The following is a 130,000-nucleotide window of genomic DNA, read 5'->3' as shown; positions in this document are numbered from 1 at the left end:
TGAAAGGGTTATATGAATTTTCAGAGAGGTTAAATGTGACGTCAAGAAAGTTCACAATTTCTAAATTTATGCTTATTTTTATTTACATGAAAGCATCATGTATGTTTTTCTTTTTCCAAATTTCCTTATTAAAATAAAGTTAAAATAAAGGTTTTTCTACAATGTTCTATTATACCAATTGTTTCTGCAGGAATAACTGCGTGGCTTTTTTTGCAAATTCAATTGTTTTATCTAAAATCTGCAGTTATTGAGGGGTAAAAATCATTAACGTCAAATTGAATAAATGTACAATCATTTTTATTTTCGATTATGGAGAACTAATTTATAACATAAGTGGTATTTTTCCACTGTTGCAAATTTATTTACATATATATACAGTCCCTGGCCAAATTATTCGGCGCACTAGAAAATTTTATGAAAAATGGAAATTATCTTGTGATACCATACAGGAATTGTGTATTTACCAGGTGCAATATATGTTTTTTGCTTATCCATTTGATTATTTATATTATATTACAAATAAAACATTATTATGAAAGAACAATATGTATTTATTGACTCTTTAAAGAAAATGGACATAAATATACTTGAATGTCAATATTTTGTTGAGCCACCTTTAGCTGCTAGAAGAACTTTAATTCTGCATGGCATGCTGTCAATGCAGGACTGCACCGTCTCCTGCATTTGAGGATGATGATTCCAGACGTAAATTATTTTTTCTATGAGTTAAGGCTTGTTTATAATGACATCTTTAGCCACTTCTCTTTTCATCAACTCCCAAACGTTTTCTATGGGGTTCAGATCCGGCTAATATCATGAAACTGTTTGGCCCACGCCAGACGCTTTGCTTTTATTGCAGGTGTTAACTTGGGCTTCCTGGCAGGGCGGCAGGCCTTAAAATCTAAATCTATTAATTTTCTTCGAACAGTGCGTTCAGAAGCATTCACATTAACACCTTGGAGTTGCGATATTATCAGTTTTGTGGTAGCAAATCTGTTTTCAAGGCAAATTTTCTTTAAAGATCTTTTTGTCCTTGGAGTGAAAATAGGCTCTCTGCGGCATTTTTTCTTTCGTTTTGGGATCAATTCTTCCCCTGACTCAATTTTCTGTTTTATGCGTCGTATACCAGCTTCAAATATCTCCAATCTTCCTGATATTTTGCAATTTGAAAGTACTTTAGCATTCACAAGGGCCTTTATTTCAGCTTTTTTGCGTGGTGTAAGATCGACTTTTTTACCCATGCTTAAAGTGTTTAAACTTATTATTATTTACAAACGTTGCACACAAAATAAACAGTTAAATGCGTAATATGTACTGTAAAACTGCTAAATAAACAAATACTTCAGATAAACACGTCTGCAACTGAAGTCACCGCGAACGCGACTGGTGCAGCCTTCGACTTGTACACGTTAATGTACTAATTGACTCACACTGTAATACCATATATAGAAAATACATACATACCAATTGTATAATCAATTTCCTACATAAAAATCCATCACATCCATGTTTAGATGTGAATGTACTGCATATAAACTGGTATAATGCAATTAGTTCTTAAAAATCGAGTGCGTCTAATAATTTGGCCAGGGACTGTATATATTTAAGATATAATTAGATGTAGTATAATAAGAAGTATAGATAAAATACATTTTATATAGATAAAACGCATCCACTATATTCAGTTTACAGATCTAGTTTGTTCTAATATATAGTTGATTTTAAAATATTTTTACTCACTTACATGTTTTTTAAATTAGAAAACACCGGAGAAGATACAGGTGCTCAAGATACAAATTCTGCAATTTGCATTAATAAAGGTTTGTCTAATATTTAAATAATAAATAAAAATGTTATATATATATATATATATATATATATATATATATATATATATATATATATATATATATATATATATATATATATATATATATATATGCATATTTATATATATGTTAAAACGTTCTTATAATTGTTTAATAATTTTATATGGATGGAAAAAAACAACTGATTTATCATTGTAAATCCCATGAAGAAGCACTTCAATATGTAAAAAAATATGAGCTAGCAACAACAACACGATTTGTGGTGTTTAAGGCAAATAAAAATTTTGGAAGGACTGGTGTGCTGGTTTTTTAATATAAAAATGTTCAAATTAATATATTTTAAATTATTTTAAGTCAGTTTTTTTTAAAATTTTTTTATATTTTAATAAAAAAAACTGATAAAAAAAGTTATGCTTTAGACATTCTTACAAAGACTCATAATGTACTTTGGGATGATTTTGCTATTCCTTATTCTGGGATGCCTTTTATAATAGTTTCAAGTAAAGTTTTAGACTGTCATCATGGGTTCGACAGAAATATTTCAGTAAAAAAAAATTATCAAGTAAAGAAACAAAAAACTAATGTAATGCATTACTTTTAAATCTTTGGTATCATTCTTTTCTTTAATAACTTTTAAAATCAAAATAAATTTTGAAAAATAAGTTGTATAATCCACCTTAAATGTACTGTATAACTGTTTGATTATAGATGGATGATCACTGTTTTCAAAAGAACTACGTTGTTTTACAAGATATTAAAAAGTTCATGTGTCCTGCTAAAATCAATATGAAAGAAATATTGCAATTTCCTGATTTTAAGGTAAAAATAGGTTTAGTATATAAGTTATTTATAAAGTAATGATATGTTTTATATAATAAGTACACCTAAAACAGTAAAATTTTATTCTCACTTTTTATATATTTAGATATCAGAAAGGTCTGTATGGCGTCAAAATAAAGCCTCAAAAATGTTGCGTGAAAAACTAAAAACTTCTTCATTAAATGAAATATTTCATATAAGAATAATTGTAGTTGCTATTGACGATGTATCATGTCATGATAAACATCTTTTTGGACCAGTATAAAAAATAGTTTTATTCTAAATTGCAGATAATCATTCAACCAATAAAATTATCATTATTATTTTTTTAAGGCTGAACTGATAGCTCAAAGTATTGATCCTCTAATTTCTAAAAAAATAAAAGAGTATGTTATGGAAGGAGTATTCAATGTAAGAGAGATGAAGCGTCTCCTTCGGATTGCTGTCAATGACATTTTTGAAAAAGCAAATCTTCCCCCTCCAAACAACAGAAGGTTCTTCCCCCGTGTTGATACTATAAGGTCACATATTGTTAAAATCAAACAAAAGTTAAGGTAATTTAATAACTATTAAATTAGTAGTTGTTAAATAATTAATTTGTAGTTTTTAATATAAAGATAATTTTTTATTTATTGCTAAATGTTGTAATTTTAGGCAAAAATGCAAATCTTTCATTTTTTTATGATCAGAGAAAAATTTTGACGGCTCCAGAGTCAATTTGCGATTCAATTTGCGAATCAAGACCTGCTTCGATTTGAAACTAAAAATGCTGATTTGCAGGGCCCTAATATATATATATATATATATATATATATATATATATATATATATATATATATATATATATATATATATATATATATATATATATATATATGTATATATATTTATATACATATACATTTTAATACTTTTTTTTTTAGTATTACTACTATTATTATATATGCATGTGTAATATATATTTTAACAATAACATACTTAAATTGCCTAGGTATTCTTTAATTGATCAAGAGTGTCTTTTAAAAAAATGTGATGAGTGGAAAAAAAGCAATCCTTCCATAAAAGTGTTTCTCCGACCAAAATCTGAAACCATAAGCAATGTCAGTGAAGCATTTCTTTTTGTTTATCAGTCACTCTGGCAACAAGAGCTTCTTCTACGTTACAGAAATGAAATAGTGCTTCTTGATGCTACCTACAGAACAACAAGGTATTCACTTCCGTTATTTTTTTTAGTGGTGAAGACTAATGTCGATTACCAAGTTATAGCTACTTTTGTAATTGAAAACGAAACAAAAAGGTCTATCACAGAAGCATTAAATATAATAAAGCATTGGAACACATCATTTAATCCTGCTTTTTGTATGACTGATTATTGCAATGAAGAAATAGAATCATTGCAATCTATTTTTCCAGGTAAAAGGTTTATATTTGTCTAAATATTCTGTTCAAATTGATATTTTTTAAATAACTGCCTAAAAACTTTAATTAGTAAAAATAAATAATGGGTTATTGTCTAATAATTGTTCTTTATGAATGGTGGTGATTATTCTTTAGCTTGTCAAGTTATCATATGTGATTTTCATAGAGAGCAGGCATGGGATCGCTGGCTTTCCAAAATCAAAAATGGCTGTTCTAACTTTAAAGGCAGCATAATTTCATTGTTGCGCTGTGTTGCCACAGCTCAAACTGAAGATCAGGCAGATGTTGCTATTGAGTCACTACATTCCTCAAACTTTTGGCTAGATGAAAAATTTTATAAATTTAAGAAATATATTACAAATTATTGGTTAAGTATTAAAGAAGTAATTATGTTATTTACCTTACTATTACCAAAGCTTACTAAATCTCTCTTTATGATCTTGATTGTAATGTATATGTCCATTGTAATGTCATAACTTAATGATAATGTTATTTTAATGTTATGTTTATATTATTCATAATTTTTTTACTTTTTATCTGTCTTTTTAGATTTTTTTTCACATTAATGATTCTTTTCTTATGTATACGATTTTAATTGGTATGCTCATTTTATTTTGCCTAGAAATGGATATGGGCTTATCGTCGGGATCGGTTGTTAGTAAATTTGAATACCAATAATGGGGTTGAAGGACAAAATGAATCATTCAAGTACTCTTTTCTTCAACGGCATAAAAACTCTTCTATTACTGGCATGCTAACTGTGTTAATTGAGGAATTCTTTCCAGATAAGTTAGATCAGTAAGTATTTAGTTGTGAGTTATAACTATTCTCAACTTCAACGCAATTGAAAAAATATATACTTTATTTATGCATTTTAGTTATTCAGAGTCCAATTTCAAAATGAATTGTCAATACAGACGCTATAGTAGCAACATACCTGAATACTTACATAATAGGTTACACCATTTTGTTAAACATTGTTTGCAGAAAATTGATTTGGCTAACAAAACTGACTTAAATGGAGTAATACTAAAGGAACATGGAGTGTTTAAAGTGAATAGCTTTTCAGATAAAAATAAAAACTACATGGTTTATTTCGGAGATAAAGACACAATGCCAAAATGTACCTGTGTTGCCTGGTTGCAATCAGCCTACCTTTGCAAACATTTTTTCCTAATATTTAGAAAATATCCACAGTCTTGGTCTTGGCAATCATTATCGTCTTTATATAGGGAATCCCCTTTTCTAAATATTGACATTAAAAATGAGTTGATATTAAAGGAACCATTAATATATAAATGCAATTATGTAAATAATAATATTGCTGAAATTGATATTACTGACAATAATACTAATTCTATCCTTTCAGCCTCTGATACAGTATCTTCAAAACCTTCTGATGAAATTAGTTCATAGTTCAACATTATTCAAATTTATGTTTATTAAAATTTAAAGAAAAATTACTTAAATGTTTAGACTGTGTGGAGGACATTAAAACCCGTTTCAGTCCCAATAATAAAGTAGAATATATTGGTTATCAATCTATCAACAATCATATTCTGGCAGTTTATGCAAGATGTTTATGCCCTACTGTACGATAAATTGAATATTTACGATTTTTGTTACAAAGTGTTATTTTTTATTTTTATTTTAATAAAGGTCTATTTCTCTTGACCCAATCTAAAGATTTATTTCTCTTGACTTAAACTAAAGATTTATTTCTTTTGACCCCATTCAAAAACCGACTGATTCTAATACTAATCGATATAAAAAATTTGTTCCTTTTAAAATAAATATTACAAAATGTTTTGGTTATGTTTATTTTGTTATACATCATGGCAATTCGGTCAGGATAAACTAACTAGTTTTTTATTTTAATGCTACGAAGTATCCTGTGACTTCAACATTCTATCCGTTAAACTTACGGTATGTTTCATTCGTGTGGGTAAAGTGACCCAATTCAAGTCAATTATCAAGTTCCAATTTAAATTTAAATTCTTGAAATACAATACCTGAGGCAAGTAAGATATTTATGTTAATAGGTTTGTATCATTTAATATAAATTGTTTATGTTACTTTCATGATAAAATCTAAATGTTGAAAACAAAAAGCTTAAAAACATTTTTCGCTTAACAATATCAATAATTATTTAATATATTTTAGAATTAACTTTGTAATCTAAACAGTTATCGTTTATAATATGAATATTTGCATTATTTCCGATTTGAAACAGAATTGACTTGAAAAAAAAAATTCAAAGTCTGATATTTAGTCAAAGTTGTAGTTATTTTTATAAGTTTTATTTATTTCTGATATTTCGTAAAAATTGCTGTAATTTGGTCGAATTTGTTAACCTTTGTTATCTTTGTTTGTCTACGCAATTTTTATTATAAAAAATATATAACATTAAGCCCCGAGTGCTGAAAGGTATATCTTTCTAACATTGTATGATTATATGGAAGACCTATTTCTTTAGATATTTTTTAAAAAAAAATTTGCAAAAATGTTGCTTTTTTTAGAAACGAAATAGTAAAGATGTGGCCGGAATTTGGAAACTTAACCCTAAAAGATATAATTCGTCGAATCAATACTCCATTAAATTAACGGAGAACTCCCTTTCACAGTTATTGGAAATAATCAAAAAGCAGCATTAATTCCATTTTTGTAAAAATCTGTTATAAAAAACTTAGGCAAGATTGTTAGGCAAGAAAAACTTTTACCTTGTATCACAAACCAGTTTTAGCTATTGTATACCAATCAATTAATAAAATATTAATCAAGCTTTCAGAGTATAATGTAAAATAATTTATAAAGTTACGTTTCTTGCAATAAAAATACAGGGTAAGGTAACTTTTTAGACAAAGAAATAATAGCTCACTTGAATGTGCTTTTTAGTAATTTCTATATGTTTCTGTAAAAATCTAAATATGTAGAGCTAAAATTTAACCCTTTTCCTTTTAATCCAATATAGGTTTTGGTGCCGCCCGGACCCGCCCAATAACTACTTTTTTCAATTTAAAAATGTCTCTATTAGTGACCTTTGCTCTCTTTGTTACATATAAATGACTGACATTTTAAATACTGCATAATTTTATCATAAAACAATTTATTTTTTGTGATTAAACACCTTCTATAAAGTACTGTTTAGAAATATCTTTTAAATTGATATAACTTTAAACCTTCCGCAATTTAAATATAAGGATCCGTGGTTTGCCTGAACTTCCTGTTAAATGCTTTTTCGCAGTGCTCCGTGAATGGTGCTTTATGGGGGCAAAAAATAAAATAAAAATTAAAAAAAATGAAAAGTCAAAACCGTACATATTTAGAAGTACATGTAAATATTTTTGGAACTAAAGTAGGTAGTCCGCGTCCGCTAATTTGTGTAGTTTATAGCAATCCAGAGGTGTTTTGAGCAATTAGTAAGACAAAAAAAAAATTATAAAGATATTATATGTAATTTCGTTTTTGTCTGAGAAGTTACTAAAAGCTCCTCTGGCTTGCAATAAAAACTATACTACACTGGCTTGCAATAAAAACTATACTACACAAATTACTGGTCTTGGATGGCCTACTTTAGTTCCAAAAAAATTTACATGCACTTCTAAATCTGGTATCTACAGGAATTTCAACGTAATATAAAGGTTTGCAATAAGAAGATTTTTTGTTGAAAATACATGTTTTTGTATAAGCATAACGTTTATAAGCATTTGGAGGCTCAGATATTAAAAAAAGATAATAATATGTAACCATATTGCTGAGCATTAAGTTACTTCAAAATACAGATTTTTTTAGCGCATTTCCATTATTTTTGGGAATTTCAAAAGAGCATGAAAACCATTTAATGAAGTTATTGTGTTGCAAAGAAAACATTTTTATGCCTAAACGTAAATCTATATTATGCAATAAAAAAAGCTTTATTCAACCAAACAAAACATTTTGGCATCTTTACGTGATAAACATTGTATCAAACTAAAAAATATTCCATATATTTTAGCATGGGTCTAAATTTTAGTATTTAGCTTATGGTGTGCCCCTAACTAAAATTTAGACCCATGGCTTATTTAAAAAATAATATATCATTAAAACATTGAAACCCAAATAAGTCAAACAAACATCACGCGTTGTCAATCAAATAGCAAATGTTATATTCGGCACCACCATAAGCCTTAAAAATACTTTAGGGAACCTGATAAAAATGTCTGCACCAAATGTAAGGGTTCATTAAGGGATGGTCCACACGCTACTAATCAAAAGATGAGTAGTATAGCGTGGCTCTTTTTGATAATTTTTTTTATTAATAACATTTTAAAAACATCATTTAAATAATTTATATTACTATTTATTAAAATTTATACTTAAAGTACTCATATAAATATTTATTTAAAACATTATATTAATATTTATTGAAAAAAATCTTCTGATTTTTTGTTAAGGATCGTTTTCATCATCCTCTTTAATCCCCTTCTAACTATAGTTATTTTTCTCTTCATCGTTTGAAACATCAGTTATTTACATAGCTCACCACATGTGACCACTATAGCGATCTCTTGCTTTGTTAAAAACATAGAGCCAATTTCGATTTACTTTCTTTTGTCACATCGTTGATCCGTGAAAAAGTTGACACTATAAATATAATAAAATAATCTATTTACATTAATTTATTTAAATCTATAATTATGTTTAAACACTATAGTTATTAGATGAGTTAACACATATAAGAGATTGTTTTATAGAATCATATAGACAATATAAATATCTGCATATTAATAACTTATAATGTAAGTAAACAAGTAAAGGTTGCAGCCAGCCTTCAACCATTATCACATTATTGTAATGTAGCTTCTCTTTCTCTTTTCTAAATTATCTATAAGCGCTGCTCTAAAGAGCTAGCGTCTCTTCTGCAATCTACTTAAATTTATTCTTTTGTTACTCATCATTCAATTAAGTCTTATCCTTTAACTGTGACTGTTCCTAAGTGCTCCAAAAATTCTACTTTCTAATTTGTCTAGCTTTTTTACTTGAACATATGTTCTTTGGAATTCTCTCTCTCCATCTTGTTTTCCTGCAATCTCTTAATCAAGTCAACTGTGAGTCGTTATCTTTCATCATAAACATTATTTTGGATCTTCCAGTAAATTCCCTTCTAGTATTGGTTGCTTGTAGCCTTGTTGGAAGCAAAGATTAAACAAGTAACTGTTACATTAAGTAAAAAAAAATGTTAACATCTATATATATTTTCAATATTTTATAGAATTTTATTTGTTACTTATTGTTTTCGCCTTAAAATCAAAATTTTTGTTATTGTTGTTAAATCAAGCACTATGAGTATGAGCAGATAGTTAGACCGACTCCTATTTATACAAAAATGTTCAGAGTAGATCTGAATTAAACTTATATCTAATAAGAGTAGATCTGAATTTAACATTTTTGAGCAGTTTTTCTATGTTAAAACTTATGTTTGCCACGACTTCCAGTCTTGTTGATATTTTGCTGCAGTTCAAGTGCTAGCAGTTTGTTTAAGACCTGAGAAACATGGACATAGATATCCCCCCTCCAAGCTTCATTTGTTAATATTTTATCCCGTTCATATTGCAATCTTTTGCCAAAAGGTGTTCCTCTTGGCAATCAACATTATCACAATTGCAGCAAAGAGGTAAAAAAAATTACCTCTTTGCTGCAATTGATAATGATAATACATTCCAATCAACATGATCACAACAAACACGTGCCAATAATCTTTAACTGTCGTTATTCAAGATTAGTCAAATTATAATAGATTAAAGTCAATTCATGCAGAATGTATGCATTAATAAGAATAAAAACTGTCCTGTTATGATAATTACAAAAAAAGTCACCAAAACAAATAAAATCATGAATTATCAGTTAACAACATCAGATAAAATAAAAATATTCTTCGCAATCAAATAAAAAAAAAAAGCACAAATATTAAAATAAAAAATAAATAAAAATATTACAAATATTAAAATAAGAAAGTTAATAGTTTAAGTGTTAACTAAGTAATTATTTATTTCATAAATTGAATTTATCAAAGAGAAACACAAAAACAATGAATAAATAATGAAGTAATAAAAAACTTGAAAATACATACAGCTGTATTAAAAATTATTTTTTTAAATTATAGCAGAACTATGAGTTAATAAAAGTACATTACATACATTTAATAATGTCTGAACACTTTTTTTCACTTGAACTCTAAAAGTGTAGCAACTTTTTGCATTTGTTCAAAATTAACATTTCATTGACAAAATTAAAAATTACCTTATGTGCAACAGGAAAATTTGGAGTTTTAAGCTTCCTTTACAGTTTATTGCTTTTTTAACTATAAGCTTTGAATCTTTATTTTTTGTAAACATGATATAGATCGATGGTATATTCCTGATAACGCAGATTTGACAATTTTTCTCTTTCGTAAGGTATTGAGTTTTATTTTTAAAAGGGAAGCAGAAAGAGTGATGCTAGGTTTGTGACAAATAATTTGTACACATTGCAACTATATTACATAAAACCTTTTCAGTTGTGACTTGGATTGACCAATACATTTCATTGAAATACAATGCTTTGATTGAAATACATTTATTTATGATCTTCACATCAGCTACGATGATATTAAACAAAAAAAAACCTTCCTTTACTGAATAAACTGAGAGGATAAGGTCCTTATTGCTTCTGGATTTCTAATATTATTTAAATCCAGATGCAACATGGGTACCACTAATATAAAATTATTGTGTGATTTATTGGAGAAAAACATTGTTTGTGTACCACAAAAAAAAAATGGTTTTCTCCTATAAATACCCAAATAATTTTATATATATTATATAATAAATTTATTTAATATAAACTTGTAATAGTTAAATAGAGTTAATAGATTGACTATGAGTCAGTTTAAAATAGAGTTAGAAATATTAAATTCAATATAAAATAAAAATGAAAAAAGTGATGATACTCGCTTTATTTAAAAAATGTTATTAGTACTTGTCACTTAAATTAAATAAATAAAAAATCTAACATCCATAAGACTAAGGGACGTAGAGTCCGCTAAAGTTTTGCGACAATATATAAAAACAAACAATAATACGGTTACCGAATAAAACGGCCTAATTCTGAGGGATGTTAAAGTCTGCTAACCGTTTATTACAAATAATATATATATATATATATATAATATATATATATATATATATATATATATATATATATATATATATATATATATATATATATTTGAATATATATATTTGAATATATATATATATATATATATATATATATATATATATATATATATATATATATATATATATATATATATATATATATATGGATATATATATATATATGGATATATATATATATATATAAATATATGTATATATATATATATATATATATATATATATATATATATATATATATATAGATATATATATATATATATATATATTATTTATTTTCTTTGAAATAATGTTTAATGTTTGGAGTAGTTTTTTGAATTTTTTAAAAAAGTCCAGTTGAACAAATCGACAAGCTGTTTCATGGTGTAGTTTCAAACCACACACAAACGATAACTTCTGCCCTGCTCTATTACTTTGTCTACTACTACTACTACTACTACTACTACTACTACTACTACTACTACTACTACTACTACTACTACTACTACTACTACTACTACTACTACTACTACTACTACTACTACTACTACTACTATGAAAATAACTAGCTTGTCTAGTGTTGTGTTGATGTAACTCACAATCTTTTAAATAGAACTGTTTAAAAATATCATTTTAAGTTGATGTAACATTGTGAATTGAACATAGTGATTTAAAAATTATTTAATTTTTTTCACTGATTCAACCAAGCAATTTTAACATTTCTGTTTTATGAGTTGACCAATCACATTTTAATATGATTCTCATTGCTTAGTTTTGTAGTTTTTCTAAGATGTTTTAGTTATTATTGTTTTTATCAAGAAAAATAGAAGCACAATATTCATAGTGGGGAGCAATTATAGTTAGAAAGATTATCTTTTTAGTCCATTGAGTTAAATATTTGCTTATTCTACCAAGATATCCAGTTTTACTTGCAATTTTATTGGAGATATGTTTTATATGTTCAGTAAAGATAGGTTGGTAATCAATAATAATCCCTAAATATTTCTTGCAATCACTAAACTCAATGACTACATAAATTATAGCTATGTACAAATTGCTAAATATGATACCAAGTCTAGATAATTAAAATAAACAACTTAGTATCTTATTTAGCAATTTGTACATAGCTATTCAATAATAGTTATATCTCAATTAGCAAGAGATATAAAAATTTGCTTTATTAGGAGATCTACCTTTAGCATCACTAAATATCAAAAAATGGTATTTAAGAATAATACAGTTTTTCAATTTTTCAGATGAGATCTGCAACTTAATGTGAGTCTAAATACTTGAACTAACAAGTATTTAGAAACCAAATTAATAGGTATTTACTCAAGTTTCCCTGGAAATAAGTTTTAGTTTATTTTAATGAGGCTAATACATTTTAACAGAGGCAACAAATGTTATTTTTAATGTAAAATAATGCTTATAAATATTAAGCATGTTATTTTATAACTATTGTAAAGGAAAGTTGTTATGTTTTGAAAATTGAAAACTAATATGTTAAAATCCTTTTTTTTTTTTTAGTGATTTGGAGCTAAGCAACCTTACATTGTACTTTTAGATATGATTTTAATAGTTAAACCTCTGTCAGATGTTTATCTTTTAAATCATAAACTAACTGGTCATTTATAAAAACCTACAAGTTAAAAGAGACAGATTTACGAAATCAATAACATTTTAAGGTAATACTTATTTTTATTTTAAAATGTTTCTGAATTAACATCTTATAAAGTCTTCATTAAAAAGTTATTGAAATCTTAAAAAAATGGATGCAATTTTCTCTACTGTTACTAAAAGTTATTGAAACATTACTAGATTTTTATAATTCAAATAGTTTTATTATGTTAACTGAATGTTGAAACATATTTCGAAAAAAAAAAGATAATTACTTTTAATTTATTTTTTATAACCATACCGTTAGATAGTACTATTAAATTTAGTTATTGTTAGAATAGTATTGTAATACTGCGCTGTGATAATCATTATAGTTGGAGATAATAATGTATGATGAAGAGGATTAACATAAAATATAAGCCATTTTATATGGTTTTGACTGCTTTTTAAAGCTTCTGTTTAAATAAATCATAATTCAGCTTAATAGAAAAATCAAAGTTTGATAATACTATTTTGTTTGCGAGATAAGAACCTTGCTAATTGATAAGTAACTAGTTTATCATTTTAAAGAAAAAAAGGCATAAAGGTTGTATTTGATCCAACAAAATATATTTTTAGGTTTGAAACTTTAAAGATTTAAACAAACAAGGTGAAAAATTTTCTTTACATTTAAACATTAGGCATAAAATATTAAAACATGATACATTAAAAATGTACATTTTTTAAAGAAGCTATTTTTTTTTCAAATAATCTAAGGGCCTATTCCTACTTAGATCTTGTTTATCGTTTGATTCATCATTCAGCAAAGTCTTATTTGTTTACTATATCTTCCCTTCATTCTCTAAAAACTTTTATTTGTCTAGTTTTTTTCCCCGCACTTTAACTATTTGAAACTCTCTCCCATCTTCATGTTTTCCTTTCTCATACAACCTACAACTTTTCAAGTCTTCTGTTAACCGTTTCCATGTTCTATAACTGTATTCTTTTTTGCTCTAGTAACTCCCAAATTAATAGTATTTGCTTGCAGCCTTGTTAGGAGTGAATCAGAAAAAAATTAAAAAAAAAAACAAACGGAAAATTGCTATTGCTATCACCTTTAGCATCTCTAAATATTCAATTAAAAATAATATAACTTTTTAAATCTCTATAAAACTTTTTTTAACATCATCACTTCCAACAAGGCTGCAAGCAACCACTATTAGAGTTGGAAGTTATGGGAAAAAAAGCAAAAAAAAAAAACTTTAGATGAAGTTTATAGAGCAAGATAATAATTAACAGATGACGTAAAAGATTGCAAATTATATGAATCAGGAAAACAAGATGAAGAGCAAATTGAATGATGATTTGATAAAGTCACAGTAAAAGGATGAGACTTAATTGAATGACGAGTAACACGAGAATGAATTTTAGTAGATGGCAAAAGAGACGCTAGCTCTTTAGAGCAGTGCCTATTATAGTATTTATAGAAAATAGATAGAGACAACATTATGACTATGTAATAATGGTTGAAGATAGGCTGCAAGAGCAGGTCCAACTATGTTTACAATGCGTTTTTGCACCTTGTCTAAAAGAAAAAGGACGTCATTGGAAGGTCTGCCCCAGATATGGCAACATTATTCCAAACAAGGATAGATTTTGCAATTGATATGAGATATGGTTTCCAAGAAAGATTGGAAATAATAGTTAATCCTACAAAATAAAGGGTAGATAAAGTTAATCCTACAAGATAGAGGGTAGATGACTTATCAAGTACATTACGGCTCATAAATATAAGATCTAGATGATTGTGATAATGATTAGCTGAAATAAATTTGAGTTTTATCTGAGTTAAGGTTTACCAGCCACTGAGTGCCCCATGATGTAGCAGAAGTAAGATCTACTTCAAGGTCAAGCAATCAGAGAGTATTGGCTTCTTATCAAGAAGACAACAATCTCAAGACAAGAATACAAGAACTAATATTTTTATGCCCTTTATAACTTGCTTTAAGTTAGTAATCATTTCAAATATCTACAAAGGCAAAAGGTGTTTGCTCAAATTTTTCAAAAAATTAGTTTTAGCTTATTTCACAGACGTTTTTATAGAAATTTTTGTTTATTTTATAAATCAATGCTCATAAATTTTAAAAGAGTTAACCAAAAAGGTATTTTACAGTACTACAAGATATTTTAACCCATTCTTGTAAATCAACATGACAGCTTTTTTGTAAAACTATTTTGTATTTTTTTAAAATTCTTTTCAATTAAAAAGGCTAGAAAAAAGTTTTTGTTTATTTTTTTCTGGGAAAGCACTGACAACATCCTTTGCTATTTACTTGTTACAGTTGAAAGTTCTTTTTTGTGATGGAATAAAAATACTTATTTATTTGCCAAATCAAACAAAATTAAAAAAATGCCAATACAAACAAAAAATGATTACAGTCAGCAGAAAAACTGTTTGCCTATTGTACAAAGAAGAAATGTTTAGAAGAAGCAACTACATTTCAAATTTAAAGAATCAACAAATCTATATCACTTTATCTGCTCTGAATTTAGCCTGGAGGTAAATTCAGAACAGATATAATCAGGGACAAGATGTGACTAATCTAGATCTAAATAAATTTTGTAAAAATAAAAATTAGGTCTAAAACTCATGGGCAGCCTTATGGCTATTGTAATCTCATTGAAAGATTAACATTAGATTAAGCAATGTCTGTCTCCTTCAAAGCAAAAATCTCCTGACTAACCAAATAAGCAAAATCAGTGATCTTAAAGCACAGATCCTTTTAGCAGCTTCGCAAAATCTTGTTGAAAGCCATGCAATTTTCTGTATAATATTGCTTTTAGCTTAAACCAAAATTGAATTACCATGTGACTTGTTACATAAAAATTGAAAATTTTATTAATAATAAATGTGGTGTTAAATCTAAGAAGCTTCACAAATGTGGATCACTTAAAATATTTGATGTTTTCATAGCAATAGTCAAAATCTGGGGATTACAAAAAAACAAAACATTTTAGCGTTGTTGTTTATGAATCCATCATCTCTTTATTATTATATGCACATTTTGAATGTGATACCACCCATAAAAGCTTTCTTTCTTCTGGAAATTTCCAGAATAATGCTTTATGCATTAAATATCATACAAAGTGAAAAAATGAAATATTAGTCCAATTTTGTGCCAAAAATTAACTGTATATTTGTGAAAAATTGATTTCCTAGTAGTAATTATCTAAGCATTTCATAGATACTGTGTGAAATTTAAAGTTTATGAATATTGAAATAATATATTTTGTATATTTGTCAATGTTGCTGTGTTGGCATTTACAAGCCTTTACTTAAAATTAGCCGATATAGAGTTATCCAGAGGACTAAGGACTGATGACCTAGGTTTGCAGATTTCTTTTGACAAGAAATTTATGTTCTTGTCAAAAGAAATCTGCAAAATTATGTTTTTCATTATGTAGAACAATACAGTTTTTTTACCAGTAAAACATGACAATGAGCTCCTGGGTCATCCCTCTCATGATCCTGATTAGGTATGTCTGTTGTGGGGTTTGATGTTAGTGATAAGTTTTTTTTGTTGCAACTGAAGGGTTTCTTTTATATCCTGGATCTTTAAACATTTTTTTTTGTTGAAAGATATACTCTTAACACAGCTAATATTTTTAATTTCTGGTATTGCTAAATCTGTTTGAATAGATGCAACCACCTCTTGTCTTTTGGCCTTTACTGAAAAATATGTTTAAATATTTTCAATTTATGGAATGGGAAACAAAGCACTAAATATTTTGCAAAAAAAATTAAATATTAGTTAAAATTTGCCAAACCTAAAGGCGATTAATGCCAAGTATAAAATTTTCAATCTCACATGAGCTTAAAAAGGATCTCACTTCTGCTACAGCATAGGGCTCACAGTGGCTGGTGAACTTCAATATAGATAAAATTCGATTTTAAATCAGCCAATTGTTAACGCAATAATTTAGATCTTCCTATATTTATGAACAGTGATGTACTCGATGAGTCATCCACTCTTCATCTTCAAGGATTAACTCTTACTTTCGATCTTTCTTGGAAACCATATATCAAATCTGTTGCAAAATTAGCATCTGCTAAGGTTTCATCTCTTTATCGAGCTCGACACTTTCTTACTTTGGATTCTATTCTCTATCTCTATAAATCTGGCCTTGTATGGAATACTGTTGCCATATCTGGGGCGGATCTTCTAATGATGCCCTTTCTCTTTTAGACAAGGTGCAAAAACACATTGTAAACATAGTTAGACCTGCTCTTGCAAAGCAGGTTCAACTAAGAGCTAGCGTCTCTTGTGCTATCTACTAAAATTCATTCTCGCGTTACTCGTCATTTAATTAAGTCTTTTTCTGTGACTGTTCCTAAGTACTCCAAAAACACTTATTCGTCTAGTTTTTTTCCTCTAACATCAGTTCCTTAGAATTTGCTTCCTTCATCTTGCTTCCCTGATTCATATAACTTGCAATCCTTTAAGTCATCTGTCAATCGTTATCTTGCTCTACAATCTTCATCTTTTCTCTTCCAGTAACGTCCAACTTTAATTAGTGGTTGCTTGCAGCCTTATTGGAAGCAAAGATGTTAACAAAGAAAAAAAACAAAAAAAAAAACATGGTATATACCCAAGCGATAAAATTGTATTGTGCTGAAAAATACACACAAAAAAAAAAAAAAAAACTAATTGCTTTTCTCTTACCATAGAATGAAAAGGGAATGGGTTTGAGTTAAATATCATCAGGATTATTTTCTTTTACTCTTAGCTAAAAATTTTATTCTTGCATATTTTGTTATGGAAACCAATTTTAAATGTTAACAATAAACAAAATTATTTTTACCTTAGAATTTGGTTTTCTTTCCTAAACTATTAGTAAATGATCAATAGAGTAAATTTCAAATCATGAAAATTACTAAATTAAAACCATTTTGCAACAGTATCCAATAAACTGTTTCTCAACGGTATCCACACTTTAATGAAATAATGTTGTTAAATATAAAGAGATATTAGACAGATATAGACAACAGAAAAAAGTTATAAAGGTTTCGTTGATTAAAAAAAATTTACAATTTTGTTTTTATAGTTTTATTATTAACTAATCAGTAGCTGTAACTTTTTCTTAATCTGGTCAACGAATCTTCTTTATGCAAAGGAGAGTTTGCAATTAAAACAAATATTACAATATATACATTCTCATTAGGTTCTTCACATTTAGAAGAGTATCATATAGATTTGCATTATACTGAAAAAATTATTTACGTAAAAAACTCAACATGCTTCAGTTACTCTGTAACAAACACATAACGTTCAGATAGAATGTCTTTAAATATATGTGGCTATGAAAATAACCGTTTTTTCGAGGGATTGCATTGTCTGTCATACTTTATTATTTCATTTGAGAAAGATTTTCGTGATTTTGCAGTTTTTTAAGGTTTCAATGAAGAATTAAGATTAGTGTATGACTGAAGTCTAAAATAAAACAGATATTAATAATTATGAAAACAATAATTAAATACATTTAAATTTATAAAGGAAGGCTTCTAACAGGGCGACAATACCTGTCACGCTGCCTGGAACAGTAACCCTGTTTGGCGCCCCTATTCATAAAAAATTTTTTATTAGCTCTAGTTTCTGAGATATTTAATAGCAAGTAGTTATTGTAACACAAAAAATTTCTGTTCTGGAAAATATTTAGAAGGAATAAAAAATTGAGATCTACAGGTTTTTAATAAATTATAAATTTTTGTGGCTGGGTAAACTAACCTTTCATTTTGATTTTCCTTGACTTATATATAAGGCTAATTGCATTAGCTATTAATAATTAATCAGCAGCTATTAACAATTTATATAACAAATTATTAGTTTCTTACCAAGTTGTATCAATCTTGACATTTCCAATATTTATCTTTGTTTTCAAAAGAAATATCGTTAATTTTTTCGCATTCCTTATGAAACCAATGGTTACAAGAAGAACATTGAGCCATTTGCCTACAAATAAGAATGAGCCTTTTTAATAAGCTTTCATTTTTCATTGTGTATTTATTGTTTAGTTTTAATTTGAAAACAAAAGCACCTTGTACAATTTTTTTAACTGGTATGCTTATGCTGGCCTCTCTCATTCCCATGCACTCAATATTTCTGATATACACATCCATACATACATACATATATATATATATATATATATATATATATATATATATATATATATATATATATATATATATATATATATACATATATTTATATATATATATATAAATTTATATATATACATACATATATATACATATATATAAATATACATATATATATATATACATATAAATATATATATATATATATATACATATATATATATATATATATATATATATATATACATATATATATATATATATATATATATATATATATATATATATATATATATATATATATATATATATATACACACATATATATATATATATATATATGTATATATATATATATATATATATATATATATATATATATATATATATATATATATATATATATATATATATATATATATATATATATATATGTATATATATATATATTAGGGCCTTGCAAATCGATTTGCGAATCAAGTGTCGTTTCGATTCGAAAAAAAAAATTCAGGTTTTTCAAATCACTATTTATTTTATGAATGTTATTATTTTTTCAGATATCCAACTCTTTAGATGCTATCAAATTGTTTTTATTTATCTCACCCAGAGTAAAGTAATTGTAATACTGCTTTCAAATAACCTCTAAAATCTATTCTGGGAAAAGAAAAAAAAAAATTTAAACATATTTTTTTTCTCAATATAAACGGATATTTTTTTCTTAAAAGATATTGAAATTTGGATTTCCTCGTGTTTCTGATTTGATTCATAATTTAATTCGATTTGTAAGTCAAGACTCGCGTTGATTCGAAACTAAAAATGCCGATTCACAGGGCCTTAATCTCTCTCTCTCTCTTTCTCACTCTCTCTCTCTTCCTCTCTATCTCTCTCTCTCTATATATATATATATATATATATATATATATATATATATATATATATATATATATATATATATATATATATATATATATATATATATATATATATATATATTAGGGTGAAGCGATTTTCATAGCAAAAAAAAAAAGAGTTTAAAAACCAATATTACTGAGACACGAATCAATGTCTATTAATTATAAGATAAAAGTAAAAAAATATTTTTTGATTTTGATGAGATCTTGAGGGTCCTCTTTGGAATTTAAATTCTTGACAGGTCCTAATATTTTTGAATTTTTTTTTTTCTAAACCATATCAACCTTGGACTCAAAAAAAGCAGAAAAAAATGCTTGTTTCATAAATAATAATTTTATTAAAAAAATTTTTTAGTGAAAAAAATACTTGCAAAAATATACCTTAAAACCCCTGTTTTGTTGAGGAGAGGGGTTTTTAATGAAAAAAACAACTCTACTTTTTTAATTTTAATTTTTTAATAAAAACAAATATTATTTTCAAAATCAGCATATTATTTTGCTTCTTTTAAGTATCAAGTTGATATAGTTTAGAAAAAAAAAATTTAAACAATATTAGAACCAATCAAAAATTTAGAATCCAAAGAGGAATCTCAAGAACTCATCTAAACTAAAAAAAAAAGAGTAAGGTTCTTTTTTCACCAAAAGAAATTTCATAAATTTTCAAAATCACTCCACCCTAATATATATATATATATATATATATATATATATATATATATATATATATATATATATATATATATATATATATATATATATATATATATATATATATATAGTTACAGAGGTGTATACTGGATTTTCAGATGTATCAGCTTTGACACTTACAAGCATTGTGATAACTCTAAACTTTTGTATATCCATGCTTGAATGAATATACAAAATGAATGTTTTGCAAAGAATTTTTGTGGTGATTGGAACTTGGAAACAAAAACATAAATATAAATTTATATACTTATTATATGCATTATATTTATATAGAATATATTTATAAAGAATTTATATATAGAATATATTTATATATATAGAATTTATATATATAGAATATATTTATATAGAATATAAATTTAGATAAAAATAGTAAAGAAAATATTTTACTGACTCATTGCTCAAACATTGAGGGCAAGGTGGGTCCAAAAATTAGGGGTTTTTTGTTACCAAGCTCCAATCACCACAATTCTTTGCAAAACATTCTTATTTGACATAAGCATGAACATACTAAAGTTTAAAGTTTGCACAATAAGTGCCAAAACTCAAACATCTAAAAATCCAGTGTACACCTCTGAGTTAAGTAAATTACACAAACCCAGAGCCACAACCAAAACAGTCAGGCATTATATGGAAACTCCATAACAAACATAAAAAATGTAATACAAAACCTTCCACATATTGTTCTATCTGATGGAATCTAAATCATCCTGCAAGAACAGTACAGTTTTAATTTAAATTCCTTTGGAGAGCATCTACAGCTTGCATTATTTGTAAGTGGAAAAGGAGTTTTTAAATTATTTATTAAACAGGAAAGGGCATGATTTCTTAACTTTCTTTGATCAAACCAAGTATCTTCTATCGGATACCTGTTTTGTGATAAAATAAATTCAATAAACGCTATTGAAAACAAACCACAATCAATACCACATTCTTGTTGCTGTACTGAGAGCACTTTTACAGTTATCTCATCTTTTTTGTACTTTAAAAGGGTACATATTTGTTTTTGTGTTTCAAGGCTTAAACCTCCATGAAAGTTACTATCAAGCACATTTATTTCACCATATGTACAACCTTATGTACTGATGGCAAGCCAATGGTAATCCCCATTATATATAATTTGTACAAATGGTAAAGAACCAAGAACATCAAACTTTATTAATTGTCCCAATATGGGATCTTGAAGTCCATTTGCATATGGGTTAGCTTTCTTTAACATATCTTGGAAACATTTGATAACTGTATCAGATAACATTCGATTTTTTGAAATGTCTTCAAAATCTTCTTGTGAAAGCAAAGAATAATTTCTTTCAAATAAAAGTGATTTTCCTAAATAATCATTTGTTAGAGAATTTGTTTGAAATGTTTCTGCACCAGTTATTTGATCTTCAGTGATAATTGATTCCTGTACTGGTGCTTCATGAGAGTTACTTTCAATTTTTATTACAGAGGCTACCATTAACTTATCTTTTTTTTCACCCACACGATTTGAATACAATTTTTTTTTAACAACAGGTAAATCAACTATATTTTTTTGTTTTTTGTGTACATAATCATGCATACCATAACCTGAACTTAATGGTAGACCTTTCTCTTTTTTTCTTGCTTGATAAAGCTTTTTAAGTACATTTGAAAGTGTTTCATGTAGATCAGATAGTTCTTCTGATGATTCATCAAAATCAAATGTTAAATTTTTTATGGTTGTTAGCGGACTTCAGAGGCAGTAGAGTTTCTTTTTCTTGTACTATCTTCGTATGGATTTATTGTAGTTGTACTGCAAATAGTGTTATTTATTAAGTTGAAACTAATATGATTCACATGATTGTACTTGAATATATTTGATTTACTTAACACAAAATCATTGGTGAATGTGTCAATATTTAAAAATGGAGAACTTCTATATAAAGAAGATATAGACTCCCATCCCCATGTTAGTGGATACTTTCTAAAAATTACAAAAAAGTGTTTGCACAGATAAGAAGATCTAAACCAATCATTACATGAACATTTTGGCATGTTCTTCTCATCACCAAAGTGAACAAGGTAATTTTTGTTTGCAACAGAAAAGCTATTGACTACAAATACTCCAGGATCTTTCATTTGCACTTTAGTTAGATCAGTGTTGTTAGCCAAATTTTGCTTCTCTAAACAATGTTTAATAAAATGGTGTGGTCTATTTATCAAGAATTCAGGTACATTAGAACTGTATTGTTTAAAACGACAATCCATTTTGTAATTAGATTCTGAATATCTTAAAAATAATAAGTATAAACAAATAAACTAATATATATATATATATATATATAAATATATATATATATATATATATATATATATATATATATATATATATATATATATATATATATATATATATCACTTCATAATTTCTTCAATAATAGAAAAATATACTATTTTAAAAATGAAGCCAAATTTATGAAAGAAAAATTTAGATAGTAAGTATTTGGAATAATTTACAAAAGGACTATTAAATGTAATAAACTGCCTTTAATCAAGCTACAATAAAACTTTTTAATATACTTACTTCTCAAATTTATCTGCAAAAAACTCTTCTATTAAAAGAGTAAGCATTCCAGTAATTGATGAATTTTTATGTCTTTGGAGATACGAATACTTAAAAGAGTTGCCTTTCAATTTCATTGTTGGTATTAAGGTTTATTAAAAATCGATCCTGACGATACCCCCATATCCATTTCTAGAAAAAAATAATAACACTTTTGCAGATTTACATTGACACGAGTATAAATTAAAATTGTTTTAACCATAAACTAATGCTTTAAATTTGCAATCCTTGGGTTATGTATAGCAAAAAATGTTAAGTAATGTTAAATTTGAGATAATAATTATAATGTTAAATATACTCACTTCTTTAATTTGTAACCAATAATTAGTAATATATTTCTTAAATTTATGAAATTTATTGTCCAACCAAAAGTTGGAACATTTTAACTTAACTATTGCTGCATCTGCCATCTTTTCATTTTGTGCCCATCCAATATTTCGTAGCATTGAAATTATTGGATCTTTAAATTCTGAGCAGTTGTTTGTTTTTTTGGCAATCCAGCAATGCCATGCTTGCTGGATTGCCAAAAAAACATGCTCTCTATGAAATCGCATGCATGCTCTCTATGAAAATCACATATAAGAACACGACAACCTAAAAGTAATTCTCTATATTTTAAAATAAGTTAAAAACCAAATTCAGATGAGTTACACAATGAAAAAAAAAAGAGTTTCTAGTGAACTTAAAAAAGACAACAAAAAATGAATCAAAATATTCTATTAAATGCTTTACATTATTTTAATGTATACCAATTTAAATTGCTTTTAAATGTATATTTAAACTGCCATACTATTCACTAACAAAATAAAATTATTATAAACTTTATTTATACCTGGAAAAACAGCTTCTAATGAATCCATTTCTTCAGTACAATAATCAGTCATGCAAAAGGAAGGTTGAAAAGATGGGTTCCAATCTTTTATTGTGTTAAGCGCTTCTGTGATGGCTTGTTTTGTTTCACTTTCAATGACAAAACTGGCTACTATTTGGTAGTCAAAATTAGTTTTTACAGTTAAAAAGAACAGAGGAAGAGAATATCTGGTAGTCCTGTATGTGGCATCAAGTAGCAGTATCTCAGTTCCATAGCGCATGAGAAGGTGTTGTTGCCACTGTGACTGATAAACAAATAAAAACGAACATTTATCACCACCATCTTCGCCACTACAGTTTGGTCTAAGAAACACTTTGACAGATGGATCACATTTTTTCAATTCTTCACATTTTATCAAAAGGCATTCTTGGTCAATCATGGAATACCTTTATAAAAGGAAACAACAACATTAATAAAATAAAAGTTTTAAAGATTACTTTGAACATGAATCAAGTAAACATCTAAATTAGTAAAGCAAATCATTTCACATGTAAAATTTATTCTAAGAAATAATCAACATTTGTGATTTACCATAACTTATTTTTAATTTTTACTATATGTGATCTTATGGTTGCAGTGTTGGGATAGAATCTTCTGCTATTTGAAGGAGGAAGATTTTCATTTCCAAAAGTATCTTTTATTGTCAAACGAAGGAGGTGCTTTATTTCCCTTATGTTGTATATTCCTTCTATAACATATTCTTCAATCTTTTTTGAAATACGAGGATCGATTATTTGAGAAATTAGTTCTACCTGATTTTAAATAATATTTAATATGGTAAATTAATAAACAAACCACAGGCCGAAAAAATCGACCTACTTTGGAGTTATGTTAACGTCTGCTAACCTTAATCCCCATTTTAAAATCATCTCATGTTTTTAAAATTTTTTTAAACCGATGGTAATTATTTAACACATTTCAAGCGAGTATTCTAAATATTATTTATACAGGTAATACCTAGTAGGCACGGGACATAAAAAAGACGTTTTTTAAACGTTTTTAACGGTTTTGGAATGTTTTGGACGTCTTTTAAATGTTCAAAAGACGTCTTTTTTTAGTTCGGTGTCCTCAGGGTAATATCTAATCTGTTAATAAAGAGCGATTCGCGCAACGGCTACCAAAAAATTTAAAGCTTTTTTTAGGTTGATTAAATTTTTTTTCTTCATAGCTTTAAAAAGTAAACAATAGGTATAGTTTTTCTATATCAGTGGCTCTTCTTTTCGCGGAGCACTTGCAACTACCGGTGCTCCGCGAGGTAGTTGCAAGTGCTCCGCGAAATTATGAAACTGAAAATTTACTGTCCACTCACTTATTACATTACACTGTAATGACTACAGTTTAGGTAAGAAGCTACAATAATTGGGTTTTATTACCGACCTACATTGAATGCAACATTTTGAAAATAAAAATAAAAAGTGTAGTTTACAGGAAACCAAATAATAATAAGGTTAGTTTGTATTTTATTCTAATCAAACGAAAATTAAAGTACATTTACATTCGTTTAATTAATACATATTAAGTATAAGAAAAAACTAATTAAACTCAAGAAAGAACGAAATAAAACTTCTAGAGATTGTTGATAATAATTACATTTTATTTAAGTTACCATAAAAAACATTATGTAATATTAAGGCAGTTTTATTAATTTAAAATTCTATAAATAATTTTTTTTTAAAACTAAATCAACGAATAATTTTACAAACAACGAAGACTTTAAACAACGTGTTTTTTTTACTTAAAAATTTATTATTTGAGCGAAAGTTGTTTGCTTCGCAATCACCGATTTTAATAGTCGATTATAATAATTTTAATGACCATTAAAATCGGTGACTTCAAAGCGAAAATCGTTCGCGCATTCGTTTAATGTTTGAAATTTAATATGTATGATAAAAATTGTTATTATACGGAATCTAAAAGGTGTTTTAAAAACTAAAATTTTTTTTAAAATTATGAAAAAATAATAATTAAATATTTATTTAAATTAATATTAAAAAATTAGTTTATTGTAACGTTTTAACAGCTGTAATATAAACCAAGCTATGTAACTAAAAATAAAATTTGCTACAAACATCTTAAATTTAATCTTAAATAAAATCTTAAAAACATCTTAATTTGAATGGACCTAAAATTGAATCTGACCAAATTCAAATTTAATCAGACATTTTGTCTGACTAAAAAATTAAAATAAGCCCTGTAATTTTGCCTTAATAAAAAACGGACGGTGCTCCATCAATGGTAGGCTCATTAAAAGGGTTTGCGACTCGCGCCAAGAAAAGAAACGCCAATATTATATCTACTCACTGTTTTTTGCATAGCGAATCTCTGGCGTCCAAAACATTACCAGTAGCATTAAAACCTGTGGTAGACAAAGTTGTAAATATGGTAAACTTCATTAAATCGAAGTGAGATGGTTATCCAGAGGAAAAGTGTTACGTCGTTTCTTAGAACTGAAGGATGAACTGATGACCTTTTTCCAAAAGAAAATTATGGATGATTTTGTGGAATATCTTCAAAATGACATTTGGTGTGCTAAATTGACATATTTAGCTGATATTTTTGATTATTTAAATTGTGTTAATTCAAGCCTTCAAGGAAGAAAGTTTTTTAACATCGACCGACAAATTGACAGACTTTCGGAAAAAAGTTATTTTTTGGAAAAATCGTGTGTTGGAGAAGAAGAAAGTAGATATCTTTCCTTCTTTTAATGATAACACTACCTACGAAATTATTTCAGCAGTAACGGAGCATTTAATTTTATTAGAAGAAAAGATTGAATTTTATTTCCATCAATAAACGTAGAAACATACTGGATACGCTATCCCTTTGTCAAGGTTGATACATCAAATAGTAAGTTGTCATACCAAGAAGAAGAAGAATTAATCAACCTATCATCGGATCGCACGCCTAAAATGAAATTTTCCGAAATTCTTCTTGAGGAATTTTGGATCTTTGTGCAAGAACTCAGCTATGCACATGAAGGTACTTAAAATCTTGTTGCAATTTTCAACATCATATTTGTGCGAACTTGGTTTCTCGATAGTCACCAATATAAAAACTAAAAAACGAGCAACACTTACTTATTTGGATGAAGAAGTGAGGGTAGCTATTTCTAAAATTAGGCCTAATATCACTGAAATTTGTAAAAGCCGTCAAGCATAGGTTTCACATTAAATTTTTTTATTTTTCTGAATTAAGTTTTGTTCAATGTTATTTTTTTTACTTATTAAATTTGTTTATCACCAATTTGTTTGTCATGTTATCATTTTAAACTGTTGTTATAATCTTTTATTTTCAATAAAAGTCGTACGTATGTGCATTTGTTTGTTTTTTTTACTCCTTGATTTCAGTGCTCTCCAAATTTTTGTCATGATCAAAAGTGCTTCCCGACGAAGGGTAAGAACCACTGTTCTATACGTTTATAGAAATTTTTCTTCCTAAAAAATATTCAAGTAAGGAATAAGTATAAAAAAGGTCGGGGTGAAATAGATTTACCAAGACCCGTTTTACGGGTTTAAACTGCTAGTATGTATGTATGTATGTATGTATGTATTTATGTATGTATGTATTTATGTATGTATGTATGTATGTATGTATGTATGTATGTATGTATGTATATATATATGTATATATATATTGTACCAGTATGCATATTTTTGGTAACAGCTGTTATGAACTTTTTTTGTTATCAGTCATGAATCTTTCATTTTATAACACAAAAAAGTGTGAATAATTAAGGCAAATTCGTTTATATGTTATCTTAATGTTTTTATTATTAAAAAATAATTTGTATAGATGAAATGCTTATTTACGCTAGTTTTTATATGCTTTTATAAGTGAAAACCTAAAGATGCCTTTAAACATTAAAATGTTAAAAGACAAAAAACTCGTTGATTTTTTGAAATAAATTTTTTTGAGTGCTGATAACAATATATAATAATCTAATTAAAAAATTATTAATCATGTAAAATTCGATTAAGTCCATTGGAGAAATAACGCTTTTTCATCATTGGTATGGAACTTCGGAGAAAAGTTAATTGTGACTATTTCAAATCCCTCTTCTTTAGTTGGAGGCTGAAACTTACTCTTAAACGTGTTAAAACCAACATCTGGGACTCGTCTGATCGTTCCGCCTGAAACAACTTGTCTAAACATGTTTAGGTGATGAGCAAGCTCTAAAGGAGTTTGAAAATAAAAACATCTAACGGAAACGTTGTATTTTTTTGCTAAATCGATGAACGCCTTGCGGGCTTCTTTTGAAGGATTCGTATTGTCAATAACAACACTTTTCTTGTTCTTTAAACTTTCTTCAGCAAGCAAAATACATTTTTCAATAGTTTTTAATGTGTCTCGATTAACAATTACATAAAAATTCGGCTCAAGATAATTTTTTGCAAAAAACGATTTGCCAGCTGCTGGAGATCCAACAAAGATGATCATCTCAACATTCTGAACAAGATAAAAATAATAATACAACATAATAATACAAGAATAAATAACAAACGAAAAAACAAGGCTTCTTCTACATAATTATAAATATAAAAGGGACTTATAACTAGACTTATAACTAGACTTATAACTATAAATATAAACGGGACTTATAACTCATACTTATAACTAGTGTTGTTATCGACTTCGACTAAATCGACTAAAATTCGACTGGTCGAAATTCGAAATTAGTCGACTTTGAAAAATCGAATATTCGATTTAATTGACAATAGACTTTTTACAAATCGACTAAAAATCGATTTAGTCGAAAAAAAGTCTTAAAATCCTTATATCTCATCATTCAATTTAACTTTTTAATATTTGGTTTTTGTTTGTTCATTTAATAACAAAAGCATGTACTATTATAACTATTACCTAATTTTTTATTTACTTTATCTAATTCATAACATGTTAGCATTATTTAAATTCTTCCGCGGTGCTTTGTGATAAGACCATAAGGACTTTTGGAAGCACCTTAATAACTACCGAAAAATATATATATATATATTATATATATATATATATTCGGTAAATATATATATATATATATATATATATATATATATATATTTATATATATACCGAGTTAAACCTTTGGCTATGTATTTTATTAACTTTTTTTTTCTTCTTTTGTTTACTCGATGCTTTGGATTTTTATAAATATTTTCATAAAGGGCCGCTGGAAGCTAGCCCTAGGACAAAACTAAGTTGTGAAGCTCCAAATCTAAATATCATCTATACAATCATATTGTAAATTTGATTTTAAAGACTTTAATATGTAGCAAGTATATACAGCAATCCTTAAATCATTGGGGTCTGTGAAAAATTGTCCCGTTATCGGAGCGACCCTTTTCTTATATTGATTTGCTTTATTAATATTTAAATTATATGATGTTGAAAATAGTAAGCAAATATAAATTACTTCATCACTTTTATTAAAAATTATTTCAAAAAAATAAATTATTCCCATAATTCGACTAAATCGACTTAGTCGATTTTAAAAATGTACTAGTCGACAAGTGAAATACTTAATAGTCATAACAACACTACTTATAACTGAGCAAAAAATTTCAATTAATGAAAGTCACATAAAATAATTAAGTGTAAACACAAAATTTATTAAGTACATAGACTTTGTTTTTAAAATCAAAATTTAATTTGGATTCAATTTCAACAACTGTTCTGTGTTTTAGTTGATAATTATTGGTTTATATATATACATATATATATATATATATATACATATATATATATATATATATATATATATATATATATATATATATATATATATATATATATATATATATATATATATATATATATATATATATATATATATATACATACATTACATATAATTGGAACATTTTAAAAATTTGCAAAAAATTTGAAATATTTGTTTCAAATATTTTTTTTACTTTGAAAATTTTGAGTATTATATATATTTGAGTATTACTATATGCATGCAAAATGTTATGTTTTAAACCTCTAAACTTGTTTAAGTCATAGCTTGCTGTTATTTTAACAGAAAATAATAATGGGAAAAACTAATAAATTAACAGCAGAAAAACGTGCTCAGATAGTTATACTACGTGAACAACGTTGTTTACGTAGAATAACAATCTGAGCACGTGATTCCACAAACGTTAGACTCCCGCCTTGCCAACGATTCAACTCCAAGTATTTTCTTGCCCTATAATCATGATATGGGGTGCCAAAACGTTGCCCTATAATCATGATATGGGGTGCCATTACAGCAAATCAAAGTGGTGGTTTATGGTTTATGCCTCCTAACACCACAATAAACAGCAATATTTATCTTGAAATACTTAAAGAAAAACTTAAAGAAATCATGAACATCACAAATACCCACAAGTTTCAGCATGACAGAGCACCCTGGCACAGGGCAAAGCTTGTGAGCAGTTGGTTGCGAGAATGGGGTTGAGATTATTGGTCCCTGGCCTGGTAATTCACCCGAGCTCAATCTCATTGAAAACTGCTGGAATCATCTTAAAAACGAAGTTTAGAAACTAAGACTTTCATCTTCGTATAACTTAAAAGAAAAAATTAGGCAAGTATGGATTCAACTTATGACTCCTGAATATTTAAGAAGACTCATTCACTCTATGCCTAACTGCTTAGCTAATTGTTTAAATGCTAAAGGACATCATACCAAGTATTAACCTCAAGAATTCAATTCATAAAACATTAACTAATGTTTCAAAGATATTTTTTTTGTCAATTGTAATGGTTACTAATATATTTTGATAAAATAAATTAATGATTTAATAAAAATTTTATTTTTTTATGTTCTAAACCTTTGATCGCGACTGTATATATATATAAAAATATATTGTAAACAATTTTTTTAGTAATAAATATTATATAATAATAATTATATAGTAATAAATGTTTAACTTTTTAATAAAACTTACATAAAAGCTAAATGAACCATAAAACTAATAATTTCCATTTTATTATACGGATTGTTTCTTCAGGAATAACTGTGCGGCTTTTTGCAAACTCAATTGTTTTATCTAAAATAGCTGCAGTTATTGAGGGGTAAAAATCATTCATGTCAAATTGAATAAATGTACAGTCATTTTTATTTTCAATTATGGAGAACCAAATTATAACATCAGTGGTTTTTCCACTGTTGCAAATTTAATTTATTTCTAAGAATATTGTTAATTTTGTCCCATTTAACTTTGCTTACATGTCCAATCTCTTTTGAGGAAACCAATAACCTACAAGAAAGTTTGTTTTGAAAATTTGGTCTTTTAGTGTTACGAAGGCTCGGGAAGGAGCAGTTGATTCGATTCTGTTATCAAGGTTTATTTTCTATATTTTTAGGTGCTTTCTCATAAGAACTAGTAAATTGTCGTGTAAATTTTTTTTTATAGTTTTCTGTTGTGACCAAAAACCAAAATATTAGGGTTTGATTTAATTTTTTTAACATCTAACTTTAATCGTGTTTGAAATTCATTTTTTATAGGGCAAAACTTTATTGTTTTAATTAAAAGCAATAGGTCATTTTCAAAATTTTCCAAATCAGGTATAAAAGGTGGGGTATTTTTTGTTTTAAATCTATAATTATCATTATCTTGGTTATTAAATACATCATCAGTGTTTGTTTTTGTTTTTAAGAGATGGGCTTTCCAATGAAATAGAACTAAAAATGTAATTTGGTTCAACCCCCATATAGCAAAAATGTTTCCACTAACATAGGAAAAGTGTTTTTAAAATTAGTCGATAAGCATTTCCCGCCCTCTAATAAATTACATAAAATTTTCAATCGAAATAAAATTAAAGTTAGCTACAGTTGCACAAAAAATATAGAAAGAATTATAAAAGATCACAATAATGCTTTGTTAAACAAAAAAGAAATGCTAAATGAAAAAACTACAGAAAATTATAACTGTAAACAAAAAAACAGTTGTCCAATGAGTGGAAGTTGTTTATCCAAAAATGTGGTATATAAATGCTTTGTTTCTTCTAAGAATGTACCTGATAAACAATAGATTGGCATAACAGAAGGTGAATGGAAAAGTGTTTTGTCAATCATAAGCAGTTCTTTAAAAATAAAAAGTATTCAAAGACACCATGCTGTCAAAATATATATGAGAATTAAAAGATAAAAATATTGATGATTTTATACTGAATTGGTCCATCCTTAAAACAGCACCTGGATATAACAATATTTCCAAAAAATGCATACTATGCCTACAAGAAAAATTTCAAATAATTACACATGCAAACCAAAATTGTTTATTAAACCAAAAATGTTTATTAAACAAAAAATCGGAATTGATTGCTAAATGCATTTTTATTTAACTTTACAGTGCCTTTGTTGCCCATTTAAAGGATGGCACACGTCTCAGTTTTCTACCAAAAAATCTAAAAGTACTCCAGGTGTTCCTATTGCATCAGTTAATTTTCAAGTTGTTACTGCTTTTCGCGAGATTGGTAAAGGTTATCAATCTATATGTAAATTTACTGCAGTAATGAACATACTATCTCCTATGAATTTTAAAAACTATAGTGCAATAAATAACAATTTGTTAAATATTTATAATGAAGTTGCTTCTACAAGTATGTCAAGTGCAGCAAATGAAACTAAAGATATTATTTCTAAATTAAGCAATGTTAATGATGTTACCAAGTTTCTGTTGATGGTACCTGGCAAAAGAGAGGTCATCAGTCTTTAAATGGTAATGTCACTGCAATATCAAGAAAGAACAGAAAATGTCTTGATTCAATTTCGCTAACTAAATTCTGCAAAGCTTATAGTTATTGGAACAAAAACAAGTTAATTCCAGGTTATCAAAATTGGAAAATCAATCATGTTTGTGAAGCTAACCACAATAAATCATCAGGATCCATAGAAGCTTCTGGTGCTGTTTCGATTTTTCAACGGTCAATTGAAAAGCATGGTTTGAGATACGAAGGATATATTGGAGACGGTGACAGCTCAGCATATAATGTTGTTGCAAGTAATCCATATCCAGGTTTTGAAATATACAGGCTTCACTGTGTTGGACATTACCAAAAGAGATTAGGAAATCGTGCACGTAACCTTAAGTGATACTTAAAAATCAGTTTCTTAAAGATGGAAAAAGAATAGCTGGAAAAGATCGTCTGACAGATAAAGCCATAAATACGCTTCAAAATTATTTTGCTATGGCTATCTGTCTAAATGTAAATAACCTATATGCAATGAAAAAAGCTGCTTAAGCTGTTTTATTTCACAACAGTAACATAAGTGAAGAGTCAGAGAGACACAAATTTTGCTATTAATTAAGCTTACCATTAGCAATTAAAGCAGTACTTATGCCTATATTTACAGATTTGACAAATGAAACTTTATTATCAAAATGTTTGCACAGACAAAATAAAAATGAAAGTCTGAATGACATGGAAGAGATGTCCTAAAGATTTTTTTATCGGAAAAAAGTTCTTGAAATTAGTATGAACTCAGCTATTATAGCATTTAATAATGGAAGCACAGCAGTTGAAAAACTAATAAGTGCTGGAAGTATTGAACCCAGTATATTTATGCAGGAAGGACTTCGTAAATTGGAATGCAACTGAATTAAAAAAATGAATCACAAATCAAGTGCTAAAGGTAAATTAAGAAAACAGCTTAGAGCCATCAAAAAATTTTTAAAACTAGGTTTAAAAAAAACTTGAAAAGTCCTTTAAAACAATTGAAATATTGCAAACCGTTATTAAAGAAAAAAATATTTTTATAACCAAATTTGAAAATATAATACTTGAGCATCAAAATCCAAAAATGAAAATGTGAAATTATGCATATCCCTAAAAGCATAGTTAATTGGAGGGCAAAAACAATTTTCCTAATAAAATATTAAATCTAAAAAACAAACATTTCAATACTTAAATGGGGGTATCAAACTAAAATTTTGATATGGTTTTTGAATAGGTCCAACTGTATTTACATCTTATACCATACCCAGATTGTTGAAATACAAGTGAAAAAACTTTAAATAATAAAACACAGCTTTTTAGTGTCTTTACTGGATGTCGCCATGGCTTAGATTTAAAATTTATGTCATCTTTGCTTGAAAAGTCTTATACAACTGTACATAGAACTTTTACTGGTAGGGTAATATTTTACCCAATTAGTAATATTTGCTACCTATTTAATCAACAACAACAACAAAAAGTTGATGCTAATTTTCTTCAAAAAAAAATTCTAGATATATTTGTGAATACTGGAAATGGATTAACTGACATTGTTATAGATGCCACTGAACTTAAATTTCTAATGTTTCTAATTTTGATTTGAATAGCTAATTGCTTTCTCACTACAAAAACACTGATTTGAAAAAATCCCAAGCCTAGAAATGTCTGGCCTTTAAATAAAATGAATTTACTAGGTTCAACTTGGTAAATGTTGTGTCATACTACAAATATAACATAACCTCTTATAAGACCAGTTACTTCGATTTGTCTGGTTTGTATACTCATTTGCATTAGCATACTTGTTGCTCTTTTTTGTAAACTTTTTTTTTGAACATTTAAAGTGAACATTTTATTGTTTAATAATATAATTAACATTATGTTAATAATAAATTTGATAACCTGCAATACTGTTACATATATAGTTGGAACAAACATTAAAAGTTTATATGTAATACTATTGACTTTTCATAAAGTAAAAAAACTTAAAAATAAGTAACAATAATAATAATTATAACAACAATAATAATATTAATGAAAAAGTAAATAATAAAAATATGTTATATAAAGATTATATAGAGAATAAAAAATAACAATTTTTTTAAAATTCTTACATTTGAACAAATATTTTCAAAAGAACCTTCAGAATGATCACTTAAGGCTTTAACTGGATCAATTGATCCCCAATCAAATTTTACGTAAGGTGCTGCTCCATCAAAGAACTCTTCAGGAGTATAAAACTGAATGCCAATATTTTTAGCAAATTTTCGATCACTACATGAAAAATCTTTTTTTCGTCCTAAATATTAACTTCAGCTTTAAAAAAAAATTATCAATACACTAAGATTTATAGCAAATGGATTATCATCACTGATGATAATATAATAATAATAATATAATAGTATATATAATAGATGTATATGATATAATTTAAAATAATATAAAAATATATAACAATAATATATAAATATAATATTTGATAAGGTTTTACTTAGTCAAATGTTTGAAATTAATATCTTTTGTATTATTGATAAGACACACACAAAAAAACATTAAGGTGAACTACATTAGATAAAAATCCCATAGGCGATACGCAATAATGATGCTAAAAACATCACACAATATAGATAAGAAAAAATAATTATATAAATATTAAATATGTAGAAATAAAAGTGATAAGCCAAAAAATATATAATCATAAATACATTAAACTAAAATTACCCACTGCCCAGCCCTTTGGTCTTCCAGCAGCATCACCAACATAAAAACTTTCATTAAGATTAGCAACAGAGGTTCCATTGCACTGAAGTACACAAAAATTCCATGCATTTATATACGGTTTTCGATAAATATTTTCACCAGTTGAGATAAAAACTTGCATTGGTATTCCTAATTCATTAATGATGTCCATAATCTTTGTCTGAATATCTTGTAGTTTTAATTTTTTTTTCTCGATTCCAGCTTGATTTGTAAAAATAACTAACTTATAGCCTTCATTATAAAGTGATTTCAGTTTTGCAACAACTTTAGAACTAAGAAACTTCCAATCTGACGCTGAAGTAGGAAAATTTTTTCCACTTTTGGTAGTAATTAATGTGTCATCTAGATCAAAAGATGCTATTTTTGTAGAAGAACTTACACTCGGACCATCTAAATATATCAAAGGATACAAATCTTTAATTGGATCACCATGGTTTTTCCATTTCAAATCAAACTTGGAAGAAGATAATTTTTGTTGCTTTGTTTTGCTTTCAGAATTAGACGAACTTTTTAAAGATCGCTTCATAATCAAAAAATATTGCGAAGTTTTTTGTCTTAAACAACTTTTAAGCAAAATACTAATTCCAATGTTGTTATTATTTAATTTAAATATCTAAAGAATGCCATTAATCATGAGCATCATCATCATCACCATAATCATCATTATCATCATCAACGTTGTTTTTATTATTGCTGTAGTCATCATCATCATCATCATTATCATTATCATCATCATCATCATCATCATCATCATCATCATCATCATCATCATCATCATCATCATCATCATCATCATCATCATCATCATCATCATCATCATCATCATCATCATCATTAAAAACAACATCATCACCATCATTATCATATTAATGCTAACTTTTTGAAATTAACAAAAACTGTGGGAGGGGAGGAGAGGAAGCATTTAAGTATATACGTCAAGTGAGTGTTTGGGAAAAGAGTATGCACTTTATAAAGATACATATATTATGTATTTGATTTGTTCAGTTTTTTTTCTTAAAACTCAGGGTCAAAACAAGCAGCCATGGCACATTGCTTAGAATTCTGCCTCAGAACCGAGAGGTCTGAGGTTCATAGTAAAAAACCATATGATTCAAGTCAGAAAAATAAGTTGACAAATGAATATCTATATACGCTATAGCAGATACACACATAAATGTATGTATAAGTATTATGTGTATTTCTATGTGTGCGTGTGTGTGTGCATGTGTGTGTGTGTGTGTGTGTGTGTGTGTGTGTGTGTGTGTGTGTGTGTGTGTGTGTGTGTGTGTGTGTGTGTGCGTATATATATATATAATGCTTCAGTTGATAAGTATACCTAAATGCATGTAAAAAATTAAAAAAATAAATAAAAAAGTAAAACTACAACGGTAATATAATAAAAAATCTTTTTGTAAATGAAATATATAAATATTTAACTATAATACACAATTTCTAAAAATTGTATGTTATGAACATATATTAGTAAGAAAAATGTTTGTTTAAGAACGTCAGATATCTTGTCAGAAAAAGTTCCAGAAAATGATCTTGATATGAACGTTTGATCATTAGTCTATTTCTTGCGCTTTTTCTTTTCCACTGAACTCATTAATGCTAAAATACATTTAAAAAAATTAATAAATACAAATATCATATCACATTATACTGTTCTCTTTGTACTCAATGTACAATTTTACATGCACTATCAACCAGGGCAAAGGGCTAGAGTTGGGTCTATGGCTGGAGTTATATTTCTATTTAAGGGCTTCAGTACATACATCCACTGACTATATACTGACTTTGTATTATTTCTATTAAAATTGTTCTTTTTAATAATATCAAAAAGTGTATTTACTTTTGGTCGTCCTATATTCACTAGCATATTCACTAGTGAAAAAGTATATTCACTATTGGTTTGAACTAATTTTTTTAACAAAGATGAAGCAATATCTAAATTCGAAACATTAGCATAACATTTCAATAGGTATTTCATGTTTTGGACAAGGTTTATAAGTAAAAAAATACAAATTTGTGATTAGTTACAAAGTAAAAAGTACTAAATAATAAATTCCAATGTATTTGAATTCTTAGATTTTTATTGATTATAAAATTAAGGCATGATATTGCAAACCAGTAGTATATATATATATATATATATATATATATATATATATATATATATATATATATATATATATATATATATATATATATATATATATGCTTTAGTTTTCAAAAGCTTTGAAAAAAAAACTAATTGGTTATAAATATATATGCATTAGTTTTCAAAAGCTTTGAAAAAAAAACTAATTGGTTATAAAGTATACCAAACATACCTTCTTTGTTTAAATTATCTCCTCTTGGAATATTAATAACTTGATTTGTCCAAAATACTTTACAAGATGGGCAGTTTCGGTCAGATACACCACTATTATAAAAAAATAAACTGCAATTTTAATTTAAGTGGTTCACATATAATACTTGCTTTTATTATACGCAAATTTTTACAAATGTAATTAAAAATGAAAAAGATAAATACTTTTATAACTGAATTTTAGGTTTTATGCCTAATGGCAATTATCAGTTATGTTGAAAAACTAAATGTTAGAGCTATTCTTATGACTTCAATATAATATAAATTTTGATTTGGTTAATTTTAAATTTTTGTAAAACAAAAAATAAAATAACAATTCGATGATAGTGTAACCGATTTCAGAATTGTACCAAAAGATTCATTACTGGATTTTGTTTTAACAAAAGAATAAAAACTGGCAATAATGGCTTTATCAATTAAATCTTTCTCTCAGAGAATACAATATTTATTTTTGTCTTGTATAAACAAGAACAAATCTTTTATTTGACATGAATATAATAATATATGCATTACTGGTTCTTTTGTATTTTCTATAGAAAGTACGTTTATTGGAGGCTAATTTCCAAATGGCTAAAGGATGGATATGGCTTTTTTCTATTGCAAAGCACTGGAGCATGTAACAAACTAGATAAGTTCAAATAATTACAAATAATTTGTAAGAATGATTTAACTTCATGATTCTGTTTGGATAGCATATACCAATTTAGGTGTGTATTGCAATTTAATCAACTTCGTAACAATTATATTTAGTTGGGCTTTTACTGATTTACTAATTTTTTTACTAAATGGGATTGACCTAGATCTAAAAAGTTGTTATGTTGTGTGTTATCAGATATAAGCAGGTTTAGGGCATTCGAAGAACACATTTCTAAAAAAAGATTAGAGCTTAAATATAGATAGAATTTATGAGTGACAATAAAATTGCCTGCTATAATATACTTAGAATCACATGTTGATGTAATTCTATTAATTACCTTACATAAGGCTTTGGTTTTTGAAATTCAGGTGGGTTGTAAATGCATGCATTTAATATCTTTTGGTCCTTGGAGGAAACAAAACAGGTTGATGCAGTTCCTCTGGGATTTCAAGAATAATTTGCTCTTAGTGGATATTACTGCGCACAAATATGAGTGCGCCACCACACTACAGTTAGGATCACATTGAAATACTTTAAAATTATTGTCATTTAACAATTCTGTTAACTGTAATTTTAACTGTTATTTTTTTAGTCAACCAAGTTTCTGTTATGAAAACAATGTCAAAATTGCTATTTTAAAGCAGATTGCGCAGAACTTGTGCTCATTGATCTAGAATTAAAGTAAGCATAGTTTATTTTTGAAGGAATATTGATTTGAGTCGACTTTATCAGTGTTGTTTAAGTGGTTCATATTTATTGCAGAATTAACATTATTAGGCTTAATGGTATTGTTTAATGTACCAAGTCTATTTGGTAAATTTGGAGATGTTAATTTTGACGATGATGTTGCTTCTAATGCAGTAATGAAAGAGCAAATTAACTTTTCTAATCATTTGTAACTCATTGTTTTTAACTATTCTTTCTTTAAGCAAAATTTTGTTATGAAGTCTCTCTGTATTTTTAATAACGCATTTATAAATACATTAGCAAATTTTGTTGATAATTTTAATAATTTAGCTGCATATAAAATAAAACTTCGATCGCAGCCATCGTTTAACTCTACTACATGTCAAATTAACGTGTAAATAACCACATAAATTAACGCTTAAATTAATATTAATATTTTTTTAACTAGATATTTCCCCTAACAAACATGTCTTCATTGTTATAACAAATTTTCAAAGTGCAATGTCGACATTGATTTTTAGGTATTTTGATACACTCTGTCCCTCTGTGAATTGGTGGTCACTATTTAGATTTTTTCTTTACTCTTGTCAAAGTAATATATATATATATGTGTGTGTGTGTGTATATATATATATATATATATATATATATATATATATATATATATATATATATATATATATATATATATTAGGGTGGAGCGATTTTCATAGCAAAAAAAGAGTTTAAATTCAAATTGCCTGAGGTGTGAATTGTTGCGTATTATTAAGCATAGGAAAGTCAATTTTTTCATGACTTCTTCAGGTTCCTTCAGAGGATTGAATCTTAGAAAAACATAGATTTATTTAATTTTCATATTCTTCCTAGTTTAATATTGTTTTCGTACTATTTAAATTCTCAGAAAAGTGACTTCTCAACGTAAAATTTATTATAGAACACAAAATAAACGTTACTTTTAACAAAAAAAGACAGTAAATATGAGTAAAATTTATCAAAAATGGTTTTTACTTTCACAATCTATGTTGCTAAGGACTTCAATGCTCACCTATTGCTCATAGCAACGGCATATTTATTATATAGCTTTAATTACAGCAAATATATTAGCTGTAAAAAAAGATTTATACTGATGAAAATTTGAAATCAAAAACAGAACATTTATTAAAACTTAAATACGGTTGAGGTCCCTATCACGATCATCTATCGATCTATTCATCATCTAATTTATGCTTGTTAGTTGCTTTCAGCAATCTTTTACTTTTTTTTTTTACTTTTGTAATTGCTACTTTTCATACTTTTAATTTTATTTTTGAAAACATAAAAAAAAATAAGTTACTGTTTAATTTTGTTGTTTATTAGGAAATTGTGGGTAAAATCGGATGTAATAATACAAAAATTGTGAGTAGAATCAAATGTTCTGCATTGACAGCAGAAGAATATAACTTTAGTCAAACTTAAAATTGTTTGTTTTTAAATTAATTTCTTATTAATTTTTTTTTTTTTTTTGTTGTTGATATTTTTTACCAACAAAAATTGGTAAAAATATCAACTCGAATGACTCCATCTCTTGCTTTATTTCCACAAACTGATGTAGAAATAATTGACATAAGTTTTATACATTGTTTATCTGCTTGAGTGTGGCAAGGTATTTTTTCAATATCAATTGTATCAAATATGGAGGAAATCATTTTTTTTAAACTATCAATTGAGATGTGTCTCAGTTGATAGTTTAGCATTAACATATTGCCAACTAATCATATCTATGTAAACTTCAGCATTAAAATTTAGATTTGGCACTTTAAATGGTTGAATAGTCCTCTGATTATCATGATTCTCTACATATCATAATTTGCTTTAAAGCTAATTCTCTAATGTGCATTCTTTCATCCACTAGCATAGCCAAAAAATATTTTCTGGATGATAGAAATAGACATTTCTTTGTAATACTGGATCAACAATACTCGTAAGTTCATCAGATAAGTAACAAGATTTTTTAATCATTCAAAAGAAATGATTGAATTCATACAAACTGGTTGGTTTCATTTTTATCTCAAACCAGCTAGCAGAGTATACTTTAACCACATAATTAAAAATTTTCATATCTAATGATGGATCTAATGTGGAAACATATAACCTTTAAATTCTGTTAGCTTCTTGTTGTTAACCAATATGAATGTGAAATTTTTCCAGGACCTCACAGTGACAAAGACATTGATATATTACCTCTTGAAATACCATTACAAATGTTAAAAAGGTATTTCTGATCAGTACTTAACTCTTTTGCATCACTTTTCCGGAGTCCCACTTTAATAGGTTCAAAAAAAAAACTGAAAGTTTCTCACAATTTTCTAACATTTTTCCAATAACATCTTTGAATACTGTAGGATTATTTGTTTTTCCATCTAAGTGTTGTATTAGATGGCACAGAGGCAACTTGTTAGTGTGTAGTAAGCAAATAAGGCACTGTACAGGACGGCAAAGGAATAATTCTAATTGACTTATAACACCGTTTTTGAATCATGTATTTGTGACGGCACCATCACATCCAACAGCATTTACCTGTTTTAATATAAATTTTTTATTTGGATCCTCTAAAAATGTTAATGCTTGATGCAATACCAAGTACAATTTCTGATGATAGCGTTACATGACAAATATTTTGATCCAGGTTCAGAAACTAGAACAATATGTTCCTCTGTAATATATTTTCTGTAATACTTTGACCCATTTTTATCCTGCTGAAATGTTACATCCTTCTTTCCATCAAAAAATAGCCCTTGAACTTCTAAATAATCCTTTCTTGCACATTTTTGAAACTCTGATCTTTTTTTTTTGTTCTCTTATTTTACTTCGATCAATTATTTTCTTTTGTCACGATATGCAAATCCTTTAGAATAGCATCAACTAATAATAAAGCAGATCGATCTGAAATGCCAATTCGATCACATGCTAGATTACACAATTTAAATTTTTTTCCAGAAGGGCAAGTATAGTAAGATTTTGATGATGTGTTGGGATCAGAAGTTTTAATTGCAAACAATTCTTCAGATATATCATTTGAGTTTACAAAAGATGTCACTTCTAACGAATTTCTATTTTACATGATTGAAAATATTTTTTTACTTTTTATAACTATATTGTCTGCATAAAAAAATTTGTGATTTTTGTTGTATGATTGTATTGTTTTTATTTTCATATTTTTATGAAGAAGTCGGGTAACTTTTTTATCAGCATTACCAATTATCATTTTCCGAACTGTTAATTGAAAAGAAAATATCTTTCCCTAATAGAAACTTTAATTTTGCAATGACAGTCAATAGAGTTTTTACATTTGCAGGTACATATATCAAACAGAGTTATTTCATATTTTTTTCTAAATATTGTCGCATTGTCTTGAAACTAATGAAGATTTTTTTAATAGACTTATACTCTTCGTTTATTTTTGATATCAAGCTTAAAATTCATCGATTGGATACTATTGGAATAGATGCTTTTTGCCATATACCTTTCAAATCTTGCAATACAATATTTGAAATATCTTTCACAAAAGGATCTTTTCCATTAGCATCCTCTTTTAATACCAGTCTGAAAAAAAGATAATGTTTCTTAAGATCTGCTTGTGTAAGAAGAACATTTTCATTGAATTCCTTGGCTAAGCAAAACACTTTGCAAATCGAATTCTTACAAGTTTTAGGCATCTCTTCCTGATATTAATATTTCAAAATCTGTTGAAAAATAAATGCCAATAATATTAGATAAATTAAAACGCAGACGTGGAGCAATTATTTTAGCATTTTAAACATATTTGACTAGCGCACACATGTCTTCACAATAGATTACTTTTTTAGTCTAATGGGCAAAAATGTCATTTTTGAATCCAAAAAAAAACCTGCACGGAACTAAAACTCTAATGTTTAAAAACATAAGAATCACAAAAATAAATAATATAAAAGATAATTAACTTACATGTCATTATGTTATTTATTATAATTTTTTAAAAATGTTTTATTTGAACCTTGAATTTAAAATTCTAAACTTAATTTTTACGTTCTTAATTCAATAATTTTGCATCGCTGCGCTTTAATGTCTTCAAAAATGTGATGGCAGTATCTGCGAACTTAAAACTATTTAAAATACGGCAATACGCATAAAAATTAGAAGAGTGAGTAAAAATTTGGACAATCTAAAACACTCCTTCAATGGAACGCGTAGTAATTAAACTGTAATACTAACATAATTTTTGTGTTGTCACATTCAACTAACCCCCTCCCTCTCCTTGTCACAAAATTTTGCTTTTTGTCTCGTTTTTTCTTGGTATTGTCTTGTCTTATATATATTGTCTTATAGCTCATCTATTTAGAAAAAATAATAAAAAAGTATGATTCTTATTAGATAAGGGTCTGCGTCTTAAAATAAAAAGTCTTGTTAAACTCATTTAGCGATTATTAAAAGATTGATGAGTGCTTTATCTGTAAAATAATTTAAACTGTAGGATTGCCTTATATTTTCCTGAGTGAGCCAACTTTTTTTTTGATACTTTTACAGTGCTTTTATTAAGTATAAAACTAATGACAGCAAACAACTGAGATGGGATCTCAAAATAATGAAGTTCCTTGCAAGAAACAACTTGGCCTTCAATCTTGTGAACACACGTGGTACAAAGGACCCCTTCCAGTTTGCAGACCTCAGGCTCACTGTCAAGACACCTACAAAATTTAGTAGATTCAAGCATCCATGTTGTATGAGAATGTAAAATTTGCTGTTGACAAGGTTTTTGCAGATGAGTTATATCACTGCAGTGCAATTGCAGTCTCAACCGACATCTGGACATCAAGGTCAAATGATTCTTATCAATCTTTGACCATTCATTTCATCAATAAGTCATGGAAGCTGCAAAAGTTCATTATGAATGCTTCATGTTTTACAGGTAAATTTATGCTAATATTAGACTTTTTTACTTTACATCTTTGTCTTAGAACAAAAATTATGATTTTTTTAAATGTAAAACTTTCTATGGTTTCCTTTTGTGACCTAAAATTTGTCTAGAAAATTTTTAAAATTCTGATGTTTTGTGTAATATTCAAAAGCTTTTTTGGCTTTTGTTGTGAAAGGTTGTTAAAACACCAACAGATTCTTTTAGTTTACCAAAAATATTTTAGGTCACCACACTGGTGAGGCCATTGCAAAAAAATTGAGCAGTTGTTAAAGGAAGTCCCCATGTAGAGAATCTAGAAGTTATTGTTGTCTATGATTCAGCTGTCAATATGAAGAATGGAATGCAACGCAGCAACATCATCCATCGATCTCATCCATGCTCTGATCATTTGCTCAATCTTGCAATTTCTGGAGCAGTTACAGCTTGCCCAGAGATGAATAGCGCAGTTAAATGCTGTACTGCACTTGCCTCAAAATCTCACAAGTCAACTCTTGCAAAGCAAAGGATTCAAAAAGAAATTGCTATGGACAAAGATGACCTTGATCATTTGTCAGGTATGAGCACAATTTTTATATTATATTACACATTGGCAAAGAAGTGTACAATAATAAAGTTAAAGTATTTTTAAGGAATATTGTTTGAAGGTAAAATTGTATAATGAATACATTATTTCAACTAAAATTAATAAATATATATATTTTTCTCTTTTTTAGATGATGAAACACAAATCATTACCTCAGTAGCAACTCGTTGGAATTCTGTCACCATGATGATTGAAAGTGTGATGAAAATGCGTCGAACACTTTCCAGCATTCGGGACAATCCAGGACAAGATGAGGGCAATTTGGCAGAGGTCATCCCAACAGAAGATTTTGAGCTCTTTCAGAAGTATCTGAGGCCTTGTCTGCTAACAACTACCCAACCATCAACAGAGTTATGTCTTTTTTATATGACATTCAATCCACATGTCAAAAGAAAGTCTATGTTGTTGTCAAGAGGTGCTGAATCATTTGTAAAATGTTAAGCAGTGAACTCAACAAACGGTTCCCTAAATGGAGGTGGAGGCTTATGCATTTGGAATTATGCTAAATCCTTTTTATCCTGGCATTGGTGTGGAGTGCATCAGCAAGAGCTTTCAAGAGATGTATGAAACGTTGATCCTCAAACATAAAAGTTATCAAACATGGCTCACCAAGCAAGCTCAAGGTATTTAAAAACTTTTAAAGAAGCTCATTTTTTTAGGAACAGATTTTGTCAAGCTGAAAAGTGAAGTTTTTAACTAAGTTACTTTTTTGTATCTAAAAAGTCTCATATAAAATAGAAATAAATTGCTTCCAAAAATTTAATTGAACTGTCACAGCAAAAAAGGTTTGATTAAAAAAATCAATTTAGGTTATATTTAATTTTCAGCACAAGTAAATCAGGTCAAAACCAATGAAGAAGAAGTCAAATCTCCAATTCAGATAGAATGGGATGAGTACAAATCCATGCCAAAACCAACAAAAGTTGATGGTCTGAACAACATTTTAAACTGGTGGAAAGCAAATGATTTGAAGCTTCCACTTCTTTCAGCTGTTGCTAGGCATTGGCTTTGCATTCCAGTATCATCTTCTTTCGAACAGGCTTTTTCTTCATGTGGAAGCATTGTTTCATGCAAGAGAACTAGACTTCAGCCTGAGAAAGTTGATAAACTTCTTTATATTCAGCAAAATTTTGACTATTTTGAAATTCGTCGATGGAAACTTATCTCCAAAGATAAGTTTGATAAAGCTCTGCATCTCCATGAAGATAATATCATCCCTTGGTCAAGTACCTTTTCATCAACCATTAATCAGTGATATGGAATGTTAATCAGTTCAAGTTAAAACTAAACATTTACATACTGAAAACAGTTCTATGATTTTTTTGTGAAAAAATATGATAAATAAATATTTTGAGAAAAAAAACTTATTCCTTTCCAAATTTTTAAAAGAAAAATGCACTTGAAGTCTTGTAATTTAGAAAACAATTTCAAGACTTAATTTTTGGTCTTGAAAAGTCTTGTCAAGTCTTGATTTTCTTGAAATTATTTTTATGTAACAAGACCACTTTGAAAAAGTATTGATATGTCTTGAAACATTTCAAGACTATAATGGAATTGTCTTGGTATTGATATTGAAATAAATTTTTTACGAGACACAGACCCTTACTATTAGACATCCATTCGATCCTCAGACTAAAATAATTTGAAAATTTTTTGAATTCGCTTCACCCTAATATATAATATGTATATATGTGTGTGTGTGTGTTTTTTATATAAAAAGTTTAAGAAACAGCTATTTTTTTATAAGGCTAACTTTTTTAAATGAAATGACTTGTCAAATTTTACTACAAAAAGTTTCAAAGTCAGACTATATCACAACAACAAAAAAAAAATTTCATTTTTGGGAATAATTAATTAAAATTTTATCAAAAGCTTGGCAAAAGTTGTAGGAATAACTAAATTCCAACAATTTTGAAATTGTTCATCAACTACTTTTTCTAAACACATATTTTATAAAATTATTTAATAATCAATCAGGGGCTATTCTAGATCGTTTTCGACAGCGTCAACCCGAATTAAAATTTGAGGGCCTTTTTTTTTAAACATTTTTTACAGTATATCTTGTTTTTTTTTTGCGAGAAAAAGCAGATTTTCTGCTAAATTTTGCCAGGTCGGTGGGGTACCGCCGCCCAAACTTTTTCCCTAGAATAGACCCTGTCAATAATTTGTACCGCCGCCCAAACTTTTTCCCTAGAATAGGCCCTGTCAATATTGTGTCACAAATTTCAATTGAAATGAATATTCCACGATTAACAGTTGGCTATACATTGAAAGTTTTTTAACAATGGAATCATTTTCAAGCATTGACAAATTCAAGACAGCTGAAATTAACAACTTCTTGCCAATATAATATGGCAGTAAGATTGTCATTACAGATCAAGAGTGCTAAAGAACTTTATAGTTCTTTAGCACTCTTGATCTGTAATGACAATCTTACTGCCATATTATATTGGCAAGAATCTCAATTTTCCCCCTCAAATTTCATGCATTTATGCAAAGGTAAGGCGTTGCTTTTATGTTGCATTTGAAAAAAAAGTAACCTTTTTGGTCACCATCCAATTAAAAAAACGCTTTTTACAGAAAAAACTTTTAAAGATTGTTTTACAAGAATAAAAATTCCTTTTTTGATATCAAAAAATACTATTTACAAATGCATTGTTTGCTCACAAAATAAACCTGATTAACAATATATTGGCTTAACGCAGGGAAAATGGAAAAAATGTTAAGAAAAATGGAAAGAATTCTTTTCATAATTAATTGTTTTAATTTTAATAAAGTCGATGCAACTTCCTGGTTGCAAAAAAAACTACAGCTATTAGAATGTTATAATTATTCATTATGTTATGATTATTTACTATGTTATAATTAATTATAACAACTCCTATATAACTTCCTGTGAAATATTTTTTCTATAATGAATTCTATAATAAGCCAATCAAAATACTAAATAATATGTAAATATTAGATGCAAATAAACATACACATTTTGAAAAACTGTTGCAATACAATATTTATGATATCGTTTCTCACAGCTTTCACATTTGTCACCCTGAAAATATGATACAATTGATAAGTCCAATATTTTTTAAGTACAAGTAATACAAGTCTATTACTTGAGATTTAAACAGACTAAAATGCTATAATAAAATTAACAAATAATATTATTATTTATAATAAACTAACAAATATTGTTAGTAATACAAAACTGACAAAATAATGTTTGTAATACCAACACCATGTCGAAAATTGATAAATATTGAGCAGATGAACCTATTTTTAAAGAAAAAGAGTGTCAGCATTTTTTGAGTCAAAAAGTAATACTTTGATTTTTTTTCTTTGTTTGTTTGTTGGGAATGGTAGTGAAATTAGCTATTTACTCTGTACTTTTAGAAATGGTTTTGATAATTAAATTCTGATCATATGCTTAACTTTTAAATCATAAGGAACCAAGACAAATGAAAAACCACATACAAAGTAAAAATTTAAGACTGCAGTTCATGTAACAAATTTCAGATTAGTTAAAAACTTCTTTTGTTTTGTTAGCTAGCAGCTGAACAAAGCAAATTTAAAACAAAATCTGAGAAATATTCTATGGAATAATCTATTGATTAATTAATAGATTATTCCATAGATTATTTAAAAATTTAAATAAAAATCTGAGAAATAATGTATGGAATAATCTATTAATTAATTAATAGATTATTCCATAGAAAATCAAGAATTATCTTTAGAATACAAAATAATTACAAAAATAATTTAATGCTATTGTATTAAATTACTTTTATTTTAATTTCAAATTTTAATTTATAATATAGCACACACCTGTCTCAACATCTGGGCATATCAGTTGAAAATGTTGAATGTTGAAAAAAGCCTACGCAATGAATGTTGAAAAAAGCCTACGCAAATTATAAACTTAATTTGAAAAAATATCTGAATGTTTATTTAGTTAGGTCACATTTCAAGTATGTAAACAAAAAAAGTAAACACAATTTAGTGTATATAAAATAAAAATGCACTTTAATCAATACATTTGTGTAAGCATTCAAGGTTAAAAAAATTGTTATAGAATATATGTATATTTTTTTCTTCTTCTTTATACTTATTATTTTTAATAAACTCTAGAAGTTTAAATGCGTAAGGCATTTATTAAAAAAGTATTTGTTTGCAACCGAATTTCTGAAAACAAAAATGTGAAAAAATATATAAAAACAATAAAAATATTAATAAATATATAAAGAATGATAGATTTGAATAACTTTTTAATATTTAGATTTATATTTTAAATTAAAAACTCTTTTAAAGTTATTAATTTAAAATATAAAACTAAAATTAAAGTTATTAAAAATAAAACTTATAATAATAATATAATTATAGTAATGCCAAAGGAAATTCTGAAAAAAATAACTTTTTAATACATCTTATAAGCATTATAATAGTTAATGCTTTTTGCTAAGTTTTGTACATATAAGCCTTTTATTTATGACATAATAAACATTTTAAACTCATAATCTAATTCTCACCATCATACATTCAATTATTCTATCAAAAATATTTATTTTTAATAACCATTTCATGTAATTAAGTGAAAAGGTTTTGCATATCTTGTATATTTTAATCATGCTATGTACTGTTGAATTCAAAAGAATTGTGTTTTTAATAATTAGTGGTGTTGTCTAAAGGAGAAAATTGGAAACTTAATAATAAACTTCACAGCAAATATCAAAATGATTCATAATTTGCAAAATATCAAATGATATTTTGAGAGCTGGAAACAGTTTTAACATTTGCTATTAGGTTTCTTCTGAAAGTTTTTCTTTCTAAAAGTAAAAAACTGTTCTTGAGCAATAAAGTTGGAGGGAGACATGTGCTCACCAGCCTGCTGGTGTCAAGGTCAGTGTAGTATAATTTTTTTTTACATTCTATAAGTATAAATGATTCAAAAAAAAACAACAACTACCAAATAAGTTCAAAAAACTGCTTAAATTTTTCAGCTTAAACAGTTTTCTTTTTTCAAAAAATAGTATAAAATAGAATACAACTTTTGAAAAATAAATTGAGTACAATATTTTGAACTCTTGAAAGTTTGTTGTCAGCCTTTTGTTCAAAAAATTTCAACAGATAAAAAATCTTATAATAATCGCTAATTGCTTTTTTTATTGTTCGAAAAAATATAAAATAAAAATAAAACACATTTTTCATATTTGTGTATAAAACTTACCTTGGAATAAAGACAGAACAAAATAGAAACAAGTACAATAAGAAAATAGTAATTGGTTAAATAAAACAATAAATAGATAAAAAAATATATTAAAATAGAGTTTGAAAAAATTGGCAAAATGTTTTAATTTATTTGAAAACACACGTTTAAAAAGATTTAAAAACAGCAAAAAATCACACTAAGTTTAAACTCTAGAGTATTTGCTGCACCTTTTTGCTTCTTAAAGAGGCATTTTATTTTGCTTCTTAAAGAGACATTTTAAATTGAGTATGATAGAGTTTTGTTAAATACAACTTTTTTTTTAAAAGAAAAAAAAAAGAAATTTTTTTGAAAATGAGCATAAAAATACACAATCAAATATTTACATATTTTCTTGAAAGTTTTATGTCATTTTATGTTTTAGTCTAATTACAAAGTGGTTTAGCTTGTATTTAGAAATAAAAAGATTGAATTTAAAAATAGAAGAGTTTCAAAACTATAAAATGTTAAAAAATAAAAACATGTAAAAAAACTAAAACAAAACTTTGAACTTTATAAAGTATTTAATTAACTTATTTTAAATTAATCTTAATTATTTATGTTAATTATATATTAATATTATTATTAATTAATGACTATATATTATTATTTTTATTAATTTTAATTATTTAATTAACTATATATAAAGTATTTTTAATTAATTTATAGTATTGGTTTTAGATTTAGGTTTTAAATTTAGCTTTTTCTTTTAATTAAACTTTATTGCAAACTAAAATACTAAAATAATTTTTAGTTATTTCAATAAACTTTAAAATATCTATTAAGTTATTTGCGGTTTTTATTTATTTTTCTAATTTCAATATATAGTATAGTTTTTAATAACAACTTTTTTAAAATAGGTGTTATCAAACCATCACTTTTTGGAGAGATTTTTCAATCATGCTAGAATAATGTCACAAATAGTGTGCTAAATTTGAACGAACCAAATGTAACAAAGAGTTTATACCAAAATAAAAAAATATATAAAAACCAATCATTGCAAAAAGTACAGATACAGTCAAGTTGGCAGGCTAATTTAATAATTATTGCAAATTAAAAAATTTTCTTTGAAGTTTTTTTTGCTTCTCTTGCTGAAAAAGTTGTTATATCAGTATTTGTCAACAATAACAATTCAGCAAGTGAGACTTCCACTTGGTTAAAACAAATTGCTGAATGGATTTGTCTAGTTTATGCTGAATTTTTGAACGTTTTATGTGTATTGCTAACTCCTTGCATGTGCCTATGAGTAAAATGATTTCTAAATCTGATACAGGGGTACCTTTTCACTTCTAAGCTTTGAACCAAAACTAAACTTAGGTTATGCCTTCAACATGGAATCCAGCTTTCATATTTAATTCAAAGTGGTATCCAGCTTTCATATTTAATTCAGCTTTAACATTTATTTTAATCCATTTATTCAACCAAAAATTGAAAAATTACATATTTTTTATAATTTTACAAAACTAGGTTAGGTGTCACTCATAAAGTTAAAACCTAGTCATTGGAGTGACACCTAAATAAAATTTTTCAACCTTTTTCACTTTTAACTTGGTGCTTTGCTTTTAATTGATTTTTTTGTTTTGTTTTGTTTTGTTTTATCTCTATTTAAATCTATTTGTTTTTTGATTCTTTTATTCGCTTTCTTGTTTTATTTTGTCATCAATCTATTAGTTCTTTTATACCTTTCAATAATTTATTTATCTTACTTTATTTTCAACTAATCTTTTTTATTCTTCAAAATAATTTCCTTCACTTTTCTTTTTCTTTTTTTTTTCTTTTCACCGTTAAAAGTTCAAAATTTAAAATTTCTGTTCAAGAATTCCTTTGGTAACAGATTTAATGTTATTAGCTGAAATGAAAAAACAGTAATCTATATAATAATACTGAACTTAATAGTAGTAGTAGTAGTAGTAGTAGTAGTAGTAGTAGTAGTAGTAGTAGTAGTAGTAGTGCCCTTTCGAGCCTGTTTAACACAAAAGTTATGCAGCCATTGCAACCGAGGTAATGGCGAGAAAGAGTTGCAGCAGCTTTGTTTTATAAGAAAATAAGAACGAAAGTGTATGCAAATATCTAACGTACATAAACTTCAAATTATGTAATGTTAAAACATACTAAAACATATATCAAGTTTTACAGTTTTACTTTCGCTTGAAAATTGCATTGTGTCAACCTCTCCTTAATTTTTGATATACAGCATTAATTTTTGTTAGAAAAATTTTTTATATAGTTTTAAAATTTCAATCATCAATTATAATAATATTAAGGATTTAAATTACATATATAACATGTACCTATTCATCAGAAGTGATTCGACCTACTAGCCCCAGCAACCAATTAATCAACCTACTAGCCCCAGCAACCATTGGCCGATTAATCGAATGATGGCATCGGTTGATTAATTGGCATTGGCAGATGCATTGGTATTGGCTATTAAGCCAAACCAAACTTGTGCATAGGCACACCTTATATATGCAAGTTACATACCTAATATTAGGATATTACCTTTATATACATACATTAAACCCTATAATTAGCCTCAATCGGCCTTTGCCCATGACACATCACTAATACAAACATATCTAAAGATATTATACACTTTAACAAACAAAAAGCTTTTTAAAAAAGCTAAAAATTTTAAAAACATTAAAAAACGGAGGGATATTTGTTGCATATGTGCCATGAATGAGATACTTATGTTATTTTAGTTTTACATTTCAAGTTTTTTTACAATTAAGTTGAGTTTGTGCAAGAAAAATGAGTATACAACATGTTTATATATAGAATATAAAATCAATAGAACTGTAAAGTTGTTTTGTTTTGCATTTTAAATAACAATTTAAAATGCAAAACAAACATTTTAAATTTTGCTATAAATATTGCTATAAGCACAGCATGATTCTAAAATATTCAAAATTTATTAGGGGAGGTCTTTATCCCCCAAAACGACACAGATGACACCACACTAAACTACTGAGCTATCAATGATATGCGTTTAGGAGAAAAACAAACCTAATTATAAATCTCTTATAAGCTCTAGGTATGCTGAAAGGTGTGTATGTTAATTTTTTTGCTCCTAAAGCAATTTTTTTAAATGAATTATTTTACGTAAAAACATTGAAGTAAACAAATTATAGGTATAGTAATGATCAGTGTGGAACAGATATGTATAGAAAAGGTAGCTTTGGTAAAGACTCGTATTTTATAGGTCCTGAAAGCTAGGATATATAAAATGAACCCAATTTCGATTGGTCATTGTTATAGTGAACTGTAATCATAATGTATGGAATTGTTGTCTGTTTGTGAGTCAACAAATCAATTGCAACAGCAAAATGTTTGTGCTTTTTAAAAACTGTTTTGAGATTTTTAAACATGATGGGAAACAGGTACAACAAATGTATCTGGATTTATATTTTTCAGAAAGTTTCAGATGTTAACACAGCATGCATGGCTATTTGATTTTATGTGAGCTTTCAAACTGCTTGTACCATCTCTCAATTTCTGTTTTAGTACAGGTTTAGATTTGAAACAAAGAACGTGCTCACTAAAAACATTGACAATATTCACCTTTAAGAAAGAAGACCATTCATTGGTTCCCAGATGTTTGATGTAACTTATACTATAATTGTTTTTTTAAATAAATGTCTATAATTAGCAATAAAAACTAAAAATTATTAAAGAACTAATTTAATATACGCAGTTATTTATCACTATTACCGCAAAAATAATTGTAGATCTGTTTTTATGTTCATATATTTCAACTTTACAAATATATATTTCAACTTTATAAATACTTTTGTTTTTTATTGTATTAATCATCTCTATAATAAAGCAGAGCCGTCTGTCTGTCTATCCTAACATGACAACACTCAGCAAATTTAAAATGTAAACGCGTTAGAACTTTCTAGAACTTTTCGAAGTTTCCAGAACTTTTCCAAATTTTTTTTAAACTTTTTGAACTTTCTAGAACCTTCCCGAAGTTTATAGAACTTCTTGAAGTTTCTAAAACTTTTCGAAGTTTTCAGAGCTTTTCCAAAGTTCCTAGAACTTCTCAAACTTTCTAGAACCTTTTCGAAGTTTCTAGAACTATTTGAAGTTTCTAGAAGTTTTCCGAAGTTTCTAGAACTTTGCTGAAGTTTCTAGAACCTTTTCGAAGCTTCTTGAATCTTCTCGAAGTTTCTAAAACTTTTCGAATTTTTTGTCCTTAGAACTTTTTAGATAAACCAAAAGATATATATAAGCGCCTTCAGATGTTAATTGATTTAGTATTCTCTGCAGAGATTTCTTTATTTTTGCTTAAGTTAATACATAATGGCTATGAATTATATTTATTTGCCAACATTGGAGAGCAAAAATGATTTGCCATTGAATGTGCTTAAAAAAAGCATTCAATGAGAAAAAGAAACACCCGAACAGCAGGGACAACAACTCACACTAGACCGACAACGAAAGAAAAGTTAGAGAAGTTAAAGAGCTTTGGATATAAATTCAGACCTAAACTCAATATCTAAACACTTATCTTTTAATGAAAACAACACTTTATTCAGTCGCAAAGCTGATGCCAGTATAATAGTTTTTTTTAGATTTTAAAAGTTTTTAAAACAATTTATGAAACAAATTTGTTTTTTAATATTTTTTTTTAAATATTTGTATAATATACTTTTATTAAAAATAGTATACCTTTTGAATATATTTTTAAAAAAGATCATTTCTTAAATCATATACAAAATCAATAAAACATACCAATATAACACAGTCGTTACATAGTGGACAATCAGTAATTTGGTTTTGAAATTTATCCTTTATGTAATGACTGAGCTCAATTACTGCACGTGGACCAAATGAAATATGACCAGAAAGCTAAATAAGAAAATCATTTAATAGCATTAAAAAGAAACTAAATATTCAAATCAAATTAATATTTATTAACTCTAATAAAGTATTGACTTCAGTCATGCATTAACCTCAGTAAACAGCTTTATTACCTAAATTAACCACCATCGAGTAGTTATTCTTACCTCAGTAAACCACCCTCTTGCTGTTAACCTCGAAACAATATCCTAAAATAGTATAACACGTTATATCTTTTCAAAAAATTTAGGACACTTATTTCATAATTTATCACTACAAGGAAAAAAGTAATACATATTAAACTAAATGTAAAGAAACAAAATGACATTGGAAAATGTAAAGAAAGAAAAAGAAAAAAAGAATAAACTTCTAAAATAATTTTAACTTTTTTTTAATCTTTTTTTTTTTTTTAAATGCTTTCATAGTTTTTCTTTTTTTAATGCAGTTTTTATATATAAATTTTGTTTTTAAATAACAGCTTATTAAACCCCAAAGCAAAAGTGGAAATTAAAAATAATTTTGGTCTTTGAAAATGTCTAGATGGCTGTAAAATAGATTTCTACAAATACATCTATTTTATTATATTACCTGATGAACAATATTTCTAGAAATATATCTATTTCAACACTAAATGAACAATAATATTTGATAAATGTTAAGATGACATCAAACTATGAGAGCTTATTTAAGGAACAAAATTGGCAAAATTAAAGGATGTATGCTACTTCAGTTAAACTAAAACACGGCAATACCTGGTCATCTTCTCGTAAACATTTTTTTGAATTGGAGTCAACATTATACAAAAAATGTAAAAAGTGACTACAAAATGTAGCAACCAAAGACATCATTTTTGTTTAAGTTACTAAGTTTTAAATGTTTTAATACAGCGAATTAAATAACAGCTAATTAAAAAAAATAATTTAAGAATAATTAATGAATTATTATTTAAAATCTAAATCACAAAAGAAGTATAATCAAAATAATAAAATAATGAAAAAAAAATGCCATTAAAATAACAAATGTTAGAAAGATAATATAAACGCAGGTTTTTTTGAGGAAATTAGTGATAGGAACAAACAATAACCTTTAAGAAAAACATTTAACAATGTAGCATCATACTTTTTGTCTTGTTCAAATATCATCATAAATATATTTCACATAATTCCCTACATGCTTATTTTTTCTCAATTTTACACAGTAATTAAAAATACATTCAAAACACCTCTGTCTACAGTTTTTGTCTAGTCAGTGTGTTAAGCAGGATTTTAATTTTTATGGACTTTTTTTTTGATTGGGAAAACAATTTAGAGCACCTGTCATTAAAAGTCTCTCATTAAATACAATTGGAAATGATCAGCTAAACAGATTGTAAAGAGGCTAGTTAACATACTTGTACTATCCATATATGTGATAATAAAATAAAGTGTCAAATTTATAGAGATCTTTAATAATCTATAATACATATGCCAAAATAAATAAAGTACTTGCATCTTTAGAAATGTATGCTTCTGTGTGCTTGTTTAACTTATTTTAAAACATTCATATTTATTCATTTTAAAACATTCATACACATATATCATTCATTGTAAAACACATATATCATTCATTTTAAAACACATATATCATTCATTTTAAAACACCTATATAATTCATTTTAAAACATTCATATTGATTCTTATCTTGCCAAACGTTTTTTTTGATTTACAAGATGATACATTCTTAATAAAAAATGCATCAACTTTTCAATAACAAGGTAAAAATTTACATTTAGTATAAATAAAATACAAATCTTTTATTATGGCTGCAGGAAAGTTAAACAACTCTTATTTTTTGATGATTGTAAGTTTCTATTGTATAAAAAAAGAAAACAAAAAAAGCTATTGAAATCTATTAAAATGAATTACTAGAAAAATAAAGCAAATTCTGATGATTTTATAATTCTACTTGTTATTTTTAAAATGAGCAGTTAAGTTTTAAACATTTTAGTTTGCATAATTGTTTTTTTAAATCGTTCTATTTTTTGAATAATATATTTATTCATGTATATATGCGGAGAGATTTTTTTTAATAGAAATTTTTCTATAACTCAAAAATAATTTTTTATTACTCTAAATCAATCTTGAATTAAAATTTTATAATATAAACTAAACACAATTGTATTAACATAACACTGCTACATAGCAAAAATTAAAACATGAGTTCAGTGAGGCAACGCGGAAAAAAGTGTTTTTTTATCAGCATACTTTTAAATGGAGTTTTTGCTGAAATTTTAATTCTTGCTTGACTTATTAGATTTTTTTGTTGTAATTTATTCATTTGGCAATAAGGTAGTCATAAAAAAAGCCACAAACAATAAAGTTTTCATATCGTTTTATTTTACAGAAAAAAAACTATCAGTTCAGTGACGCAACGTTCAGTGACAAAACAAAAAGACGAAATTAAAACCATTTTAAAAAGTTTTGTTATTTTGTAATAAATTTTAATTATACTCAGGTGAAAATAGCATCGAAACAACATTATCATTCTGAACAAAAAAAAAATGTGATTTTGATATACCTTTGATTTTTCTTAAATAATTTAAAATTGAACTGAATCCAAGTTCATTTTTTTGTTGTCTTGTATCGTTTTCTGACATGTGAATTAAAAATATTTGCAAATTTTGTAATGCTAACGCAAAATCTGCTGCTGACCTGATTTCGTATTGACTAGTTTTAACTCTCAGGGCTGCGATTCGCTTAACAATAGCTCCTATTCCGTCAACCACTCCTTTCCCGTGCATCGTTGCAAAGAAATGCCAGAAGAATTTTTTATGAAAACGTTTTTCAAACACAACCATTGCAGCCATAATTCTTTTGTTTTTGAACTGAGAAGTGGCATTATCGCTGAACATGTGTACTTCTTTGACTTGATCAGGAATAAAGTGAAGGATTTTGTCAATGTACGGTATAACGGAAGACTTAGTATGATCAGTTGAATCTGAAACTATGGCAAATGTTTTTAACTCAATGTTCCAGACTGCTAGGGTCATGATAGAAACTTGATTTTGACCAAAATGAGCCGCTTGTGGCTCATTTTGATAGAAACACCTAGCGTTTTCAGCCCAGTCAACTTGGATTACCGCAATTTCAGAATTAACACTCCTTCAGTTTATTAAAAATTGTTAATTGGTTTTTCTTTACAAATGCGTGTTTAACGAACTTATCACGCATCGCTGATATGTGTTGGATGAGTTCTGTTACAGTAGACTTTTTTGAAATTTTTTCAATGTTTGCATATGTTTTAGTTTCAGGCTTCTCCACTCGTGCCAGGATACTTCGAAACCAAATGTATTAACAGTTTGCAAGTGTTTATCGAACTGTTTCATACCTTTGCATGCAACGCATTTGTCATAGGCGCAATCGTATGTGTACGGTTCACAAACAAAGTTATTTATCATATCAGATCCAACTTTGATTGAAGGCGCTTGAATTGTTTTTGTTAATGCATTTAAGGCAAATCGCATATTTTCATGCAAACTACAAACACAAACATTAGGCGGAAATTTTGCAACTGATTTTACATTGCGTGAACGAAGGTCGCAAAATTTGCTGAGTCCAATTTTTATGTGCAGATGCTTTTCCTTGAATAACTCGAAAGCTTCTTTTAGCGTATAATATAAATGACGTATCTGAATATTGTTTGCTTTTCCGTCAGATAATTGAATTCGAGTGACATCTTTTTTGTTTGGTGATATTTGGGAAACTTTATCTTCATTATAAAAGTTTACAACTGCTAAAACATCGCTTAAAGAAAGATCATACAGCTTTGAACATGCTGGAGGTAGACCCGAATTATCTTTACAAGCAGAGCTATTTGAAAGAATAGAAAGAATTTCAGATTGTTTCTCCTTTGAAGTTGGTAGTGCTTTTAAAACTTTTTTCAATGCTTTTCCTCTTTGTTGAACGTTTTTAAAAGATGAGCTTGGTCTTTGATATTGATATAAAAGTTTTCTTTTTAAAGCGCGACTTTTAAAAACTCTTAATTTTGCTTTAGCAGCAAGTAAAGTAAGCTGCTTTTTTATTAGGATCAACTTTCAATTTTTCTCAATATCTCTTAGATCTAACTCTGGACATTTCTTTCTTTTTATCAGCATCCCGAGAAACATAATTAGCTTGGTATTCTGCACAGTGTTATAAAATGGGTTCTAACCTTGACTTTCTGACCCGAGAAAACCCTTTTGTGGAATGATAGCCCACACTATGGGGATCACTTGGATATAAGTATTAAAATCAGATTACAACGCCCTGGCAAGTCATTGACAGGGCTGTACCGAACGACAAAGACGTGGGGGGGGGGGGTGAAAAATGAAAAAAACAAATTTTACCGACAAGATTTTTTTTTTTTTTTTTTTTTAAGAATTTCAGTTTTAACCGACATAAACCATAATTTTCGAGTTTTCCATCAAAAACCGACAGAATATAGTACAAAATATAGGTTATTCCAATAAATATGAACTAGGGAAACAAAAAGACATATTCTGAGAGTTTATCGTGTATCTAAAATGAAAATTATGCTTTAAAATAAATATTCTAATACAAGAAAAAATCATTCTAAAATGGCTCTTTTCACAAGCAATGTTTACTATTAAAGTCCACAAGGCAGCATTGCAACTTTTAACTGTATTCAGGATGATGGTTAGGTCGTTTGTACCTTTGCCAATGCACTTGAAAGTTGTGATGCATTGCCTCTGTTGCTTATTCTGAGTAAAGTCCGAGAGCTTGGCCGTGTTTGTCAATGAAATCTTTCACATGAAAAAATACAGCATGAACCTTGGGTGTCACAGAAACATTTTGAAGTGCCACATAAGCCACTCTGAAAGCTTCAATTTTTTGTACATAACTTGGATCAAGAACGCATCCAAAACAGGCAGACACTACTGCATTGAATTTTCGAAATACATCAACTAATGGTATTGCAGCATAGCATGAGTGTTTCTCGACAATAGATTGAAGAAGATCAATATTTTTTAGCAGCTTCCTGCACTCATTTCCTGCAAAATGCCCTCCATGATAAGGCTGTTGTTTAATGTGCGGTGAATCAGTCCAAAGAGTTACTCGAAGGAAAACTTTTAGTAGGGCAGCAAAGAGATGATTGAAAACACCAATAAGGAGATGCAACTCCATTGGCGGTATGAAGTCCAAAACTAATGTGCCACCAGTAATATCAAATACAGGAGAATGAACAACATTCATGTAATCACGAGCTCTTTTGATGTTTGATCCTGCTGCATTGAAAAGTGAGACATTCTGATCAAGAGATTGGAAAGTTCTTAATTTTCCTTGATTCAAAAGGTCCTTTGCACTTGACTCACACCAGGTGCAGGGGTGTGCACTTGAGTGTGCTTGGAGACCACAAATTATATTTGCCAGTTTTAGGTCACAGGACAAAACAAAATCTTGGTCTCTCATATTGATCAATTCGAAAATTTATGACACATTTGAGTAGTTTTCTTACAGGTCCTCAGAGACAGCAATAATAAGTTGCCGCTTAACTCCAGTGTCCTTGAAAAACTTGTTTGTGCAATTGAGTTTTGCTGGGGGAGTGTTAAATTCACGATTTAATTCAATAATTCCAAGGCTTACTTTCAGGAATCCTCCCCCACCGTCAATTCCAACTTTCACAATATGATTGTTTGATGTGCTTCTCATAGAAATGAGTTCATTTTTAAGCTCTTTGAAGTCCTTGCAATGAATGACAGTCCTTCCACATCCAGCATGATCTTTAATCAATGAACTCGTGAAATGGTGAGAAAGCTGCTTACTAACTGCATCAAATTTTACAGCATAATTTTTCTCAACAATATGTTGTGAAGTTGACTGATTAATTGTAGCAGCTAGTCTCTTGATGCCATTGTTTGAAAGCCCTGTGTTTGCCTGAACTTGAACAAGTTCTTTTATACTAATTGATGGGTATGGAGGAAATAGTTTTCTAGCTGATGAGGAACCTAAATATTTATTTTAAAGCATAATTTTCATTTTAGATACACGATAAACTCTCAGAATATGTCTTTTTGTTACCCTAGTTCATATTTATTGGAATAACCTATACTTTGTACTATATTCTGTCGGTTTTTGACGGAAAACTCGAAAATTATGGTTTATGTCGGTTAAAACTGAAATTTGGCTTCCAAAAAAAAAAAAAAAAAAAAAAATCTTGTCGGTAAAATTTGTTTTTTTCATTTTCACCCCCCCCCTGTCTTTGTCGTTCGGTACGGCCCTGTCAATAACTTGCCAGGACGTTGTAATCTGATTTTAATACTTATATCCAAGTGATCCCCATAGTGTGGGCTATCATTCCACAAAAGGGTTTTCTCGGGTCAGAAAGTCAAGGTTAGAACCCATTTTATAACACTGTGTCTGCATAACGTTTTTTTTTTACTTTTAATTTTGATTCCATTTCTTAAAAATTTTCAACTTTATAAGAAAATGTTAACATAAATCCAAAAGATTACTAGTATTTACTAATAGCCCTTCGCAATACTAAAATGCAAAAATTTATTCGAATTTGAAAAATTTGAAAACCCACAACGAAATCTGAACTTTTGGATGATATTTTGACTTCCTTACCGCGCTATTTTATAAAACGCTAATTATCCCGTCGATGCGTTCAGTGACGCAACAGCTTTTAAACTATAACTATATGTTAATACAATGCTTTTTGATCAATTATTTTTTCAGTATTGATTAAAAGTTTACATTAAAATATATAATTTCTAAAAAAACCTCGCCATAAAGCATAATTTCATTGCGATAATTAAACTTTTTTAGCTTTTAGTTCAGTGACGCAACGTAATTTTTGCAGATTTGTGACAAAAAAACACTTGAATTATTTTTAAAGAGTAAAAGTTTTTTTACTCAAGACATATATGTAATCTCAAAGATTCTTTCAAAACAAAAATATGGATATGTTTTGTTTAAAATATTGCAATAACTCACCCTCAAATTTTACTCACTTTTTCGAATAATAAAAAGAACAAACAGTTGCTAACATTCATCAAATTTATCTACTCAGTTCAAATATTTTCTACTCAAAATTTATTTTAACAATAATTTTAAGGTGTTTAAACTATAATTAAAGAAATAAAACTTTTTGAAAAAAGATATTTTCAAACACGAAATTTATCTCTTCCATCGTGGATATATATATATATATATATATATATATATATATATATATATATATATATATATATATATATATATATATATATATATTTATATATATATACTCTTTAATACATTTTGTCTTTGAATTGTGAATCACAAAAGGTTTTTGTGAAGATATTTATCATTTTTATCACTTGGTTATCTTTTAAACTATAAGTTTAGATACAGTAAACAAATATTTTTATTTGATTGAATCATTTGAAGAAACTATGATATAGCTAGAACAAACAGAAATCTTGTAATGTATTGTTATTTAAAACAGTATAAAATGCATATATTTATTTCCTTTAATGAACAAATAATATTTTGACACTCAAACTGCATCAATAATACCAAAACATGTATGGGTTTGTCAATGTGTGTGTGTGTGTGTGTGTGTGTGTGTGTGTGTGTGTGTGTGTGTGTGTGTGTGAGAGAGAGAGAGAGAGAGAGAGAGACAATAATAAAAATCAATAATATAAGTATTAAGTTATACATTTCAAAAATAGCTTATACCCTAAAAAACATTAAAAAACATTCAAATTTTCAGACATTTTAACTTATTTCTTTTGACCCTTAAAAAACTTTAATTAGTAATGCTTTTATATAACTCACTTACCTCGGCAATTGCAGTTGGGATTTTATTTCCAAGTTCAGCACCAAGGTTTAATATATCAATTGAAGAGATATTTCGATTATCAGAAGAAACTAAAGTCTCAATCTAAAATATGTAACTTTTAAATGCAAAATAGATTTTTTTTTAAATATAAAATAGCAAACTTCTAAATATTAGATTAGATTAATAATAAAGACTAAGTAATTTTTTCGGTATGATATCATCAGTGGCATTTCATAAACTAAACATGTGTATGTGAGTGTGTGTACATATATATGTATATGTATATGTGTATATATATATATATATATATATAGTATGTCAAAAAAGTCTATCACCCCCTGTTGATTTTTAAATAAAAACAAAATTTTATATGCTTAAATTTAGATTTTTTAACTCAATTTCTTTTTTTTTATATTGAATTTATATCAAAAAACATTTTTATAACAAGAAATTAATATTCTTATACTTAAAACAAAAATTATCCACTAAATTAGAAAAAGTGTAAGTCAAAAAAGTGTATCACCCCCTAATCATTTTTTAACTTTTCTGTTGTTTAAATTAGTAAAATTGCAGAAAATAAGCCAAAAACAATCAAATTTGATTGATAGAAATTATTCTAACTAATTTTTTAGCAAAGTTTGTTTTCTTTTTAGGTTCTTATTAAGAAAATTATGGCGAAAAGATATGAAATTCATGATTCAGTAAAAAAACTGATCCTGGAACACTATGAAAGTGGAAAAGGATATACAACTATTTCTAAAATAGTCGATGTTAAGCCTAATAGTGTAGGAAATATCATTAGAAAATATAAAAAAATAGGTACTGTTAAAAATTTGCCAAGAAAAGGTCGACCAGCTAAGATTACCCAACGCATTGATAGAGAAATTATTCGAAAAGTTGAAAACTTTGTAAATTCAATGCCAACAAGACGTCTTGCAGTCATCAAGGCAAAAGGCGCACAAATAGACTATTAACTTTATATTAGCAAAATAATTATTTAAGGGGTGATACACTTTTTTGACTGACACTTTTTCTAATTTAGTGGATAATTTTTGTTTTAAGTATAAGAATATTAGTTTCTTGTAATAAAAATGTTTTTTGATATAAATTCAATATTTAAAAAAAAAATTTGGTTCAAAAATCTATATTTAAGCATATAAAAATTTGTTTTTATTGAAAAACCATCAGGGGGTGATAGACTTTTTTGACATACTGTGTAGTCAGTTTAGGTTAGGCAGCAATCATTTTTTTCATATTTGATCATTTTTTTCTTTAATTTCTAAAAAAGCTGTATGCAATGAAGTAACCAAAAACATTTTCGAATTATAATGGAACTAGATTTAAAAACTTTTAAATTTTCAGGGTGGCCAGCAAAAGCTAACTTAAAATTCCAGGACATTTCCAGGACTTCTCAATCTTTTCTGAAACAGAAAAATAAAAAAAATTTTTTCTTCAAAATATGTTTAATATATAAATATGTTTTATACATAAATATAAATATAAATATATATATATGGGTCATTCCATGCCAAGTGGTGCAAATTTTAATGAGGTCCCTCATGGACCATCTCAGATTTTATTGAAATTTTTTGATTTTGTACATATATATGTTAAAAGCATTTTTTGAAAATTTTAGATCAATATCTAATATGGTTCTTGAGAAAACGCTATTTAAGTAGTGGGCTATTTTGCATAAAATTTCACTCTACAAGAAAAAAGGGTTTTTTCATCATTTTGTACAGCCAATAACTTTTGAACAAGTTAGTTTTATACTTTAATTATTATAAGATAGCAAGTGTGCTGTGGATACTTTGAAAAAAGAAAAAAATATTATTTCTGGCATCTTAACTTTTTCCATAATGGCGGGCTAAAGTTGATTTTTTTGTTTTAAGAATAAGTTTTTTTGTGATTTTAAAGACCTTAATCTTAAAAACTAGTTACAAAGTTAATACAAATCAAATTGCCTGCTGATCTACATGTGGTGGATAAACATTTTTAAAAAAATCAGTTGATTAAAGAGCTGCATTCAAAAGTTATAGGTCTCCAAAATGAGTCAGATCAAGATTTTCGTAAAATTGATCTGTGATGCAAAGCATCTGTTACCTAAGATGGCACTTTTTTTTTTTATAAAATTTTTTATACGCATCAATTAAAGACTGTTAATTAATAAAAGCCAAAAAAAATATTGGGCGCTTATTTATAACCCCCAAAAGGTAGTCTCTAAAAGTCAGGTAAATTTTCCATAAAAAATTATTACTTTTTAAAAGTTTAGTTATTGTTTCATTTAATTCTATATTACTAGTATGTCAATCTAAAAAGTACTAATAAAACCAAATAAATTGTTGTATTTTAGAACTAATTAATAATAAGTAATATGCCTGAGCTTTCTACTTGCTGTATTGGTAAAGCATTAAATGAACAGTGCTATCTATCTAATAAAAGTAAACGCTACCAAGAACTGTCTAAACTAAACCAAGAGCTTATTTCTTTGAGAAGCAAAATAAATCCCATAGATTTTATTTGTAGCTATCACGAGAAAGTTTACTTGTCGAGGTATGAGAATGAACATCGCAGGTATTGTTGTAATCCGTTGAACAAGCACGCAAAAAATGTGAAAAGTAAGTTTCAATATTTAATATCTTAATTTAATAAAAATACCTTAATAACACTAAATAAATAAAAAAAAAATATTTAATAATTATTTCCGTTATTTTTTAGATTCTCTTAGAGTTATCAGTCTTTCATATGCCAAAGATTTTGGTTTAATACCTGGTCAAAAAATTTGCACTAGTTGCAGAAAAGTTCTGAATTGCAAACATAATACAAAAGAAAATGAACTCCAAGAAAAAGAAATTTATGTTGACAACCATACATTAAAAGAAGATCTTAATTCAAGTATTGCAAGTTTTGGATGCTCACCTCTAAAACTTGTTTCAAAAAAAGATAGAGTTGCATATGGAAAGCGTAAAATTGATAGCATAAGAGCTCATACACAAAATGGCTGTTGCCAATGTGCTAGGTTTAGAAATAGCTGCACTTTGTGGAATTGAATCACCCTCAAAAAAATGTTTGAAAAAAACAAACACAGATTTAGACAATATTATGACTCAAATTAAGTCAAAATTTGAAAAAACATTGTCAAATTCTGAAAAAATCACACTTCTTACACTCACTCCACACAGTTGGTCAATAGAGAAAACTTAGAAGTTTTTTTTTACTTCAAAAAGATCTGTAGTACAAGCCAGAAAATTAAGTAAAAAAAGTGGAATACTATCAAAACCTTCTCCAAAATCGGGTAGAAAACTAAGCGAAGATATAATTACAGAGGTTGTTCATTTCTACGAATGCGATGAATATTCAAGGGTTTGTCCAGGAAAAAAAGAGTTTGTTTCAGTTAAAGTAGATAGTAAAAAGCAACATATCCAAAAGCGCCTTCTACTAGTCAATATGAAAGAGCTACATATTGAGTTTAAAAAGAAATATAATTATCTTAAAGTTGGATTTTCAAAATTTTGTGAGCTAAGGCCCAAGTGGTGCATTCCTGTGGGTGGTGCTTCTGGTCTGCATGCAGTTTGTGTTTGCCAGTACCATCAAAATGTAAAGCTCCTTGTACAGAAAATTCCTGGAATTTCTGATTACAAAATCTTATTAAAATTAATGGTTTGTAGCATTGAAAATAGAGATTGTATGCTGCATAGCTGCGATAAATGTCCTGCTAAAAAGGTTTTGTTAGACTACATTGACACTTTGTTTACAGAAAAAGAAATTAGTGAAGTTAACTTTTATCAATGGCAAAAATCAAATTACCAATGTACTTTAGTACCAGCAACTCTACCTTTAGATGAATTTATTGAAATGGTTTATGAACAGTTAGATAGTTTACGAGTGCATCATTTTATATCAAAAAGTCAAGCCACCTACTACCAACATTTGAAAACTAATTTAAAAGAAAATCAAGCTTTGGTTCTTCTTGACTTTGCAGAAAACTATAGTTTTCTAATACAGGATGCAGTGCAAGGTTTTCACTGGAATAACAGCCAAGCAACTGTGCACCCCTTTGTTGCGTATTTTATAAAAGATGGAAAACTTGATAGTCAAAGTTATTGTGTTATATCAGATCATCTGAAACATGGAACAGATGCTGTTCATTGCTTTATCGGTAATGTTATTGATAAACTTAAACAATTACAAACATTTGAACACATTATCTATTTTAGTGATGGAGCTGCATTACAATATAAAAATTACAAAAATCTTATCAACTTATGCTACCATAAACACGATTTTGACATGACTGCAGAGTGGCACTTTTTTGCAACATCGCATGGTAAAAGCCCTTGTGATGGTGTTGGTGGAACAGTGAAACGTCTAGTTGCACGAGCCAGTCTACAATCACTAAACGATCCTATTGACACACCAAGCAAAATGTACAGCTGGTGTGTTCAACACGTCAAAGGAATATCTTTTTTTTTTGTTGACAAAGTTTCAATAGAAATACATACTGCAAACTTCAATTTGGAAGAGAGATATCGTTCTTGTTCGACAATACCTGGGACACGAAACCACCACAGTTTTATCCCAATGTCACTTACCTCAATAAAAATAAGAAGAGTCTCATTTGATATTATTTGCACTAATGTGGATTTTTCTACTTGCAGAATTTATATTAATAAAATTTCCAGTTACTCACCAGGAGAATATGTGGCCTGCGTTTACGATGCTCAATGGTATTTAGGAAATATTCTTAGTATTTCAGAAGAGCATCAAGATCTTAATATGAAATTCATGAAAAAGTCTTTATGTAACAAGTTTACGTGGCCATGCAGAGATGATCTTTGTTGGGTACCTCTAATGCATATTTTACGCAAAGTGCAATCTCTTAAAGTCCAGTCAAACAGTGGAAGATTTTATAGTATTGACTTAAAAGAAATCAATGAGATTATTTTATTATTTGAGAAATTTAACTTTTTGTAAATTTTATTATTTTTGTTTATTTTCTTAAAAACATTTTGTTTGTTTTTCATTAAAAAAATTATTGTATTATAAAGAGGGGAGGGGACAGAAGGAAGGGGACTTTATCTATTGGGATTTAAAAGTTCTTTATCTAAAGGGATTAAAAGGCTTTAAGCATTGATATTTTTTAATTGATATTTCATAATAAATAACATTATATAATTCAATGCATTTATTTATTATGTCAATTTCAGAATTTTATGGAAAATTTACCTGACTTTTAGAGACTACCTTTTGGGGGTTATAAATAAGCGCCCATTAATTTTTTTGGTTTTTATTATTTAACAGTCTTTAATTGATGCGTGTAAAAAATTTTATAAAAAAAAAAAAGTGCCATCTTAGGTAACAGATGCTTTGCATCACAGATCAATTTTACGAAAATCTCGATCTGACTCATTTTGGAGACCTATAACTTTTGAATGCAGCTCTTTAATCAACTGATTTTTTTAAAAATGTTTATCCACCACATGTAGATCAGCAGGCAATTTGATTTGTATTAACTTTGTAACTAGTTTTTAAGATTAAGGTCTTTAAAATCACAAAAAAACTTATTCTTAAAACAAAAAAATCAACTTTAGCCCGCCATTATGGAAAAAGTTAAGATGCCAGAAATAATATTTTTTTCTTTTTTCAAAGTATCCACAGCAAACTTGCTATCTTATAATAATTAAAGTATAAAACTAACTTGTTCAAAAGTTATTGGCTGTTAAAAATGATGAAAAAACCCTTTTTTCTTGTAGAGTGAAATTTTATGCAAAATAGCCCACTACTTAAATAGCGTTTTCTCAAGAACCATATTAGATATTGATCTAAAATTTTCAAAACATGCTTTTAACATATATATGTACAAAATCAAAAAATTTCAATAAAATCTGAAATGGTCCATGAGGGACCTCATTAAAATTTGCACCACTTGGCATGGAATGACCCATATATATATATATATATATATATATATATATATATATATATATATATATATATATATATATATATATATATATATATACACATTACAGGCCTTGTTACGAGATTTCGCTGCGTAGCAAAAACGCGTAATGCATTTCTAAGTAACTCAACTCAGCAAATATATTTTGAATCGTTAGAAGTTATATTGCGTCACTAGCGTCTTTTCAAGTACCGCATTGTAATTAAAGTTATTTTATTAACGCGTTAAAAATCATACAAACAGTTTGTTTTTTTCTCACTATAACAAAAGTTACAAATAAAATCTAAGTTCTTATTAAAAAAATCATTTTTATTATTTTTTTCAAATATGAACTAAATTTTATTTTGAAAGAAATATTTTTTTCATGAAACGTAAAATATTTGTTTATTTTCTTATGATTTTATATTTGGTTTTTGGTTATTTTATTAACTGTTAATACATTTTTTCTTATTTAATTTGTGAACTCTTTTTAATAATGTTTTTAAACAATAAAGTTTTTTTTTGTTATTTATCAGTTACCGATAACATATTCGTGATCATAATTTATTTTCATAAATTAAATGAACTTAAAACTTTACGTTATGGAATTAACAATAAACAAAATATCTTATTAATAAAATATTTACATCAAAATAAATCGTGCATTTTTTAAACTTATTATGACTAAAAATAATTTTTATATTTAAAAGGAATTTATATATTTAATTCCTTAAGATAAAACTTGAAACACTTTTTTTTTTAACTAATTTTTAATAACAAAAAAAAAATTATGAAACAAACTGTTTCTTTAACAAAAAAATCTATTATTTTACAATTGTGGTTAAATGCTTTTACTTACGACTTTATTTCTTCTGAATAAACGTCACGTTAACGATAATCAAAAGATAATTTAAATATTCTAAAAGATATAAGTTTTTGCGTAGCGCAAAACTGCTGAACGCGTAGGCAAATCGCCTTTTCGCAAGCAAAATGCGAGCTGCATAGCGCTTCTTAACAAGGCCTGACATTAGGGTGATGCAAAATTTTTAGGTTAAAACTTTAGTTATCCTCAAGCTTGCCCTTGTTCTATATGACAATAGTAATTATTTTCCAAAATTTGAATCATATTGGATGATATTTAGGGGTTGCCATGCTTTGTCACATTTTGGAGTGAGGTTAAAAAAATAAAAATAAAATTTATTTTTTATCAATTACTTATTATTATGTGGTGGACTGTGGATGTTTAATGTTAAACAAACAATAATATAGTACTGTACTACTATGTAATTACACTAGGCAATAATAGATCAATCATTTTCATCATTTAACAGTCATCTTCATCAGGGTGGACTTTGATGCAATTGAAAATTCCTTCCGGTGAAGATCAACCAAATGAAGAAGAAACTACTTTTGGTTTTCATCTTTTCAAAACGCTTTTGTTGAAGGATGTTATAAGTGCTATGCCTCGTTCCGCGCAATCGTTGACGACCTTCATTTGACAAACCTTGTGCTTCATTTCAAGATATTTTGAATCCATTTCCCACTGTGAAGATTCTTTCATTAAAAATTATTCAGCTTTTTCTTTGCCATTCTTCAAAATTAGATGGAAAAGTTCAGAGGTACATTGTGTAACGAAGGAAGACAATGTATTGTAACAATTGAATGTGGGAGCATCAAGTCTTTTGAGAGATTTCTGTTTTGGCTGTTGTTTCAGGTTGTTAGCCATACCTCTCTTGGTGTTGTTGTTGACACAGGAGTCAAAGAAAGCCAATCCTATTAGATGTTCAGAAAAATACCACAGATGGTGATGAAAAGCTTTTGCTGCATTAATTGCAATTGTATGATTTGGATATTCTTGAATTCGTTGAAGAAGCTTGGCATCATTGAATGGTGCTCGTTCAGCTAAAGGAGCTTCATTCCAAAACTGTCCGTATATCCATACCACAAAAAGACTTATGTCTGTTATTCCTTTCTTATCCTTTGCAGTAATAACAAATTAATCCTGAAACAAATATATCTTCATACAATATACAGCTTTTGCCATCCAACGTACATTTTGTGTTGCACCTGGTGCCGGAAATTTTACATTCAACTCCAATGTTGCAGTTGATCCTCCAAAAAAAATAAGGCACAAATTCAAGAGTTCTAAGTAATCATCCTTGGGTTGTTGACCTTTAATTGCTTCACCATAATACACTACCATTTCATCACGAAGTTTGAGAAAAAAATCACAGTTATACAATTCTTTATTCCCTATAGTGAACACCTCCTTGTTGATTGCTGGCCATTGCTTCTGGAAACGGGTAAAAATTCCAACTTCAGGTTCTCCACTGCTTCCAATGCAGTCATGAAAATGTTGGAAAGCATAACTTCAAAGATATGGTGTCTGCATGCTATCCATATAAGATTCTGGTCAAAATTCTGCTCTATTATTGTGCAGGCACCAATGTTAAACCCAGTGTTGGATGAAGTAGTGTCAAAAACCAGTCCCTGAACAAGTTCTTCCAATTTCCAATCTTTAAGAGCCATCATGCAAGCATCATGCCCAGCAATTTTGATATCAGGTAAGAGCTTTCCATCCCAATGCAGAAGAAGTGGATCATCAGGAGAGAAATCAACCTTGTCAGCTGTAGTCAGCGCTTCACGGACAGATCGCCTTTCTCTGCAGATTGTGCTGTATGACAATGATAAATCTTTTAGAGAGTGACCAAGAGCCTGAGCAACTGTTCCGACCACGAAGAGTGCACGACGATCAGAAATATTAACATGATCAAGAGATGATACAACATTATTTGTTAGAACTTTCATCTTTTTTTTCGTTGAACCACTTGTGCTCAGTGTGCTGGAAGTGGAAGGAGTCTGATATTCATCATTATCTAAGGAACTTCAGCTGTTTTCACTCACAATGTCAACTGCTGATGAAGAAGAAATGAGTTCTGTTTTTTCCATAAGTTCTGCGTCTCGGACTCGTTTCCGTGCCTCTCTAGCTGTTAAATTCTGATCAATTCCTGACATGCAACAACTTAATGGATCTTCTTGTTGCTGATGTAAAAATGCTTTATCTTCATTGTTTTTCATAACTTCTAATGTATTTTTGGTTGATATATCAAAAAGTTCTTCAAGGTCAGCATGGAAAAGTCCTTCTTTTATGTGACAGCTGTCCAATTTTGATCGTCGGTGTTTTTTCAGCAACAGATATTCATAAATTTTTTTTCACTTTCTTTCTGCATTGTCAATTCTTTGAGTTGGAATTTTTCCTCTCTCCCATATAACAAGAACTGCTTCAATTGATGCCCGAATACTTTTTTTCACTTCTTGTTTCTCTTCTATATGATGGAAGAGCAACCTCTGAAGAACATCCCCTCTTGAAGGAAGTCTGGCAGTCGACAGAGTTTGTGTAGGTTTACCAACAAGCCACACCACAGCAGAAGATCTAGTGGTTGCCATATTAATTTCTATTCAAAATATATTGTTATATATATATATATATATATATATATATATATATATATATATATATATATATATATATATATACATATATATATATATATATATATATATATATAAAATAAAAAAACAAATTTGCAAAATTTGAGAGAATCACAAAATTTTACCAATGGTTAATTCATCTTATAAAACATGGCAACCCCTAAAACTGCTTCTTTTAGTCTAATTTTTGGTACACATGATCCTAGAAGATAAAGAAACACAGGCAACCTCGAGGAGAATGCTTTTTGTGAACTTTTTTTTTTTTCTATTACAATCTGAATCACCCTAATATACATGTCATAATATATTTTATAATAAATAAAAATATTTTGTCTTCAAAATGTTTAATATATAAACATGTTTTATACATAAATATAAATATAAATATATATACATGTCATAATATATTTTATAATAAATAAACATGTCGTTTATAGTATGGTTAAAAATGAGTTCATAAATATTTTGTACTGTGTGTGTATATATATATATATATATATATATATATATATATATATATATATATATATATATATATATATATATATATATATATATATATATATATATATACATATATATATATATATATATATATATATATATAAATATATATATATATATATATATATACATATATATATATATATATATATATATATATATATATATATATATATATATATATATATATATATATATATATATATATATCCAAAGTTTCTTTTCAGCACAAAATGTGTAAACTTTCTAATAAACGAGTAATAAATACAAGTTTCGACTATATCATAGCATCATCAGTTAAAATACATTAAAACGCTTATATCAAATTAGTAAAAGCCAAAATCTAAAATTGAAAAATTAGCATGATTAAAACTATTAAAACAGCTTTCAAAATCGAGCACCAAAATAGGGATAAAAACTCACATTTACAAACATATTCATTTAAGTGAAAGCTGTTTCAATAGTTTTAATCAATTTTTAAATTTTGGATTCGACCTCCAATAAACTTATATTAAAACCAATTATTAATAAACAAATGAACCATGTAAAAATGACAACTTCAATCTAGTTCCTTTTAACACTACCTGTTCTTTTATCTATTTTAAAACATTTGTTACATTTTTTAATTGCATTTTTAATGTATTTTTTATTATAAGGTCTCTATTAATTCAACTTAATTTTGCTAATTTGATTTAAGCATTTTAATATATTTTAACTGATGATGGCTATGATATAATCAAAACATGTATTTTATAAAATAAATGATTTTAACAAAAATTTAAAAAATTGTCTTATTTATTAGAATATATATATATATATATATATATATATATATATATATATATATATATATATATATATATATATATATATATATATATATATATATATACATATATATATATATGCTCAATTTTTTTAGTGAAATACCAAGCTCTTTAATTGTCAGTTCTTCTAAAATTGTGTTTCTAAATGAATTTGCTTTCCTAAGGATAGTGAAGTTTTGCATTTCTTTTGCTTCAATGCTTAACTTGTCAGCATCAGTTTTAAGAACTAAGATGTACTTTGCAAAATTTCCTTTCTGCTTCTTTATAATTACAATTTCTTCATCAATCAATTTTCTTTTAACACTGAATTGTACCTATAGTATGCCAACATAAAGCTTTTTAAAAGATCACTGGGAAGCTCATACTGATGAATAACAATGTCATAGGAATTTATGTGGTCATATACTATTCTTTGGGAAGTAAGAATAATTTCTTATAAATTTTCTACTTACAACTGCTTGTTAACACTGAATCTTTGTTCTATTGCTGATTGGCCATAAGATAAAACAAAAATGATAGCAGACTTTCCACAATGCTGAATACTTTTGAGTTTTGTGCAAATAGACACCAGAAAATTATTCTAAAATGTTTGATTTGAGGATCATTGTTACGAAAATTCATCTTACTGTTACCGATAATGCAAGCAATATGAAGGCTGCAATAAAAAACAGTGGAGTGACATCAATTCCATGCTTTATCCATACTTTGCAGCTATGTATTCATGACTCAACTTAGCCAAAAAACCATCAAGGAAATTTTAACTTTATGCAGAGGAATAACGACACATTTTAATCATTCACCAATAGCATGTGCAAAATTAAAATCAATTCAGCAGCAACTAAGTACTGAACCTCACAAAATGAAACAAGATGTTCCAACTCGCTCGAACAGTTCATTTGAAATGCTACAAAGAAAGTTTGAACAAAAAGTTCCTTTGGCCACTTATGCAGCAGAGTTTGATGAAAATAAACTTCCTACTAATTATCAATGGGGAATAGTCAAAAAACTTGTTTACATTCTTGCTCCATTTGAATACTTAACAAAAAGATGTGGTAGGAGGGACGAAACTTGGGCAAAAATTATACCATCTGTTCTTGCATTAAAAGTTTTATTACAAAAAGCTTGATCAAGTGATAAATACACTGGGATTATGACAATGATTGATGAACTAATAAAATCTGTTACTAAAAGACTTGATAAATTTTTGCTTAATAAAATGTTATGTGTATCAACATTTTTGGATCCACAATATAAATTACTTTATCAACATGCAGATGAAAATAACAGAGTGGATTGAAGAAGCATGAAAAGAAATGCAAGGAGCGCAAGATGTTGTTGACTCTGACTCCGACAATCTTCCAATAGTAAAAGCTCCAGCCTCTACTGGATTCCAGCCTCTACTGGATTTATTACCATTGATGATTGTTTTAAAGATGTAGCTTTAATGAGAACTGGAAGAAAGCAGAGTGAAAAACGTTTCGAGGCAGAAAGAGAACTAATAGATATTGAAGTTGCTGACATAATTAAGAAGCAAACAATATTAAGGTCTGCAATTACTCAAGAAATAGACAACTATTTATCTCTGCCTCTTTTAGAAAATACAGGTTGTCCATTTTTGTGGTGGAGTAAAATTTAAATAAATCAGGTCTCAAAAATAGCATGGGGGGGCCGATGTTTCGACCCCTGATATATCTATCTATCTATCTATCTATCTATCTATATATATATATATATATATATATATATATATATATATATATATATATATATATATATATATATATATATATATATATATATATATATCTTATACTGCTGATTATAAAATAATCAAATGTTTTTTTAAAAAAGCAATCTAAATGTATACTGAAACTTATCAAATCTTACACTCTTTTTAATAATTTTTCTAGAGAGTTTGAATCAAGAATGTTTAGATAAATAACCATTGCTGACATAATTTTACTGATATATTGTTTTTGTTGTTTGCAATAAAAAAAATTTTGTTTACTTGAGTATCCCTAGCATTATGATGAAAAAGAATAAATCAACTAAAAATAATAATCTTAAAAAAAGATTAAAAAATACTCTTACAATTTTTTGTACATACTCCATTTCATGTGGTGAAAGATCAGTTGCCACTTTTGAATGACTATCTTCAACTGTGTTTACCTATATTCAAAGTACTAATAGCAATAAATTAAGAAACAAATATCAAGCAGTTTTATCACTTGCAATTATTTAAAAATTTTACAAAAATAACAAACTCTTATCAAATTTTAAAGTATTAAAGATTAAAAAATAAAATAATAAAATGAAATATTATAGAAAGATTAAGCACTTAAATAATAATAAAATTAGAAAATAATAAGACAGCATAAAGATAAATATGTATTATTTAATATAAAAAATATTATTATTGTAATGGTAATAATAAATAGTGAAAAAAAATGAAAAAGATTTTTACGAACATTATTAAAACTATTTTTCAAGTTAAAAAATTTTCAAAGACTAGTAAACATAAAAACTATACACTTAACACTATACACTATATCTACACTTAACTATCATTTTAGGATGTTTTCAACTTCAGGTTTTGGCAAAAATGCTATTTGAGCTTGTTCGATAGCAACATTTTTGAGACCATTATAAAACAATGAATGTGATAATCATGGAGTCAGGAGCTATTCTATGAAAATAATTTGGGCGATGGTACCCACTGTGCCGGCACCTTTTCTTATAGAAATTTGCCGTAAGAAAGCATTTATTTGCGAAAAAGATGATATTTGATGTAAAAAAAAGAAAGAAAAAAAGTCCTAAATTTCTGAATTAGGACAGCGCCCAAATATGGTTGGCGCTGTCAAAAATGGTCTAGAATAGCCCCTGGATATATATTTGGCATCTCAATAAAATCTGATTAAAATATCAATAGTTTTGTTTATCTTAATTTTTACTAATTAGAGACAATTTTATATATATTAAAAAAGCATTTTAAATAGTTTTCAAATACAATGAGAGATATAACTTATTAAAATTCAACGTTTATTACAGAATTTAATATGATAACAATGCAAAAATAATTTTAAATTCTGCAGCCTTGAAACCTCATGCATTGAAAACTGCTATCAAATCTAAAAAATCTAGATAAATAATCCTTTTGAAACACAAGGTAAATATCATACTGATTAAATTGAATCAACATCACTGACTTGCATAAAGTACACAAAAATGATGAAAGTTATAGTGAATTAGACTAATATGAATAAAAAAAAAAATTTTTGTATAAATTTAAAAAAAAAATATTTTGATGAATTAGCAAATAACATAAAAATGCTTACCAAAGCAAAAAATACTTTTCCATTGTGTTCAGCTCTACCACGTTTAATCTCCATATATAAGTATTCTATTTGCTTGTTGATAGTGTATACAAAGCATGAAAAGTTGTTAGCAGGTGCACCAACTAACAAAAAAATAATAATAAAACAAAATAACAAAAATAAAAAATTGTTGAATCAAATTAATTCATTAAGTAGACATTTTGTATGAAAATAAACAAAAAATTAAACTAATCTTTTTAAAAAAATAACAAAATTTTTTTTTATTTCTCTTTAATATATTAATATTTTTACCACGTAACTCATCTTTTTGACATTTCAATTATCATTCATAATTGTTAATAGTAAATCATATTTATAATGGATTCAATTTCAAAATAACAGATTCTATCTGTTGATTAGCCTTGCACCCCTTCTTTATATATTAGGTAGGCGTAGATAATGCATTTATAATACACAGTTTCCAGTATAGAATGTTAAATGCTGAATCTTCTTGACTCAATACATAGGTTTTGGTTGTGTCTCTGTTACTAATGAGGCTACAGCTCTAAAACTCAGTTTTGTGGTTCAAACACTATGGTAGCGCTCAATAAGGCTATTTCCGTCAACAGCTGTAAAATATCAGAGTACTAACAGTGTCATGTTTGGCATGGTTGGTGTTTCTGTTCGTATTTTTGGTGTGCTTTGTCGAGGCCACATTTTGATCCCTTTGTTATGGCTTAAGGTTTATTAATAGTATTGAGGCAATTGCTTAGACTGTTAAATAGTGTACTGAGTACTATCTGTGCTTTGAGTCAAGTTCTTCAACAAATAAAAATGACTAAAGTACCAAAAACTAGTTAAAACAAAAAAAACATTATCACCAAGTTCTCTAAATCTATCATTCACTAATATTTGTGGTCTTTGAAGTAACTTTTCTTCTGTTGACTCTTATCTCTTGCAAAGTTCAGCAGACCTACTTGCTCTTTGTGAGCTAATTTGAGTTCGGCAGTCTCATCTCATGATCTTAGTGTTTATGGTTATCTTCCTTTATTTTGTAAAGACTCCACATGCTTAGCCCGGGCATTAACATTTGTAAAAATTCCCCCATTTGTCAGGAGATTAGGTTCACTATTAGAATTAGATTAGAATCCACTGACTATTCTTTTGTGTGCTTTCATTTAGCACCACTCCACTCTATCGCTTTTCTCTTTGTTCTATACTGCACTCTTTTTCAAGTTATTTCTGATCAAATTGACCCAAACCTCTCTCTTTATCCTTCAGCCATTATTGTTGTTCTTGGTGACTTTAATGCTCATCACACTGAATGGCTTGGTTGCTCATCACACTGAATGGCCCTAGTGTCAGTGATTCTGCAGACATTAAGGTCCACAACTTTTGCCTTTCTCAATCTCAATCAAACACAATTAGTCAACTTTCCAACTCGCTTTCCAGACAATCCAAATCATTTACCTTCTCTACTCGACTCAAGTCTTGTTTCTGATTTTAGTCAATGCTCAGTTTCTCCACATTCACCCTTAGGTGCTTCTGATCAGGGTTTAATCTCTCTAAAACTATTATTTCATTCTTCTTCATCATCAGAATCCCCCTGTCATCTTACCTCTTACAACTACCTAAAGTCTGACTGAGACTCTTTCCATGATTATCTTTGTGATAACCCTTGGGTAGAAATCTTTCATCTTCCTGACTCATGATTTCTGGAAAATCTTTAACAGTAACTATAATAAGAGCAAATCTGTTATTCCACCTCTCTTATAAGGTTCAAATTTATTTACCTCACTTAAAGACAAGGCTAAATTGTTTGTTAACCTGTTATAGTCTTACAGAAGAGTTCTCTGGAGCTCGTTTATACTTTCAAAACTATTTATCAAGTGCTTATCAGATTTTTTATCAGGTTGCTGAACAACTGATAAAAAATCTGGAAGACTTGTCATTTTTACAGTCCATGAAAACCGATCGAGGAGCAAGTTTTGGTTCTAATGACAAAAAGTTAGCGTCAAAACTTCAGCATCGTCAGAAGTGCTTAGAGGTAGAGACGTTGCGGTGTCAGAAACTGAAGCAACAGAGAAGTATTACTATTGTTGCAGGTAGTGCCAAGGTTAAAGAACTAATTAACAATGACCGCCCTGACAAAGCTGACTGCTAGCAGACAACATGGTATCGATAGTCAACCCAGAACTCCTTATCTTTTGTGATAAAATAAAAAGACCCAAATGTGTTGCCTTAGCAACTTTTCTAAAGATGACATTAACACAGCAAGCAGCCTATCCTGAAATCCTGATATCCGAGGCTAGAGGCGACATGTCAAAAGTCTGTACATCATACTCAACTGCTGACAAATCCAGGCATAAGGTTAGACAGAAGATAGCTTCAGTTTACAGGGAGCAATGGGTTGCTCTGAAGTTGTCAACTCTGCATTGGGGTTCAAAACAAATGCCATCACTGACAAATAAGAATATTACTCAGGAGCACCTTGCAGATCATATTGGGAATGCAAATGAGATGAAATTTCCTGGCGTACCATTGTATGCACCGGGAACCAATAGAAAATCTGGGGACTTAATTGCTGGCCGTTGGATTCCTGCGTTTATAGCGGTGTGGTGACTCTATCATAAACATGGTGTTTGACACGACCGCGTCAAACATTGGACATCTAACTGTGGCCTGCATTGTAATTCAGATGCAGTTACATTGAGCACTGCTCTGGTCAGGATGTTGACACAAAGTTGGTAAAGTAATTCTTACTAACGTGTTTGAAGATCTTCAAAATCACCTGAGGTAACATTGTTTACACGGTTTCGTAAGAATTTTAAGTACCTCGAGACACATTGGTCAGCATCAGAGGACTGTCACACTTTGATGATAGAGCGTTCGATCATACTGCAAAACCCTTCATTGCAAATGCAGAGGAAATAGTCTAGGTATTTCCAATTTGTAGTTGTCATTTCGTAGAGATGATTATAAGGAATTCGCAGAGCTTTGTGTTGTGTTCCTACATGGGAAGCAAGACACAAAGCCACATTCAAGAAGCCAGGAGAAGTCCACAAGACTAGGTGGATGTCAAAATTGCTTTATTGTATAAAGATCCAGGACAGAGAGGTACCCCGCCCAATTTTTTTTCTTATTCTAAGAAAAAAATTGGGCGGGGTACCCCTCTGTCCTAAAGAAATTTAGCAGAAAATCCGCGTTTTTTCTCAAAAAAAAACAACAACCCATATTTACCATAAAAAAAAAAAAAAGGTCCTTAAATTTTAATTTAAGCGCCCAAATACAGTTGATATTGTCAAAAATGGTCCAGAAAAGCCCCTGAGATCTGTCTTCTTGAGCAGCTGATTGCAGATCTTCCACGCAGCATGATACAACACAGCAACAGGTGAGCAAAGTGAGAGCACCATGCATTATAAGCCAGGGTCACAAAGTTCACTTTGCGAACTTTGTGACCTGGGCTTATAGTGCACGGTGGATAGATTGCAGTTTGATTACAGATGCTCTGTGCAATGACATGAAGCTCTTCCATTTATTCCTGCAGTGTGACTTAGTGAATGCAACTATCTCAATGTGTGCAGTTCATACATTCAAGCAGCATTTGTGGCATCAAACAGAAGAAATGGTACTGCTTGCTCTCTGGAGCAAGAAGGTTCTAGATGTTTAATGCCGTAAAGTTGCTGATCGCCTATTTGCAGTTAAGCCGGCATCAAACTTAAAATCGCCACAGAATCAATTTAGTTCTGGCTTTGGAAAGCCTGTTTTTCCAGTACTAATCACAAGAACGACAACTCTTGCTGATCTCGTGGGGACTGACTCATGGTATACATTTAAACTATTACAAATTAAGACCAATTGGTCAAGCCGCAATTACAAACATTAAATCACTCATTGCCACGCCATCAATGACAGCACGGAGAAGGGTGTGAAGCTGAGCTCGGATTTTCTGTCAGCATCAAAAACTGAAGAACACTACTAAGATGTGCTTCAAGTTGTGAAGCACGAACGTTGCATACAGTCTAACTTACGAGTGACAATATTGTGATAATGGTGAGCATGGGTGATATTGTGTAAGACGTAAATGTAAATTACTCTCAGCAATATAATGCATTTTGTAAACGATATTGTAATGTACATCCTGGTAATAGTTCGATCGCTACTGTTCTAGTGTTTTGCTACTGTTTACTATTTATTAACATAAATAGAACATTTTTAATCTGTTAAGTGCTTGCATTTTTTCATTTTTAATAAGTTGCATTTTTAATAAGTTGAAAATGCATTTTTAGTTAAGCTTCTGGAGATGATGGACCTTGACTAATGTAGCATTAAAAATAATAAGACAATGACTAAACCATAATGATAAAATGGTTCTTATGCATGTGCTTAATATTGTACAATATGTGCATCCTAGTAATAGTTCGCTATAGTAAAACTGCAAGTGTTGCTTGGGATACCTAGATTATGTCCAAATATTATAAAAATTTGGAAAACATCTATGCATATCAATAAAAAAAGAAACAAAATAAGGACAGACACCTTGGATTAAAATTTTAAAAAAAGGGGAAAAATGATATATTCTAATTATATATATATATATATATATATATATATATATATATATATATATATATATATATATATATATATATATATATATATATATATATATATATACACACACTCACACACATTCTAACTAAATAATTAAATAATAACTTAAATTTTATTTAGTTTAGAATAGTTTCAATATGATTGATTTAGATGTGATATCCGTTGATTTTGGGCTTATCAAAATTGTTGCCAATAATTTCAGGACTTTTTTTGTGATCCATAATATTTTTTGTTTAATCGTAAATTTAGTAATATTGACCAGTTTAATAATATTATTTAGTAATATTGACTAGTTTTAGTAATAAATACCAGTTTTGCCCAACGTAAATTTTATAACAAATTAAATATTTTTAAAAGCTTGTTTGTTTTAGAGTATTTTTTAATAAAACACAAAAGGTTTTTTCATTTTAGTTGTTATTTCTTTTTTGTGGTGTATGGTAGTATGTAGTTTATATGGGTATGTTATAGTTTTATGTATGAACATATTTAAATCACATCTAAGGTTAAATTATTGTGAACCAAATAACACATTCACATACTGTTCAATATTTATTCACATATTGTTAATTAACATATTGTTCATTCATATATCATTTATTATCACACATATTGTTTGCTAGGTTTAATTTTTGTAGTAATATTTGCATTAAAATTAAATGCAAATACCACCACAAAAATTAAATCTAGCAAACAATAGAACACATCTATTTTCAAGTATTTTAACATTTATAATTAATCAACTATTTTAAGAAATAAGGTTTTAAGAAACTTTTTAAATAATTAATAACTTAACTTTATAACAATAATACAGCTTGTTAATTAAGATATAGTCGTTGCCAATAATAATAAAAAATAATAACTATTTAACCAATGGCATTGATTAAATAGTTATTATATTTTTCAATTAATATGTTTGTTATTGCAAAGATTTATGTGTGCGTACGAAAGAACACTCTTTTAGTTGCATACCTGATTGTGGAACGTTCTCTATTTTAACTTTTACATTGTTTTTTTAAGTGTATCCGTGTAATAAAAAAATATCAAGCATAAGTTACCTGCATACTTTTCTGAAGCGTTATAATAGACTTCCAATGCCTCTGCTTCTGATAGAAGTCTTCTGGATATAAAAACTTGCAAGAAAAATCTATGGGCGTTGTTTATTTCATTAACCATGTTATAAAACTAAATATACATATAGTAATCTTGTTCTAAAACTAAAACTATACATCAACAAGAATATGAATGAAATAGAAATCACGCCGGCTTAACGTATTATTATTATTATAGCAGCATGGCTAGCAAGTGACCAATTACAACGGTAAATAATTACTGAAAGTTAAACAAAATTGCGACCAATTACTTCGATTTTCACACTTTTACACAGCGGACCAGATCGGATCTGATTAATCTCAAATCAGACCATAAACTCATTGGTCGTTATTGTGTTTTTTTTTTTTTTTTTTAAAACATCTTTGCTTCCAACAAGGCTGCAAGCAGCCACTAATTAAAGTTGGAAGTTACTGAAAGAGAAAAGATCAAGATTGTAGAGCAAGATAACGATTGACGGACGACTTAAAAGATTGCAAATTATATGAATCAGGAAAGCAGAATGAAGAAAGCGAATTCCAAAGAGCTGATGTTCGAGGAAAAAAAATAGACGAATAAGCGTTTTTGGAGCACTTAGGAACAGTCACAGAAAAAGGATGACACTTAATTGAATGACGAATAACACGAGAATGAATTTTAGTAGATGGCACAAGAGACGCTAACTCTTTAGATCAGTGCCCATTATAGTATTTGTAGAAAAGAGAAAGAGAAGCAACATTACGACGATGTGATAATGGTTGGAGATTGGCTGCAAGAGCAGGTTCAACTATGTTTACAATACGTTTTTGCACCTGGTCTAAAAGAGAAAGGGCATCATTAGAAGATCCGCCCCAGATATGGCAACAGTATTCCATACAAGGCCGGATTTGAGATTTATAGAGATAGAGAATAGAATCCGAAGTAAGAAAGTGACGACCTCAATAAAGAGATGCAACCTTAGCAGATGCTAATTTTGCAACTGATTTGATATATGGTTTCCTAGAAAGATCGGAAGTAAGAGTTAATCCTAGAAGATGAAGAGTAGGTGACTCATCGAGTACATCACCGTTCATAAATATAGGAGGATCTAAATTATTGCGATAACGATTGGCTGAAAATAATTGAGTTTTATCTGAATTAAAGTTCACCAGCCACTGTGATCCCCATGCTGTAGCAGAAGTGAGATCCTTTTCAAGCTCAAATGCCCCCTCCAAGCAATCATAGGGTGTTGGTTTCTTATCACGACAAGAATAAATGGTAGTATCATCTGCAAACAATGCCACCTTAGATGTGAGAATATCTGGAAGATCGTTAATGTAAATTAAAAAGAGTATAGGGCCAAGGATAGAACCTTGAAGGAACCCCTGAAGTTACAGAATAAGAAGAAGAGTGTTGTCCATCGAGGACAACTTTTATGCTACGATTGGAAAGGAAGGATTCAATGATCTTAAAGATGTTGCCAGATACACTATAAGAAGAAAGCTTATGGAGAAGACCAGCATGCCAAACTTTATCAAAAGCTTTTGAAATGTCAAGAGCGATGGCCTTAACCTCTCCACCTTCATCTAAAGCACGATAAAACCTGTCAGTTATTACTGTTAACAAATCAGCTGTAGAACGAGAAGATCGAAATCCATATTGATGGTCAGAAAGTAAGTTATTAGATTCAAGATGAGAAATTAAGTGTTTGTTAATTAAAGATTCAAAAACCTTGCTAATGATAGGAAGAAGACTTATGGGACGGTAGTTAGACGAATCAGATCGCTCTCCAGAATTTTTGAAAATAGGAATAACAGATGCCGTTTTCCAGCAGGCTGGAAAACAAGACTCTGATAAGCACTTGTTAAATAGTTTTGAGAGTATGAATGACAGCTCCGGAGAACACTTCTGCATGACAATAACAGGTATGTTGTCCGGGCCACAAGCTGTAGAAGAGTCTAGGCAGGAAATCACTTTAGATACAGATGCTGAAGTGATATGAATGTCAAGCAATGGATCAACCTGTTTGTTGGCAATATCAAGTAGAACGCAACTAGTGGAATCAAGAGATAATATTGATGAAAAGTTTTTAGCAAACAATTTGGATTTGTCTTTAGGTGAGGTGACAAAGTCTGAACCATACAAGAGAGGTCAGCTTTACTGTAGTTGTAAGAGGTTCGATAATAGGGAGATTCAGATGATGAAGAAGAATGAGATATTAGTTATAGAGAGATCAAACTGTGGTCAGAAGAACGTAAAGGTGAATGTGGAGAAACTGAGCACTGACTAGGATCAGAAACAAGACATAAGTCGAGTAGAGAAGGTAAATGAATCGGGTTGTCAGGAAAGCGAGTTGGAAAGTTGACTATTTGAGTCAGGGATTGAGAAAGGCAAAAGTTGTGGGCTTTAATGCCTGCAGAGTCACTGACACTAGAGCCAAGCCATTCAGAGTGGTGAGCATTAAAGTCACCAACAACAACTATATTAGCTGATGGATAAAGAGAGAGGGCTTGGTCAATATGATCAGAAATAATGTCAAAAAGAGTGTAGTCTTGAGATGAAGGAGAGCGATATAGAACAAAAAGAAAGGCAATAGAGTGAAGTGGTGCTAAACGAAAGAACATGAAAGAATAGTCTGTGGATTCTAACCTAGTTTCACGACAAATGGGTGAATTCTTATGAATGTAAATGCCCAGGCCAAGCATGTGACTATTGGAGTCTTTACGAATTAGAGGCAGATAACCATCAACACTATAATCACAAGATGAGACAGCCGAACTCAAATTAGTCTCACAAAGAGCAAGTAGGTTTGGTGAACTTTGCATGAGATAAGACTCAACAGAAGAAAAATTACTTTGAGTACCACGAATATTAGTGAATGATAGGTTTAGAGAACTTGGTGATGATGATGGTTTTTTGTGTTTTGCAGTTTTTGTGACTTTATTCATTTTAAAATTAGATTGAAGAACTTGACTCAAAGCATAAATAGTACTCAGAACACTGCTTAATAGCCCAAGCAATTGCCTCATTACTACTAATAAACCCTAAGCCGTAACAAAGGGCTCAAAATGTGGCCTTTGCAATGGGCACCAAAAGTACAAACAGGGATGCCATCCATGCGCAACATGGCACTGTTAATACTTTGATATTTTTCAGCTGTTGATTGAATCAGCCTCTCTGAGAGCTACCACAGAGTTCGGGAAACCTGACTACCAGCCGGCGTCAGAACCATAAAAGTGAGTTTTAGAGCTGTACCCTCATTAGGAGATAATAGAATGAGTTGCCTAGTCATAAAACAGAGACACAAGCAATACCCACGCATTGAGTCAAGAAGATCCAGCATTCAACATCCTAAACTGGAAACAATGTATTAAAAATACATCTGCGCCAGCCTTATAGATTTATATACTTTTTTATTATTATTATTTTATGCTTTATTTTGCTTTACAATTCTCTTATATCCAAAAATAATTTTGGCTTAGCATAAATAGCCACAAAGACTAATCCAATTTAGCCAGTGACGGATCCAGGGGGGGGGGGGATGGGGTATGCATCCCCCCCCCCCACCAGAAAATACATACCCTGAAATAATCAAAATATTGAAACTACTGAAATAATCGGCGCTCTTGATCTTAAATTCTTCCATAAGAAATGCCTAATGTTTCATTCATTTTTTTTTCACTTTGATTTAACCATACAAAAAAGATTGCGCCGGCGCCATTGCGCCGCACAATTTTACTTTCTGGCACTTTATCTTTTTTCGCACTTAAAAACTTTAGAAAACATTTAAATTTTAAGGTAAGTTTAAACAATATTATATATATATATATATATATATATATATATATATATATATATATATATATATATATATATATATATATATATATATATATATATATATATATATATATATATATGCGATTCTAGATTGAGATTGCCATGAGCAAAGAACGACCGCTGAGGAAACCTAGGCTTTTCATTACGGATTTTTTGATTAAAAAACCTACTTTTTGTTTCGATAACACACTTTGCATTTCTGTAGCTTTACCTGTGTTTGATTGCAGTATTAATAAACCTTTTGAACTAACCGACGTCCTCTCGCAATCTCTTTCTTGTACACCTATTCAAACGATGTTAATAGAAACCGATAACGAGGCATATAAAGATAATTCTCATCCAGCCAGTAATGATATTGCTTGTGTTTTTTCGGGTGACGTAAGAAATATTGAATATGTGAAAAAACTCAATGATTTTGAAAAAAAGAAATTGATGACTGAACATTGGATGCCGGATTCTTCTTTCAAATATCCATATACAATGAAGGGTGGGAAGAACCCACAGAAGGTATACCTTGGTCAGATGGAAACTTCAAAGCACTGTTGGCTTATCGGGTCGATGCTGGAGACAAAGTTTTAGAACAGTATTTAAAAAGTTCAGGAAAAAATGCAACATATATTTCAAAAACGGTTCAAAATGAACTAATAGACATTTGTGGTCAAATTATAACAGAAAAAATAATTAAAGAGGCTAAAATTGCTAAGTACTTTTCGGTGATTGCAGATGAAACTACTGATGTTTCTCATCACGAGCAGTTATGTGTATGTATTCGTTTTGTATGTTTGATAAATGGTTTTCATACTATCAGAGAAGAATTTTTAAACTTTAAGAAAGCTAATGATCTTAGTGGTAAAGGGTTAGATGAACTAATTATTCAAACTCTGAAAGGACATAGTCTTGACCTAACTTACTTAGTAGGTCAAATTTATGATGGCGCATCAGCTATGTCTGGCTGTTATAATGGTGTCCAGGAGCACGTAAGAAAGGTGGCTCCATCCGCAGTCTTTGTACATTGCAGTAGCCATGTCCTGAACTTAGTTTTAAATTCTACTTGTTCTGTACCAGAAATAAGGGATATGTTTAGTACAGTTAAGAAATGCACAACTTTTATAAACGATTCTATTAAAAGAAGGGAGATATTAGAAAAGTTTTTGCAAGACTCGGGAAGTTCTATTTCATGCTTAGAAAGTTTTAGTGAAACACGTTTTGTTGAGAGGCATGATCGCTTACTTATTTTCTATCAAAATTTCATTAATATTGTAAAATGTTTGGAGGAAATTGTTAATAAACTTGACAGTAAAACTGCAGACACTGCAAGAAGTCTATTAAGGTGCCTGTATGATCCGATTTTATTGTAGCACTTTGTTTGCGCCAAAAAAGTTATGGCATTAACAGCAACATTGTCTAAATTATTGCAAACAGTCAATAACGATCTCATTGGTGCATTAAATTCCATAAACTTTGTGAAAAAGTCACTTTTAACATGGCGCTGTGATGAGAATGAAATATGGATGAATGCTGATTTTGGCCCATTCAACAACGCTAATTATTTAGCAAATGCTTTAAATATAGCTTTAGAGACTCCTCGTGCCGTATGTAGGCAATTGCATAGAAACAATATCCCTGCTGAAAATGCATGCCAATATTATAAAAGAGCTATTTGGTTTTCGTACCTAGATTCAGTGATTCAATCTATGGATGCACGGTTTTCAAACCACCAGCAACTAGTTATGAAAATGTCTGCTCTGTTACCATCAGTGATTTCTCAACATAGTTAGACTGATGTGGTTGAAACTGTAAGAATGTTTTCTTCTGTAATTGGGTATCGAGGCGAGGAAACTATTCATAATGAATATTTTGAGTGGAAAGAATTTTGCTCGCATATGCAAAGCCATCCTTCAACTTTATTAGCAGCTTTAGATCTAATTCCTGATAGGTATAATTTATAAAATAGAAATACTATATCAGTTTAAATCTCTGTTGCTTATTAACTTACTCTGTTAATTTTATTTTATAGATTGGCAACCATCAAGACACTTCTTTGGATTTTCTCTACCATTCCAATCACAACATGTACAGCTGAATGGAGCTTTAGCGCCATGAAAATTTTAAAAAGTCCTTTGCGTAACCGAACCAATGATGAGCGTTTAACTGGCTGGGCATTATTATATATTTATAATACCATGCCTTTAGAAGTAAACGACGTAATTGATAGATTTGCAGCTAGTAAGAAGAGACGTTTCGATTTTGCATTGTAGATTTTGTACTTAATTTATTTATTACACAAAATCCTATTAGTCTAAAAAAGAAACTGTGTAATTATTTCGCGAGGAAATGTAACTATATATATAAGAAACTAACTCCCCATAGTACAACTCAAATACTATCAGTCGAATCAAAACTGAGTCGATATCTTTTAATTCGTAATTTCCAATAAAATTATGCTAACCACTTTTAGTATCAACATCCCCCCCCCCCCCACCACCACCAAAAAATCCTGGATCCGTCACTAAATTTAGCGTCTGACCAACATTTTTACGTACCGAAGTAAGAAGAGGCTAAAGCTTGGTTTCTAATAGTGGTAGAAATTCCGTATAACAGTTGTACGACAAAAAGTTTTTATAATGGAAACATTTTCTTGCGTGTGCTGCATAACTCAACGTCGGTTGTGCAAGAAAATTTATGTTTTAAAGTAAATTGCAAAAAAAGGAATCGAATCAATTCGGGCAACAATTCTTGTTCAACAAAAACGCACAGCCGTTGTGAACATTTTTCTACAACTATTCGAAACTAAACATAAATTAAGCGCAAATATCTTGTGCAAAAACTGGTATTACCATTAGTGCGCCGAAAGAATTTGCAAACGTTGGCATAAGTATAAATCTTCTGAAATGCGAGACAAGAAAATCCGCATAAGTGCGAAGTAGTCATATTAGCAGAAGTGCAAACTGGTATAAGTGCGCCAAATGTAAACAAAGCATAAATGCATAGCAACTGCGAAAGAATTAACAAAAACTGGCATAAGTACGCCAAAATATTTTTGCATGAAGCTTTTGACAATTTAAGACGCTTTTTAAAAAATGGCAAAAACTTTATCGATAACTCAATTCAAAGAGTTACCTGAAAGTACAATACCAAAAATTTTTGGCCATAAAATTGACAACTTAGACTTTTTTTTAAAAAAATTGAAAAAATATTACATATTATACACATACATACATACATATATATATATATATATATATATATATATATATATATATATATATATATATATATATATATATATATATATATATATATATATATATATATATATATATATATATATATATATATATATATATATATATATATATATATATATATATATATATATATATATATATATATGTATATAATTTTTTTATAATCTGTATATTCAATGGGATCAACAGCATATATTTTCTCAATGTTAACATTTATTTCTGTTTAATCTCTTTGTATATGTTACTAATTACTGTAAATAGATTGTAAAGATAGAAAATTGTTTTCTTTGCTTCAACACACTCCTCGTTATTATTTATATAATAATTTTAGTATAATAATATTTTTAACACATTTTGTAGCAGTTAATTTTCTTTTTGGAAGTATATATTTTGTTATTTTTAGGAACAGTATAAATTTTTCTTTTCATTGCGCAAATAATATTAAAATACGCCTTGCTTTTTAAAAATAATAATACTTTTTAAAAGCAAGGCGTACTGAAATAAGTTTAATTTGGCAAAACATAGAAATTTAGTCTTTTTTACTTTGAGAATCATTGATGTCATTTTTGAAGTCATTATATTTTTTTCTTTGCTTCATGGAAGTTATTTATAAATAATAACAATAAAAGGAAATATCAACAGTTTTTTAAAACCAACATTTCAAAAGTAATATTCTTGAAACCAACATTTCAAAATAAAATATATGTGGAATCATTTTTAAACAAAACTGGAGCAAGACAAATTTGTTCTCCATAAGATTTTCATAACAAGCAATGTTAACGCCAGGTTAAACAAAGTTCGTTTTAACAGTCACAATTTTTCTGTCAGTCTTTTCAGTCGCAATTTTTTTTCCAAAACTGCATTTAATTTTTAATAACTGCATCAATTTTTCTGTTCTAAACTGCATTCTCTTATATTTAAAGTATACTTTTTTAAAATAGATGAAGTGATAGAAGGGTCTACTGAGGCTTTTCTAGTTAAAGAGGTAGTTGAAGGCGAGATACTTGTAGAATCCAAGAAAGTTTTGAGTAGAAAAACGTCTTTCTGCCTTTCATTTTAGTTTTTAAATAAGAAAAGGGTACTGTTTAAATTTATTTATTCTGATCCGTAACTCATGTAAAATGCAGCTTGTAGATAAGCAATGATCTATCAGTCATTTTATACAATTGTTTTCTATCTAAAAAATTATCCGTTGTATTTTATTATTAAGAAGAATGGCAAAAACATTCCGGTATTAATTGAGATCGACATTGTTTTCGTTCATTTATCCCCTATAAAGATGGCTCTGAAATCTCATACGCCAAAATCACTCCTTATGCCTTGTGAAAGTCACCAAGAGCTCTTCTCCGTTATGCTTAAAAAACCGCTTTGATGCATATTTTAGAGTTCATCTTATAAAGTAAACGGAACCGAAAGAACCAACTTAATCAAACGTTTATAAAGTGGTTTTGCTTTGCTTACAGTAATTAAAGCCAAAAAAATCCCAATTGTTTCAGGATTTATTTGACCTGATTTTACGGTAAAGAGTAAAAAAAGTTTACAGGAACGTTTGAACAAAAGGGTTCTCTCGATTTCGTTTACATATAAAATTTTTTTATTGGATTCATTTAATTGATTTTGGGATATATTTATCAATGAATTTAAGGATATATTTAAGGATTCATTTAATGAATCTTTAAATATTCCAAACAAAGCCTTAATTATTTGCATAAAACCTTAATTATTTGATTAAAGACCTAACTATTCAAAAGAAGCATAATTAATCGAAAAAAGTTAAAATACTTAACCTGAGCGTATATAGTAATTCTGATTAAATTTAGTTTATTATCATTTGCAATTATGGACTCATTAGTATCTAATGTCATTAAAGCTAACCATTTGCCTAATTTTAACTCATACAAGGCTTCGTAGTAACCTTAAAGTGCTAAATAAAACGATTACTTTTATAAACAAGATTCTTTTCTCTTTAAGAAATTACAAAATAGAAGCTTTCATTTCAGTGCAATAATGAAGACTGCATTGCTTTGAAGTATGAGTTCAAAAACGTTTGTTTTGTTTTAGTTTGTTTACAAAATTTCTTGTATCTATATCTAAGTGTCTATATTTATGCATCTAAATATGTGTATTTATTATATACTAGCTGTCTAGACCCAGAAAACGGGTCACGTTGTTCTGTTTCATACCTACCATTTATATACTTTATTAAACATATATTTAGCCTATTTATTTCAATTAAGAAAAAAATTAATTCATCATAGTTTTGAGTTAACGATTAATACTTTATAACTTTAAATTGACTTTATATTTTTAATGAAACGCCGTGGTTGCACTGTGTCGTAATTTTATACAAATGGGTGGCCAAAAATAGTTTTGAAGTAACTAATAACTTTTATTTAATTTTTTTATCTTTATAAAATTTAAACTAACAATTTATTAACTTATTAAGTTCAAACACCTGGACGGCGCTCAGTGAGTCAAAATCCATAAAAAACGGCAAAAAAAAACCCATAAAAAAAGTATTGCTGGAAATTAATTAATTTAATTATAATGTTACTAAATACCACTAAAAGTCAATAATTAACTTTTTTGTGAACAATTTTCAAGATTTCACCAATTTATACGCCTTTTTCCGAGATTTATTTATTTTATTTTATTTATCAGAAAACTCGTTCAAAAAAATCTAGCTTTTGTGTCACTCTTTTAAGATTGACATGGGTAAAAACAGTTCAAAATTTAATTTGAAGTCATATGTTTAAGATGCTTGGCAACTACTAACAACATTTTTGACAATAAATTTTGTTTTTAGTTTTTCATTACTGAGATCTCAAAAATGTGTCATAAATTAATTTTTTTAAATTAGTTTAATTATGAGTTTAGTTTAAAAACTAAACGATTCCACTAGATTCCATGGTAGTTTTAATATTTTCCCATTATTAGGTATATATAAAAGCAGAAAAAATAAAAATCATTTGCCCAAACTTGCCCCAATTAAAATAAGACCTTTCAAATACTTCGGTTATTTTGTGTTTTTTTTTTGTTTTTAATTAAAACTTGCCGTATAAAGTAGCGAATATTAGTTCATTGCTTTCATTCATTACACAAATTATACATTTAGTTTCTATTAGTAAAAAAACTCATGCTCATGCAGATGGAGCTAATTATCAAACCTCAAAAACCAATGCAACGTTTGATGGCATAGTGCACGTTTTAAAATTAAAACTTGTGTATAAAATAACTTAAAATAGTTCATTGCTTACATTCAACATGAAAAGAATACATTTAGTTCCTATTATTCAAGAGTTAGGAATTAATCATGATAACTTACTCGAGGCTCTTCTACGTGAGTTTTGTAGACTGGAGGGTCTATTTTATGAAAGTATTGAAAAACCTGAAATGATAAATCTAAAGAAGACTCTAATAATATTTAAATGTAAATTCCGATCAAAGTTGCGGAAGTATGCAAGAACCTTCTCTAGACTTTTAGAACACGAGCGAACTTGGTTGAACAAAGATATTATACTGTTAACAAAAAAAATGTTACATCAGGTTCAGGTAGAAAGTGCAAGAACTGGGAAGATTTAGGTGATAGAAGCAGAAGATCTAAGGTATTAATAAATAAATTAAATTCAACCCAGTTAAAAAAATAGTTTACAAGCTTAAATATTAAATATTATCTTGTTTAAGGTTGCCAAATTGGCTGAACATCCTGCTGAAGCATTGGCATTAGCTTCAATAAAAAAAGCCACTAGAAATCCTAGCAAAAAGAAAAAGTGAAAAGAGTTACAAACTCTGAAAAAGGTAAGATCAAAAAGATAAATTTTCCGATAAAAATGAAAACTGAAGATGCCTTGAGCTTAAAAATTCAGTGTGACCTTTCTGATGAACAGAATCAAATTATTACAAATTCATCGATAATACATAATGCAGATATTTATCCTTCACTTCATGAAATTAAGAATGAGAGACACAAATGTTATCCTGAGGGTTTAATTGTGACAGAAACATCTGCTTCAACTTCTCTACAGGGTATGTTTAATCATACTCTGACAAGGATATTAACTTTTACGAAATGCCAAGACTCTATAAGAATGTTTGTTAAAATTGGGGAGAGGTTTAAAGGTCTACTTCACTTGAAAGGTGGTTTTGATAGTGCCTCCAATCAAAGTGTTTATAAACAAAAATATACTGATAAAAATATTGATGAGGCCCAAGTTAATGAACAAAGTCTTTACCAGACAGCTGTTGTTCCACTTAAATTAACCATCATGAACAAAAATGTATAGTTAAATAAAAAGCCCTCTAGTACACATTACTGTGGACCCCTCCATCTCCAATATCAAAAAGAAACGGAAGAATTGATAAGAAAAGAATATGAACTTTTAAAAGCAGAAATAAATAGACTAGTCAAGTTTGAAGTAAAGTTAGAAGTAGAGGAAGGCAAACCGGATACGACTATCACATTTAAGTTCAAACTAGATTTAACCATGTTTGATGGTAAAGTGGTTTATACCCTCACTAACACTCTGTCCTCGCAATCATGTAATGTTTGCGGAGCTAAGCCCATTGAACTTAATAACCCAGCATTGATTAGATCTAAACCAATCAATGAAAAAGCTTTATCTTTGGGTCTTTCTACTCTGCATTGCTGGCTCAGATGTTTTGAATATATTTTACATTTAGGATACAAATTAGACATTAAAAAATACTTTGCCAAATCCCCTGCTGAAAAAGCATTAGTAAATGAGGTTTAGAGAAGAGCTAAGTCTTATAGTTGATATGCCCAAACAGAGTTTTGGCAACACTAACGATGGAAACACTGCCAGAAGAGCATTTGAAAATGCTGAAACTTTCGCTGATATAACGGGAGTGGCAGTAGATGTAATTATTAGATTGAGGACAATCCTAATAGCAGTATGCTCCTGTTATGAGTTGAACTCTGAAAGTTTTGGCCAAAATTTCTATGAAACTACAGCTCTTATACTCAAAAACTATTGCTGGTATGTGATTCCCCCAACTGTTCATAAACTCTTGGAACATGGTGTGCAGATATCTGAGGCATTAGAAATGCCAATTGGTTACTTCTCTGAAGAGTCACAAGAGGCTCTAAATAAAGAAATTCGCAACGCTAGATTAAACCATACAGCCAAGATATCTAGAAAGAATGTTATGAAAAACCAGTACCAATACTTGTTGATTAGAAGTGATCCTGTAATATCAAACACTTGTTTAAAAAAATACAAGGTTGAAAATGGAAAAACACTTACCCCTGAAGTTTTATCTTTGTTAATGCTGTAATAATGAAATAAAGCTTTTTTATTAGTATTAGGTTTTCTTTTTTTGTTTTCTTGAAAGAAAAATTAGATAAGATAAATATTTATTTTGTTTTTAATATACTTTAATATTATATAATATTAAAATATTTTTCGAACCAGTTTTTCTTTTTAATTAATAAATGTTTTGGTTTGAGGAATTTAATTTTTTTAAATTAAGTCATTGTACGCGTAAAAGTCTCTAACGCGTATACGCGTAAGTAGTACGAGCCTTAGGCGCAAGAAATATTTAGATTAAAAAATATGTGGTATTCTTTTATTTGGTATTTTGGATCAAGGAATTCGATTTTTTTATTTAGGTTATATTTTACGCGCGTAAAAGAAAGTTACACGCGTATTCGCGCGCCTTACGCGTCATAGGTACGCGTAAAAGTTATTTTTAATGGAAAATTTAAATTTTTTGACCCAAAATACGATAATATTGATGTATCACATAATTATATATGATAGTTATATAATTTTTGCCGTTTTTTCACCTTTCTGACTCACTGTGCGGCGCTGCGTTTTTACCCAATTTTAAGAGTTTTTTATAAAGTACAAATTTTGAATTTTTTTTATTTTTTTTATAGTTAAATTTAATGAGGTAAAAATTTTTAAGATTTGTTGGGCCCTCCCAGCCAACACAAGCACGTCTTTTTAGAATCTAAAATATTGACACTTTTTAGACGTCCAAATTCAGATAACTATAAGACATCTAATTGTATTTATCTTTGAGAAGACGAATAACAGCTGTCTCAAGCCGTCTAAAAGATGACTACTATTAGACGCCTTATATTTATCTGAATTTAGACATCTAAAAGGTGTTAACATTTTAAATGCGAAAAAAAACGTTTAAAAGACGTATTTGTTTTTTTAGGGGACAACTCCGAACAACTAGCCGCGCCACTGATTATATTATTTATTAATAATTATATTGTTTCGTTGGAGCAGGTAACTTGCAAAGATAACCCATTACCCTCACAGACCTAATTAGTAAACTGTGTAGTAGGCCATAAATACCTAAGAGAACGCTAGTACTTCTACATAAGGTTACAAACTTGTTTTAATTTTTTAAAAGTTATAGCTTTAAAGAGAATATTTAAAAAATTTTCTTTTAAGTTATAATTTTTCGTGATTTTTACTTTTAATATTGCTACATTTATTTCACACGTCAATGTTTTCATCTTCTAAATAATCTTCATTAGTTGGTTCACAAAAAGTCATTTTTTGAATTTGACACACTAAGCCTCAAAGGTGTTGTTACAACTACAAACATGCTTGAACCTTGACTTCACTTAGTTTGTTACTGATATCCAAATAAGCATTATTTCTTTTTGCCTCGTTTTTACAATTCTTTCAGCGGTATGATTCATAAGTGCTTGTAAATCTACTTTGACTCTTAAATCACTGATTTCCAAGTGATTACCCTGTGGACCACACAACTTAAGTGCTTTTTCAACTCTTGAATAAGATGGATATCTTATTTTAGATGCCTGTTGAATTTATTTATAGCCACATGCGCTAAGATCTACGTCAATTATTGTTGCAGCGGCTTCTTTAGCTGTCATTTTTATCGTTGTCATTTGAACAAACATATGATGTGAATCTTTATGATTTTTGATGAAATGTGTTAACACATTGAATCAAGAAATATCTGTTTGATTATATACTTTTCTACAGGCTATAAGTAATGATTTTTCAATTGAATCAAAATTTGAATTTGTATGCTCTTCTGCGATTATCTGAGGTTTACTTCTCTTACTCATATCATCAAAATCTTTTTTTGGTCGGCCTTTTATATTTTGTGCCAATTCCAATGACGAAAAATCTATTTTAAACTTTTGATTTAACCATTTTTCGTGTTTCTTTTCAAAAAAAAACTTGACGAATCTCTCCAAAATCTTTGGTAATTCGATTTAAATCAATTTAACTTTTGTACCAAGTTTTCTTTTTGCCATCACTCATACAAAGCATTGTTTATATTTTCTTCTTTTGTGGAGTATTTGAAACAGCTAAGAATATCTTTAGTTGTAAAATCCATTGCTTTTAATTTTAGTAGAATATATAACTTTTTATTCTTTTAACTTTTTAATTTTATTATGTTAAATTCAAGCACGGAATTTTAATTTTAAGCATGGGATAGTAAAACAATGTGCAAACAATGATCTAATTAAATGTCAATTATTAATAATAAACTATCATTTTCAATTGATTATTGAATACAAAGTCTTATGTAGACTTTTGATCAATTATGACTTGGGAAAACAAAAAATTGAAAATTGGTTACAATTCAGGTAGCAAAACTTTAATCAGAAACTTCTCGCAGTCGCAACTAATTTTTTAGTTTCTTAAAAATAGACTCAATTCTACGTTATTTAATAATAGCTTGGTCGATACCTTTTGATACTATATTTTTTGCGAGTTCACGGAAGTTGGAAAGTGTGATTTTAAACTTTTTTTTTTGGCTTAAAACATCATGAAAATTGAAAAAGAAAAAAGTTTTTTTTCTTAAGCATTTTAAGACGTATATAATTTGATACTCTTTAATATATAAATCAATTAGCAGAAGGAAAAAAATTATTTACGAAACACGTGAATAAAAATTTTTCACGAAACACGCAAGAAGAACAAAAACATATAATTTTTTTTGAAAACTTAAATTTGAAGCCAATAATAACCTTAAGATACAGTTACAACAATCCCTAACAAAGATGGTTTCTTTTCAACCCAAGATTTGTTGTTCTGATCCATTTTCATAGATATTAAGGAAGTTTAAGCTGTTTGAAGCAAGGGAGTTCGAACATCAAACTTAAATAAGATTGATGTTCAACTTTTTTGGTTGCAGTTAACTTTTCAATTAAGCTTCGAAGTGGAAAAAATTTGACCCGCAATATTTGAACAGCTTAGTAGATTCTAAAAGAAATCTTCAGTCATTAAGGCAAGCAGTTCAGCCTAAAAGATGTCTTCAGTCATTAAGGCCAAGAGCGGACAAATTGATAAACAACTTTATTTTAACAAAATAATCATTTAAAGGGTGAATACACTTTTATAACATCCAATCTTTCTGATTCAATAGGCGATTGTTTTTTTATGTTTAAGAGTATGATTTTTTTGTTATAAAAATGTTATTTGATATAAATTCAATTAAAAAAACAAAACAATTCAGGTAAAAAATTTAAATAAAACAAATTATTTTTTCTTGAAAAATCATTAGGAGGTGATGTTTTGACCTACTCTATATATTGTATGAACGTATATATGAATATATATATATATATATATATATATATATATATATATATATATATATATATATATATATATATATATATATATATATATATATATATATATAAATTAGGGTTATAACATTTTCACTTTTTTTCAATTTTAAAATGGCCATTGCTCTACCTGATAAAAAATGGTGCAAATATTTTACTTTGCCTAGACAAAAACCACCCCCAGGACACAGATTTAAATGTTTCTATACAAGGGGTGTACCAAAACCAGTATGTAGTTCACCTGTTGTGAACTTTGTTTGGTCAACTTAATTACTCAATAATTTATAGATGAAATGAATGGCTAATTTACTTACTTTCATTCTGTCTTATAAATTTTTTTAATATTAAATTACCTATCACATATTTTTTTGTTTTACTGCCTAAAAGTTTGTACTAACTCAAATATATTTTCATGCACACTCATTTGCACTGAGATATTTATTATTTTTCAACAAAATGTCATATAAGAAGAGCAATGTTAAAAAAAATTCTGTTACTTGGAGAAAAAACTTGACAGCATACCAAAAGAGTGTAATAAGAAGGAAAATTTTAGCAACAGCCACTAATCCACTGACGGTTTAACTAGAATGTCTAAAGAAATGACAATTATTGGGAGGTTTCAAATTCTTGCTCAAAATGAAAAATCTAGAAATGGAAGATTTAAAATGGTAGCCAAAGAATTTAAAAAATTGTAGGAAAAGTTAAATTTTCCATTCATAACAGTAAAGTCAATAGTGAGGAAGATTGAAGCATTAATTAACAAATATGATAAATTTTTACAATACCATAATGAATGTGCTCAAGTTAAATTTGCGAAAGTGTTTGATATCACCAAAACAGATGGCATCTGGTTGGCCAATGAAGATAAACAATTTTATCAAATGCAAATGATATCACATGGAGATGTTGGTTATGCAACATCAGTACAAGTAAAAGTGCTTTATTGAGCAAAAATGTTGCATCCAATCTATCAACATCTTCAGAATCTTCTGACAATGATACTAACGACTGTTATTATACTGCTGAGCCACCTGCTGAAGAAAGAAAAACTAAACCATATCATTACAAAAACTGCACTTCAACTAGTAAAACAGATTAATCTAAGCAAGAAGTCAGCAACAACTATACAAATTTAAAAACTGACTTTTAATAATGTGATGTAAATATAAAAGTTAAAAACAACAAATGGCGCGATGATATGCAGTTTTTATACTAATTGAGAAATGCATACCAATATTATCAAGAACATGGTATATTTTCCTTTATTACCTTTAAAACATTACCCAATATAAGTAATGCAAGATGGAACTCTAGAGCAATATATGTCTTACTTGCTTTTGTACTGCTCCCAGAAAAACGCGAACTGCTAAGCGAAATTTGTGAATTGATTTGTGGAGCTTGGTTTGATGTTTGGTTCAGTTTTTATAAAGAAGACAGTTATATAAAATTGGACAACAGTTTAATGTAACACAAAAAAGCGCACACCATTTTTGAGAAATATTGGAATAAAGACAATACAGCAATTGAGACGCAAAGAAGTAACTTTGTGCCGAACGAGCAATTAAAATCATGCAAGAAACACAGTGTTAAAGTGCTGAAAAAATCAATTTAAAGTTTATTTTATCAAACAAGTGATTGTTTTGTGTTACATTATTTAGCTACTATCACTATATTGTGTTAAATATTATTATATACTCATTAGTACAATTTTATTCAATTATACTAAATTGCAAATTTTCGAAAATAGTTTTTACTATTTATTGGGGGAGGTTTTTGAAATAAAATCATTAATGTATGGTTTTTGTTCAAAAACTCATCTTGTAGGACCATGGCCATATAAGGTTGTAAAAATGTTATATATATATACATATACATATATATACATATATATATATATATATACATATATATATATATATATACATATATATACACACACACACACACACACACACACACACACACACACACACACACACACATATATATATATTTATATATCAATAAAATGGTTTTAATAATTAAAAAACATTTCTTGCACTTTAAAATATATACATGTTTTGTGCTAAAAATTTTTTTTTAGATAAGGTGATAAAAATTTTTGCTGAAATGTTCATTCTGTATAAATACTTGTTTAAATAAAAATTTCTCAATATTATTGTAAAAATAAAAATGCAGAAAAGAAAAAGTTTTCTTTTGATTCGCTATATATATATATATATATATATATATATATATATATATATATATATATATATATATATATATATATATATTTTAAGGGTTAAATTCAAAAATAATATCATCTAAAACTGACGAGTCCCATGAGAACTACCTGAGTCACTTCGTGAGTGACTGCTAGTAGTACGTTGAGTTCTATTTCGACTCGTATATTGATTCGAACTTCTTCTACCATTTTCTTTTCCAAGGAACAATCGCCAGTGATTCCTAACCTCTTTATTTCGAACAGCATAAAATATAAAAATAAAAAAACCTTGCAAAGAATTAAAAATACAAAATAACCATTGAAATACATCTCGAAGATCGCCTACTGCTAAAACAGCAAAAACCCATGTTGTTCCAAGTAATAAAGTACATCCGAATGCAATTCGAGCTTTCTTTTGAATTTCCATACTTTTTGAAGCTTTAGATTTAGCATTGATACCTTTGAGTACCAGTATAAGAAGAACGAAATTGGTTAACATTACCACGCATACTGGTAGCAATAATCCACAGTAAAATGATATTCCTCGCAAAACGCATCTAAAAAAGATAATGACACTCTAATGAATTTTCTATCAAAAGAAAGTATTATCAAATGACAAATAAAATGCTTACATCTTTGAATCACTCTCAGTTGCAGGACCTAAGTTATCAGGTTTAACAGCTGCCGTTATCACAGTAAACAACATCGGTATGCCTACAAAAAATCAAAATAAAGACGTCGATTCATTACAACTTACTAATTATATTAATCATATAGGTGGTAAACCTATATACACCCAACTTCAATAAAATGTAAAACACGTTAAGTTATCCCAACAAAATGCATGGCTTAACACACACAAAATATAATCTTTATAAATTATAAAAACAATCAACCCAATACACTTACCCCAAGCAAAAGCGTATGACTGAATCATAAATAATCGAGTTCTATATGCACCACGAAAAACTTTGACAAACATTTGATATAAGTTAACTGCTTCAACAACCATCCAGAAAAATGTTGATAAAAGAAAAAACTGTATAAGTGATGCAACTGTTTGACACAATGCACGTGGTTGGGTGTGTTCAACCAAGGAAAGAAAGAGAATGAGAGTAATCATCAAACTAATGCACAGATTTATAAGGATTTGTGATGCAAGACTCATTCTTAATTTGCTTTAAAAAAATTTTAAAATGTTAACATAATATAACATCATCATCATCATCATCATCATCATCATCATCATCATCATCATCATCATCATCATCATCATCATCATCATCATCATCATCATCATCATCATCATCATCATCATCATCATCATTAACATCATCATCATAATCTTTGTCATTATCATCATCATCATCCTAATTTTCATCATCATCATCATCATCATCATCATCATCATCATCATCATCATCATCATCATCATCATCATCATCATCATCATCATCATCATCATCATCATCATCGCCACCATCGTCATCATCATTATCATAATTTTCATCATCATCACAAAAATCAATACCGGGATAGGGTATAGCTCAGAATGGTAATAAATAACCCAGCAATAGAAATTCCACAGCCAATCCAAGACATAATACGAAGAGATAAAGAATTATTTCCTGATTGATCAACATCTAATATTAGTGCAAAGTTAGTAAGATGGTCACATGTACAGTAAACGGTTGGTAATGAATTATTAATTGTGTTGCATCCATTAGTAGACCAAATTTTTTCTAATTTCAAAATAAAATATTGAATAAAAAAAAATAATGAATATAAAAACAAAGTTTTAAACTCAAATTGTCTAATTACAATAAAATGAATGCATAAAGTAATAAATTTGTTTTATTGGTAACAAAAATCAAAATTTGGATGTGTCATAAATAGAAATTTGATATCTTACATGAAAGTATAACAATAAGTTATATAGACAGTATAACAATAAATAGTTAGCAATAAACTTATTTTCTATATCCCTTAATGTGTTCTATTTAATATCACTGAAATTAAATTTTTTTTAACTAAAACAAAAACAATTATAACTGAAGATTAAAACTGAAGATCATAGTAGAAGATCATAACTGAAGATTATAACTAAAGTTCATAATTGAAAATCATAACTGAAGAACATAACTAAAGATCATAACTGAAGATTATAACTGAAAATCATAACTGAAAATCATAACTGAAGATCATAAAGATCATAACTGAAAATCATAGTTGAAGATCATAACTGAAGATCATAAATAAAGATCATAAATGAAGATCCTAACTGAAGATCATAGCTGAAAATCATAACTGAAGATCATAACTGAAGATCATAATTAATGATAAATCTTAAAAAGTACAAAAAGATAGTTAAAAAAGATAAAACCGCAGTTTTACTTTCAAAGAAGGAAAACACGAAAATTATCAACTAGTAGTTACAGTAGTAGTAGTAGTTTTTTTTTTTTTATAAGTTTTAAATAATTTTAATAAGCTTTAAATAATTTTAATAAGTTTTAAATAATTTTAATAAGTTTTTAATAATTTTAAATAATTTTAATAAGCTTTAAATAATTTTAATAAGTTTTAAATAATTTTAATAAGTTTTTAATAATTTTAAATAATTTTAATAAGCTTTAAATAATTTTAATAAGTTTTAAATAATTTTAATAAATTTTAAATAATTTTAATAAGCTTTAAACAATTTTAATAAGCTTTAAATAATTTTAATAAGCTTCAAACAATTTTAATAAGCTTTAAATAATTTTAATAAGTTTTAAATAAGTTTTAAATAATTTTAAATAATTTTAATAAGTTTTAAATAATTTTAAATAATTTAAGCTTTAAAAAAAATTTTAATTAAGTAAATTTAACTACTTTTACATAAGCTTTAAATAATTTTTAATTTTTTAAAAATAATTTTAAAATAAATTTCAACTTTTTTTACTTTTAATTTCAACAAAGTTGCTTTAAAACCTTTTATAAAAAAAAAAAAAAATTAATTAAATATTTTTAAAAGATAAAACAAAACCTGTTGTTTTATAGTAGCGACATGTTCTGCTTCTAGTGTTATTAGAGTCACGCAAAAACATTAAAAATATATTGGTGTTATTCACAGGTTCCCCATTAACTGTAACAGCAAGTACTACACTATCTATAGCAGTATTGTTAGCAAAAAGTTTTTTTTCTAGATACAAATAGGAATAAATTTGTGATTCATTGCGTCCATAAAACATATTTGAAGGAAGTTTAATGAAGGCTTTGATAACCTCTGCAGAATTTTTTGGATCTTCACTTGATATGTTAACATTTGCATTATTTGCTTGTGTTGAGTAAATATAGATTGGATTTTGATTGATTTTAATAGAATAAGATGCGAAAGCAAGATTCTTAAATGCAATTGTAATATTTTCTTTTTGTTGTTTTCCCAAATCATCTAAGTGAGATAAAAGAGCTGTTGAAGAATTGAAGTTTTTATTTGCTTCGTCAATCATAGTTTTGTCAAGACTCAATACAACATCAATTGTTGAAAGAATTTGTTTGGTAACCTGGAAAGAAATATTGCTATCAAGTAAACTAAAAACTTAAAGCTAAAATCAAAACTTTTATTTAATATTTAGTTTATAATTGTGTTGATGCAAAATTGCATCATATATATTTAAAAAAACAAGAAGCATTTTTAAAAAAAGCACAAAATTCAATCTTTTTTCTTTTTTTTAACTTTATATCCATTAAGTCAAATAATAACTTCTATCACATTATATCCGTCATTAAAAATAAAAAATATAAAACTGTTGGACATAACAAAAAATACAGAATTGGTAAAATTCAACTAAAAAAAGATTTGTAGATCTCTCCATATTAGATACTAAAGATGTCTTCTGAGATCTGTAGATCTCTCCATATTAGATGCTAAAGATGTCTTCTGAGATTTGTAGATCTCTCCATATTAGATGCAAGTACAAGTATTAAAAATGATTATATTACTAAAACAACTCGGTGTTTTAGCATCTAATATGGAGAGATCTACAGATCTCAGAAGACATCTTTAGCATCTAATATGAAGAACAGATTCTAAATTGGATTAAGATTAGGTGATATCCAATCAATGCTAGGTATTAAAGCATTTTTTATATATATATATATATTTTTTGCTGTATGCTTTAGGTCATTGTATTGCTAAAAAATATAGTTTCCATTTGGAAATAGATGTGTTATTTTGGTTTTCAATCGGTAAAATCGATAAAATAAACTAAATTATAATGGTAATTATATTGATCCATGATTCCATTACGTACAGGTTTCCCACTCCATGAGCAGTAAATGCATTTCAAACCATGACTTTTCATCATGTGACACGTGTGCACTTTGGATTATATAATTCACCTTTTTTTTCCATATTCTTTCTTGATATCCACACTGTAGCACAAAAGTGACCTGTCACTTTTGTGCTACAGTGTGGATATCAAGAAAGAATATGGAAAAAAAAGCCACCTGACACCATTGATCTAAAGTTCAGTTTAAGCAGGCTGTCAAGCAACAACTTTATAAAAAAAATGACAAAAAATGACAATTTTTTGAGGGGAAAAATGGCAAAAAATGACAAATTTCATTGAAAAATAAAAAAGTTCAGCAACTATTTAGAGCAAGTAACAAATAGAACAACTATTTAGAGCAAGATGAAACTCTAGATCTGCATTTTTCTCATCATTTTCAAGATTTCTTTCCCTTTGATCTAGGTTTTTGTTGTTTTTTTTTCAACTTTTTCAAGCATTTCTTTGTGCTGTTTTTCTTTGTCAATAAGTTCTTGTTTATGAATATCATTAATTTATCAGCTTTTCTTTTTTTATATATATATTCTGTGAGCATTTTGCACTTGCTGAACAACATCATTAGAGAGAGCATCAACATTACATTGCAACTTTTTGTGTATTTCTTTAATATTCTCGGAACCATTAATGTTTCATCATTTAGTTTTAATCAGTCTGAAGTTAATGTATTTTTATTATCTGATAAACTTTGCTTTGCACTCTGAATAGTTAGATAGTTTTCTCCATATTCCTTGTCGCTTTTAAAAACTTTAACCTAGTAGTAGTCTATTTTTTTTAAATTTTTTTGAAAACGTTTTTAAGTGTAGCAGAAAAAATAAGCTATCCACATTAATAATTATTGCTAGTAGTATTAATTATAAATGTGGAAATTAGTAGTAAAGTAGTATAAGCAAAACAGTATCCTTTTGTAAGTGATTAAGGCAATCCCTTAGAATGCCCGCCCCATTACCCTTAGTTGATGCACGGACACTCCACTGCACCTGTCCCTATATAAGTCACTTGATGTATGGACATATTATTGCACCAGTTCCTATTTGAGTCAGTTGTTTATTAGCCCTCCACTGTGCCTCTACCTAGTTCTGTCACTTTAATGGCATGCGCTCCTCCATGCTTCACCCTATTTAAGTCAGTTAGTGAACCTACACTTCGCTGCTAGTGTGGGCAATGCATTTAGTGATTTTTATATTGGATTTTTTTTGTTGGGTTTTTTGTTTTCCACCATAAAACAAACTCTTTACCTACCTTATTCTTCCAACAATTGCATTTTAACATAGGCTTTATTTTACTTTAAATTTTATATGACTCACTGATATCATATGATTCTTTATTACTTTCCTCATAATCAACCAAGTTTTTCATTTTTTAGTTTTCTCTACCTTCCAGACCCCAACTTCTTGCTAATTAAATTTTGAGACAAAAATCTAGACACTATTTGAACTGTAGATCCATTTTCAACTTACTTGGAAATATTATGCAAAGAACAATCTGCATGGTGCAATTGAATTATTCTAACTTTATCTGTCTGAAACATGATTTTCCAAAATTGGTAAATACAAGTTTTAACTTATAAGCAAATCATATAGTTAAAACTAAAATACTATAAGTATAAATGTCTCATACCTAATTAATGGATGAATTTTGGAAGTAGCAGAATCAAAAGCATCTAACTCAATCATTTTTTACAAATAAGTATATTTTCCTACCATATATAAACAATCATATCTACACAACATACATTATACCTTATCTTAAGTATACTATCCAAACCTGGTCTCCTCACCTAAAAAGTGACATAAAAACACTTGAACGCATTCAACAGTGAGCAACCAAAATGATAAGCAAGATAAAACATAAAAATTATGAGGATAGACTGGGCATACTTAATATACAATTTAGAAGAGCGACGAAAAAAGGGCGACCTGATTCAGCAGTACAAATTATAAATAGAATACAAATAATATACTTCATAGATCTGAAAGTATATGCGCAATCGCAATCAGAGTATAATCTACATGGACATAATTAACGATTAACATTGGGAATTGGGAAAACCTGCCAAAAACAGGACAATTATTTTACTAATCGAGTTGCTAACAACTGGAATAGACTACCAGCAAACGTAGTTAATGCAAACTCAACCAAGATTTTTAAAAGTTGACTTGACTTGCTTTTAAAGCTAACCAAAACACACTGTGTGTCTCGAATTATGTCATCATAGTGGTGCCTGGTGCTGCACCACCTTATTAGAGTTTATAACTATTTTTTTTTTGAAGTTTGGTTTTGCTTTTTTAGTTTTGATTTATGAATTAATGAATAAATTCAAATTCATAAAAATATAATATTTAGTTAAAAAAAATTGTGTAGAATATTTTGATTAATGAAGGTATGAAAAGTTAAAAACATTACAAAATAACGTAAAATTACAAACAAAATAATGTAAAACTACATTTAACACTTTAAAAAGATAAAACTATATTGTGAAACATAAAACATCACTTTAAAAAAATTATTCTTTGACCTGTTGTTAATTCTAGGGCCCACCTCTTTTTTTTCGACTTTTTTTTTTTTACTTTTAAGTTATTAAAGTAGAGCAAATATATTAGGTATCTAAGTTAGAAAATCAAAATAAACTTCATGTTACAATCAATTTGACATTATTTAAAAAATAGTACATAATTTTTTTTATTTAAGTTTTTACCACTTTTTCAGTTTAGTTTAATTTTACCAATTTAATTAATTTTTTGTTGTTGTTTTATTGATGAATTAGTGAATTACCCAGAGTGATAAATCTTGAAAATCTTATAAAACATATTATTAAGTGGTGTACCACAAAGTGAAGTTTTATCATCACTTCTATTCAAATAATTTAATAAATACATGCCTGAACGACCCAGCAAACATTGTTTTAGGAGATTTGCAGTGGACCTATATAGACATTTTTGAGTGGTTCATTGGAGTTTTGCTCATTGGTTACTTAGTCGACCATTAGTGGCAACCGCTATAAATAGCCAGCCAATAATTTTTGCTAGTCATCAATCAGCCACCTTTGGTGTCTGCCACTAAGTAACCATTACTACAGCGGACAAAGTAACCATTACTACAGCGGCCATTAAGTAACCAAAACTACAGTCTCAAAATTCTGATATAGGAAACTCTGCTATAGAATGTTTGCTGACTAGTTCACAGTACCTGCAAGCTATTTGCAGATGACAATAAGTTAATTGTTGTAGTTTAAAACAAAAAAGATCAAGAAATACTGCAAGATGATCTAAATAAACTAGTTAAATAGACAAAAAATTTGAGGATAAAATTAAATTAAAAAAAATAAAAAGTAAGAAAATATACAGTACCAAATCAAAAAAATTAATTGACTAAATAAATAAAGCTACCCCATGATGATTACCCATATAAATGACTACCCACGATGGAAAAATCATCAAGTTAAACAAATCAACACAGGAAAGGGACCTAGGTATCAACATAAGTAATAAACTGAAATAGAAAAAATTCATCACTATGATAACCAATAAAGTTAACTCAAAACTAGATACATTGAAGCAGACATAAATTCTGATCCATTGTCTCATTAAACTATATACAACCAGGGTAGCCACATATAATTTTCATAAGAAAAAGAGAATATTAGAGGATTTGTTAAGAAGATTTTGCATCTAATTTTGAGGATTTTATTCGCAAAACTTTAAAATTTTGGACTATAAATTTTAACATTATACTACCATCAAGAAATAAAAAACAAAGAAGAAGAGTTAAAGAGGAGTTCTTCAACTTTTTAGCAGTGCTAAAAATTTTTGAGCTAAAGATTTTTTTTCATTGGCCTGAATACCTCGTTACCTCTTGGCCATTTACCTTGTTCTTTGACACCTGTTATAGATAATTTGATAATCTATTGTTGAAAGTTATAATATTAGCTTTTTTATTTATGAAACAAGCATATCAAATAAATGCTATATGGTAAAATTAAATAACCTTGTAAGTATTTTAAAAACCTAAGTAACTTTTTAAAAAAGTAAGTATTTTTGTTATGAGTTCTTCAATTATTGCAGTATCTGTTATAAGAGATATATTTTATTAAAACTCATCCCTGTACTATAACAACTACTATATTCTTATTAATATTAATTACTACTTTTATATCTTTTATTATTCAGCACATTCTTATTAAGTAATTTATTATCTTTATGCTATATATGATGTATAAAACTATGAAACCATGTATCTTTCTATGGCTCAATAAAGCAACTTCCACCAAAAATCCAAAGTAGCTATCAGAATATGGTATTATGGGTTGAAAAATCAAAGTATGATTTTAAAATAGCTAATTGAAATTATTTCGAGACATCTGTCAACAATTTTCCTACTGAAAAGAATTTAGGGATGAAAATAATTTTTGTTCTTGATTGCTGATTTACCTGCTAAAGCTAATATTTTGTATACGGTTCAACTTAATGGTTAGTTTAGCTGCACTGGGTGTAAAATTCCTGGTGTTCATAGAAATCACAGACATCTGTATATCAGTAAGAATAAATATGAATTGAGAGCAGATTTGAGAGAATTAAGAAGTCATCAACAACATATTTTAAATAAAAGTAATGGTTTACCTGGGTTGCATAAATTAATGAAAATTCAAACAGGTGCACCAATTGACTATATGCATAGTGTCTATTTAGGTTCAGCTAGATCATTATAATTTTATTGGAATTTAATTGGCTTCATTAATACCCCCCCCCCCCACCCAAATAAAATGATTCAAATACATTTACACTTTTTGGTTTAGCGGTCTATAAACAGGCCTCTACAGTTGTTTAAAGGCTAAAGATTGGAAAGCATCACAGTGGAAATTTTTCCTCTTGTACAGTTTTATCTTTTTTCCATTTACTAACTACTTTTTTGTATTATCTTGTAATACCTGATTTTCTCCCTTAAGTTAAAAGATCTTGAAAACGTTAAGCTATTATTAAAATATTATCATAAGTAATAACTTCATTATCAGGAAATTATCTTATTATAAACAACCACTCACTTTTACATTTGCTGGACCAAGTTAAGAAATATGGTATTTTATCAGAGACCTCAGCTTTTAGCATTAAATCGACCATGGGCAAACTATGCAGATTGATCAGAGGTGCAAAAAATGTTATTAGTGAAGTATATTTAATTTAATAATAATTTATATAGAAGTAAAGTGATGAGAAATTAAAGTAAAAAATAAAAATTCTAGCACAAATGATAGCATACATTCCGTGGGGAAAATTTTTACAACCAAAGTTTCTACAATTTCTTATGCTAGAATTGTAATTTATGGCAAACAATTCAAATCCACAATGTATGATAAAAATGGAAAACAATTAAAATAAGAATAGAATAGCTTGAAATAATATTCTTTTATTTTAAGCTATTCTAATTTTATTTTTTCTGGATCTGTCATTAAACCTTGTAGCACCACATAGGTAACATATAACAATCAGTTTTACAATGCAAATATTATAGATGAAGGAGATCAAAACTTTGTCAATTCAAAAAAAGAACGCCTTGAAGAAAAATTTCAAGAAATGAGTGTGCATGGCTTAAGTTTCCTTAATGAGGAAGAAAGTCTTTAACTTCCCTATTCACAGGTGTGATGATTTACAGCTATTAAAGTCTCTGTCTAGGTCACAAAACTAATTATTTTATTTTCCAGATTTATACAAATAATGTAACACTGACACATGTTCTGGGTGAAAATGTTTTGTAATACTCCTGGTGATTTGATGGTTAGAAAGTTTAATTTTTGCTAATGTCACAAGTACTTATTATATGTCATACAATAACTTGCACTAATATAATGCAATTTTCAGTTAAATTTTATTTTAGGAATATGATAAAAATGCTGCTCCATAACTTAAAAAATTAAATAAACTACAGTGAACGAAATTTTCTTAGCCGCACACAATTTTTATCAGATTTTTCATTATAGAGACTTAATTAAACGTTTTATTAAGAAATTTCTGTATGTGATATATTTATACCATTGTTTGTTAATTGATAATTAAAAGATCATTGTTTTTATAATTTCTTTATATAAAAAAATTTAGTTATTTGATTTATTTGAGTGCGAAATTTGTATAGACGCAGTTCTGTTTTATTAAATTTGAGATATAATTTTTAGTTTTGGTGTTGAAAAAATCAATTTAAATTGTAAGTAATTTCATAGTTGACTTATAAAAATATTTTTCATAAATTTAAAATTCAATGTTTCATATTTTTAGTGAAATGGCACATGGAAAATTTTTAAATGACCATGAAAAAGGTTTAATTAAAGCATATAAGGATTCCGGGTTATCTAATAGAGAAATTGGACGAAAAATTGGACGATCTGAAAAGGTGATTAGAAACTTTTTGAAACTTGGGTCAGTATATGGCGTCAATCAAAAAATACGTAAAAACTACAAGATAACGAAAAGGAACGTGGAACAAATTCGACAATTAGCGACAAAACAAAAGTTAACTGTGAGTCAAATCATATCAGAATTAAGTTTGACAATCACTCCTAGACGTGTTCAACAAATATTGTCAAGATCTGATAATATAAAATGGCGAAAACCACTAAAAAAACCATGTTTAAAGCAAATACACAAAGAAGCACAACTTGAATTCGCCAGAAAATATATGGATTTTGGAGAAAAGTGGAAATATGTCGTATTTTCTGACGAAAAGAAGTTTAATCTTGATGGACCAGATGGTTTTAGCTATTACTTGCATGATTTGCGAAAAAACAATGCACCTCGTTTGTCACGCAATTTTGGTGGTGGATCATTAATGACATGGGCAGCATTTTGTATCAATGGAAAGACATCGATATGTTTTATATCAACAAAAATGAAATCCATTAATTATACAGATTTATTAGAAGATGTCTTAATCGATTTTTTGGAAAATAACTTGGAAGATCAAGTCATTTTCCAACAAGACAATGCACCCATTCATAAATCAAGAGAAACTATGGCATGGTTTGAATCCAAAAACATCGAAGTGATGAGATGGCCTGCATATAGTCCAGATCTCAATCCAATTGAGAACCTTTGAGGAATCTTATCTCGAAAGGTTTATGAAAATGGACGACAATTTAGCAGCATTCAAGAGTTTCGAGGTGAAGTCAATAGGTGTTGGCAAGAAATTCAACCAATAACACTCCAATCGCTCATTAATTCAATGCCAAATAGAATTTTTGAAGTGATTAAGAACCACGGAGGACCCACCAAATATTAAAATTAAAAAAAAATATTTTTTTCCTTTTCATTATTTAATTTTTAAAAGTGCGTCTAACAAAAATTCGCATATGAAAAGTGCATTCCTTATTTTTTTTTTTTTCCTATTTTTAATGTGATATATTTTTATTATAAATACTTTACTAATAAAATACTTAATAACTAAGCTATACAATAAAAATCATATTTTCTTTTTTACCTAATAAATTTTCCTTAAAAATTAAAATTTCGAATAAAAATTGTGTGCGGCTAAGTAAATTTCGATCACTGTATGATAAATGTATATAAATAAAAATATGAAAATCAGTTGATCTTGTGGCAGAGCAAGCAAAAACAAGATCTTTTACTAAAAGGGTAAGATTTAATATAATTATTTTCAATATTTTAGAATGTCATCTAATGCAATCTAATCATAATCTCAAAATAAATAATATTTACAAATCACTTAAGTTTATAAATTCTGGCGCTAATTCACTAATTAAATGTAAATGGTCGCTAAAAATGGGCACCTGAATTTAATATTTATTAAGTATACACGATATATAAATAAACATATTTCTTTTGACCGGCTTTAATTCCCTTTAAAATAAATAAAATACTATACATGTAAAATTGCTGAAGACCCCTTGAGCGCCCACAAGGGGCCTGTTTTTGTTTCATTAAAATTTGGAATTAGAGTAAGTTATTTTTACAAAATTGCCTTATTGAAATTTAAATTTTCTTTACTTTTCTTTGGCAATTTTTTTAAAATGGCAGGATCAAAATAGTAGATTAAACTTATAATTATAATTTTCATTTTTATGTGTATGCATGTTCAACAAATAAAAATGTTAAATACATCAAAAAAACAGATTGAAGTAGAGCAACATTCATTTACAAAGATAAAAGATTTGTTGCATTTTCATTATGGTGCAAATGCTCCAAGCACTTTGATATGCAAATCTAGTTAAGTTAATGAAAATCTAGTTAAAACGATACCTGATTTTGGTAGCAATGACTAGCATTAAAGACACTTCTGGACATTAAAAATACTTTGTGACAGGGCTTTGCATTTCTAAATCAGGATGATACAAAAGTAAACACCTGTCAGTTTAACAAAGACAAGAATAAATGCATAACAAGAATAGAACTACTAACTAAAAACAATACTGGAAGCTAAATAAGCATAAAATCAATAACATTAGGGAATTAATAACATTAAACTTTTTTGCAGATAAATTCACATACAATTCAAAATAAAAGATGTTTTTTTGATCTATAAGATACTACAATTTTATTGGAAGATTTTATTGGAGTGTATGAATGCAGGGAGAGTGTCACAATCAACTCCTTATTTATAAACATGAAAGACATTCTGATGAAGTGCCAACTGAATACAACCAAACTAGCAGCATTGATATTTGATGGTAGACCAGCAATGAAAATTGTCAAAAAAGACAAGAGTAATGAACGATTCAGCAATCTTTATTCATTGAATTCAATGAATGATTCAGCAATCTTTATTTATTGCATAGCCCATTGCTAAAAACTGTTTTATTTAGCCTTCAAAAATGCTACCTAATTCCATGTGTGAGAAGCTATGCGTCATTGTTTAAGTGAGTCACAAACACAATGCCATATTTTCTCTGATAGAGGAGAAACTTGTTAATACAGATGCTATATGCCTTCAACAAGAATATAACAAGGTGGACACCTCGAAAGTCAGCTGGAAATACTACAACCACTAAACAAACAGAACCTCAGACAATTTCTGAAGATATGACAAATGACTGCATTTACAGAGTGAAAGCCTGTAGACTAATATGCAAGCTAGATATTGCCAAACATATGTTCATGTGTGTAAATAAAAATGAAAAAAAAAAACCTACTGAAGAAAGACTTTAGAGTATAAGTAGCAATATGGACTGGAATTAGAAATAATGCTAAAGATTTTAATAATTTAATTTAATTAAGATAATTTATCTATACAATATGTAATATTCAAATTGTATATAGATCACTGTTATAAATATTACAAAACATCTGATATCAGCTGCAAAGTTTGTGGAAACAAATCTTTTAGCTGAAAAACTAAAAAGGTTACCAATCCATTTAATATTATAAAACATGGAAATTAAGCAGCAGTCTGCACCTGATGAGACGAAAAACTGACCATTCAAGAAATGTTGACAATTTATAATATACACACACACACATATATATATATATTTTTGCCTAAAGAGTGCAAAAATGATATTAGGAAATTTTGACTTAACATATGAATTGAGCATACTATATATATATATATATATATATATATATATATATATATATATATATATATATATATATATAATATATATATATACACATATATACATATACATATTTATATATATATATATATTCATATATATATATATTTATATATATATATATATAGTTCTATAGTTTATTGCGTTTGGGAAACACGGATGAAAAAAGTGGTTCTTACGCCAACATATACATCACTTTTAATTACTTCATCCAACATTTGCGTGTTGGACGAAAGTCAAAACCATTAATTTAATCACAAATTAATCGTTTTATAAAAAAAACACAAAAACGCAAATTTAATTGACCAGAATGTTTTTAAAAACATTCTGAATGTTTTTAACAATATAAACAATGTTTTTATTTTTATTTTTTTTAATAAAATGTTTTTATTTTTATTTTTTTTAATAAAATGTTTTATATGTAAATCATGCTTGTTGCTACATCGACTATCTTATAGCCTGACTCTCAAGGGAGTGCTGCTACATTGACTGACAAATAGCCTGACTTGCAAGGGAGTGCTGCTACATCGACTGACAAATAGCCTGACCCCCAAGGGAGTGCTGCTACATCGACTGAGGGTTTGGTTGGGGCAGGCAGTCTATCCTTAATAAAAAAAAAAAATTCCGGTCTTGGTCTAATAATAATTTTTATTATTAGTATTTAAAAAGAAACAAGTTATCAACCCTTTATATAAACACTATAACAATTTAGGTGCTGCATAGTATCTATACAGATAAAATATATGTGATCTATGTCTATATGGGAAAAAACTTAGAACATAATGTATACACATAAAGACATGTTATACTCACTTTATATATGAACTGACATATGCGTAAACTGTGGCTATAAAACAGTCTTTAATACAATGTTAAAATGATAGAATAAACAATGTAACTTATGCTTCCTTTTAAATAAACAAAGGAACTGTAAAAATAACAAAAATATAAAGTTATATTGATTAAAATTATACTTACCACTTGAGAAGAAGATACATTAATGATGTTTTCAATAACATCAGAAATCAAATTAATCTCATAAGAGGTTGTAAGATTTTTGACTTTTACAATTTCACTTAATGATGTCGCAGTCTCCTCAGCATTTGAATCTGTAACTTGAATCTATTATTTAACAAACAAAAAAATTTTAAATAAAAAATTTATAAAAAGGTAAAAATAATAATAGTTGTAAACATTGGAAATTAAATAATTTGAATATCTTTTAAAAACAGTACTAATAATAATAATAATAATAATAATAATAATAATAATAATAATAATAATAATAATAATAATAATAATAATAACAATAATAACAATAATAATAACAATAATAATAATAAAACTTTGTTATAATGTAACTATGATCTAACATATGAAATTGCTTACATATGGAGAATCATAATAGATCATGAATTCTTATAGATTCAGATGAAATATAAAAACCTAGATGGTACTCAACAATGTAAAAAATCTGAATGTAAAAAGTTGGATATAGAACCCAATGGGATAAACAAAATCTCAAAGAGAAGTGCCATATTTGTTTTGCGCTATTTTGTATGAAAAGTCATCTGGCGGTTTTTTTTGTTTTAAATTATTGTCACCTCCCCAGAGCTCCAAAGTCACCTCAGTTAAACAGGATACTCTTTTTTTTTTAAAACTTTAATTGAAAAATTTGAAGTTAAAAACTTGTTAGCTGCCTTTCAAGATAATAAAAATATATTGAAAAATTCAATAGGAATTAAGTAGTGTACTAATGTAAAATAAACTTCATCCACCACAAGTGGATGGAATCTTATTAACCACATTCAAATCAAAATCCAGGGCCACAATAAATTTACAAATGGTATTTTGAAAAGCCTTATATGAAGTGACTGGCATTACTTATTAAGGATGCATCAATGTAAACATCAATTAATAACTGTAGGCTACATCATACCAGTCATTGTTGCAATAAAACAGACAATAATACAGAAAAGCCGAACACTTAGACCTCTTTTTGTACCACCAATATTTTTTAGGAAAAATGAGAAGATGGAGCAAAACATACTCAAAATATATAATACACAATAATGTAAACAGTAAAATTCAAAAAATGTATTATTGTAAGATATAGTTATACATATTATTTATAATATTATATATAACTACATCTTACAATAATACATGTATACATAAGACAATAATAATATGATAGATAATAAACACTTACTATATTTATAACTTATAATTCATTATATTATTTACTATATTTGTAAGAAAATATTAACTATAAATAATTTGCGAACTAAGCAGATAACAGCTCTCAGCAAATTGTAAAATATAACTAGTAATGTAAAGTAACTTTAAACAATACTTTAATTTAAAGAAAAAACTAAAAGTAAATATGATTTTCAGTTTTAACTTAGTTCACCAAAAACTTAACTACAATTAATAAAAAGCAAATAAATAAAACAGAATAAAATAATATGCCAACAATATCAAGTACTGTTTCAAATACAAAGGGAAGCTGAAGGTTGTAACTATAAACAATACTTTCATCAAAATTGCAATAAAAATGTGAACGCTTTATAGTGCTAGCAATAACAAACTTTTTGTTAATTCACATCGCCAAATAAAAAAAAAATAAACAGCTGACAACATCAAGTACTGTTTGAGGATAAATCTTTAAAAACTTCATACTTTAGAGTAAGAGGATCATATTTTTAAAAGCTATAAAGTGAAATGTGGTAATTCTACTAACTTTAACTCAGGATGGTCAGGCGGCACAATGAAATGGCTGGAAATATAGTTGGGAAAAAAGATGAGCTTGCTGGTTGGTGCACTATATATAAATGAAATTCCTCTACAGCACTTTAAATGATAATAAATGAAATTCACTTTTTGCTCATAGCAACTTTTTGTTTTAGCACTTTTTTGTTACTACTCACTCCATCAAGAGATTTTATCAAGTGCTGGAGAAAAAGGTCATTTTTATGGAGTGCAGCTAGTTCAACTTACTTCCCAATTTTATTTCTAGCCATTGCCTTTATTTACTTAACTAACTTGAATAACGATTGAAAGTTAAAATTGGTAGAACCAACACTATCGCTTTTAAGCTTTTATTTTTATTTAAATTTTAAGCTATATTTTTCTATATATATGTTTTTTTTATCCAAATGTAATACTGACTTAGCATAGGAACATCCACAAATAGTCATAAAGACCCAAAGTAGTGTCTGTTGTTGAGCAAAATTTTTGCATACTAAAGTACTACTCAAGTACTGAGTTTGTGGTGGGTGGATTTGAAATTGTATGACACATCAGTCCAGATTTTAATATTCTTTGACATTATTTGAATAATATTTGACGGTATAACTAAGCTACCCAGTCATTCAATCAGTATTTATAGTTAACATTTCAGGTACTCATAAATACTGATGTAACTTTTTCTCTTTTGGAAAATGACCGATCTCCAATTTTTCGGTCTACAATTTCCCACAAATGTTCAATGGGATTAAGGTCCGGTGATTGTGCAGGCCATTCCAAGACCTCAACATTATTTTCAGCAAACCACTCCTTTGTTTTAGTGGCAAAATGCTTGGGATCGTTATCTTGCTGAAATGTAAAATCAGATCCTAGCCGAAGTTTTTGAGCAGATGACTTCAAATTTTGCTTTAATATGTTTCTGTATTGCACCTGATCCATTATAGTATCAATAAATTGGAGTTTTCCAACACCCTTCCAAGCCATTGAACCCCATACCATCATGTTACCGCCACCATACTTGACAGTTCCTCTCACGCAGCTTAATTTGTAGACTTCTCCGGCTTTTCTCCAAACTTTTTGGGCTCCATCAGATGACTTTAAGTTGAACTTCGATTCGTCGCTCCACAGGATCTTTTTCCAGAAACTTAACGGCATGTTTTTGAATTTCTTAGCAAACTCCAATCTTCTTTTCATGTGTTTCTTACTCAAATATGGTTTATTACGCACAAGTCGTCCTTGAAATCCCTGGTCTCGGATACGATTTCTGATTGTCTGATGGGATAATTTGATTCCATAATTCTCTTCAGCTTGCTCAGCCAGTTTTCGAGCAGAAATAAAGCAATTTTTCTAGACTTGTATAATTAAGTTTCTATCAAAACTCTTAGAAGTCTTTTTTTTGCCACCCTGGCCTTCTTTTGTGGCTGTTGTTCCGATCAAATTATACTTCTTTATTATGTCGGATACTGTATTATGAGGAATTCCAGTCTCTTGCTGCACCTGACGATAGGTTTTACCCTGATTGACTAGATCGACGGCTAAATTTCTCTGAGAAACAGTCCAGTGACGTTTACCTCCAACCATTTTACTTAAAAAAACATTAAACCTTTTTTTTATACAAAACTTTTTTTTTACAACAAAAAAACAGTTTTTTGTTATCAATTTCATTAATTGTATAAAAATTTGCTAAAATATTTCAACAAATTTCACATAAAATTAATTAAACTTACATAAATATGGCTTGGTCGGATAATTTTTTTACAAGCTTATTCAGTACTAAGTTTCTTTTAGGTCAAATAATAAACCAACTGAAGCATGAATCAAATATAAAGAACGCTTAATAACATACTATTCCCAATAGAATTAAAATGACAGACAAAATAAGTATCGCAATTCATTGTTTTTAGTATAATTTAGAGCGTAAACATTTTTTATTGGGAAAAACATTTTTGGTCGGATAATTTTTTGAGACACTGTATTTTATAAAAAAAAGTATTCAAAAGACACCATGCTGCCAAAATACATATGGTAATTGAAAGACAAAAAAATTGATGATTTTTATATTTAATTGGTCCATTCTTAAAACAGCTCTTGTGTTTATTAATACTTCCAAAAAATTAGCGATTGATCGAAACAGAAAAAAAGCTGAAAACGAAATAAACCGAAATTTTTAGTGCCAAAACCGAAACCGACATTATGGCAAATATTTTACTAAAACCAATACTGACATTTTGGCTAGTCAAAATTAATTTCATTACAAAAATTTATTTAACAAATCTAATTTTACATTTGTTGTTTTTTTATACTTGTATCATGTTGGAATTGATTACACGTGTATAACAAATTGAGATTTAATACATAAGTTGGCGATATAAGTTAATAGCCAAAGTTAACAATTGGTAGATTTTCTCTGCAAAACAAGACTTTTTCAAGGTATTTTGCAAAAAATCTCAAAGTTTTTGTGAAAATTCTTAAAATATTTTGAAAAAACTTTTTTTCTAAATTAGATAAAAACTTAAAGTCTTACAAAATTTTTATTTTTCAGTATGTTTTTCAACCGAAATTTTACTTTTTACCAAATTTATAAAAAGTACCAAAACCGAAATTTCAATAACGGTTCAAATTGAATTTTGGCTGAAACCGATACCAAAACAGAATTTCGGTCAATCACTACAAAAAATGTATATTATTTCTATGAGAAAAATTTGAAATAACTACACATACAAACCAAAAATGTTTATTAAATAAAAATGGAAATTAATTTATAAATACAGGCATAAAAAAAAGCTTCTCTATAAAAACTTTAAAAATAAGTGAGCTAAATAATAATTATATGAAATACCCTTTTAAAAATATAATTAAAGGAAAAGTGGAAGTAAACAACTCTAAAGAATTCTTTTTTATTAGTGTCAGCATATTCTACAAATGTATGAAATTCTAATGCAGTTAAGACATTAATGACTTCTTGTAAATTTCTGGTATAAATTGAAGTTTATTTATTTGATCATTCATTTCTGATGAGTCTTTTACCATATTTTTTTATTTTACATGAGAAACACAATGTAAAATGAAAACGATTTGGTAAATGATTTTTAATAAGTCATCAGCACTTGTATAATACAATTAAAATTGTTTATAGAAAATTATATATATATATATATTTATATATATATATATATATATATATATATATATATATATATATATATATATATATATATATATATATATATATATATATATTAGGGGTGTCCACTATGCAAAAAATTTTCTCCCCTCAAAGCCTCTAAAGATAAGCCCAATTTGCTGTTTAACCCATTAGTGCCTGAGTTTTTTGTTACATTTTACGATTTATAGAGCGTCCCATTTTTGGGGACGCTAGGCACGAATGGGTTAAAACAGTAGCACATTTTTGCATTGATTACAAATTTCATAAACAAGCAAATTAATATTATGATATTGATACAATTTAATACGTAATATTGACTATTATAACAGTCAAATTGACTATAATATTGACTATATAACAGTCAAATACACTACGTATATTTGACTGTTATAATTATTTTGCTGTTTCCTGTTTTAGTTAAGCCAACCAGTTCCAGTTGTTTGTCAGACACAACCGACCAGCCTTCACCGTTGTCATCATCATCAACAACAAGGCCTGTTACTCGTGCCTCTACTAGGTTTTGGTTAATTTGACACCCATCACCATCAATAACTGGTTCCAAATTATCCCATTGCAGACAGGTTTTGAAATTTTTTCTTTTTTTACGATGCGATGAAGAAAATGTCCGAAATCATGTAACAAATCAAGAAATTGGCTATATAGTAATCGACGCTGTTGTAACTTTCTGGAACATGGCACGCATCAAGACAAAGACAAGACAAAATTCGGTGTTAAATCTTATGTGTCTCTGGAATGAGTGGAACCGCTTGTTGAAGAACAAGAATCGCAAAAGTGATGCTGGCGGAAAACGAGTTAACTTCTTGGCCAAGTTGGATAGTCTTTTTGATATTGGATCACCTGAGGCCATACAGGAAATCATGAAATCCAGGCTACTGACTGCCCAAAAGAAAGATGATGATGTTGCATTCTATTTAGATAAAAAAAAGACAGAAAAGCGACCATGGACGGGCATGACAAAATCTTTGAGATTAAAGCAAAAATGAAAGAAGTCAGATATAATCGGAAAATCATACTTAGAGATGAAGAAAAAGAAAGAGTAGAAAAAGAAGGTAGACAGGATGATCAGGATGATGAGGACACGGAAGTTAATGACAGAATATTAATGAAAATATTGCTGTTGCTGAAGTAGATATCGGTTTAGGGTGAGACTTGAATTATGAACCTCCAATGAATAGGCGATCAGAATTTGTTACTCTTCACCTCCCCAAAAGAATTATGCAATGCGAGGAAATCACTTCTGCAGCAGACAGGCTGATATTGTCTGATAATAAAACAACTATGATTGTGTCTGCTGTAATTAAAGCTACTGGTGGAAACTTGGACGATTTTGATATCTCCAGATCGACATCTCGTCGAAGTAGAATGTTAAATTAACAGAGGATTGCTGAGAGTGTTGTAGATAATGTGAGGCTCAACCCACCCCAGTTTGGTGCCCTTCACTGGAACGGAAAATTGCTAAAAGACATACTAGTCGTGCAACATGAACAGTTAGCTGTGCTTGTGTTGGGTGCTCCAGAATACAGTGAGAGAAAATTGTTCCCGTTCTCGTTGATTCGAAAGGAGAGACTCAAGCAAATGCAACATTGGATCTCCTAGAAGCTTGGGATCTAAGCGACAATGTTGTGGCATTGGAATTTGATACCACTGCCAGTAATAGTGGCATCCACAATGGTGCTGCTAAATTGATTGAAGAAAACTTAGGTCGAAAACTTCTCCATTTTGCCTGTTGACATCACATTTTTGAAATCTTTGTTGGAGCAGTTTGGAAGAAATTATTTGGAAACATTTTTGGTCCAGAGAATAAATTCTTTGCTGAATTTAAAACTGCTTGGCCAGCATTGGATAAACAGTTGCCAATCGAAACTTTAGCTGTTAAGGGGAACCTGGTTGCAAAACCTCAAAGAACAGACCATACAGCATTTGACACATCTACTTGCTAAGGAAGATGCTACAATATTTCCAAGAGATAACTATCGTGAATGTGCTGAGAACACACTGGTCATATTTGGGCAAACTCCACCGCGTGGTGTACACTTTCTTAAACCAGGAGCTATTCACCAAGCTCGGTGGATGGCATGTAACATTTATGCAAACAAAATGTTCATGTTTTCTAAACAATTGCCTTATGATCAGAGGATGACGACCAAACTTTTTAGAATGAACAGATATCTTTTTCCACAAACCAGCTTGGACAAAAGCTAGCATTGGTGCTGATGCACCTATAAATGACCTGCAATTCATCCATGACATGATGGACTACAAAGAAATAGACAAGGAAGTTGCTGATGTCATTCTTTCTAAAATAACCAATCACCGATGATATTTGACAGAAGAGGTAGTTCCATTTGCTTTATTAAGGAAACATGTTAGTTCCACTGTAAAAAAATATGGCAGCCAAACTCTTGGAAATTATAGTACCCAAAAATTTTCGTCTTGGTAAGCCAGTTTTTCATCAAATCACTAGTCAAACAGGTTTGTCAAATCTTCTGGGATCTGAATCTTACTAATTGTTCAGCATTCTCGGCATCAATACAGATTGGCTTGTTAAACCAATTGAACAGTGGACAGAGCAACCAGGATACAAAGAAGCTGAAAAATTTGTTCGTACGGTAAAAGTTGTAAATGATACCTCAGAAAGAGGAGTTAAACTGATCTCAGAATTTGCCACCATCATAAACAGTGATCCAGAACAAAGAGAATGGTTGCTGCAGGGCGTTGAAAATCACAGGCAGCAATATCCTGATTTTGGCAAAAAAACTCTTGGACAATGAAACAACATTAACAACATTCAGAAAGACAGTCTTAATTTTAGTTTTGGGGTTCCCGTCTGATACTTTGACTATAACTGTTAACCAAAAATGCAGAACTAGCTTGGTTAAACTGGATAATTTAACATATATTATGCAAGCTGCTTTTGTTTAGCTTGATTTCTGTGATTTAATTTCTAAATACTTGAAAAATGAGATTCACAATAATTATTTCTCTGTGTTTTAACTAAAAAAGATACTGTTTTAACCAGGAAATTGGGGCTTGTCTTTGGGGGCTCTAGAATAGTTATTAAAATTTGATACAAAATTTTTTTACATTATACACAAACACTAGAATGGGAAAAAATTCAATTTGGGTGGTTTTGAAAATTTTTTGCATAGTGGACACCCCTAATATATATATATGTATATATATATATATATATATATATATATATATATATATATATATATATATATATATATATATATATATATATATATATATATAATATATATATATATATACATATATATATTTATATATTACTTTTTATTACTATATATATATATATATATATATATATATATATATATATATATATATATATATATATATATATAAAAATTCTGTAAAAAGATGTAATCTTTACAAACTGATAAATTAAACTTACTTTTGTCAAGTTTAAAAGTTGTTTTGAAGTTTCAGATTTCGGTGGACAATCAGGAGGATCATGATACTCCCATTCCGCCAAATTGGAACTATTTAAAATGCATTTATTTTGGAACTTCAAACTGTTATTATTTGCACAATCTATCGTTTCAACATTATTTAATGAAGTTAGATTAAAAGTATATCTTCCTTTATAGTGTTCATCTCCAATAGTTATACTTTGACATTCTAAGAATATGTATATAAAAGATGTTATTTATGGTGAAGTTATTTAGGTAATAGTCCAAAATAGGTTACTCAGAGTAACACAAAGTATATACAATACAGAGTATACACGGCTTGAAAAAGTAAAGCTTGAATAAATAATAATCGAAAGAAACTCTGATGAAACTCAACCCAAAAAATAATTTATTTCAATATTTTGCATTAACTTTACTTCAATAAAGTTGCAATAAAAAAGAGGATTAAATATGAAAATGATACACGATAATAAGATAATGTATAAAATAATACAGAAGTAAACACATACATCGAGATAATGGTTTTTAAAAATGTAGAACATAAATGAGATAAAGATGTGTCAATAAGGTAACAAGTAATAACCAACCAATGAGTTAATTTATAAAAACTTTTGAAATCTGTATTTTACTAAAAAATTTTTACTATGTAAATATCTTTTCTTTCATTCACTCTATGTAATTTACGCTGAATTTAAATTCTGTAAATTTATGTGTGATCAAGTTTTATAAACATTTTTTATGTTTGCTGTAAATTAATAAAAAGTTTTGGTAACACTTTATTTTTAAATCATTAGATATCCTTCACTTTCAGTTAAATTTTGTGAGGATCAAAATTTTAATTAAAAAAAAAATTATGTTTAAATCTTAAAAGTTTGAACTTCTAATTTAAAACAAAGACTTAATTTAATCAATATAAAAAATTATAAAAAGCTAAAGCAAATCTTCTCTAATAGAAAATATAATTCAACAAACAAAAAAGTTTAATATGATTGAAGCATTATAAGACTAAAAATTAGTGAATGAGATGCATTTACCACATATTAGCGAATGAGATGCATTTACCACATATTAGCGAATGAGATGCATTTACCACATATTAGCAAATGAGATGCATTTACCACATATTAGTGAATGAGATGCATTTACCACATATTAGCGAATGAGATGCATTTACCACATATTAGTGAATGAGATGCATTTACCACATATTAGCAAATGAGATGCATTTACCACATATTAGTGAATGAGATGCATTTACCACATATTAGCGAATGAGATGCATTTACCACATATTAGTGAATGAGATGCATTTACCACATATTAGTGAATGAGATGCATTTACCACATATTAGCGAATGAGATGCATTTACCACATATTAGCGAATGAGATGCATTTACCACATATTAGCAAATGAGATGCATTTACCACATATTAGCGAATGAGATGCATTTACCACATATTAGCGAATGAGATGCATTTACCACATATTAGCGAATGAGATGCATTTACCACATATTAGCGAATGAGATGCATTTACCACATATTAGTGAATGAGATGCATTTACCACATATTAGTGAATGAGATGCATTTACCACATATTAGCGAATGAGATGCATTTACCACATATTAGCGAATGAGATGCATTTACCACATATTAGTGAATGAGATGCATTTACCACATATTAGTGAATGAGATGCATTTACCACATATTAGTGAATGAGATGCATTTACCACATATTAGTGAATGAGATGCATTTACCACATATTAGTGAATGAGATGCATTTACCACATATTAGCGAATGAGATGCATTTACCACATATTAGCGAATGAGATGCATTTACCACATATTAGCGAATGAGATGCATTTACCACATATTAGTGAATGAGATGCATTTACCACATATTAGCGAATGAGATGCATTTACCACATATTAGCGAATGAGATGCATTTACCACATATTAGTGAATGAGATGCATTTACCACATATTAGCGAATGAGATGCATTTACCACATATTAGCGAATGAGATGCATTTACCACATATTGTATATTCTTTTTAATGTTAGAAAAAATGTTCAAATTTATTAGAGACAGACACAAGTTTATTAGAGACAGACACAAGTTTTGAATTTACAAAAAGAACATGTTAGTAAACATCTGAAAAACAAAACACAACAAAAAAGTTATTACAAAATTATAAATTCTGAAAATTGATATAACAATTTTTTATATTTATCATCAATTATTCAATAATAAAATTTTTAGGTTATATGACATTGCTTAGGTTTAAAGTGTTTTTTTAACTGGGTTGTCCAAACAATAGATTGTTATCTTCCCTAGTCTGATTTTATTTACCTATTCAGTTTGCCATCATTTCAATTTATATAAAAACATTTATGTGCAGAATAAAATAAAAATAATCAAATAAAAAACAACAATAACTTAAAAAAAAGTAATGGCAAAAAATTGAAAAAAATAACTTTTGGTGGGTAGGGCAAAATTTTAAAATGTTATTTACAAAAATTCATACTCCAATTATGAAGCTACATAAAATTGTGATAATATCAAATAGTCTTAAATCTGACTTTAATCTTAACTTTATTTGATTGAACCTGGTCACACAGCTACGGCTGAAATCAAGCACAAGATACAAGTAGAGCTGTTTCAAGAGTTGGAGATCCAAACTAATTGTAGCGTGCTATTTATGCCAAACATTTTTTTAGCAAAAACATTTTTTTTAACAAAAATCTTTTACGTCAAAATTTTTTTATGCCAAACATTTTTTTTACAGCATTTCTTCTATTGTTATGGAAAACTGTGATCTTTTTATATAAACAAATAAGTTCCTTAGTGCAACACAAAAAAACAAAACAAAAAAAACAAAAAAACAAAAAACATTGCATTATTAAAAACTCTAAACACATTTTTAATAATGCAAAGTACTCTGAACAATTTATTAAAAAAGAAACAACAAATTATTATTTAAAAAAGATTCAAATATGTTTAATCCAAATTAATATTTTGGCTAAGATCATAGTTTGATAACAATTTCAGTAAAAGTTTTCAGTTTTACAATGTTAAAATTATAAAACTATTAAAAAATTTTTTTTCGCTTAAAGAAATCTTAAAAATTTTTGCTCATTTTAAAAAGCTCAAAGTTTAGCTGAATTATTAAAAGTACATAAAAAATAAATTGCAGGACTTGAAATCAATACACAGCATTAATTTGCAAAATCAATAATATTAAAAACTGCACATTGGGTATTGTGATGGTATACAATTGAAGTGTACAACTTTTGTTAAAAAATCAAATCTCTCATTTTTAATCTAATAACTTATTTTTCTGTTCATCAATATGGATTTCGATCTTCTCGTTCTACAGCTCATTTGCTAACAGTAGTAACCGATAGGTTTTATTGTGCATTAGACAGAGGTGGAGAGGTTAAGGCTATTGCTCTTGACATTTCTAAAGCTTTTGATAAAGTTTGGCATGCTGGCCTTCTCCATAAGCTTTCTTCTTATGGTGTATCTGGAAATATCTTAAGATTATTCTTAAATATAGTCCTTTTTTTACAATTGTAGTATAAAAGTGTTCCTCGATGGACAGTACTATTCTTCATATCCTGTTACTTCAGGGGTTCCTCAAGGTTCAATTCTTGGCCCTATACTTTTAATTTACATAAACAATCTTCCAGATATTAATGCCATCTAAAGTGGCATTATTTGCTGATGACACTACCATTTATTCTTGTCATGATAAGAAGCCAACATTCTCTGATTGCTTGGAGGGGGCATTTGAGCTTGAAAAGGATTCTGCTACAGCATGGAGCTTACAGTGGCTGGTGAACTTTAATTCAGATAAAAAATTTTTTCAGCCAATTGTTATCGCAATAATTTAGATCTTCCTATATTTATGAACAGTAATGTACTCAATGAGTCATCTAGCCTTCATCTTCTAGGATTAACTCTTACTTCTGATATTTCTTGGAAACCCCATATCAAATCCTTTGCAAAATTAGCATCTGCAAAGGTTGCATCTCTTTATCAAGCTCAACAATTTCTTACTATGGATTCTATTCTTTATCTCTATAAATCTCAAATCCATCCTTGTATGGAATACTGTTGCCATATCTGGGGCAGATCTTCTAATGATGCCCTTTCTCTTTTAGACAAGGTGCAAAAATGCATTGTAAATATAGTTAGACCTGCTCTTGCAGCCAACCTCCAACCATTATTTCATTGTCATAACGTTGCTTCTCTTTCTCTTTTCTACAATTACTATGATGGGCACTAAAGAGCTAGCGTCTCTTGTGCGATCTACTAAAATTCATTTATGTGTTACTTGTCATTCAATTAAGTCTCATCCTTTTACTGTGACTGCTCCTAAGTGCTCCAAAAACTCTTATTCCTCGAGTTTTTTTCCTCAAACATCAGTTCTCTGGAATTCTCTTCCTTCATCTTTTTTTCCTGATTCATATAATATGCAATCTTTTAAGTCATCTGTTAATTGTTATCTTGCTCTACAAACTTCATCTTTTCTTTTCCAGAAACTTCTAACTCTTATAGTGGTTACTTGCAGCCTTGTTGGAAGCGAAGATGTAAGAAAAAAACTCTTACACGTTTTATTTAAGTTTACCTTATTACCTTATGGAAAACATAACAAAAAAATAATATTTTTTAAATATTCTTTTTTTTTACCAAGAAAGTTTTTGGTTTTTATTATTTTTTTTAATATTATTTTTATTATTTTTTAAAACTTTATTTCTTATTTTTTCGGAATAAACTGAATATTATAAAAACTAAATAATAGATTAATAACTCACAAATCAATTAACTATTAAATAGGAAAAAAATTGTGTTTCAAACAGTCATAAAACATCAATAAAATCCCATTAAAAGAAAATGGAAAGGATATTGAGCAAAACATTTATTAAAACTAATGAGAAAGAAAATTGGCAAAGAGTAACTTATGAAATATGAAAATGCAAATGATAATACACCAACAAGGAAGTTATAAGTAATTCAGACACACAAAGAGTCCCCTATTATTAATTTGAAAAAAAAAGAACCAGCCAACTATTGCTGCATTTTCACAAGTTTTTCTGAACCAAATGTTCATCTAGGGTGCCTAATTAATTTGGTCTATTATGAGGTATTAACTAATATTGAGCATTAACTGGGTCAAATATTGAGACATGAAATGAACTTTGTTTTTGAAAGTAAAACTGTACCTCCTAACATACTTAAAACTATTCTAAACATTCCTTTAATGAAGAATTAGCAATACATTAAAATTGCTAAAATAATTTTAACAAACTTTAACTGAGATTACTATTCTATTCACAGTATGGCATGGTATGATTTTGTGAGAAATTGAACAACTATTACTAGAAGTAATTTGTGGCCTAGACATTTTTGAAAGAATTGATAATTAGAAACCCAGATGAGAGAGGATTAAAGACACTTTAAAGCTTCCCTCATCTGAGTCATGCAATCTAATTATAGGGCCATATTATACTTTTTAAATTTTTATTTCACCGTGCTAACCAATTATTCAAAAAATTATATAATTTTATAACAAGAACATTAATATAAATTTTATTTTTTAAATAAGTTTAATTGTATATACCACTCCCTAACTATTTAAAATGATGATACGCCAATAATCATTTTTTGGACATAAGAATGGTAATTAAGAATATGAAATAAAATATATGTGTAGCAGTTGCAATAAAATTTGTACAAAATATCTTGAAACAAAACTTCCACAAAATATCAGCAATTACTTTTCAATGATTTAAAAAATTAAAATACAAATATAAACTAAAGCACTTTTATTAAACCTACATGTTTTTAATGATTTACAACTTTCAACAGTTTTACATAAAACATTTTCTTTGTAAAAAATTAAAAAAGCATGAACTTCATACTGTACATGTACTGTTATATGCTTTATATACTATTATTATACATCAAAATAAGGTGTACTTCAATCATTTTTACTTAAGAGTATGGTTACAACATTTGCAAAAACAAGTTTCACATCATATGGAAGAAAATTGAAAAAAGAAAATTGATCAAATTGAAGATGCCTATGATAACTGATTATAGTATCATTTGGTGCATCAAGACAACAAATTACATCTATCCAGGAAAATCCTGTGGAACACCATGAAATACAAATTCAAACACCAACAACAATATTTGCTTGACTGTAAAAAACATACAGAATTCTAGCTCACAAATTCTTAGTCAACTGCCTTGTAGTGTGAATGTTAGTGCCTGCACAGGAAAATGCTTTTCCTGGAGTTTAATCTTTTATTGTACCATGCTGCATTAAGCCACACTTAAAAAATATTTATAATCATATTTTACAAAGGGCACAAGAAATGGACAGTTTATGTGGCTATAAATTTCAGATAAAGCAAAAGTTAAGCAGTTTGCAACAAAAAAAGTCAAGTCAAAGCGGCT

At 28.2% G+C, this 130,000-nt stretch overlaps 8 protein-coding genes and 1 long non-coding RNA gene across 29 annotated transcripts in view; 3 read left to right on the top strand and 6 right to left on the bottom strand.

Annotated features, from left to right (window-relative positions):
- Nucleotides 1-5,746, top strand: part of LOC136082386 (uncharacterized) — a 19,947-nt gene extending 14,201 nt beyond the window's left edge. For 5 of the 12 annotated variants that reach the window (XM_065801548.1, XM_065801547.1, XM_065801549.1 and 2 more), the window contains 9 exons: nucleotides 1,761-1,820; nucleotides 2,249-2,412; nucleotides 2,538-2,648; nucleotides 2,755-2,907; nucleotides 2,982-3,202; nucleotides 3,640-4,061; nucleotides 4,203-4,450; nucleotides 4,690-4,865; nucleotides 4,946-5,746. In XM_065801548.1, the coding sequence (XP_065657620.1) occupies nucleotides 2,308-2,412; nucleotides 2,538-2,648; nucleotides 2,755-2,907; nucleotides 2,982-3,202; nucleotides 3,640-4,061; nucleotides 4,203-4,450; nucleotides 4,690-4,865; nucleotides 4,946-5,483 (1,974 nt within the window). In that variant the 5' untranslated portion in view covers nucleotides 1,761-1,820; nucleotides 2,249-2,307 and the 3' untranslated portion in view covers nucleotides 5,484-5,746. Of the gene's footprint in view, nucleotides 255-1,760; nucleotides 1,821-1,974; nucleotides 2,126-2,248; nucleotides 2,413-2,537; nucleotides 2,649-2,754; nucleotides 2,908-2,981; nucleotides 3,203-3,639; nucleotides 4,062-4,202; nucleotides 4,451-4,689; nucleotides 4,866-4,945 lie in introns of those variants that run through there. The other 7 variants (XM_065801553.1, XM_065801554.1, XM_065801552.1 and 4 more) reach the window with 3 other exon arrangements.
- A 12,301-nt stretch (nucleotides 5,747-18,047) lies between these two features.
- On the bottom strand, nucleotides 18,048-18,849 carry LOC136082385 (uncharacterized). The gene is made up of 2 exons (XR_010639653.1): nucleotides 18,732-18,849; nucleotides 18,048-18,330 (listed from the first exon to the last, which is right to left on the bottom strand). It is a non-coding gene; the product is annotated as an uncharacterized LOC136082385 (long non-coding RNA).
- A 3,356-nt stretch (nucleotides 18,850-22,205) lies between these two features.
- LOC136082384 (uncharacterized) lies at nucleotides 22,206-25,012 on the bottom strand. Of its 2 annotated transcripts, XM_065801543.1 has the most exons (4): nucleotides 24,604-25,012; nucleotides 24,034-24,458; nucleotides 23,163-23,333; nucleotides 22,206-22,868 (listed from the first exon to the last, which is right to left on the bottom strand). In XM_065801543.1, exons 3-4 carry the CDS (start codon nucleotides 23,276-23,278, stop codon nucleotides 22,322-22,324), a joined length of 663 nt encoding a protein of 220 aa, XP_065657615.1. In that variant the 5' UTR covers nucleotides 23,279-23,333; nucleotides 24,034-24,458; nucleotides 24,604-25,012; the 3' UTR covers nucleotides 22,206-22,321. The 2 variants fall into 2 exon arrangements, with proteins under 2 accessions (XP_065657615.1, XP_065657614.1); XM_065801542.1 differs by lacking the exons at nucleotides 24,034-24,458; nucleotides 24,604-25,012 and adding an exon at nucleotides 23,504-23,712.
- Nucleotides 25,013-28,011: 2,999 nt separating this feature from the next.
- On the bottom strand, nucleotides 28,012-36,172 carry LOC105843083 (bifunctional polynucleotide phosphatase/kinase). Its single transcript, XM_065801540.1, has 3 exons — nucleotides 35,485-36,172; nucleotides 34,878-35,062; nucleotides 28,012-28,518 (listed from the first exon to the last, which is right to left on the bottom strand). The coding sequence occupies exons 1-3, from the start codon at nucleotides 36,047-36,049 to the stop codon at nucleotides 28,045-28,047; spliced, it is 1,224 nt and encodes a 407-aa protein (XP_065657612.1). The 5' UTR covers nucleotides 36,050-36,172; the 3' UTR covers nucleotides 28,012-28,044.
- Nucleotides 36,173-36,912: 740 nt separating this feature from the next.
- On the bottom strand, nucleotides 36,913-82,635 carry LOC100212748 (non-structural maintenance of chromosomes element 1 homolog). The gene is made up of 9 exons (XM_065801541.1): nucleotides 82,372-82,635; nucleotides 76,724-76,845; nucleotides 75,480-75,557; nucleotides 62,625-62,726; nucleotides 54,989-55,030; nucleotides 54,714-54,830; nucleotides 47,716-47,783; nucleotides 37,857-37,948; nucleotides 36,913-37,134 (listed from the first exon to the last, which is right to left on the bottom strand). Exons 1-9 carry the CDS (start codon nucleotides 82,487-82,489, stop codon nucleotides 37,094-37,096), a joined length of 780 nt encoding a protein of 259 aa, XP_065657613.1. The 5' UTR covers nucleotides 82,490-82,635; the 3' UTR covers nucleotides 36,913-37,093.
- On the top strand, nucleotides 64,976-67,675 carry LOC136082383 (uncharacterized). Its single transcript, XM_065801539.1, has 2 exons — nucleotides 64,976-65,242; nucleotides 65,343-67,675. The coding sequence occupies exon 2, from the start codon at nucleotides 66,072-66,074 to the stop codon at nucleotides 67,596-67,598; it is 1,527 nt and encodes a 508-aa protein (XP_065657611.1). The 5' UTR covers nucleotides 64,976-65,242; nucleotides 65,343-66,071; the 3' UTR covers nucleotides 67,599-67,675.
- Nucleotides 82,636-84,383: 1,748 nt separating the features above from the next.
- On the top strand, nucleotides 84,384-87,579 carry LOC136082659 (52 kDa repressor of the inhibitor of the protein kinase-like). The gene is made up of 3 exons (XM_065802076.1): nucleotides 84,384-84,531; nucleotides 86,427-86,567; nucleotides 86,708-87,579. Exons 1-3 carry the CDS (start codon nucleotides 84,384-84,386, stop codon nucleotides 87,577-87,579), a joined length of 1,161 nt encoding a protein of 386 aa, XP_065658148.1.
- Nucleotides 87,580-100,318: 12,739 nt separating this feature from the next.
- Nucleotides 100,319-101,463, bottom strand: LOC136082382 (adhesion G-protein coupled receptor G2-like). The gene is made up of 3 exons (XM_065801538.1): nucleotides 101,175-101,463; nucleotides 100,898-100,979; nucleotides 100,319-100,822 (listed from the first exon to the last, which is right to left on the bottom strand). Exons 1-3 carry the CDS (start codon nucleotides 101,431-101,433, stop codon nucleotides 100,366-100,368), a joined length of 798 nt encoding a protein of 265 aa, XP_065657610.1. The 5' UTR covers nucleotides 101,434-101,463; the 3' UTR covers nucleotides 100,319-100,365.
- A 218-nt stretch (nucleotides 101,464-101,681) lies between these two features.
- LOC136082381 (mucin-3A-like) overlaps nucleotides 101,682-130,000 on the bottom strand; it is a 165,762-nt gene continuing 137,443 nt past the window's right edge. For all 9 annotated transcript variants that reach the window (XM_065801529.1, XM_065801530.1, XM_065801531.1 and 6 more), the window contains 4 exons: nucleotides 123,506-123,732; nucleotides 115,128-115,271; nucleotides 103,291-103,807; nucleotides 101,682-102,007 (listed from right to left, as the gene is read on the bottom strand). In XM_065801529.1, coding sequence (XP_065657601.1) covers nucleotides 101,790-102,007; nucleotides 103,291-103,807; nucleotides 115,128-115,271; nucleotides 123,506-123,732 — 1,106 coding nt within the window. In that variant the 3' untranslated portion in view covers nucleotides 101,682-101,789. The remainder of the gene's footprint in view (nucleotides 102,008-103,290; nucleotides 103,808-115,127; nucleotides 115,272-123,505; nucleotides 123,733-130,000) is intronic.

Source organism: Hydra vulgaris, chromosome 07 (genome assembly GCF_038396675.1).
Source record: "Hydra vulgaris chromosome 07, alternate assembly HydraT2T_AEP".
NCBI classification, from domain to species: Eukaryota; Metazoa; Cnidaria; class Hydrozoa; order Anthoathecata; family Hydridae; genus Hydra; species Hydra vulgaris.
The sequence above is the reverse complement of the archived record's forward strand: the minus strand, read 5'-3'. Positions and strand labels throughout refer to the sequence as shown.

What these genes read in the sequence shown, in the direction of transcription:
- LOC136082384 (XM_065801543.1), bottom strand. Translation starts at nt 23,278, where the DNA reads ATGAAATTGAAAGGCAACTCTTTTAAGTATTCGTATCTCCAAAGACAT. An exon ending in TTTGCAGATAAATTTGAGAA is followed by an intron (nt 22,869 to 23,162) that starts GTAAGTATATTA and finishes ATTATTTTTAAG; the next exon opens with ATATTCAGAATCTAATTACA.
- LOC105843083 (XM_065801540.1), bottom strand. Translation starts at nt 36,049, where the DNA reads ATGAAGCGATCTTTAAAAAGTTCGTCTAATTCTGAAAGCAAAACAAAG. An exon ending in ACCAAAGGGCTGGGCAGTGG is followed by an intron (nt 35,063 to 35,484) that starts GTAATTTTAGTT and finishes GTTAATATTTAG; the next exon opens with GACGAAAAAAAGATTTTTCA. An exon ending in TTGAAAATATTTGTTCAAAT is followed by an intron (nt 28,519 to 34,877) that starts GTAAGAATTTTA and finishes TATCTTGTTCAG; the next exon opens with AATGTTGAGATGATCATCTT.
- LOC136082383 (XM_065801539.1), top strand. Translation starts at nt 66,072, where the DNA reads ATGAAAGAGCTACATATTGAGTTTAAAAAGAAATATAATTATCTTAAA.
- LOC100212748 (XM_065801541.1), bottom strand. Translation starts at nt 82,489, where the DNA reads ATGGTTAATGAAATAAACAACGCCCATAGATTTTTCTTGCAAGTTTTT. An exon ending in TGGAGTATGTACAAAAAATT is followed by an intron (nt 62,727 to 75,479) that starts GTAAGAGTATTT and finishes TACATATTTTAG; the next exon opens with ATTGAGACTTTAGTTTCTTC. An exon ending in CAAGAGGGTGGTTTACTGAG is followed by an intron (nt 54,831 to 54,988) that starts GTAAGAATAACT and finishes TTTCTTATTTAG; the next exon opens with CTTTCTGGTCATATTTCATT.
- LOC136082659 (XM_065802076.1), top strand. Translation starts at nt 84,384, where the DNA reads ATGTCAAGCAATGGATCAACCTGTTTGTTGGCAATATCAAGTAGAACG. An exon ending in GTCTGAACCATACAAGAGAG is followed by an intron (nt 84,532 to 86,426) that starts GTCAGCTTTACT and finishes GCATTTCTGTAG; the next exon opens with CTTTACCTGTGTTTGATTGC. An exon ending in AGATAATTCTCATCCAGCCA is followed by an intron (nt 86,568 to 86,707) that starts GTAATGATATTG and finishes TATACAATGAAG; the next exon opens with GGTGGGAAGAACCCACAGAA.
- LOC136082382 (XM_065801538.1), bottom strand. Translation starts at nt 101,433, where the DNA reads ATGAGTCTTGCATCACAAATCCTTATAAATCTGTGCATTAGTTTGATG. An exon ending in GTCATACGCTTTTGCTTGGG is followed by an intron (nt 100,980 to 101,174) that starts GTAAGTGTATTG and finishes GATTTTTTGTAG; the next exon opens with GCATACCGATGTTGTTTACT. An exon ending in ACTGAGAGTGATTCAAAGAT is followed by an intron (nt 100,823 to 100,897) that starts GTAAGCATTTTA and finishes TATCTTTTTTAG; the next exon opens with ATGCGTTTTGCGAGGAATAT.